This window comes from Cavia porcellus, unplaced genomic scaffold, assembly GCF_034190915.1.
Source record: "Cavia porcellus strain 051 isolate PalLab524CR breed Dunkin Hartley unplaced genomic scaffold, mCavPor4.1 scaffold_20, whole genome shotgun sequence".
NCBI classification, from domain to species: domain Eukaryota; kingdom Metazoa; phylum Chordata; class Mammalia; order Rodentia; family Caviidae; genus Cavia; species Cavia porcellus.
This window is the reverse complement of record NW_026947503.1, coordinates 57,866,904-58,011,082: the sequence shown is the minus strand read 5'-3', so window position 1 is coordinate 58,011,082 and position 144,179 is coordinate 57,866,904. Positions and strand designations below refer to the sequence as shown.

Here is a 144,179-nt window from a genome sequence, read left to right as displayed (position 1 = left end):
GCGGGGAGTGGCCGCGAGGCCGGCAAGGGCGCACGGCCAGGGCAGCGGTCCCTGAGAACGCGCGCTGCCCATCGCTCTCGGTGACAGCGGCCGGACCAGGCCCACGTTCTGTCCAGCCCGGGGGAGCCTGCTGGGTGACACCGCGCTCGCCCCAGAAGAGGTCTGGCCGTCCTCATCAGATGCTGGATTTGCTTCTTTCCCCTCTGGCACCACACTAATCATGCTCTTTAATCACTGTAGCTTTTTAATGAGGCCAAGTAGGTATTTATGGAGCCGTCTACCCTCTAAACGCTAATGCTTGATAAGTCATTTTTAACTTATCGGTGGGCTCGGCCGGGCCACAGCCTGCAGAAAGGGGAAGCGAGAATAAAAGACAGTCTGAGCTGGCTGGGAAAACACCGAGTCTGTCTGTGGCTCTTGGACTGCCGCGAGCCTCGGTGGGAAATGTCCAGCCACCGGGCACAGGGCTGAGGAGCAGCCAGGGTCCGTTCCAGTTTGGTGAACATTACCTGGCTGTCGTTCTTGATTTCTTCCATCCCCTTCACCCTCTCCTTGGGCTGTTTTGTGTGTTTCTTAGATAGCACTGGAAGCTTCCGTACTAAAGCCAATTGCACAAGGTTCTTCAAAGGACTTTGGAAGGACACATGCAAAATGAAAGACCTGGAAAGAACTAAAGGAAACAAGATACATCTCTGCCAAGAGCAGGGAGGTGCCACATGCTCCAAATTTCAGTGGACGTCAGAGTTAAAGATGGAGCGTGGCCAGGGATTTAGTTCAGTGCCACAAGCACTGCCTGGCAAGCGCAAGGTCATGAGTTTGATCCCAGTATCCAAAAAATTAAAAATTAAAAAAGTTGAAGTGGAGTGTGCTACAGGAGGAGTTTAGTTTCCTTCAAGAGAAAAGAGAAGCCTTTTCCAAATAAGGGTGGAGCCAAGGGTGTTGAAGAAACCAAAAGAGGACCCCACAGATGACTAGAAAAAAAATGAGTCTACACAAAGTGTTTAAAATGCAGCCCTAAAAAGGAATGAAACACCAAACATGCTAAAGCATTGATAAACCGTGAACTCTGGGCTCAGTGATAGATGTCAGCTCCAAACAAGCACGTATTATTTGATTTTGTTGATACGAAATCACCAGCATAGGCAATTCTATAAAGATGGGAAGTACATTAGGGTCCTTGGACCACGTGCAAAGAGACCAGTGCCAGTGGTCAAGGTAGCTGTACCGACAACTCTGAATATGCTTAAAAGAAAACCGAAAAAAAAAAAAAAACCCACTGACTTAATGCATTAAATGAGTGATTTGTATCATGTACAAATTATACCACAAGAAAGCTATTACCAAAAAAAGTTTTAAAAAGAAAAAGCCCTTAAAAAGTGGTATTAAAATACTTTTTTGCTAAGTACACTTTTCCTATCTTCATGACAATGTGGGCTACAAAGTAACACCCACAAGGTCACGGACTTGGTGTGATTTTTTGCTTGGCCCACAGGACAGTCCTGCTGATGGAAGACACAAAACTAGAATCTGAGAAATTCGTGGAGAAGCAGATTGGGCTAGATGGAATATATGCCACTCGCCATGCCCTGACTGCATCTCCTGCCTTTCCAATGTTCTTATTTTTATTATCCATAATCATATAGCTGGCAATAATAATTAATAAACAAAATTTTGTTTCTCTATTTTTCATCAGGCATTGTGCATATATTTGCTTCTGATGGTTATAAAATCCAACAATGTAAACCCGATGACCCCAGGACTGCCTGCTCTGAGTGTTTCAGTCTGTTATAAACATTGGGTGCCAGGTAGTCTAAACCTAAAGCATGGGGGACATCAACAGACATGCACAGACAATCAGCCAAAGTCACCCACAGAGGAAATCAAAGTCCATGGTCTTGTTTCTATGTTGAAACTGAAAGAACTATCAGGAAGCATCATAAACACATCACTCCAACAACTGACTTTCTTGTTTAAAATTATGAGGCTTTTCCAAGTGGATTATTCACGCCACGAATGCGGAGGACTTGCTGTGTGCACAGCTCTGAAGCATGGAAAGCAGGCGCCATAGGCACTTGCACTTGGACCCACCATAAAAACCATTCTTGTTTTGTTTTTAAAATGAGTACAGGGCTCAGTACGTTTGTGTAAGCAGTACACAAAACGTTTACGGATCTATGACCTGAAAAGACTTGGCTTCCTGAGATCTCCTCTTAAGGCTGAAATACTTTTGTGAGATGTTGAGGAAAAGACCCAGAGCTCCCCAGAGCGCTGCCTAGGGGGCTACTCCCCAGAGCGCTGCCTAGGGGGCTACTCCCCACAAAGGCGGCTGGACAGAAGTGAGAACTCTGCAGAGCCTCTGAAAACTGCTGCCCTGAGTGCTTGGGCCTGAGCACCGCCTCAGGGTTCATTTCTTCCTTCTGTCAGCAATCCCAGGTCCGGATCCACAAATGCCCAGCACTCAGATCTCCGGGTTATTGCGTGCATCTTAGTAATTATATGAAGGTACACCAGTACCAGTCATCCTAAAGAGACACAACATCTAATTAAAGGTATCATTTGTTCCTATTTTACTCTAAGAATTTTTTGTTTTGTTTTTGTCTTTTTTCTTTTTTTATCGGTACTGGGGATTGAACTCAGGACCACACACTTGCAAGGCAGGCGCTTATGCCTCTGAGCTGAATCCCCAGCCCCTTGTTGTGTTTTTTTGGTGTTGTTTTGTTTTGCTTTTGTGCTACTCGGGATTTCACAATGAGTCCCCCTTTCTCCCTCATGTTTTAATTTTTATTTTGAGACAGTATCACTAAATTGCAAAGTTACACAGGTAGGGCTTCAACTTGCAATCCTCCTGCCTCAGTCTTACGGTGACAGTTGTGCTATAAGGTTGGTAAACCAATAGCCTATGTTTTATAATTGAAAAAGCCAGGTCTCCTGTGAAATTATGTGCTGAAAATTTCCCAAAGATCCATAACAATATGAAGAAAAGAAATCTCAGCAAGTTCTTCCTCCAGCTGTTAAATCTTCCCTCCACCCCACAAACCTTCTAAAATGCTGAGTGAAATGGCATGAAGTGTCCCTCCATATATATATATGTATATATATATATACAAATGCATATATATACATATATATATGTTTTTTTTTCTTGTTTCTAAGCTAAGATGAAAAGGAGGCACAATTCAACCGATAAGTGTGGAAAATTTTCACAGCTTCCCGTTTCCTCTACATGAAAAACTTCAGAAGTGAAACCCAGTCTCTTAGATTGATGAGCCTCAAGAAACGTCACCCAGGGCTCTGGTGTGGGTACCACCATCTGGGGAGCGGCCATCCATCCTGAAGCCTATGTGGCTGTCACCCTCTAGTGGATGATCTATGATAACAGTTGGCAGCCTCCTGTGGGGTAGAGACTGACCTATCTTAAAGAGGTAGATGACAGATAAAACTGCCCCTGGACTCTTTGGGCCTGACCACGTATTTCCTAGGAAAGTGGGTGTTCATGGGCTGTTTATTCAGCCTGTGGTTTCTGCCCTTTTGAGTCTGTGTTTATGTTTCCTACTGGTGTCATTTTCAAGAACAATACGTGCTTCCTTAAGTCTGACCTACCCTGCAATTGAAATAGCCCAGTGCAATTGATTCTCAGAGACTGCCTGAATCCACATGGGCCTTAGATTTGTCCTCTAGCTGCAGGCCTGTGGGTTGCACCTCGTGACCTCACTGGTAACACAGACCTTCCAGTGGAGTGCCAGTCCTGTGCTGATCCATTCAATCTGCCTCAGGAAGCTGTGGATTAATGAACATTGCCCGTATCCATTACTATGTAAGAAGCCTAAATGTAGGTTCTTAGGGGATACTGTGAGAGAGTTTTTGCATAGAGTCCTACTCTTTGCATTGCCATAAAGCTGTAAGACTCAAGCATTTTTCTGTATTACACTAGAAAATTAACTTTATAAAATTAACTTTATAAAAATGAAGTCAATTTGAATTCATTACAAGTTTCAAAATATAATAATTTTCTCTCTTCCATGTTATCAGGTCACTGAAGATTTATCTGTATCAATCTGGCTGAGAACTGAATTTCTACATCTTAGAGAGTTTTCAGGAAGGAAGGATTGTGAGTTCAGGAAATACTCCGCATTCTCCAAAGCCTGCGTTGTTGCCGCTTGCATCTGCTGTGAGAACTTACTGAAAGAAACCATTTCTCCAGAAGACAAATATCATTTCCGGAAGATGTGTTGATTCATCAGTAGAGAGGTTGAGTGAAGTCAAGGATGCCCTCAGTTCGAGATCTGAGGCCAACTAGGAATTGAAGCTTGGTTCTGAAGAGCCCTTCCCCCTGCCACTCCGTGCCAGAAGTGAAGACTGACTAAGGTTGGCAAGGTTAAGCCTGGTTCGCCCCTGGAGCTGACCGCAGAGTGGGCACCAAATAAAAACCCCCTTTCTATTGCCCACACCGCTCTTATCTCTTGAGTAGAGATTTCTTAGCAATATGAAGAAATTAGTTTCCTGGTCCTATTCTTAGGAACATATATTCTGTCTGTCTGATTAAACTAAATTTATTGTGGTAAAAATATACCTAACATAAAAGTTAACATTTGGTGTTACACAACTTTCCCTGAAGTCCACTTCCAGAACTCTTTTTATCTTCCTGAACTCTCATCGACTAAACAATTCCTCATTTCCCCTTCTGCAAACTTTTGTAAACCATGACTCTACTTCCTGTCTCCTGAATTTGACTTCATTATCTCGAATGAGTAGAATCAGGTATTATTTGCCCTTTTGTGCTTGGCTTTTTCACTTGGCATAATGTCCTTGAGGTTCACCCAAGTTGTAGAATTTTTCTTCATTCTAAAGGATGCATAATGTTGCAGTGTGTGTGAGGGTGTGTGTATCACATTTCGTTTTGTTTGTCAATTCATCTATAGATAGACATTTAAGGAAAACATTTTTCAGGGGCATACCAAAAATATAAATATTTAGACACTAAACACATGTGGTAGGTTAAGGGTATATAATTCAGTGGTAGAGTGCTTGCCTAGCATGCCTGAGGTCCTGGGTTCTATCTCTAGAACTGAAAAACAAACAAACAAACAAAAACAAAAAGCTAAATATGTATCTGTGAGAGGATTGAAGCTGTATTCCGCATTTTAAAAGACTACTGGGAATAGCTAGGCTAGTTAAAGAATAACAATTCCATGTAGAATTATGTTAAATTAGATTAATGAAATTTAGTTTACCTGACCTCATATCTTCTACCACCACGTCCGTGTTATCCCAACATCATCTGGGGGTCACCTACGGTAGGTTATCAAAAAATGTATGACAAATTCCAAGTCATACTACCTAGTCATGAATTTTTCCTTTTCTTTCTCAAAATTAATTTTACTTAATAAATAACGGGCCAATTACCATAATCAAACTGCTTAAAGAGATATCCACCCCTTCTGATTAACATTTATGTGTGTATGTGTTGGGGGGGATTTTAGATCTATTCACTCAGCAATTGTTAAGTACACAGTATAGTTCTAATTGTAGTCACTGTACATTAGAGCTCTAGTACTTACATATCCTACAGCAGTGAAACTGTGTCCTCTAACCAGTATCTCCCCCTTCCCATCCCACCTCCATCCCTTAGCCATCTTTCTACCTCTGCTTCTACAGGTTGGATTTTCTGAGATTCCGTAGATAAGAAAGGTCACGCCGTGCTTTTTCGTATTCTATTTTGATATGTCCAAAGGAAGATACACAAGTTCCTGCCCCCACCCAGTCCTAAAGAAACCTTGCAAAAAGCATATTCTTCTAGAAAAACAATGTATCAGCCAAGGCTCCTAGTTTAAAACAACTAAAACCAACTCTTAATGATTAAACCCAGAAGGAGTTTATTGAAAAAAGATTGTACAGCTCATGCAATTGCAGGATATCTGGAGAACCGGACTGGAGTCTCCCAGGAACAATGCCCAAACTATGTCGAAAACTGCTATGAGGAGGAGAGCACCTCCAAAGGTTAGGCTGATGCCAAGCAGTTGGGCTCTGTTTGCACCCCTGCTGGGACCTCACTGCACCTAACCACTACCTGGCTGTTTCTGCCCAAGATCCGAATTTTGCAGCTCTTGCTGTCCTGGCCCGGAGCAGATTCCACACTGTGCGCCCTCATCTCGAAATGCAAGTCTCAGGGCACCTAAGAGATGGGGGCGCGCTGGATCACAGGCCTGTCTCCCACAGGCGGCTGGGGAAGTGGATTCTGTGTTTTCCATCCGAGGGAGGCAGAGCAGCGAAGAAGAGGACGCCTCCCAAAAAAAAGGGTGCTCAGAGGTAGCAATGGCCACTACTGAGGCGGAGGAGCTGTGTCCTCCTTGAGGGTGATAAGGCAGAGGAACGGATGGAATTCTTAGCTAGAGTGACTAGAATAGGCAGCGTCAGATGAAAGCAGGTTTTCACATAGACTAGGTTCTTCTTCCTCCGAATTCCTAAAGCACCATTTAGCACTTGACGGGAGGAAAGCAGAGTGAACTGCAAGCCTTTGGTTCTCCCGCCACTCTAAACTCCCCCAGCGTCACTAGGGAAGTGCTTCTTCTCAAAGGAACCCAGCCTGCTTGATAAGCAAATCCAGAGCTCAACAGCAGCTGAAATGTTCGTACTTAGATGTTTGAATAATTGTTCTGCCACTAATTCATGCACATTTTCTTCAACATTTTAACGGTGAAAATTGAACAATACATACATTTTTATTTAAAAGTATGTTTACATTAGGAAAGCAGAAGCTATAGATCATAGTTTAAAATCTTCATTTCTATTCTTGTATTTTAGTATTAACAACTATACCCTACTAGGCAAAACATGTACGCTGGAGTAATGTCCGGAGGGCTGGAGCTCTCCAGCTGAACCGTTTGAGAGGCAGATGTGACGGGTCTGACGTCTTGGAGTAAGATGTCAGAATAAGAAGGACCTAGCACCATTTTAAAATCATTTTTCTCCCCAAATGATTTCAGATTAGCCAGTTCTAAGCACTACTAGTTGTGTGGTTTTTGTTTTTTGTTTTTTAAAGAAAACCTTCTTCAGTGAAAATCTATATTTAAGCGATTACCAGGACATTTCATTTGTGATAAAGCCCACACATTCAATCAAAGAAATCAACCCACTGAACGATACATACAACTTTTCCTTAGTACTATTTTGTCTTGGACTCTTCAACTACGTATCATCTATGTCTATGAAAAAGGATTTATTAAATACACTAAATTTGATGGAGGGAAAAAAACTTTATAGATCATGCATTTCTGTATAATGTTCTATAAAATGAATTGATTTGGTTCATAAATTTTTTCTTTTAAGTGCACTATATAAATTTTACTTTTAAACAGAGGTATAATCTAATAAATGGAATATAGAAAAAAGGAAAGTAAGGATAGTTTTACCAAGTAATCCAAAGCATAAAATAAAATCATGGGCTGGAATAGAAGCATGTTTAGCCTGAAATAAATCTCTTAGAGTATCTAACCCAGAGTGACAATTACATGCATTTAAGGACAGGCACTTTTCTAGTTTCCATCCATGACAGACATACATAATCAATCTCAGAAATTTCTAAGTGAGCCCAGACATACATAATCTTGTAATGCTTAGAGATCTGAGCTCACAGAAGTAGAGTAGAATGTCAGTTATGGGAGGCTTGGAAGAGAGGTGGAGGGAGAAGGGGAGATGAAATCATGAATGGGTACAGTTTCGGTAGACAGGAAGAGTCAGAGCTGGTGTTCTGTTGCACAGTGTGGTGATAACAGTTAATGATCATCTATTGTATATTTCAAAATAACCCAAAGATAGGATTTACAAATGTTCTCATCACAAAGAAATGGTAAATATTTAAGGTGATAAGTATGCTAATTACCCGGATTGACACATTCCACAAGGTACATAAATATTGAGACATCACAATGTATGCTGTAAGTGGACAATTCTGTTAGTTTAAATTGTTCTCAAACACCCAGTGCCCTGGACAACTTCTGTCATTCATTTGGCACTGGCATATGTAAAGAAATTGCCATACCTGGGCTCATCATCTCTTAAATTTATACACTGAAAAGCACACAGTGACCTATACAATGAATGTCACCCAGCCGGCAAATGAAATAATTAGTACAGTAATACTGATGGCCTGTGTGTGACCCAGATGAACTCATAGTGGCAGAAAACACAGCACACACCGATTACAATCCCGTCCCTTGATTCTCCAGTTTAGGATTTATGATGCTCCCAGAAAACGTTTATTACCAACTTTATAATTTTGCTTATGAAACAAGTGAAATAAAAAAGACTCTTATGCTTATGATTATATATGAGTTCATTTATTGCTCATAAAAAGGGCAGTCTTTTTTCTCTGTACTCACGATTTTAGAGAGAATGTTAAAATATTTACTGCACACAAAATCATGATTGGGCTTTGGCTTGAAACCTAGTGCTCTTAGAAATGGGGAATGCAATATCCAGGGATTGGAGCAAAAGGTTCTGTTGCAAGAATTTCTTTTTTTTTAACAGTAACAAAAAATTCACAATACAGTACACATCTGCAGTTTAAAATAACTGTTTACCTTCACATAAAAATGATGATGATCATAGAATCTTTTGGATTTAATATCTTGCCTTATCCATAAAACAGCATGCTTATCCAGTTTAAGGTTGATAAAAAATATTCATTATTATTCAATCATGAGTGGAAACAAAACACATGTATTTGTGCCTGAAAGTGACAGTCTCCAAAAGGAAAAAGACAGAAAGTGCTCTTCGTTGACGGTCATTCATCTTAGGTCACGAAAGTCTATTTACTGATACATGCTCTTTCTAGATTTGTTTTCTCTCAAATGTAATTTTGTGTTCTTTTTTGCCTTTTAAAAAAATCAATGTAACTTATACATTGTTTTAAAAATCAGGTTGCATGGAAAAGTTTCTAAGAAAGCAGCTGCTCCGTTTTCCTTCCCACCACACACATCCGCACACCTCACACCCTGAAGTCAACCGCTCTCGGATGTTCAGCTGTGTATTTTGGTATCATTTCCACATTTGTACACAATACACCTGAGTTTCTAGATGTATCTATTCAGACATTATCAGATATGGTAGACAAAAATTTTAGCTCCTTTGCATATTCGTTTTTCCTTTCCTTTTCCATTTTCCCAACTTTTGGTTTGGTCCGTAACCGATGTTTTCATTACTGTGACTGTGAAGATGCTGTTTATGACCCTGCCGAATCTTCCAGCAAAGAAGTTCTTTGATTTAATTTTCTTTCCTGTAAAACTTTTCTTGGAGTGAATGGTTGCTTCATATTCCCGTTTACTTCATCTCTCTTTGATGCGCTGGCCAACGCTTCCCCACACACTTCAACAACGTTCTGAAATATTTCTTTTTAACAAAATTTCCCATAGTCTGAGCTAGAAGCTCCCTTTGAATCCATTTGCTCCTCCTGGAGACACCTCTCACCCTCCTGTTGTGGTCCACCTGCCACTCTCGAAGTCCCACACACATCTTCCTGCTTCTTGAAAGACAGTCTTACTTTGGCATCGCACCCTTCAAGAGCTTCCTAACAAAACATACATGACAGGCAACCTTTTCTGTGACTGAATGTCCATGCCAGAAAACACTGTTAGTCAATCTGCAGACAGGATTCACACTTTTTGCTGGGTATCAAAAATATGTTTGCTGAACACGAAGTCATCTGACTTCCAGGATGGAACTGAAAACTGTGCCATTCTTACTCCTGAACTTTTATAAGTGGCACTTCTTATCTTTGGAAACTTTCAGAATATCACTTTTATCCCTGGTGTTCCTTTTTTCCTTAAGTTTTATCTGTTGAGTACATGCTTGCAGTCATAATGAGTACATTCTGGGAGTTGGTACACTCATGAAACATCTCAGTTCTTTTTGTACCCTTTTCTCCTCTCTTGCCTCCTCCCTGCATCCCTTGGTTGCCTTCTCTTTGCAAAAGATCTGTCTCCCAGTTTCCTATGACCTACCTTTTATTTTTCTCTTTACTTATACTTTGGGTTTCTTACATAAAAGAAACTATGCAGTATTTAAGCGTGTCTGTCTGATTCACTTCACACTGTGGTCTCAAGGTGGATTCATTGTCCTGCAACAAGGTTCCACAGCGTGACCCTTGTCATTCAGCCTCTTGACACTTGGAGCCCTCTTATTCAGTTATAGAAAACCCAGATGTATGGAGATCATCTGCACCTCCGTTCTGTGTTTCTGTAATGTTGACTAGGACGAATTGGGATTGAGTCTTTAATTTTCTCATCATTTCACTTTTATTTTCCATCCCTGTGTTTTGATTCTGTTTTCTAGAAGAGTCCCTTCACTGTCTCTAGACCTTTTAACTCAGCATTTTATTCCTTCTAGCGCAGTTTAGCTGATGTGGGCTGTTAGTCTTTCTGTATCGCCCTGACAGTACGGCTGAGAATAGTAACTGGAGTTTGCTAGAAGTTGTGTTCTCCTCTCGCAGTGCTCAGCTGCTTTCCTGTTCATTATGAACTGTCTTTCAGAGTGCAGGCTCACCGCAAATGCCAGTTGAGGCTGGCCTGTGAGGAGCTCTGTGGCGCAGAGTCTGGGTGTCCTGAACTTCCGTGGAGAACTAAGCATCTGTCTCTTCTGATTCCTGGGTGTAGCCGCAGAAGGGTGCCCTGGCGCCTTAACTGCAGGTTAGTGCCTGGCTGCACCCTGAGCATGGCAAGGAAAGAGGAGTGAGGGGTGAATTTTCACTTTGACCCTCCTTTCCGCTCTCCTCAGCGCACACGGCTACCGGCCCTGTGGCAACTGGCCTCAAATGCGGAGCCTTCCTGACTCAAGGACTTAACCTTCCTGCCTCTGTTGGGCTGTTGGGGTGGCAAGGCGTGGGTGTGGTAGTGAACTCAGCTGGCTGCACCAACTATTAGGAAGAAATCTAAGGCCTACAGCTCCTCTTGTGGACTAAAGGAACCTCTTGCCTTTAGCAGCCCTCCCCCAATCTTTGACAGAACCCAATGCTCCACTCCCCAGCCTCTCCCAGATCCTGCAGAGAGAGTCAGAGCATCCCCTGGGCGCAGCCCTCTGCAGACACTTTTGCTGGCATTCCTGCCCCTCTCTTCTTTATTAGAGCTGCGGTACAGGCGTCACAGACCAAGGGCTTAACCCATAGATGCATGGTCTGCCCCACAGCAATCAAGGTATCAGGAGGGTGGCTCCTTCTGAGCACTGTGAAAAGCACTCTGTCCCAGATCTTTCTCCTGGCTTCTAGTGGTTTGCTGGTGATCTTTGGGTTCTCTGGCTTGTGCTGCATCCTTTTGATGTCTATCTTCACTGTCACGTGACTATGCCTAATTCCCCTTTTCATAAGGAAACCAGTCCTGTTGGATTAGGGGTCCACCCTACAGCAGTATGACCTCATCCTAATCAACTGCATCTGCAGCTGCTCTAATTTCTAAGGAAGGTCACATGGAAGTATTGGGGGTTGGGACTCCTGCCTACCAAGGTTTTTGGAGGACACAATTCAATCTGTAACACATACCATGCTTAATATCTTTCTATTACAGTGAACCAATCTCCCATGTTATTTGGAAAAATTTCAGTTACCTATCAGCCCTGCTTAATTAGTGCCTTCCAGCCTCAGCAGTGTCAAGGTTTGAAAAATAATTATCTGTTCATCCTACATATCTGGTCCTTTCCCCATTCATGAAATGATCAAAATGAAGTGGTTGGCTTTCATTCCCAGTGGATTCCAAACATAAGTCTCATGAATATATGCGCATGTTTTCCTATTTTAATTTTGTGAAGAAAGGTGTATATGTATGTGTAGATTTACATATATACATGATTTTATAAAATCTTTTGTAAAAATACAGTGGTATCTCAGTTCACATAATTCTTCCCACAATTCTGGTTGCAAATGGAATTGTACAAGAACCAAATCAAACTTCCCCACAAGGTCAGCATTGAATCTAACTGTTGCATCTGATTAGGTTCTCATGCAATTTGGTTTGCAACCAGCATCACAGAAAGAATTAAGTTTGTGAACCACGGTACCACTTTTATAAGACAATATATCTACCCATATGCTAAACAAATCTTACATAGTTAATAACACTCCAAAGTTTATTATGATAGAACAGCATTGTGTAAAAGTAGAATTTTGAGCCTTTTAAAACATTTATTTAAAGAAAAAGAAAAATGAAGCAAAACAGAGTTCATGTTGCTAGCAATAAACAAACAAATTTCCAGCAGCTCAAAAAATTGGAAACTCAGGACTCCCAGAGTTCACAAAGGCATCAAATCTGGCCAAGTCAACTACGTTAAAGCCACATTAGCGGTGGGGCTGGGGACAGTTCAGGTTTTTCCATGGCAACCAACTGTGCTGTCATAAACACTACAGGATGGTCTCCTGATGATCCAGCAGTTGCCGGCCTATGCGGGAGATAGGATCAGATTAAAAAGAACAAGGCTGGAGCTAGCATCCTGGAGTGCAGCAATGCACTGAGCAGGACTTCGCTTTACGGGCAAACAATACCTCCTCACTTGACAAAGAAAATGCTCTTTTTGGTGACAACTAAGATTAGACACTGTTGGTGTTTCTTAAATAGTTCATATAGAAATTGCCTGCTGACAAGAAAGATCACAAGGAAAGGGAAAACAAATACATGTAGTTTTCACTGATTTGTGCCTGCCTTTGTGCAAAAACTTCACCTCATTACTAATGGCACTTTTTGGTTAAAATCTATTTTTCTCTTGAAAAGACAAAACTTGCTTTGTTCTCTCTAAGCTTTTTTTTGTTTTGTTTTGTTTTTGAGACAGGGTTTTGCTGTACAGTTCAGGATGACTTTGAACCCACTAGGTAGGCCAGGCTCGCCTCAAACTCTTGGCCGTTCTCCTGCCTTGGCCTCACAAAGGTGTTCTCTGCTAATCATGAAATAAATTCTCATTTTATAAAATTTAGAAATACACAAAATATAGAAGGTCATTTGTGTAAGTCACATGAGAATTTTTAGAATGGAATCATGCTGTACAGTGTTATCTTTTTCTTTTTGTCAGTGAGTGTTACATCACTAGCTTTATTTAATGTCATTAAAATGCTTCACATATATGATATTTAATGAATGGTTAATAATCTATCCTACAGATGGGTAATTTATTTAACTATTTCCATGTCATGGAAGGATGTTTCCAATGAACCTAATTTGCCAATATTATGAATCATGAGCCTCTTATGAATAAATCTTCATTCATATTTTCGATTGTTTCACATTTCTAGATATTAAATTATTTGAGAAAAGGTTATGGACAATTTTAAGATTCTCCCATTTAAAACAATTTCTTAAAATTTTTTTCTGTTCCTATTTGCGTACATTTACAGATGCACTTTATTTAAAATTTCCTCATTCTAAAAAACGTTATTTAAAGTTTTTATTGGAGTTACAATAAAACTATAAATTCGAATAGCAAAAACTGACATTTTCACAATTTTCAGAAACTTGGTATGTGTCCATTTACTCAAATATTATTTTAAATCTCTCGGTAAACTTTTGTAGTGCTTTTCAGATCATTCTCACACATTTCTTGTATTTTAAAATTTTTGCCACTATTTTGAGTACAATCTTGTCTGTTGTTTAATCAGACATTTCTGGTTACGTAACATGGCAACAGGCCATAGAATATTTGTATCCTAATCATCAAACTTTAAACTACTTACAACAAATCTAGACATAGGTGATACACAATTATACCACTTTAAAATATTGCATTTTGGCTTTTTCCAGGAGCAGCATCCTCCTCCTGATGCTTTCCACTGGTCACGGTTTTCAGGAAGTTATCCAGAAAGTGTGGTGTGTGGAATCTCTAATCTGTTCCAACAGGAAATGAGAGTAACGTCTACTAAACCAGGCCGTTAAATATGATGCTGATAGTTGACTGTAGGTCGCTGTAGGATAAGGTACACCGAGAGGGGCTGCGTGGGCCACAGGAGCAAAGGAGCAGGAAGCTTCAAGACAGCAGAGCTCGGTAAGGAGCGCAGTGAGCTTTCTAAAGGAAGCTACACAGCGGGTGCTCGGTGGCCTGTTACACCCTGCGAAATTACAGAACCACTGCTAACAAATCCTTCAGTTTTCCAAACTAGAAGCCGTAACTTTAATCTTTTTTTTGCACGTAAGATAAAATATCTGATATTTTAAAAAATTAATCATTATTTTGTATGTTCCATTTTGATTTTTCTGAAGATCTGGGTTTCTTTTCAGTTTTCACTTTTTATTAGCCCACATATGATGACTGCATTCCTCACGGGGGTGTATATGTAGATAACACATCCTAATCCTTTTCACCCCCTTCCCCTCCCCTCCCCACCTTCTCCCTCCTCCGTCATTTGATGCCTTCCCTTTTGTAAAAGATCTCCCCCACCTTCTCCTTTATTTTGTTCCTTATTTATATTTTGGGTTTCCCATATAAGAGAAGTAATCTGATACTTAAGCTTGTTTGATTCATTTCACTTAACATTATGGTCTCAGGGAACATCCGTTTTCCTGCCAAGGACTTCAGCTTATAGAACCACAAATCACAATAGCTCAATCTTGGAAGTGGCCTAGCTGTCCATCAACAATTGAATGAATGAAGGAAAGCGTGGTACTACTCTGCCAAAAAAGAAAAACAAGCATCTGATTTTTATATGCTGCATGTCAAGTATTCTCTGTAGGGTGAACCAACTCCAGCAATTTTATGAGTATTGCTCTTTTCATACTATGCTAATTATTATAGCTTTATACTAATTTTTATTATCATGTAAGACCTTCAACTTCATTCTCCTGTGAGATTGTCCTGAACACTCTTGGAACCGTGAACTTCTGTATAAATTTTATACCAGTACCTACATGCACACACACACACGCACACACACACACACACACACACACACACACACACTAACCTGCCAGAAATTGATAGGTTAATGATTAATGATCAGTTTGAGGGAAATTGCTATTTTGCTCTAATGACAGTTACAATCCATCAATACCATGTATCCTTCCATTTATTCCAGGCTTCATGAAAGACTTCTGCAAAATAAAAATGTTCTCAAAAATGTAAAGTGTCACATTAAGGAAATAAAATTCAAAATATGTCATGTGACAGCTGGAATGACAGTACTGTCAAGATGAGTAAGATCAGAGTTAGATCTGTGCAGTCCAATATGGCAGCCCCTGGCCACATGAAACAGCTAATCCAAGGTGAAACACGCTCCCAGTATAAACTGGACGCTAGAAAGAATGGTGCAGCAATGACACTCTCAAGGCAGGATTTGGATTTGATCTGGAAGAAGGAATGGGATTTAGGAGGACCGAGAAGAGTGGTGAAGAAGTTCAGGTCTGCAAATATGTGAGAAGGTCTTGGAAATGCTCAAATGCATGTTGTAGAGCAGAGATTGTTCTGCCTCGTTGTGAGGGATCCTGTAAAAAGAAAAGGTAGTGTTGGACAAATAATGTGAGCCTAGATAGTGAAAACCTTGGGGACTAATCTGGAGTGTGTCTCTCCCTGGGGTATTAGGAAAGCAAATTCAAGTTTAAGCACATTGAGGCAGGAAGTAACGCTGGCTGAGTAATGCTTTAGTCCAATTTGTATTATCCAGTCTCTCTCTCATATGTAAAAACACAAACAAAAACTATATAAACTATGTTTAGTTTATATATTTAAATACATATTGGTATAGTTTATATCTAGATGCCCCTGAAGATTTATGCACTCATGGGGTGGGTTGGAGAGGTGACTGGATCACAGGTGATTGTGATACTCATTCAAGGATGAGTCCACTGATGACATCAGAACTAAATGTGATGTCGGAGGTGAAGCCTATGGGAGAAGTGGGTTACTTGGGGCATGGCCTGGAAGGGTCTCGCTTCCTCTCTCTGCTTGTTGACTGTCATGCCATAAGCGAGCCTCCTCTGCCATGCTGCCCTCCCATGCCACTCTGCCTTGGAGCCAGTCAGTTTTGAAATGACACATCTACAAAGGGAGCCAAAATAAATCCATAAATCTTTCCTCCCCTAAATTGTAGGTGTTGGGCATTGTGTCTCAGTGATGAAAAGACAAAGAGATAGATGATGGATGATAGACAGATAGATAGATAGATAGACTCCAAGATTATTCAGATTTAAGATGTTTCCAAAAGATAGAACCAAAATGGGTAAAACATCTAACAGTTTCTAGAAAGACCAGAGCACTGTTAGGTTTGTGACATACACTACTCTCTTTGCACTTGAACAGTCCTATGGTAACACAATTACCATCTCCACTGACAAGAGGTTGATCAAGAAATAAGAGGGCAACGCTTGCTTTTTTCATGTAAGACTAAGTACTGAAAATTCTGTTTGGCCAACAGCACTGCCCATTAAGAAGAAAGAAAAAAGGTGAAGTGCAAACCACGCATTCACCGAATCTTGTCTTTTCACTTAGAGGCGTACGTGGTAAAAACTGAAAGGCAGAAAGATTCGTGCATTCCAGAATATTGGTGGGTTTGAATAATGAACGTTTTACCTGTACCTCCAAGACTATAAATAAGACAGACTTAAATGCACTCGTACATTAATATATCTAGAAAGGAAGGACACATTTCAAATGGTGGCTGTTAACTTGATCAAAGGATTTGTTGTTTTTTTAAGTGACCACACAATTAATGAGAATTTAGTGTGGCATGATATCACAGTGATTCAGAGTCTGAGTCCCTTTTGGGGAGAAATGGGTGCCAAAGAAAGAATTTAAAAATAACACTAAGTAATTCCAAGTGAAGAAAGTGGTTGCTCTCTTCCTAAAAAGCCTGTAGTAAAAGTGGGCCATTTAAAAGTCATAAAGAAGTGAGGCATGGAAAGAACAAAGCCTCAGACAGTGAGGGTACCTGCTATTTCTTCCGTTTCAGTAGCAGCGCACAAAATTTACATGGTAGTGCCTTCCTAACACAGAAAGCATCCATTCAAAAAAAGACCATCCGTGTAACATAACACGGTCTCTGCAAAGAAGGGACATGTCTGGTTGAGCTGTCAGAAACCACCAAAAGTTTTCTCAGCGTGTGCCCCTTTGCTATTCTGGAAATTGTGTCAGTTCTTTGAAGCAAACTATTTTCTTGGGCAGCACACCAAAGAGTGATGTAAACCTCAAAGCCTGATAAGTTGCAGCTCTAGCTCTGTGTCAGAAAACTTGCTTTGTCTACCAAAACAACTTGTAGGAAATGCAGAGAGACAGCATTTATCGCCTGGGACAAGCTCGAATGTTAAGGAAACCCCCGGATGAGGAGATTAGTATTCAAAACCCTGAGTATAATAATGTATCTTAACAGCCTTAGTAATTCTCTATCATAAATGTCTGGAATTAGATCTCACAGGACTAAAGTGCAAATAGTTCTAAGTGAAACGGTTTTCACGGAAATTTTGCTGATATTTTCAACTTCATTTGGACATTAAGATGTGTTTTTTGAAGTGCCTGTTCTATGTTTAAAAGGTTATAAAGAAGAATACATAAGCTCTTGTTCATGAAGAACATGTAATTTAGCAAAAGGCATAATCAGGTAACACGAGCCAGTGTAAAATAAGATCCTGAGTGATATGAACAGAAGTATCAACCCAAAGCACCTAAATTCACAAAAATTTGCATCACAGAGAGACATTCACTATTACCTGATTCCATGTAAAATTCTGTCTTCTGGAAGCTGGGGAGGGAGGATCAGTTCTCACTGCTTCTACTGATACTATTAATGTTGGGATCAAGATAGACTTAATGTGGAAAACATTCCCACAGCGCTTCCAGAAAAACTCCTGTTCCTCTCTTAGCATGGAAGATGTGTATCTCACAATACCACAAATTCAGAGGATAGCCCCTCCCCATAAAAATAAAAAGTATTAAAATTAAGAAATAATTATTTCTTTTTATTTTGTTAAAACTGTAAAAATAAATAAAAGTTTAAGGACTAAAGAGAGAATAACAGTCCAGTTAAAGCACCTTATTTCTTTGTCCCAAGAGAGAAATGAAGACCTTCAGATAGTTAGAAGGTCCATAGAGCATTGTCGAGTTGTGCAAAAGAGGTGACCCCTCTTTATGTCCTCTTGTGTATCTAGCATGGAATTTTCCATCAATAAAAAGCTGTGATCTTAATTCCTAAGTGATAGGAACAGAGTTAGCTTTAGAATCTGGATTTTTATTTTGGCTCATATACTTTTGTAAATTATCCCTTATGCTAGAAGATAAAGAGTGGACCTTTTCTGTATTTAATTATAATTCAACATTAGTGGGGGCTGAGTAAGGAGAATCAGTTGTCTCCTCAGAAGATATTTCGAAGTGTTCTTTGCAATGGTACCAGAAAAGACTATTTTAAATTTTGGAATCCTGGTTCTTTTGGTTAGCTATTTTATAAATACTCTAAAGAGAAAATGCTCATTCATTCCATTTTATTATGATGATACTTTAAATTTTTTATTAGTGTTTGTGATACACAATAGTTAAGATTATCTTGGGGAATTTTCACACTGTACACGTGACATTCAATCACCCCAATCCCTTCACTTCCCGACTGCCTCCACCCCTCCAAAAAGTCCGCCTTCTTATTTCCTACCATGTCATCTTTATTTTACTCATTTATATTTTAGGTTTCTCATAGGGAAAAAACCATGGAACACTTAATTTTCTGTGTCTGACGTATTTCCCTTAGCATCACAGTCTCAAGTTCTACCCATTTTCCTGCAAAAAACATGATTTCATTCCTTTTAAGGTTGAATAATGTTTCATTTTACATATAAATATATATGCCATAACTTTCTTTACCCATTCATCTGTGGATGAGCAGTTTCCAGAGACAAGCATGCATGTATCACTACAGCTTGGGGCCTTTATTTCTTTCAGGAGCGCACCCAGGAGGCGTATGGCTGGGTTAAATGGGATTTATACTTTCACTTTTTTGAAGTATTTATTTCCACAGTGGTCATGCTAGTTTACATTCTTATGCTCCCACCAACAATGTGCAAGGGTTTCTTTGCCCCACGTCCTCATCAGCATTTGTTTCCTTTCTTTCTTGGGAACAGCAATTCTGACTGGAATCTCAGAGTTGTTCTAATTTGGATCCCAGTGGCTAACGCAAATGATCTTTTTTTTTCAAGTGCTTATTGGCCATCTGCACTTCTTCTGCTTTGAGAAATATCTGTTCAGTTTGCCCATTTTTTGATTAGGTCATTTCCATTGACAGGGTTAATATTTTTAGTTTTTTATATATTCCAAATATTAGTCCTTTATTAGAAGAGCAGTTGGAAAGTGTTTCTCCCCATTCTGTAGGTTGCCTTAGGTTGTCTTTTCACTCTGTTGATTATTTTTTTTTTGCTGTGCAGAAGCTTTATATTTTGATATAACCCCATCTCTTGACTGTTCAGGGGCAGTCTTTGCCTGTGCTGTAGTGTTAACCGTTTCCTCTATTTTATCTTCCTGCAGCTTCAAAGTTTCTGTTTGTATATCGAGGTCTTTGATTCACTGTAATTTGATTTTAGTGCAGTGTGTGATATAGGAATCTACTTTCAGTCTTCTGCACATGGATGTCCAGTTTTCCCAGCATTGTTAAAGAGCCTCTCTCTTCTCCAACATATGTTTCTGGGTCTTTTATCAAAAAGCAGATAGGTGGATGTATATGGGATGTTTCTCTGTCTTCTATTCTGTTCCAAGGCCTACAGGTCTATTTTTGTGCCAGCACCATGCTGTTTTTGTTACTATAGCTTTGTAGTATAACTTGAAATCTGATATGATGCTTCCCACTTTGGTCTTTTTGCTCAGGATTGCTTTGGCTATTCTAGGTCTCTTCTGGTTTCATGTGAATTTTAGGATTATGAAGAATGTTGTTAGTATTTTAATAGGGATAGTGTTAAATATAAGGACCACTTTTAGTAATATGGCTCTTTTAACGATATTTAATTCTGCCAATCCAAGAACAAGAGCTGTCTTTTCATATTCTAATGTCTTCTTCAATTTCTTTCTTCAGAGCTCTTTAATTATCAGCATAGAAATTTCTCATCTCCTTGGTTAGGTTGATTCTTAGGCATTTAATTTTTATAAACTACAGTGGATGGAATTGTTTTCCTAACTTCTTTCATGGTGGGTTCATTACTGAAGTACAAGAATGCAATTGATACTTGTATGATTTTGCCTTTCGCCACTTAGCTGTTAATCTGAAGTTGTTTATCAGATCTAAGAGTACTCTGGTGGGGCTTCTTGGGTCTTCTATGTGAAGGATTACATCATATGCAAATGAGGATATTTTGACTTCGTTTGTTCCTATTCAGATCCCTTTTATTTCTTTCCCTTGCCTGACTGCCCTGGCTAAAGTTTCATACATGATCCTGAACACGAGTGGTAAGAAAGAGCATCTTTGTCTCATTCTTTTTTTTTTTTTTTTTTTGTCTTTTTCTTTTTTATCGGTACCGGGGATCGAACTCATGACTGCCTGCTTGCAAGGCAGGTGCTTATGCCGCTGAGCTAAATCCCCAGCCCCCCTTTGTCTCATTCTTGATTTTAGAATGATTTCATTTTTTCCCCATTCAGTGTGATACTGTCATTCTACTTCTGTTAGGAAAATTATAAATGAAATGTTATTTATTGACAAAGATTGTTTTAATGATGATAATATTATAAAGTGTATGGTTTAATTGGCAAGGTTGTATTTTGCTAGTCTAAGAATTCATTGGGACTTCTGTTTCCTAAAGTGGTTTAGTAATGAGCCTTTAAAATATGTAAGCTCCTTGGCTCATTATTCCTACCTCTGGGAAACGGTCTTACGGAACAGATGATTTTATGGTCTTAGAATTTTTGTCAATAAAAACTCATTAATGGGATAGAAGTCCTTCTCTTCAATGCAACAGAATGAATCGAGGTCACATGTGCATTGCTGGGCCAGGGAAATGTCCAGTACCTACGCAAGCAAGCTATGTGTGGGATTCTAAACCAGCCACTGGAAGGAAAATGGGAGCACTAAAGCCGGAGCCAGTCCCTGAACTTACACCCCTGCTCCTAAGCAGGAGTCTCTACTCCACTCGTGCCAGAGAAATATTTCAAAAGCATCCGCTGAGTATGAGCCTCTGCTCCTGAAGCCAAACGTGGCTTCCTGGTGCTGTTAAAAGGTCTTACAAACTCCCAGCCTGGCCACAAAACCCGGCATCACCAGAGCCTGGCCTGCAGTCTCCTCCCAGGTCGCTCTCCAAACACACTGCCTGTCTCTCTCTGAGTTCTTTGTCTCCCACAGGTTCCCTCACGTCAGCCCTCTGCTGGGACAGCATTGTGGCTCTCAACCTGTGAACCATCAGCTGCATCTTTCCATTTGCATTCCGCCCCTCAACCTGCTTTTCCTGACTTCCCAATCGAACGTATTTTTCCCTGTTAATCCCTCCCTGTCCCGTTTGTTTCCTTTCTGGAAACAATTTGTAAGTATATATTTTATATTGTTGTTTAATTTTTTGTTTATTGTTTAATATCTTCCTACTAGACTGAAAGCTACATGAAGGCAGAAATGGCATCGTTTATTTTGTTTTTAATCCAATGCTGGATAGATAGCAAACTTTTGATAAATCTTTGTTGAATGCATGATTGCACGAATGAACAAATAAACGCATCAATATGCTAGGTTAAAATGATGATGCAAAGGCAGGATATAAAGTTGTGTGACTTGTATCACTGTAATGATAAGCGTTAAAGAAAGAAAACATAAGGCAACAAAATAATATGCTAATGCAAATTGGGTTATGAAATTATGAGTAATTAGATTTTTTCCTCTTTATTTTTCTGTATTTTAAATACTTTATATAGTGAATATATAATGTTAATATATATGACTTAAAGATTGGACATTTTAAAATTCTGAAAACAATTTCACTTCTGAAATCTCCTCCTTGCATTTCATCCTTCCTGTGAGCCATCCGGCACATCCGGCACGCGGTCTGAGAATCAAGACACGCCCCTGCCCATCCCTGTAAGCAACTGGCTGGTTCGGAGGACAGGCTGCCTTGATAGCAAGGGAGGTACAAAAACAGCTAGAAGCTTGTATTGTTTTACTGACTTTGCAGTCCTAAGGCTGGTAGTCTATTAATTAGGAAGCATCTATTAATTAGGAAGGCGATAGTACGCAGTGTATCAAATGTGGGGAATTTCCCTCTGTCTTGTTTCTTTTATTTTCCTGTCTGGTTTATGAAATTCAATATTGTTCTCATTAGCTTGTTTTGTTCCAATTTATTGTTTCGTTTTATTCAATGTTGTTTTATTTGCTTTTACTATGTCTGATGGTATGGACAGCTATCATGAGGATGGCAAGATATATTATGGTAGCCATTGTTGATTTCCTATTATTCTGTTTTGAAATTATGTCCCACTTTCACTTTGTTTTGTTTTGATTGGATTTATTTTGCTAGGTTTTATTCTTTTTAAAATAAAAACTACTGCTTACAAAATAAAAAAGAAATTTTGGTCCCAACATTTATTTATTTGTATTTATTTTAGTTCTCTGAGATAGTGTTTTATTATGTAGCCCAGGCTACATAATAAATGTAGCCTAGTGTTTTATTATGTAGCCCAGGCTACTGCACTCCTGTCTTGGCCTCCTGAGTTCTGGGATTACAGATGTGGACCACCACACCTGGTCCCAATATTTATTATAAAAGTTCCCATCTATGTTTTTCAACATACACAGTCATTTTCATTCTTTAATATATATGTAATTTGAAAAGTACATGAAGAGATTCTAAATGATATCTTTGATGACACAAAATAATCACTAATTCCTGGTCCTAGAATGTGGTAAAAAGTAATTACATCATTATCTCCACACCATTGTTGAGTAGTGACATAGATAATTATACACTTCTCAATTATGTTGGTATTGCTTGACATTTGCCAGCAATTTTATGACAGTCCAGGCCTCTGAACTTTCATCACTGGCCCCTTAGAGCTCAATGTAATTTCAATGAAGATCACTCCTTATTTCTGAATAAATTGTAGGTCACCCTTTTCAAGTAGTCCAGAAATCTTCAATCCATCCTGATTTCTCTCTGCTTTTTAAAATATCAGGTGTGTTCATGCTGATGGAAGGGAAGCAGAGTACGAGATTCCGTCACTTTCAAACGTCCTGCCGATGCCTCTCCTGCTTGTCACTTCTCTCCAGGCGCTCGTTTACACTTCCATTCAGCCACCACCAACTCCAGCCACTCAACGGTTTTTTCCATCTGTTAAGAAATTATTACGTATAGGTTACATATGCAACGGAATGCACCTAATTTTATGTTTTGATTTACCTCCCTCCTTGCACCACCACTACAGAGATGTGGAAGATTTGCAGTCTCTCCTTTGCACCCTGTGATGGTTACTTTTAGATGTCAGCTTGGCTGAACTGAGACTCGGGTGGCTGGTGAGGCATTGATTGCAGGTGCATCTGTGGAGGAATTTCCAGAGCAGACTGACATGTGGGTTGGTAGACAACACGGGGAAGATCTTCCCTGACTGTGGGCTGGTACTATCCATCCACTGGCTGAATAGAGTAAGAAGGTGGAAGAAGAGGGAGTCCTCTCTCTCTCTCCTCTGTAGAGGGATGCCCTAGGTGTGCCCAATTATCTCAGAGTAAAAGACTGCTTCATACCTATCCTAAAGTAACTTAAAAATAATCCCCAACAGATCAAAACAACCTATAAATAGCTCTTTGCCATAAAAAGCATAACATTCCTAAAAGCTATATGTAACCCAGAAAACAACAATATAATTCCAATGTACAGCAGCCAATAATAATACTTACTACACCCACAAAGGAGCAGAAAAGTGTAATGCATCACCAGGGAAATAATCCATAGAAACAGAAGGAGAAATAACAAAGATAACAGAACTAGAAAGCAAGAAGATTAAAATAATTATTATAAATATATATTGCAAAATTGCTGTTTCCTATATTTTGCAGCATTTTTCTCATTGTCTACCGTTAAACAATTCCCGATCCCAGCTGTTTCTCCATTTCTGACATCTGCCACTGCATGTTCCAGAATGTTCTCTTAAGAATCCAAAGTGATTCTCTTAATACAATCAAATATTAGTCCCAAATTGCAGGCCCTGCAGCATTTCCTCTCTATCTACCTCTGAAACATCATTTTTCACTATTCCCCAATTTCTACTTTATGCTCCAGCAATAAAGAAAAATTTTTAAATTTCTTTCAGGGTTCTTTGACGATACCATGTTCTCCTTCACATTTGGACTGCTGCAAACACTCTTTTCTGAGCTTGGGATATTAGTCCTGAACTCTAAGTAGCCAATATCCCTCATTTATACCTATTTACTCTTTTCAAGTAACTTATATGCTCCTTCTTCAGACAGGTCACTGATGAAACTTGTCCGTGCTTGACACTTTCACAGTACGTGAATTTGCCTTAAAATAGCTCTCATCATTTCATTAAAATGACTTGTTCGCTGTCTGCGTTTGTTACACTCAAGTCTGAGTGAAGATTCAACGTAACTCACGCTAAATCTACCATATTGCTAGAACCTCCCATAGCCTGTGCAGAGGAAAGTTCAGCACATACTTGTTTATAAACTAAGGAAAGTACACAGCAGCCAACCAGGGCTGATGGGCAGACAGGGAGAGGAAGGGAAAAGGCAAACCAAATCAACAAACCTGATATTCAACAGCAGAAGGGTTTTTCAGGACAGCAGTTTTCCAGCATGTCCACCCTTCGGTCGGACTTTCCAGATGTCACTTAGCCCCTTGTCTCCGTGACCCAAAACAACTCAGAGTAAATGCTTTTCCACAGGGGAGTTTTCGGAAGTCATCACGATGAACACAGTTCCACAATGAGTGAGGTACGTGTGACTCCATGCCTCTGTCTTAAGTGATTCCATGAAAGCAGGTGACCCATTTGCCTTTACCTGTTCTTTGTCATCACTGTTGTTTTAGCATCATGCTAAAAGGATAATAATAGACCTGTTCTGATACTCATCACCCTAATCAAGCCGTGTGAACAAAGGTTGTGGCCATCAAAGATGAAAGAAATCATATTTAGAACAATTAAGAGATCCTGTGTTATTTACATATCAGAAAAGTATGCAAAAATTGTAACATTTTAATTCAGGAATTGTGTTTCCATTACCTAAAACCCAGGCGTGACCTGCTGACGTGCCGAAATTCAGCCTTTGTCATCTATCACTTTACCAAAATATAATACAACAGAAATTCCCCCTTAACGTGGCATGCTTTAGTGTCATTCTTAAAACACTCAACAAAAGGAGATATTTCCAAATTAAAATTAAGATTCCCTTAATGACAATTTCATTTGGTGACAAGGAAGTCATTTATTCACTAAAGATCCAGTTGGCATCATGAAGATATCAGAACCAACAGTGTTTGCAGAGGATATTTGGTTCAAATTCTGATTTTAGAATCACAGTTGTTTTTCGTCAGCATTCACTGTTTGCTTGTGTGCTCTGTCTCTCCCCGAGTTCGACCTCACTGACCTCTGGCTCGTCAGCCCTTCTCTCTTTTCTCCTTCCATCAGTCCTTCCTGCTTAGCGTCCTCCACCAAGGCCTGGACTGGGCAGCAGTATTGGGAGCTCTGCTCCGAATGCAAACTAGATCTCCCCTCCTGACCTGCCTCGTCTGCCATTCCGACCCCAGCTCTGGGGCAGCTACAGGTCCTCAAAGCCATTTTGGACGTTTCACTGGGACACGCCTCTCCAGTTAACATCCTCACTAAGCTCTTTCCCTAGATTCGCAGAAGTGAGTAACAACACTGAGGACCTGATCCGCGACAAACCAAGCCCTACTGCTGGGTGCTCCAATTGCTGCTCTGTTGCCTTTGACGTGGAATCTTTGAATCGTGGGATTCTTGTGAATCCTGGGGAACCCTGAGATCAACACCTCCAAATCCCCTCACTTTATAAATAAGGAAATGGAAGCAAACCTAAAATATAAAGTCACTCAATGACGAAGGTCTGACTATATCTAGAAAAAGAAACTCCCACTCGTTAGCCCGCTTGCCTTTACCTGTGCCCTGATCCTTCAAGTCATGGGCTATCAGTTCAAGAAGGTTAATCCAAGAATAAATAAATCAGTCAGCGAAAACTCAGCTTTCCCCATCTCTACCCAACATGATGGAGTGAAGGACTAGCGATGGTGGTACCAGAAACACCAAATCTCAGCTCTGTTTACCGTTCATATAGCTCTGTGGAAATGGCCAAATTCACCTCCTGTGGTCTAATGTCTTCACCTGTGAGGTGGCAATACTGGCAAATCACTCCACAAAGAGCCACCCAGAGTGTCCTCGTCCTACCCGGGAGCATGTTTTTCACTTCTGATCTGTCTTCGTCTCATGGCACCTATTAATCGCCCAGCCAAGTGGCTCTCACAGGAACCGCAATGACATTTCAGTGAATTATTTTACAAATTAGTACAGTACCCCCACATGTATACCTAACTGCATTGTTTGTAACCTTCTAACTTTGCATTACTTGTTGGCTTATTGGGTTTATTATTATGTCGCCTTCTCCCATGTGACAGGGTTAGCTATGCAGGGCAGAGGTTTGTTCTAAGAGTGTAGGAGTAACCCTGTCACCGCATCACTGACAAACAAAATGTTACATTTCAAACATAGTCACAATGTAGGTCCCCTCACCCGGGCGAGGAGCTCCCTGGCAGGACCCAGCTCAGGCTCTGCTCCCCAAGAAGCTGCTGGGCTTCAGGGGCAGAAGGGTGCAGGGCACAGGGTGTGATGGGAGGTGTGCGGACCCGGGAGAAGACTGTAAGTTGGCTTCTGAAGGCCTTCTTCCGGTGGTTTCCTAGCTGAGCGTTTACAAACTGTGGAAATCCCTCCCCCAGCCTGTTAGATCCTGACAGGAAGTGCAGTTACCAGGGAAGAGCAGGAGCAAGGAATGAACTCTGTACAGTGGAGGAAAGTTCAGGAGGCAAAGGCGGCTTCTCCAGGGCTTCCCAGCGCCCAGCATGGAGCCGCAGTCTTTCTTCTGTGAGATTAACGTGGCCTGGAGCCACAGTAAACACCCCAGCTCCCTTCCAGGGAGGAAAGATTAAATATCTGATTAAAATTTTTGGCTGCTAATTTATTGAACTTGGATGGATGCGCCGGTTGGAAGTCACGTGTGTCTGCGCCTGGCTCCCGCCACGGAGGTCACTGCACAGTGGAAAACAGGCCGCTGGTCTCTGCATGGGCGGGGGGCTGGGGCGGGCGCTGTCCTCCGGTCACCGCGGCCCACCTGCAGGCCAGGCTTTCCGGGCTGGTGCCCGAAGGCTCGCGTAGACCCGGCTGTTTCTGTGTCCACCCATGGCTCTGTTCTGGTCACTCGCGCGGTTCCATTCATCCCACTCCGCCCCCACCTATTGTTCGGAGCTGCCCAACAAAATGATGTCATGGGCTGCTTCAAAGGGTACAGGAAGTTTTTAAAGCTGAATGACTTCAGTCTCCTGGATTCCTTGCACCCTCGCTGCTGGGCCTGGGTGGAAACCACACCCCGCAGAAGTGGGGAGGCAGCCTGGGGCGGAGGATCCCCACTCCACCCTGGCCTGGCCTTCGCTCAGCGCCCACAGGCCTGCCTCTCCCACAGCTCACCTCCATCCCCGGGATGTGGACAGAGGCCAGACCAGAAGAGGGGAGGGATGCTAAGAGAAGAAAAAGCCAGGGGAGCTGGAGGGCCAGGGAGTTTCCTCAGCAAAACAGGGGCGCGAGGCTCCAAGGAGAACTGAAGGTCACCTGCACTGACCTTTGGACGTTCCAGTCAGTCCTTTTGGACGCGCAGCCAGTCTCTGCAGTGTCTCCATAGAGGAAAAGGAACAGAAACCTTGAGTGAGTCGCCTGGACTTGCAAACTGCAGCGAGAGTACAGTGTCCAGATGCTAAGCAGAGACCCATCCGGAGTAAAGTTAAATGCCCGGCCGTTGGCAAAGGACCGTAACAATGAAGCCTGTGCAGGGCTTTGCAGGTCGCACAGAACTGGCCTATACGCGCATGCGCCCATCGCAAAAACTCTGTGAGCCACGCCTCATTTCGCCACAGGACAGAACAGATTAAGAAATGAATTTTTACTTTTCCCAAGTCACCCAGAGGCCAAGGGTAAAACTCAGACTCAAATTCGGATCCCAATCCTACTTCCTGGCTTTCCCCTGTGTCCTCAGATTGGTTCCTGCCTTCTGTTCTTGCCCTGTTCCTTTTAGAGATTATCCTGGAGCCCATCCTTATCCAGCTGAGCAGTTTGTGGTATTGCTTCATTTCCCGCAGCTAGGAGAACTTTCCTTGTCCACGCAAAAATGGCAGTTTGTGCCTGGCCCCCGGGCTGTGCCTGCTGGCCTCTCCAATGCCTGTGAGGTAACAAACTTTGAAGGTCATAGCCAAGCCTGCATCACACAGCAACGGGGCTGGACGTCACTTGGTCATCTTCACATAACCCGGAAGGTCAATAGTTAGGTGATCCTGAAGTTCAGCAAGAAAAGCGTCATTTCCTCGAATCAGTTTCCAACACGTTTAAGTTCTGGATCTGGGATCCACACATAGGATTTAGAGGGTGTCTCCAAGCAAGATGAGAAAAATATCATATCTTTATTTTCTTTAACCTTTAATTGAAATTTAGCACATTCTTCAGTCATGAATTTAGACAACACGGCACAACAGTGCTATGGTGTCTGTGAGCTTTCTGCTAACAGAAATTACAGATTGTTTGCGGATCACATTTTGGTTGTAGCAAATATCTTGAACACCATTTATGCTCATCCCTACTTGGAATTATAGCATCAGGATTTGTGGAATTATGACATTAGCTGTGCTGCTAAATCTTGTCATCTATTTTATTACTAAAGAAGCACATGTATTTTCTTTTCATTTTTTACTTTAAAATGAATACAGAATTTCAAAACAACATAATAGATTAACAATGATTAATATATTGTGAATTATCTTTAGTTACTCAGATTACAAGATATAGCCATGAAAAATGATCAAAAGAGAGCGCAAAACTTTTTGATGAACTAACAGAGATTAGTAGTATAATTACCTGTCTTGCATATGTATGTGTATATATAAATATATGTATATGTGTGTATATATATATACACACACAGAGACATATATAATCTTTTCCTTTCTTTTTTTTCTCATTTCCCCCATCCTAAGTTTTCTTTCCTTTTAAGCAGTTTCTGCCCCTTTTACTTTCACAATATCTATTGTACATTTTGGATCCTATTTCTCTTTCAGTTTTTTACACTAAAGAGACAATATAATGTTTACACACGCAAGTGTGCTTTATTTCACTTACGAGTATGGACTCAAGTTGCATCCATTTCCCTATAAAAGCATCGAGTTTATCCATCTTTATAGCTTTATATCCATCTTTATAGCTCTATTGCATAGAAATACCACACCTTTTTTATCCAGCCCTCACTTGAGGGGCATTTGGGTTGTTTCCAAGATTTGACTGTTACAAATTGTGCTGCTATAAATGTGGATGCATATATATCGCTGTGGTATGATGTTTTCAGTTCTTCTGGGGAAATACCCAGAAGGGGAATAGCTGGTGAGATGGCACCTCTAGTCCTGGTTTTTAGAGGAATCCTCACATTGATTTCCACAGGTTGCACCAGTGTAAATTCCCACCAACAGTGGACAAGTGTTCCTTTTTCCCCCACAGCACCTCCAGCATTTGTTATTGGTTGATTTCTTTATAACAGCCATTCCTCCTGCGGTGAGATGGAATCTGTTTTGTTTTAATTTGCATTTCTCAAATGACCAGTGATTATGAAGATTTTTTCATATATTTATTTACTATTTGTATTTCTGCATCTGAGAAGTACATATTCATCTCAGATGCTCGTTTTTAGATTGAGTCTCTGAATTTGGGGCCTGATTTTTTTCAGTTCTTTATATGTTCTATATGTAAGTCCTTTGTCGGAGAGACAGTTGGCTCAAATATTTTCCAGTTCTGTGGGTTGTCTTTTCACTCTGTTGGTGCTTTCTTTTGATGGTCAAAAACTTTTTAATAAAGTGAGATCCCAGTTATTGATTCCTCAAAGTAATTCCCGTGCAGTTTGGGTTTTGTTCATGAACTTGCTACGTACTCCTATGTCTTCAAGATTTCTACTTACCTTTTAGAAGCACATTTATTTTCACACCATTCATTTATTTCCTGAAAGTTTTGATAATGCATGCCCCACCTGCCTAGGGAAAGACCACTCCTCTTGCAAAGTCCTTTCCCCCTCATCCTAATCATGTCCTAAAGTCCCTGGGAATGTTGTGGGTCATCCTTCTATATTAGTGGCTTCCTTTAAAACTACAGTAAGTTGTTTTAGGCTCTTAAAACATTATTCTGCTAGAGAATCTATAGGCTTTGCCTGACCACCAAAAAGATCCCTAGAACAAAAGAAGAAAATGTTAAGAGCCCCAGATTATGATTTTGCTGGAGCCTGGTGTGCTGGGGCTGGGGACAAGAGGCTTGGCAGCCTGACCCAGTCCTCCCACTACCTGCTGGGACTGCTCTCTGATCAAGCAGAATGTGGATGCCAGTGAGCCTTGGATCTCTGTCTTATTACTGAGTCAGACTGACCACTTCTTCCTTAGACTGCCTCCTGTCTTAAAGACAGTCTCTCCTGAAGTCTGGTATCTGCCACCCTTCCCCGTCCTCTCCATTTTGATCTTTAGACAATCCTGGGAATGTTAAGATACGTCTGAGAATGCAGTTTGATCTCTGTTACCAGAACCATCTTCCACCCCTAGAAAAATCCAGAAACAAAGAGTTGGCCAGGGGACAGGTGGGAAAGGATTGTTATCCTAACTCTTCACCCAAGACCTGTCTTATCTCCATCTGGATAAAGGTGCCCCGTCCCCAGCTGGCAGGACGGATCTTCTCCAGATGCTCTTAAGGAGGCTACACTGAATGAGGCAGTGAGAAAAGCTCTTGCTGTATCTTTCTAGACTTCCAAGACCACCTGTAATTGTGGTGTGGTGAAATGAATATACACTTTGGGGTTCTGGTTGAGCTCCCTTTGACACATGCCTTCTGTGACTGTGAAGATAAGATCCCTCTGAGGCTGCCTTCTTACAGAGACCTGGAAGGACTCCTCTTGGTTCCTAGGGTTGTTTTGAAGATTAAATAGAGTAGCTGGCACCAAGTATCCAAGTACAGTACTTTCCACAGAGTTGGTGTTTGACACGTTAGTTCTTATTTTTAATATTCCTTTTTAAATCTTGTACAATTTGGATATCGGAAGTATTGAGGTTTCTAAAATTATATAAAAAGTTTATCAATTAGAAGATATTTCCTTGCTATTCATTAAGTCCTAAAGGAAGAAATATGAGCAGGATGAGATTTCGTACATTATGAAATACAAATAGACATTACTGAACAACCTGTAGATTAAAAATGAAAAGTATTCTATTGGATGTGCAGAAAAGGAAAAAGAGGCAGAGACTTTATTCAGGGCCTATTTATTAATGTGCTCAAAAATAGGCCAGAATCCTTGCTGTGTTCATCTCATGGCAAGGACACGCAGGCTCTGTAGATTAGAACTCGAGAACAATAGATGCCATTCATTCTTCTCTCACCTTCCTCTGATGTCAAGGACGCGGGTTAATTATTCACTTCCTAGGCAAATCCAGTTCCATGCCCATGGTCCCAGCCCAGGCTTGAAGGGCTTGGCTTTCTTGGGAGCTGAGTAGAGGTTTTTTTTCCTCACCTTCTCCCTGGGACAGCCTGAGAAGCAGCACAGAGGTGCCCTGAAGGCCTTCAGAGACCTTTGCACTTGTGCCTCAGTTTCCTCCCGGTAACTTCCAAAGCAGCTTTCTTTGTGACCTGCTTTGAGTAGGAAGCCCTGGAAACTCTCGGTGATGCCCTGCTTTCCACTTACAGCCAGCAAGGCCCTACTCTTAACAGAACTGAGGAGAAAGGGTCGGCAGGAGAACTTATGGAAAGGGGAAGCTGCTTTTTTGTGGTTCCACTGGATTAGATTCTGTGACCTTCAGAGTCTAAAAAGGAAAATTGGCTGCATTCATAAATAACCAGGGACTAAAATACTTCTGGTTTCCTTTTATTGTATTTCTGGGAGGCAACCAAGTGTGTTCAGAACTCCAGGTAATTGGAAGGATTTCTCTTTTCTTAAAAAAAAACCAAAAAAACAAAAAACCCAACCTGATCTTGAAACCATAACAAGTTTTCTGGACCATTCATTTTGGCAGATGTTGGTGGAATTTTGTCACTTGATCACAAAGAAATACAAGATGCTCATCTTCAGAAAATGAACATGATCAGTGACCAAGGTAAGCACCAAGAACAAAGGCTGGATCCACACACAGGACCTCTGACCCCTTCCTAGAAGAGCCTAAGCAGGGAGAGGCAAGGAAACTCAAAGCTACAGGGATTAGTACTTCATCTTAAGTGGCTGAACAATGCTTTGTGCTTCAGATGAAAGGACTGTGATGTTGAGATCGTAAACAAAACTTGTGTAGCCCTTAGGTAAATAGCGGAAAGAGTCAAGAGCTGCTGGAGGCATAGCCTTAAACTTCCATAGCATCCGCAGTGCATCTTCATAACTTCAAACCAAGTCCTCATAATAATTCAAACTGTTATTATTAATAGTCCCCTTTCTCACAATTTTGTGCCTGAAGATTGCTAGCACTGATGCTCTTCCCAGAGGCTGAAAAAAGAGTAGGTATTCTAAAACTAATTAGGAAAAGACCCCTTTCATAAAAAAAGAAGCACTTTCCACTGCATGCTGCAGGTTCTGAAGGGTCTCTCATGACCCTCCCAAGTCATCCAATACGAGTGCCGAGGAGTAATTGTTCTTGTGTATCTATAAAACCGTAATAATTTATACAAATGCACATGGAGGAAAATCCAAATGATGTACTTGAAAAGATTTGCTTCTCACTTTTTTTGTGTGTTCCACTAAGTTTGGGAACCCAATTCAAAGCCAATAGAAGATGGTGGAAATACCAGTCTTTGACATTTATATTTTTATTTCATCTGTTAAGAAATTGAAAATCAAATTCCATCCTCCAGAATGAAGAATGTTTGATTCTGTATATCTGCTGACTTACTCCTTTGATTTAGGGGGAAGCTCTGCTGTTTATAAATGTTTACTTTGCAGCACGCATTAGGTTGCAATGTATTTTTAAAAATTTGTGAATAGAGGCAGTATCCGTATTAAATAAATACTGATAATAGAGAACAGTAAAGGTTTCCAAGAACAGTATTGCTTTATAGGTAGATTTGATTGAGAAGCCCCTCCAGATATGTGAGTTTTCTACCACTCACAGGATTGTGCGATTTGATTTTCTGGTACAGGCATGGAGGGAGGGAAAGGACCAGGAGGAACTTCACCCTCCTAGGCTTATGCCACAGACAACGCAATGCGACACATTTGACCTCTGAATAGTATCCATGAAACAGAGAAGAAAAACATCATGCCTATTTGAAAATGGAAATGGATTAACTTTCTTACAGTTCTTTTATTTCTTAAGATCGGTGGCCTCTTCATCAAAGCGTTTAACTCTGAAATGGTCTTGTAGATAAGATTCAAAACTCAAACCACAAAAGTGGCTAAAAAGTGCTTTGCTGCAGTCAGACTTCCTCATGGATTTTTCACTGATGCCAGAGAAAGAGAAAGTAAACCACAGTCCTCCCGTCTGGCTCTGGAGAACTGTTGTTAATCCTAATAAAGTAACCCGAGTGCCTGTTACGGGCAAGGGACCAGGAGAGAAAAGCTTGCGGACTCCCGGCTGACACAGAAAGAGAACTAAACCTTGATCCGGGAGAAATGTTAATTTCCAAGTCAGTATTTATGTTTTTATGTTTCCTAGGTGACCATAAATAGAACTCACATGCTTTATTTGTATCTTTGTAATGTCTTGGATTAAAGCACTGTCTTCCTATCTTGCATTCCCAGTAGTCTCCGGGCTCCGGGAGAAAAGCCTTGGTTTCTCGGTGGTTCTTGTATCCCCTCCACATCTACCTCTCTGTGCCTTGCTTGCAGCAAGGACCTAAGAAAGGCTGGACTGAAATGACCTGAGGACTGCGTCATCCAGAGGATAATCTGCTTAATGCATCTAAATCCTTATTGGGACCAAGAGTATTGAGATTTTACTAACAATTAAAAATAACAATACTAAAACTAGGAAGGCCTAGCCCAGAATATATCAAATCAAGGACAGATGAGAAACATTAAATGTCTACTGAGATACTGTAAAATACTCCCCTTTTTCTACTTCCCTTATGAATCAGGGATCTCATTTGGAGTTTATCAGCAACTTCGGGTTTGCCCAAGAAAAGCTTGCATTGCAAAGCAGTGGCTGCATTTTGCAAGTTTAAAATATTCAATTTATTTGTCTCTGTGTTTCTAAAGCCTCTTTCCAAAATCACTTTTAATAACTCAATTGCACTTTTGATAAATATTATTTATTTATATTTTATTTATTTGTTTTTTGAGACAGGGTCCCACTATGCAGGAAACTCACTATGGAACCAGGCTGGCCTCGAACTCCTGATGCAGCAGGCCTTGAACTCCTAATGCAGCACTCCACCTGCCACAGCTGAGACTGACATGTGCTAGGGTCACAGTTGCGTGCCACCGCACCCAGACTACTTAAACTTTTAACAAAGCTTTGATCTTGGAATTCCAGAGATATTTCTGAAGGCAAAGGTATAGGAAAACAGAAAAAGCTATAATTATTTGTACAAATAAGAACAGCTCTGCCCCTTCTTCAGTACCTCCCGGGTACAGGTGAGGGGCTGCATTCAGAGCTCAGGACACAGTATGCTGATGGTAGGTTGTTCCAGTAGCTGCTTTTCCTACCTTTTCATATATCTTGAACGACAAGCTACCTACCAATCTAATCCCTCCTTAAGCTTGGATAGGGTCAGTCTTACCACGTCCACGCCTCAGAAGCAATCTGCCCTGCTTGTCACAGAATCCTTGCAGTAAAGCGAAGAGGGAAAGTGACACACTCCACATATGAGACAATTGGGCTCCCCGTTACTAGCCAAAGTTCCCTCCAGTCACCTGCCCTGGGCTGAGACCCAGAACTGAGCCAAGGAAGAAACAAAACAAAACCAAAAACAAAATAAAAGGAAGCTCTCATGGCTTCTTTTCAGGACTGCATAATAGGGTGGAAACCAGACGGCAGGTACTTCATTTGCCAAGTGGAGGAGAAGGGCGATAAAAGATCAGTTATTGTGCAAGAGACTGCAGTATATGGGAGCAGATTACTGCTTGTATTCTGAACAGTTTTCCTGTAACAACAATAACCAGGTTAGTTCATTTTAAGCTATTCATAGCCTGGGATTTTTTTTTTTTTAAGGTGGAAAAGGAACAGCAGAAGGAATGTTGGAGGAGGAGGGAGAAAAATATAAAACAACACAGCGTCTAGCCCAGCACCAGCACTGACGCCCGTTCTGTGCCCCTCATTCCTCTGTGTGGTGCTGGGCTGGCAGATGAAGAGCTTCAAGGTCATCAAAGGAAGGACAAATGAGGAGTTGCCTGCGTTTGTGTCAATTGGTGCATTGCACAGAGCAAGGATGAAATGTAAAACTCAAAGGGAGAGGGTGGAGCAAATGAGGAATTATATTCCCCAAGAAGCGGGCAGCTCGGGAGCTGTGAAATGTCACTGGCAGGTAGCCCATTACCTTTGAGAAAATGTGAAGTATGTGCGGTGCAGACAAAGGCGACGCACTGCAAACAGTGAAGAACTCTCTTGCGTAGGAGAGAGGGCTTTGTATTTACCTTTCAGAGACGCTGGGTCCACCCTGGCTCACGCTGAAAGGAGGAAATGTCTCTAACACCTTAACATCTTGAGTGCATACCGCATACCACCGCCTGGAGAATGGCCACGGGGGACTCTGCGGTCACTGAGAGGTAACTGATTTGGCAGAGGCGTTTATGTGGTAATTATGTTCTGGAGGCTTCCAGAGGTTAGTTTATTTATTTTTTTTTAAACCATGAGTCACTCTTAATTTCTCTATTAAGAAGTAAATGCCACACAGATATGCATTTTAATCTTCAGAACAAATATAAGAGATGAATGAGAATTTTCTACCTAGCCCCCAGCCTGCCCCCCAACACCAGACAACATGCATCCAATTCCACATGCTGAGAGTGTCGACAGCTATTAATCAGCTGCTCCTTAAAAATTAATAGTTGGCCAGGGACTCAGGTGGGATTTTGGAATACGTTTGAGGTGTATATTTTTCTGTAGTGGCCTCTTCCATGAGAGTGAAAATAAATTAATTGAAAATACGAGTGAATGGACAACTCATTGGAGAGTTCCCTCAGATTTCTTCTCACTCACCCCCATTCTGGCAGAGGGAGAGAGAGAGAGAATCACACAAGATCTAACAGGAGTTCATAATACTGTTCTGTTCATTTTATATGCATAAATCTATAAAAAACTGAATGGACAATCTAGTAGAAGCCACCAGTTTGATTTTGTCAAATGTAAAGGAAAGAGAAAAGATTTTGAAAAAGTAAAATAAATGACCTGCTCCCTTAAATTCCCCTGGATAGATCTATTCTTAAGGCAACTTTTTCTCTCAAGGTAAGTGGTTCACTGGGTCTGCCTTGTGTTGGAGTTATTTATGTGGTGTCTTTCTCTTTCTTTTAAGGCCTTTGGAGGCAACGTACCTTGAACATTTATTGTCTACCTTCCCACACCACCACACGCAGTACCCTTCACAGAGAAGACTTTCACGGAATACTTTCCAATGTAAAGGCATGATCTTTAGGACAGGAAAAGTTTAAAGGAACAAAATAAAAGATGAATTACCCCAAAGAGTCAGAGACTATTCAGATAGACTTGCTTTTTCTACAAATGAACTTCCAAGTAAGTTCTATGAATGAGAGAGAGCATGTTTAGAAAAGAGAAGCAGGTCACCTGAGAGAAGAAAGAGAAGAAATTTGAAAGTGAAATTTTGTCAGAAACAAAAAAAAAAATTTTTTTTTGTTGATAGATCATAAATCCCCCCATTTTTGCAAATCATTATTTCTATCACTATCCCTCTGTGCATGTGTGCGCACACACACAGACACACACACACAGACACTCTGTCTCTCTCTCTCTCTCTCTAGGTTGCATCAGAAACCAGGTCTGCAAGTTGAAAGCAGTGGGTCAACACTGAGAAGCACTTTGAGTCCGTGGTTCTGGTAAGGAAGGAGCTTCAGAGTGCAGGTAGTGATGGTCTCATGGGGATGGTCTTGTAGTGTTGGTCTCAGAACCTACTGAATAGAAGCCAAATTTTCACTAGCTAGATAGTTGGTGGGCAAAGCTTTGTCTCTTGGATAAAGGTTGGGGAAGACTACAAGGTTCTAGAATTACTTGGGGCAGAGGGGAGAGTCTGTCCATCTCCCCACTCACTAGAGCTGAGGAAAATGCTTCATGTACAGAATAACCACATGAACAAACATCTGCCAGACTTAAATCTGGGAGGAAAATCACAAATCAAACACCATTAATTGGTTTGAAAAGCTAAAGAAACTAAAAGATGGCCACATTCGGAACATTTAAAAAACATTTTTTTTTTTTGGTCTTTTTGAGACAGGGTCACGCTATGCAGTTCAGGCTGGCCTGGAGTTCACTTTGTAGCTGAGGCTGGTCTCACACTCATCATGATCCTCCTGCCTCAGCCTCCTGAGTGCTGGGATTATAGGCATGTGCCACCACATCCAGCCACAAGGGTAACATTTTAAAATAAATTACTATTAAGGAACATTAAATACTTATTCTAAATCTTCAAGGATCTTAGTGAATTAAGAAAATTCACAAATTTCAAAAAGAGGAACTTTAAGACATATAGCAAGCTTGTCAGGAGGGTTACACAGCCAATTCCTAAGAGAGCATCTATGCCCTTTCTCCCTGCTGATGTCTGAGAAAGCAACTGTTTTTCTTCTCAGTCAGATTAGGTATAGACCTATCCATGGCGAGAAGCACAAGCAGGAACCACTTATGCTCCCTTCCTGAGCTCTGATTTTATTCAATTTTCTATTGCTTATCTTCTAAATGTGCTTGTAATAACGTGCCCTCTTGCTAGCACCTTCTTGTAAATGTGATGCCTATCTGGGTTTATTCTAGCTAAGTAAACTGAATTCAATAAAATCCATCCTGGGTTATCCTCCAGGAGAGTTATTACCCCACTAACATGCTACTGTTGCTACCGTTACCTAATGCTTTAACTTCTCCTCTAGGCTTGAGTTATGCTACGTTACTGTATATCTAAGATAAGAGGCTGTCTGGAGTCTGTTCAATGTTATCGCATAACACATAGTGACTTTTTTATTAAAGGCACTCATGAGTACCTCTGCGTTGGTACAGGTTTTACTGAAAATAATTTAGAGCTCCTGTGCATCCATGTATGGATTTGCATGCCCATATGTGTATACACACATATACGTATATATTAGAGAACATCCACAGAAACATGTACATACACATATAAATATGTATACACACACGTAAGTGGTGAACTAAAAGTGAAGTCATGATGTTATTTTCCATTGATAGCTAACAATCTGCAATTTTCTGCCCAACTGCAATGCCCTGAATGTACTGATCTGGTTGAAAGCTAGGGAACCTGGTATCTCTCCATGCTGAGCAACAGAGCTCTGCCCAATTCCTGCCACTTAAGAACCTTGAGGAGGCAGCAGTACCTAACCATGAGGTCTGGAGACTTAGACCTTTACAGGACAAAAGTGGGGTGTTTGGATAAAGTATCAATGTTTCAACAGCTTAAAGGCATTTCATGTTTGCTATCAAAGCTGTGATGAGCTAACAGTATACTGTCTTTGGTTTTGAATTTGATCATCTCTTTGAATAACTCTGGTTGTTTCATGTATATCTGAAGCTCTAACTGACACCATGCATGATTTTGATGAGTTAATTAATAGAAGCTACTCCTTAAAACTGTAGTCGGGTAAGAGACAAAGTATTTCACAACATGGCATCAAAAAAGGAAACATATAAGTTCCTGGTGATAAACAGGGCGGGTGCCTTAATCATGAAAGCATACAGGAAAAAGTAAACATCAACTTGGGAACCAGGGCACAATCTCACACCCCCATCACTTATCAAAAACATAAACAGACAGGTCATGAAAAAAAAAGAATGACTCAAAAAGAAATAATGCCCACCATAGGTGTTCCTTCCCTGTTCAATGATTCAGGGCCTTCATTCAGAATGAACTTAAAAATTCTATAATCATTTTTTTACTACATGGATCCAGATTCCTGAGGCAGCCAGAGAAACAAACACTCTGCATCTCTTTAGGCTTCTCATCTTTCTAATTCATTCAAACAACACAACTGCCAGGAAAATAAGTGCACAATAAGTAGATGAAAAATTAATGTTAATACTTCTATGTTTCCAACCAAGGACAAAAGTAGGAAGACTTCTGTAGCTTTTTACTGTGAAGACTATGAGTTTTCATATACTTTGTCAGTTCTGAGCATCAAGGAACAACTAAAGAACAGGAAAAGCAGGAAAATGGACTAGGAAAAGATGTCACCTAAATAAAGGAAAATTGTCACAAAATGCTTGCTTGAGACTGGAAATCTGGTCAGACTCTTAAAAGCTGGGCTGTCCACTGTGATTCAGGAAAGCAGCATGAACATGATGCGCGGTAGTTGAAGATAGGAAAATCCATGTATTTTATTCCTCAGAAATGAAGAGCTTTAATAATCACCTGTGAGTAAGGGCCGAATCAGCAGCTAAACCAATTGGCACGAAAGTAGCACCATCAAGATGTAAGGATAAGGGCTTATTTGAAAATTACGTGCAATATAACAAAAATAACTTTAAACTTATTTGTTATCCTTAATAGAAAATAAAATGTCATCTCCATAAACCATGGTAAGGAAGACGTGGGAGGGGAGAGTTGAATAGAAAAGGTTGAATGGGCAACAACATGAGAAGAAAGTAAAATAAAGAGGAAAGAGAATAAAATCAAGGTATACTTTTTACAAAAGAACCAACAGAATCAAAGTCATCCTTGGAGAAACTAAAAACTAGAAATCAAATCTATAATGTGATCTTTTAGGAATTCTCTCAGAACCAAAAGCAAATGGCAAACAGAAGAAAATTACATGACATAAAATAATGTAAAGCAGTAAATTGAGCTCCAAACTATATCTGATTGCCATTTCTGAAGAAGGCACGAGAACAAATGGAGTACAAATTCAGTGTACATCTTTCATGCTAGATCATAAAGTCCAGAAAGGTTATATCTTGACTTTTAGAAAGGCTAAGTGAAGAGTTTGGCAAACATTCTCCCCAGAAAGCAATGAAAATGCTGGGCAAACTTAAAAAACAAAAGATCTCTGTAAGACTTTGGAAACTGTCCAAGGGCATACAACAAATTAAGAAGAGTTTACACAAGAAAAATTACTGAACCAAGGTTAGAACCTGAAGCTCCTCTATTCTCCTCCCTCTATGCCCAGGACGTTGATGACTACAGTTATTGATGAGGCAAGCATCCAGGGAAGGTCCCCACAGGCAGCTGACCTGAGTTCACTCACAATACTGGCTGGGGTAAAAAGCAGACAAGGAGACAGATCAGAAATTAACAGAGAGATTCTGGAGAGAGGAGAACCAAAGCAAGCCTTGATAAGCTTTTATGTATTCTTGGTGGCCTGTAATACACATTTTGTTAAAATGTCAACAAAAGTGGTAAGACCTTAGCTACAATGAAAGAAAAACTAGAACACAAATTGAAAAAAAAATCAGTGAAGAAAAGGGATCATCACTAGTAACTTTAAAAGAATTACAATACTCCATGACTGTATGCTAGACAATTTAGGTAGAGAAATTCCTGAAAGGATAAACTTGCTAAAATTCCTTGCTGTCACTGAATAGCTGTTCCCCAAAGGCCCATATAGTGAGAGCCTGTGCACCAGCTGGTGATACCCCGGAGAGGGGGTAGAACTTTTGGGACTTGGGACGTAGTGGGAAGGTATTTGATTTTAGGAAGGTGGCCTTGACAGGGAGGGTAGTTTCCTGCCACCTTACTGTCTTTCTCTTTTGCCTCCCAGTAGCCATGAAGTAAGCAACTTCCTTTATCACACGTTCTCACCATGATGCTCTGCCTCACACCAGGCCCCAAACTAACAGGCCAACCAACCAGGGATGGAGCCTCCAAAACCATGAGCCAAGACGAACCTTTGCTCTCTTCTCATTGCTTATCTTTGGTACCTTGTCACAGTGACAGCTGACTTAACCTGGTGTCTTGAGAAAAAGTAGAAAAGCCAATTCAGTTAACAGAAAGTAAAGAAAATGATATAGTGACTAAAATTTTTACACAAAGAACAGTCAAAGCCCAGATGTCATCACTGGTGAATTCCAACAAGCATTTGAGAAAGAATTAATAACAATACTTCACACATTTCTCCAGAAAATAGAGAAAGAAATATTTCCCAACCTATTCTAAGAGGCTAATATTATCCTGATACCTAAATTACACAAGTAGAGAACAGTGAAAGATGCCATTTTCCACTTCTGTAATGGTTGCAGTAAAAAAAAGGAGAAAATCGTAAGTGTTGGCAGACACTGTTAGTGAGAATGTAATATGATTCACTACTGTGGGAAAGTCTGACAGTTTCTTACAAAACTACACAAAAGTTGACATATGACCCTGTAATTTCACATCCAGGCATCTACTTAAGACAAAAAAAATAAGTTCACAGAAAGGTTTGAATCCAAATGTTCATAGTAGCATAATTCATCATAGCCAAAAATGGTAATAACCCAAATGCTCATCAAGCAATAAGTGGATAAATAAAAGGGAAAATGGAAATATATCTCTTGTTCATGGGTAGGAAATAACAACATAGTGAAAATGTCTACATTTCCAAAATTGCTATGCAGATTTAATGCAATCCTGATCAAAATATTGTTAAAATACCTCACAGAACTAGAAAAAACATCCTTAAAAGTTCACCTAGAAGCAGAAGAAACCTAGAATATCAAAGGCAATGCTGGGCAACAAAGGCAAGGCAGGAGGCATCACAATTCCTGAATTGAAATTTTACTAAAAATTGTGGGAAAAAATTTTAGCCAATTGTCCTTCAGACAAAGGACTTAGCACACATAAAGAAATAAAAAATCTCAGACCCCCCAAATTAAAAAAAACCCAAGCCAGAACTCAGCATCTGAGATGAATATCACTTCTCAGATGAAGATATACAAATGGCAAATAAATATGTGAAAATATGTTCAACATCATTTGAAAAGTGCAAATTAAAACCACACTGAGATTTCATTATGCCCAAATAAGAATGACTGTCATCAAGAAATAAAGCAATAATAGATGCTGGAGGGGCTGTGGGGAAAAAGGAACCTTCTCCACTGATAGTGGGAACGCAGACTGGTGCAAACACTATGGAAATGAGTGTGGAGATTCCTCAAAAAACTGAGATTGGAGGTCCCATTCAAGCCAGTTATTCCTTTCTGGGTATTTCCCCTGAAGAATTGAAAGCATAGTACAGTAATATATGTGCATCCATGAAGCAACACAATTCGTAACATCTAAATCTTGGAAACAGCCCAAATGTCCATCAACTGAGGAATGGAATGTGGTATTTTTGTGCAATGGAGCAGTACTCAGCTATAACAAAGGATCCACTTGAGACATTTACAGGTAAATGGATGTAATTTCAGACCATACTCATTAGTGAAATAAATCAGTCATATATGTAAACATCATATTGTCTCCATAGTGTAAGAAGCTGAAAAAGTAAATAAGATTTAAAATGTATGATAGATATTGTGAAATGGCAAGAAACTGTTCAAAAGGAAAGAGAAACTGGGATGGGGAAAAGAGAAAAAAAGGAAAAGGAAAAATAAACATGTATACACAAAATAGTTAAGATAGTTACACTACTAATTGCTATTGGTTCATTAAAAAGAAAGGTTTGTGCCTATTATTGTTGGATCAGTTTTTCATGCCTATATCTTATAATGAGATATCTCATAATAAGCAAGTACTTTGAAGATAACAACACACATTGAGGGTAACCGTTGTTACTCTCTTACAGTCTCATTGTGAAATTTTGTACCATTTTGTGGTTTTTTTCTTTAAAATAAAAAAGATGTTGCACCCAGAGAGTAAAAAATTATTCAGACTTAGAAACAGAATGAAACGTGGACACAGGCTACATCATGGGAGCAATGTGAGCGAACCTGAGAGACAGGTCAGGTAAAGGAAACCAGACGCAGTAGGGCGCACATTACTTGACATCACCTTTATAAAACATTCAGGAGAGGAAAGTCTATAGAGATGGAAATTAGAATTACAGCCTTCCAGAGTCACAAAGGAGGGAGTGGATGCAAATGGGTACAAGGGATATTTGGGGGGATGACACAAATGTATCACTGGATTATGGTAAGGACTGCAGAACTCTGCAAATTTTCACATCATCACTGGACTTTTGAAAGCTTCATAATTTGGTGGAAGTTTGTAGACTTATAGACTCAAGAAGATAAATACACTGTAAATAAAATAAAGGAGTCCTCGTCCATATATGCCTTAACTAATGCATTTATTTATTTATTTTAAAGAGAAAAAATGCAGAAAAACAAAAAACAAAAAACAACAATAATAAAGGCAAAATGACAACAACAACAACAAACAATAGCAATATAGGATATTAAACCAAGATGATAGGAACTTAACAACAGTTGTTATACTGCATATTGTTATCTTCAGAATAGTTGCTCAGGTTACCAGACACAGGCATGCAAAATTGATCAAACAATATAATTTCCCTTTTGAGGTTTTTTTCCCCTGTTACTATATCTACTGTAACTTTTGGATCTTATTTATTCTTTCCATTTCTTAGATTAGCAAGACAATACAATGATTTATTTCACTTATGAGTATGGTTTCTAGTTGCATCCATTTACCTATAAGAGCCTCAAGACTATCATTCTTTTTGGCAAAGTAATATTCCGTTGTATAAAAATATCACATTTTTTTTTATCTATTCCTCAGTTGATGGGCTTAACTAAATTTTTTAAAACAAAGTCAAAGAAAATATCTTACAAGTATTCAAAGAGAACCTATATCTTACTTACTGGGGAAACATTTACATGATGATAGGTTTACCAACTAACCATAGAAGCCAAAAGGAAATGAAGCAGAAAATAGACATTTTCAGATGAAGACAAAAATAACACAGAAATAATCTTTAAATGAAGACAAACTAATGGACTTTGACCTGAGATTCTGAAAAATATTCTCCTATCAGGATGGAGATGATAAAAGAAAAAAAGGCAACATCATAAAGGAAGACAGAACCATGAGAAGAGCAGAAACACAGACACATACAAGAGATGAACCTTCGCATGGGTTTAGGACAAGCAGCGCGGTGCCATGACACTTACAGTATTGTGAGGAAGGTAAAGGAATCAAAATAAGAATAAAATCCCCATACTTCCCCAAAGGGGCAGAATATGCCTGTGAACACTACAACATCCAGAGCAACCACCGAGAAATCTAAACAAAGAAATGTATTGAAAAACTCTTTAATCAGAATGGAAGCCTAGAAAGACAACCAAGTAACAGGTAGAAAGGAAATAAAAGAGAAACAGAGAAGTAAGAGACAAAGAAACAAACGGCAAACAGGTACCAAATGGCAGACTTAGTCTTAACTTATCCATAACTACCTGAAATGTTCACAATAAAGATAAACCATTTAAAAGGTAAAGAATGGATCTAAGAATGCAGTTGGAGGACCCAGCAACTACACTCTTGAATTTATCCCACAGAAATGAAAATTTATGTTCATACAAAAGGCAGTGAAAGACATTCATAGGCGCTTTATTTGTAACAGGCCAAAAATGAAAAAACATACATGCTGACCTTTGGTGGCTAAGTGGTTTAGGTGTGGGGTACACCCATGCACTGGAAGACCACTCAGGAAAATAAAAGAACAAACCATTGAGACACAGAACTTGGATGGATCTCATAGGAATTGCATTGAATTGAGAACGTCAATCCCAAAGGTCTATATACGGTATCAACCACCTTATATGATACTCTCTGATTAGACATGGAAATGACAAAAATATAGAACTTTTATGATAACCAGAAATTAAAACCCTGAGTCCCTGATAATATTATTTTTAGCAGTGATAATGTCTTTATAGCTTCTTTTAAAATTTGGATACTTGAGGGACAAACATTGAAATACTTTGAATGAAATATGATACTAAGGATTTGATTCATAATACTATGGGGAGTGGATAGGGATGTGGAACAGGCAGAACTAGCCATGCATTGCTTTTGCTTATAGTCCCTTGGCAAGAATACAGCATCATGGCCAGTGTGGTGGACTGAAAACTGATGGCCAGCTTAAACACTAGCTGAACAGAATCAGCATGGTGCTGAGCATGGAGGGCCCACCTGAGGACTGTTGCCAGCATATAAAGCAGATCTGGAGAGGGAGAGAGTTGTTACTTAGTGCTGTTGTTTCTCCTGTTGCCATGGGTTCTTCTGGAGGAGCTTGTTGAGCTTCTTTCCTTATATGAACTCAGTTGTTCTCATTGTCAGAGGAGCTCGGGACCTTGTTATCATTGAGAATGGCTATGGTTCACTTTGGGGGAGCTTTGGTCCTTAATGTTGAGCATCGCTTCCTGCCTCTGGAGGGAAGATGTGTGCTGTTCAATCTCTAAAAGCTCATCATGCTGGCTTCCTGAAATGAACTTGGCCATTATTATTGGAGGAGCTTGGGACCTCATTGTCACTGAGGATGGCTGTGGTACTTTTCAGGGGAGCCCTGGTCTTTACTTTGATCATTGTTTCTTGGCTCCAGTGCAGAACACTCAGCTTACTGGCACAGATCCTTCATCCTGCTGGAATGTCCTTCATAGCGTCCACTGCTGACCTGTGGGTCTTTCCAGCGCAGATCCATGAAACAGAATTGCATGAGTCATTGTCGTGGACTCTAGGCCTCCAGTTGGACGCCTGGGGGGCATTGTCATGGGCTCTAGGTCTTCAACTGGGCTCGTGGAGGACACTGCTGTGGAATTCAGGCCCTCAGCTGGTTTCTTTAGGTTTTTAGTGTGTGAGCAGATTTCCTGCATGTTCTTTGTATTTGACTCTTGAGGTGACTACCATAAATAATACTATAAATCATGTGTCCTGTACATAGTTGTTCTTGCAATCCCTGACTACAACAGCCAGATCTAACCACAGATGAGACTGGAAAGTCCAGTTCTCTTGGGTTCCCAGAGCTAAAGAGACATCTTTGGTTGCACCACAGTCACTTCCTTCAGCACAGTCAACTTCTTCATGTGATAAAATATATTTATGCTCACCGAAAAGCTGGCATCATACTTAAAAATCACAAAACAGAAATTTAGGAAAGTTTAGGAAAAAGAAAAAACAGAACACGGTGTGTTTTCATTGCTATTTTCTCTCCAAATTTGGAGGAGCCAATCAAAACAAACATCACATCAGAACTATAAAAATCAGGAAAAACAGGCAAACTTACCTTATTTTTAGGAGTTATGATTAGTTATCTTTCACCGTATAAGGTTAACAGCATTAATATATAAAGAGCTCTTACAAATCAAAATATAAGAGCCCAAGAGGAAAATGGAAAGAAGTTGAGTGTAAATTGTATATAGAAAAGAAATGCGAATGGCTCTTAAATGGGGGAAAATATGTTCAACTTCATGAACAGAGAAATGAAATGTCATCCTGAGGCACCATTTTTATTATGTAGCAGAAGACAATGATTTAAAAAAGGTCTGATAACAAGTATGTTAATAGGTGTCATAGTTTATGTCAGTGGCTCCCAAGCCTCATGAATTATGGACTTGACCAAACTTAGCATTTGTGATTGGTTCGTTGTCCAACATTTGGATATTGTCCAACCATCCTGCCTTGGAGCCAACTGAGTATGGACCAAAACCTCCAGAATTGTAAGAAATAAACCTTTCCTTCCTTAGTTTTGGGTGTCAGGTGTTTTGTCTCAGCGACAGTAAAAAGTATGAGGCGAACGTGATAACCACTGCACTACGGGAACCGTTAGCAATGAGTAAAAAGTAACTAAGACAGAATTTTGTACCAGGATTGGGGTTGTTGCTGTGACTACACCTCACCATGTGTTTCAAGAGGCTTTAGAAATGGCTTATCGGCAGAGTTTGGAAAGCTTCAGAGATGTTGCCTGAATGCAGAGATCTGGAACAGCTTAGGCTGTTCTGCAGAGGAGACTCTGGTCGGAGCTCAGAAGACTTCTGGTGGATAAAAAGCCTGCCAGTAAAGACCAGGCTCAGGAGATTTCTGCTGGGAAGAAGGACTGCATGAGTTGCTGGACTCCAGACCATGTGTGTTATGGCTTGGCTGAAAGTTTGTCTGCAATTGCTCATGTCCAGAGACTTTGCCTGAGACTAAAAGTAAGGGCAGTGGGAGAAGTAATTACTGAGAGAAGTAATTTCAAGGTGGCCAAATGTTGAGGCAGTGGCATGGCTATTGTTGGGGGCTTTTAGCCAGATTTGTGTTGCAAATCAAGAGCAAAGAGCCCAGCAGTGTAATCTGAAATGCTGTGGGTTTGACCAGAAGGAAAACTCCAGTAAAGCTGTGGTTGTAAATATAGAGCTGAGACTTGGATTGCTGAGAAGGAACAGAGAAATAAAAAAAGATGGCCCGAGGGCATCCCAGGAAGCAGTGGGTCTCCATCCTTTGCAGCCTCAAAACTGTAAAAGTGAAAGAATTTGCTTAGAAGAGAAAGCTGCAGAGTGTCATGCTCCAGAATGGCAGCAGAGGCCACATGAGGTTCCAAAATGGCAGCCACACCAGGTTCCAGAATGGCATCAACATAGAGAAGCTTTTCCTCACAATCAGGTTCACAGAACCCAGTGATACAGGCACTCAGTCCCATCAGCCAAAAGAGAGAAAAGCCTGGCTACTTCTCTAGCTGTCAGCAAACCTCGGCGGCATATATATGTGATGCTGATCTTAGGTGCAAGGGAAATGCACAAATTCTGAAGGTAACACGGCTTCCACCCCAATTGCAAAAGGCCTGAGAGGCCAAAAAAGTGTGCCCCACAGAGGGCAATTTGTAAAGATATATGAGTGAAGCCAAAGGTGTAGTGGAGACCCCAGAAGTTTGGAAAAGCCAGGAATGTGGGTCATTCAAGGAAGCTGCAAAATCCAAGAAGAGATCACCCAAGCCTTTTGGAGCTTGCAACCAGATTGCTTCAAATGCTCAGCATGGAACTCTAGGGCTTAATGTTCAATGCTGGATGTTGGACTTGCCTTGTTTCCAATGTTTTGTGTTCCCCTGTTTGTAAGTATTGTAATGGTAATGTTTATCTTGTGCCTTTGCATTTTGGAAATGTTTAACTTTGTTTCATTTGTAGAGGGGGTTACAGTCTCAGAGGAGACTTAGGACTTGAAATTTTCAGAAGTGCTGAACCTGTTAGGACTTTGGCAACTCTTACAGACCGACTCAATATCTTTTGTATAAAGGATGTGCATGAGTCTTTGGGGGTCCAGGAGTGGAATATCATGGTTTATGTCCCCACGGCATGGTTGGGGGCATGGTTTAGTCCCCAAGCCTCATGAATTATGGACTTGAGCAAGTCTAGCATTTGTGATTGGTTCATTGCCTAACACTTAGATTGGTGGTGTGAGTGATACACCCGCCTAGGGGTGCAACCAACATACAATGTAATGGTGAGAAGAAGGTGTGTCTCTCTCTCTTTCCAGTTAGTGCCTTGCTGTTTGCAGTTGCCACGAACTGTGCCCCTGCCATGCCACCCTGCTTTGGAGGCAACTGAGTATGGACTGAAGCCTCCAGAACTGTAAGAAATAAATCTTTCCTTCCTTAATTTTGGGTGTCAGGTATTTTGTCTCAGTGACAAGTAAAAAGTAACCAATACAATAGGATATGAGGACACAATACTGGAGTAGATATTAATTTATTAACACCCCACTGACAGTAATGAGCAGTGCCAACTAAATTTGTAAAAGTATATACCCTTTGATAAATTCTATTTCTATCATTTATGCTGCAAAATATATATGGAATAAATGGAATTGTACAGCAATATACATTCTGAATTGTGATAGCAAAAGATTACAAATAGAAAACAGTGTCCACTAATAGGTCTCAGATTGAATGTGATAATCCATGTATTCAAATACTCTGAGATACACGTTGGCCACGAAAACACAATGTGACTTTCCTATTGTGATAAATGGATCACCTAGATAAATTTTAACCTTTGACATTGCAGAATAGCGTATACACCATGCTAACAGTTGTGTTCAGTTACAGACTAGTTCCAAAGGCCAAAAATGAACAATATTTAAGTTATATATTTGTCTTTTTTGACTCAAATAATCAAAATCTGATTATAAATAAATTTCCTATATTAAATGTTTTTTATATAAATCATCTTTCAGGAACAATGATAGAATAGCAAGTGTAAGCCAGAAAGATTTTTGTGTGGGTTGTTACCCTTTTCTCTCCACCTTTCCCTAGCAAATATTCTGGGAAATGAAGCAATTTTTTTCCTGAATCAAATATGCTTCACTGTGACATCATTCTTTCTTCATTCGCCAGATACACTGAACTTAACCCACAGTCCAAACTACATTCTTTTCACAAGAAATTGTTTTAACCACACAATGAAAGCCTTCAATCTAAAGATTAATTTTTGTAAGTTCTGCAAACAACCTTGCAAAATCATTTGGCAAAGTATCTGAGAATAGTTACAGGTTGTTATCTTACCTGCTTTAATTTTCAGAATATACATTAAATATGAATAATTTTAATGCAGTTAATAATTTCCTGCAGTTTATAGTCACATTTGTTTTCAAAATCTATTTTGCAAAATGATTGTTGATTCATTGGTGTTTATTGTCTTCCTTTGTTTATTAAATGCCCTGTAATAGAATATGATTCAGCAAAGTGATAGATCTATAGTATGTCTTTCACTCTGGATCCTGTTGATACTTACATCTTTGTCTACCAGGAAATATGATCATTCCAATGAAAGTCTTGGACCAAAGATTAGTAATGACATTTCCCCTCAAATGTAGGCTTCACATTAGACCATGTGCTTGGTTTTCCATATCATCCATGGTGAACATCAGTCTTGGGGGCTACATAACTCAAGATGACTTCTTCCTTCCCTGGAATGGTGATATATATATATATATATATATATATATATATATATAGTCTATTAATATGACTCTGCTTTTCTAGCCATGGGCATACATTGACTGGGGATATAGCATAGAAATCCTTACTCAAAGCTTTTGTTTTAGAAGGAAAGGAGGCAACCTCTCTCATAGATTGGAAACAAGATGGCAGACTCAGGAGCTGTTGGCAACTTACTTTTGTTCCTGGTACAAGAAGAAGGTGTACTTGGAGTAGGCAAGAACCAGGCAACAACTCCGACAAGTAGAAACAAGATATGTGAGACAGAGAGGCTTGGGGGCTTTGATGTCTCGGTTTCCTTGATTGTGCTCCTAACTGCGTCTTTGAATTTCCCTCAGTCATGTGAAATGTGCCAATAATACTTCACCTGATTATCTATTTTGCCAAAGCTAACTGATGGAGTTAGGTTCTCAAAGCCCCAACCAAAACGGTTCTGACTTGCACACATTGGTTACATGTGGGCATTTCTGTCTGCTCAAAAATAACTCTTACTCATGCAACTGTGCTCTCTGTTTGATTCCGCAGTCCTACTATTTAGAAGCTGTGTGACTTCGGGGTGGTTGTTTAACTTGTTAGACTCAATTTATTTAACTGCATGTTGCAGGTAGTAACAGAATCTCTCTCAAAGGAGTCTTACAAAGTTCAGTGAATAAACACATGAGCAAACTGCTTACAACAGTGTCTGCAACATGGTAAATACCCAAAAACAGAGATTCTTATCATCATGTATCATGATACTCATATATTCTCATAAGTAAAATATATCATATGGTCCAGTAATATAGCTAGAATAACAATGAAAACAAATTCTTGTGTGTTTGTTATATGCTAGACACAGTGTTAATACAATTATCTTATTTAAGGCTCACCAAATTTATGAGCAGATTATTAGCCTCATATTACTAATTATAAAATTACATAATTTATGCAAAGTCATGCAGCTAGAAATTGGCAAGATTCTTATTTTTTTCTCTTTTCCTTCTCTCTCTTCTTTTTTTAACTTTTTCTTTTTTGGGTTTGTGTGTATGACAGTACATAATACAGCTAAAGAAAAATGTACAAAACCTCTGTGTATTAGGTTACATTAATTTCTCATTAAATGAATCTTCACAAAGTACAAACCATGTGGCCACACGGAGCTACACAGTGAGTTCAAGTCCAGCCTGAACTACATGGTGAGACTCTGTCTAAAAAACAAACAAAAGGAACTACTGCATTTCTCAGAATTTCCTGTGTGATTCCATTGAGGGTTGGTCACAAGAGAAATTTGCTCAAGTGTGGAAAACATGAGTAAAACCATGGCCACTGAGATCTGAGAGTCACTGTAAGCCACCAGGCACAATTACAGCCACGCACATGGCACCCCCTCCTGCTCACACTGTTATCCCCACACCCACACCCCTGCACCCACATACCCCCTGGTCTGAGATGGCAGCCAGGCCCTCAGCTCTTTGAGCTCCCTCCAAAATTCTTCCTTCAGCTTCTCACATTCCATGCAATCTCAAGCCACTTCTGCGGGTCACCAGTGTCAAAAGGGTCCGAGTGATGAGAAGAACACAGGCAAACACAGGTAAGTTTGCCCCCATGTGTTCCAGGCTTGAAGCCCATTCAGTAAGATCCGTATGAGATTCATCCACAGGGTTGTCTGTTGTTGCAGTTACTCATTTCATGGACACTTCGTACATTTTAAGAGTATGGCATTAATTTGTCCATGTTAGAGCTGACTGATAATTGAGGCGTGCCCAGGTTTGATTTATTGGTGATGATGTACTATGTACATTTCAAACTATATCTATGGCAGGGATTTCTGTTGCGGCTATAACTAGGAGTGGAATTTCTGAGCCACAGTATGTATGTGTTGAATTTAACAGAAAATGCTGGACCACTTCCTAAAGCAAGTGTGCCAATGCTACTTCCACCGTAGTAAGTGCCCTGTAAATATCTCACTCTGTGCCTTGCAATTGCAGTCTTAGAGGAGTCCTTTTTCTTCATGCTAAAGTGATCCAATTTATCAACTTTTCCTTTATAGCTAAGCCTTTTTGTATTCTATTTAGTAAATCTGCAACCCCAAGGACACAAAGAGATGGCCCTGAATTATCTTCTGGAAGCTTTATTGTTTTGTCTTTCACATACAGAGTCGTCAGTATCTGAAAGTGCCTTTCCTGTCTGACATGAGCTAGGGAACTAGTTCCATTTATTCCAAATGGGCATAAAATTGACCCTGCACCATTGATAAGATCATTCTGTGTCAAAAACTAAGCTGCAAGTAAGGTTTGTCTCTATAATAAATAAATCTATGCCTTCTATTTTATTCCACTTATTTAGTATTACCATACTGTACAAATGACCCTAGCTTTATTGATATCCAGTAAAACAAGTTCACTACCTCATTCTTCTTCAAGGGCAAAATGAGTGTTCATGCTTTTCTTCACTCCATTGAAATTTACAAATCACCTTATCGATCTGTACCAAAACAAAAACTATAAAATTTTTCCATACTAAAATTTAATTTTCTATATCATCTTTGTAACTTTTCTGTATGTTTAAATTTATTTCAACATTTGAAAATAAATAAATGAAAACAAAGTTACTCTGGCTCATGAAATACATGGGATCTTTACTTTTTACATATTCTCTGGAGGAGTTTGTGTAAGCTGTATAGAATTTCTTCTTTCATGTTTGAAATAATCTGGGTTGGGCTTTGTTATAGGATATGTTTAAATTATGAATTTAATTTAATAATTATAATAATTGATATAATAATTTAATAATTTAAGGGAAGTTAGGGTTTTCTAATTTTTCTTAGAGGGAACTAGGGAGCTAGTTCCATTTATTCCAAATGGACATAAAATTGACCCTGAACTAATTTTTCTTTTAATTGTTCTAGAAACCTACTATCTTTCCACTTCATTTAATTTTCAAATTTGCTGATATAAAGATTTCTATAATACCTTATTATTATCTTTTTACTAAATATAAGATCTATAATTATGTTGCTTTTTGACTATTTTTCCTTTCTCTTTTTTCCTGGTCAAACTTGCCATGGCTTTACCAACTTTTTAAGTTTTTTCAAATGAAAATATTTTAATCTTTCAGGAGCTCTTTATTTTGTATTTTCTCTTTTACTAACATGTTTTCATCTTCATTATTTTATTCTTTTGATCATCTTTGACTGTATCATCTTTGACTTTTACTAAGTTCTGGAAATAGAAGCCCATCCATTACCAGCCTTTTTTATTTTCTAATGTATTCATCTAAGACAACAAGCTCCCTCCCTCTCAGGGTCCCCAACCCCTGAGCCTTAGCCATATGTGTCCATGACCACTGTCTGTGGCCTGTTAGGAACTGGTTCCGGGGCAGGAGGTGAATGGCAGGAAACAACTGACAGTTCCTCTGTGCCCCAGCTGTTCCCCATCACTCACTTTCACGTGGCTCTGCCTCTTGTCAGATGAGCGAGCGGCAGCATTAGATTCTCACAGGAGCATGAGCTACTGAGAACTGCGCGTGTGAGGTATCTAGGCTGTGGGCTGCTCGGAAGGATCCAGGCCTGCTGATCTGCAGGTACAGCTGAATGTTGGCAGGGAGGTTTGACTGCACAGAGACCACAGATACAACAATTAAATCAGTTGTTGGCAACTCATATCAAAACCCTATGTGTTGTGTACCACAATGAATGTTGCCATTATGTACTACAAATGTGTGCTAATAATTTTCAAAACACCATCAGTGAGTGCCAAGTTACAAGCTGCATCTGGTGGCAGGTTTTAGTTGACCTCAATTGATGTGCTTCGGATGTACAACTAAAACCAACTCTTATTTTAGTCTGTGCGTGGCCCGCCAATCATTTTACTTGTCACTTGCATGTGTGCCTCTTTCCCACGTTCCACACTTGTCTCAGTCACGCTTCTGGTAAGTCCACAAGATAACCCTAGCCAAAAGGAGGAAAAAGCGAATTCATTGGAAAGTTTCTTTGCAAAAGAGAAAAGACTGAAGATGAGGCAGTAGAAGATGCTAACAAAAAAGAAATCTACATTTTAAAGAAAATACCAAGTGTCCTACTTAGATTACGGATTTATTTCACAGGTGGTTCACATTCTCTAACCCTGGAGACGAAGTACCCTGCATTAAAGATAAGTCTTTGGAGTTTTTCAGAAGAAAAACACGTGAACGTGAAGAACAGAACCAGTTCCTGAAGGCTACCATTTCGTCATATGAGCCTGCACTGCCAGAGTCATTCTTGGTGGCTAACAGCACTGGTACAGCCCAGAAGCCCTTTACTATTGAGAAAGAACTGATTCTACTTCACCTACAGGCTTTTGTCATAGAGATTTGTGAGGGGCTGCTGCTCAAAACATGGCACGCGTTTCTCTTTTGGCTAGTGCCATAACTAGACAAACTGATGAAATGGCACAGGGTACCGAGGCACAGATTTTACAGATGATTAATGACTCACTGTAGTACACAACCCAGGTTGTGATGTTTACTGATGTTTGGGAAAGGAAACAGTCCCTGTCTTTGAGCAATCCTTTTAGGAGGATGTACATGGGCACTTTTGTGAGCTTTCACATCACAGCTGCAGGACTGTTCCAGTCTTTGAGTGATTACATATCAAGGAAATTGAATCAGTCATTTTGTGAGTCAGTGTTGCCGTGACTGGATAGCTTTTTTTTTCTAGTTTCACTATCGGATCAAAGAGGTCACTTGTGAATGTGAATCTGTGCCCTGTGTCAACCATACAGAAAATACTGGCTAGACAAAAAGTGGCACCTGAGCTTACCAAGTTTTGTAGGATGACATTAAAATTATCAGTCACATCACGGTATGTGTCCTTAATCAATGTCTGTTCCCGCAGCTTTGTTAAGCTGGGTACAGAGCACACATCTTCTTTTATAAACAGAAGTGAGATGCATTTCTAAAGGTAGATTGCTGGCCAGAGTTTATGAGTTACAAGAACCACTCCAGACATTTCTTTTAGAAAAAGTCACCACAGAATGGGTCGTAAAATTTGCTTATTTGTGTGACATATTTGACCTGCTCAGTGAATTGCCTCTGTCAGCTCAAGGGAGAATTGACATCTGTGCCCAGGTTGGCAGGTAAAATGCCCACATTCAAAGCCAGACTGGAATTTTGGGGCAATTAGTGAACCCTGGGATTTTTTGACAAGTTTCAAACATTAGCAGAGATTTAGAAAGAGATTGATCCATTGCTTTCTTTCTTCTGGCTGGTGCATGGTCAACTGTGTGAGCTTCCAAGAGAGTTCGAGCATTACTGCCCAACCGCAGAGGACTCCCAGACTGGGAAGGGATGGACCTGCTGCCCACTTGGGAGTCCACCATCAACTGTGTCCATGCTAGGAGAGGCTGACAGCGGCCATATGTCAAGCTGTATTTGAGGCAATTTCAGGCCTCCATATGTTCTGGGTTAAAGTTAAGGCAGAATATCCTGAGAGTGCCACAATATCACTGAAAAGCCGGCTTGCATTTCCCTTGAAATGCATCATCCTATCTTTGTGAAACAGATTTTCTGCAGTGACAGCAACCAAAACAAGATTTCAGGGTACACCGGATATAGGCAACATATTTTGGGTGTCACTGCCTCCCATCACCCCAAGATGAGGCTATCTAGTTGAAGGAAAACAAGGACAAGGCTCCCAGTAATTCACCATTATGATGAGTTATATAATTATTTCAATATAATAATAATAGAAATAAAATACACTATAAATGTAATGTACTTGCATGATCCCCAAATCATCTCCCACTCCCAGCCTGTGAAAAAATTATCTTCCAGGAAACTGGTCCAAAAGGACTAGGGACCACTGTTCTAAGTGAACTTTAACTGCAACTCTGAACATTTGATTCTGTGTTTTCATTATCATTTCATTCAAAAGTGCTTCATTGCCTTAGGAATCTGTTGTGCTCACCCGTGGCATATTTTCTCACTTTTTCCCTGTCCTGAAAATGTTGGGCTATTCTCTGAAATATAATATGTGAAAGAATATTTTGAGATACAGGAAAGGCACGAAAATGTTTCTGTCCTCAAAAATCTTTTCGGAGGGGTAAAATGTGCAAGCATGAATGTAAAATCACCAACACACTTGAAAAGTGACACGTGAGTGGTATAGATAGCTTGGGAAAACCCCTGACTGCAGTGTGTAGGCAGAATTTTGTGCAGGATGTGAAGTTTAGCTGATTCTATACTTATGGAAACGATTTAGATAGAGGGAGGAGAGGGGTGAGAGAGAGAGTGGATGAGCAAAGACTCAGTGGATGGAAAATTTAAAGAAGTGTCTGGAGAAGAAACAGGTAAATTAGTTTAGTTTACTAAAAACTGCATGCAATGCCAGGGATTTAGCTCAGTGGCATAAGCGCCAACCTGGCAAGTGCAAGGTCATGAGTCCTCAGTACCAAAAAAAAAAAAAAAAACATACAATAAATGCGAGAATTAATGTTAAAAAAAATAGGTTATTTTTATGTATCACTTTGAATATTGGGTTAACTAATTTTACCCTGTAACAAATGGGGAATCATTTTTAAAATTTAGATTCATTATTTATAAAAAACAATTATTATAGAAATATTTATCAAGAGACTTTACTTGGATAAATTGAAAGGAAAAAAACTAAACTTTAAAAAACAAAACCAGATACTCATACCAGCAGCCTCACTGGAGCGAGTAGAGCAGGAATTAGCAGCCACACTGGACCCTGCCCGTGCATCTCCTTGTCACTTTGCTTTCGTGAATAAGGCCCCAAGTCATTCTCCGATCGCATCACAGAAAGTATGAGTTTGATTTCAGGCTAGAATGAGAAGCAGCAATAAAGGTAAACTTTACCAAACACTTAATCTTCTTTTGCTTTTTGAGGGGAGAAAGCATTTCCTAGCACTTGGGGCTGTTATTTCTGATATTTCTGATATGCATGTGGGGAGCTGCTACAATTTTCACTTAGGCCAAGGCATATTAGATTGCATTTCGACCTGATGCCTTCCACATTTGTATAGATCCCAAACTCCATAGTTTAGGAATGAGCCAAAAACATGCCACATCTGTATGATGCTAAAGGTCACTCCCTTGAAACACATCATACTAAATGGAATCTTATTTCTTGCCAAAAACTTTGTGGGCGTCTGTCACAACATTTATCTTCCCCCCATCAACAGCAGCAGCAGCAACATCATAATATTTCAATGTTCAACCTTGGATGACATCAGAGAGACTTTCCAGCATGTTCCTATGAGTTTTCACCATACGACCCGTACCCCAAGGCCACTGTTCCCACATGCCCCGTCCCTCACCACCACAGATCAAGATTCACTTTCTTTGTAAACTTTCCCTTTAATCCTGCTCACCTGCAAAATCACTTTCACCACAATAAAATTTTATATTTGCAACTGTCTATTTCTCTTGCATTGGTTGACTTTGTCTTCTCTATTAGGTTATAAGCCTTTTATGAGCTGTGAGTATTCAGTAATTTTCTCAGACTGACCAAACTCCATTCTTTCACACATGACTGTGTGTGAATGTCCCTTTTTCTCCACAACTCTGCTCTCTGGCTCCTCCTCCTGTCCTCCCTTTTCCTGCCACACATCACTACTGCCATGCGTCACTGTCACGGGCTACTGTAACCAGAACAATTCGTGGTGTACAGGGTAAAAATACGGACAATGATGAGAAATCCAGTATCCCTTAAGGGTTTGTATTCCCTATTGTTATAATGCTGTCTGTCAAAGCTGCCTGGAAAAACCACAATATTCTCACTGCTCATGCTGTTGATTATGAAAATTCTAGTGTTTATGCAAAAACAAAAACTTGTTATGAGGAAGAAACGTATCTATTCCATTCTTCTGCTTCCTCTGAGGGGTGACTTTGCTCCTAAGCATTCTGGCTTACTGCCTTACTTTTCACCATGGAGACCACAGAGGGACTTACCCACAGGACAAACGGGACAAACAACACTCCACATTTCCTGATTTCCTGATCTTCTTCCTCTTGCAGGTGAGCCACGTAAAACTTCTTCCATGCTGGAAGTTTTCCAGCGCAAGATCCCACAGACAACAGTCTACAGAGGTGCGGCACTGTCCAGGCGGGTGGTCAGTCTAATTTTGAGTATTAAGTCTCATCATTACAATGTCTACTTTGCTACTTGCTAAGCTTCTCACAGCAGGTATCTCAATCTCCATCCGACTAACTCTTTGCCTTACATCATAAAATCAGCCAGGAAAGGAGTCTTTCCTGCTACTTGGGCAGGACATTGGGCTGGCATTGGCAGAGGTTGCTAGCATCCTAAGCCAGTAGTGCTTGTGGACATGGTGGTCTTCAAGACTATTTCTTCCTGAGAGCTTGTGCTGCGCTTAGTACTAACAGTGGCCATAGGAGTCCACAGAAAGTTCTGTTCCAGGTAAGCTTCCAGGTTCCCCTTCTTCTACTGCTCTGTGATCTAAGCCCAGAAACCAATCTCCAGAAATACACAGCACCTCACAGTGATCAGTATTTTCCTTTATGAAAGCAGAGTCTTCCGTTTCATCTTTGTCCCATTAAATGTGCCACAGAAAATGAGACTATCGCACTTGGTGCTTTTCATGCCTCTGAGGCAAAGGGTCCCTAGGGCACATGCACACTTGGAGCTGCTTCAGATAGTGACAGTGTTTCTACTAATCTAGAAATTAGAAACCTAAAGGCTCTTTTTAATAAATCAGACTAATTTAAATCAACAGATAATATAGCAGAGTTGATTTCAACATGGGACACAGTAGTCCCAGAGGCTCATTTCCAAATGACCCAGAGAGTCCTACAGACGAGTGGAGAAAGCAGACACAAGTGAAAGTTTACGGCAGTGTTTTTTCCTCCCACCCTTCACCGCCAGTGTTCAGGTCTTTCTTCTATGCCCAGACCTGTCTAACATATATGGAAATAGAATCTCCCAACGTTTCTCACTGAGACCAACTGAGCTGATTATATAAGCCCAGCCCTTGTTCCAAGAAAACCAAGATCAATCTAAAAAAGCAGTCGTCTGAACTTGGCAGACACTCGTGTGGGAAAGTCTTTAAGCAAAAACAAATTTGTTGACATACTGGGACGAGAAACTCAGAGAACAGATAAAATATTCCATAAGCCAGTTCTGCCTTCAGCTTCAACATTCACACTTTCCTCAGCCAGCAGGCCCTTTCCCAATCTGTAGCTGAAGCCAACTCATCAACTTCACGTGGTTAGGCGAAGGCCGCTACCAACGGGCCCAGGGGACTCAAGACAGTCACGGACACCGCCAGGCAGAAACCTCAGGACACAGCACGGAAGAAAACACCTGAGCACAAAAAGGAACGAACACAGGGATTAGCACCACTGCACTGAGATGGCTTTTGTGCTTCCAGCCTGTGTCACCCAATTGATTTCCTCTGGCCACTCTGCTCTTCAAGACCATAGCAAGCAAGGTCCCTCTCTGTTACAGTAAGTGACAACGTGACAGAACTTACTAAGTTCAGCTTCAAAATAGAAATACAAATAAAGATTAGAGTTCCCCAAGGAAGGAAGCTGCCTTTCCTTTCCCAAGCAACAAGTGGAGGAGTGGGAAGAGACTTTGCGGGAATATCAAAACAGCTGCAGATCCTTAGACACGGGAAAATTCGGTTATTGAAGGATAACCTCAGGCAGAGGAGAGCTACTGTTAATAAACTAGTCTTAGAAAGGACCAGTGCAACTGGAAAGCAGAGTTAATCCCTGTATCCCCACTGGAAAAACAATGTAGATATGGTCCACTGAATTCTTGTAGAGCCCCAGGTGGACTGATTTATTATTCAAGAAGCAATTTAGCTCTTTAGGATTTGTGCCTGTGCAGACCTTTCCTTCCCCTGTGGTTCCTGGTGAGCAGGGGCTTGAAAATACCAACTTGGAAACACACATGAAGATGCCAAAATGCCAAACAACTTCCGAGCACAGTGCTGCACATTTTGGGTTTTGTGGATCCTCTTGCATTGTCTCTCTTGGGAGTTAGCAGAGTGGGCCTAATACAGGAACTAGTGAGATGCCCGGCCCTGCTTGGTACCAGCACTTTCTGAGCAAAGCAATCCTTTTCTTCCTCAGAAGTTCCCACCTCCAAAAATCATTAATAAAAATTAATATCAATCTGGCAGCACCCCATCCAGGTACAAAACTCTGCTTCTGAAGGCTCAATTTATTTTTTTTTTAGTTTTTTTTTTAATTTTTATTTTGAAAGTAGTAAAATACAACAGAACAAGACAGAATAAAGCCAACTAAGATCATACAGTGAAATTGGTACAGAACTTCACAGCAGGTTACCGGGATAACAGTAATAGGTATCACAGTATATTTTGTTATCTTTACAATAGTTGTTCTTTCAATCACTTATATCAAAATAAACTGAAATACAGAACATTATAGAACTTATCAAAACAGAATACTGAATAGAGCAGTACCATTAATCAGAATATAGCAAAACAGTAATAAAAATATTTGCCTTCAAAGAGATGGTAGAAGGAAATCCCCCTTATTTGCTATGGTCATCCTCCCAAGAGATGCTCAGATTTCTGGTTCCCATTTGCTAACGGGGAGGTGCGGGGGGGGGGGGGGGGAACAGGAGAAAGTGGGTAGGGGAACTGGAGTGTTTGACTCTAGGCCGTGCACCACTATTGCTTAGCAGGGAGGCAGGCTGGTTGCTTGGTTTCCCAGCTTCATAAGTTCCAACATAATGTGTATCTCAGAAAACACTGGTGGTTCTCTCCCTGGAAGGGCCGCAGTCTGCCACACTGCAGCCACTTAACAGGGAGGGGAGGTGCTTGCTTGGCTTCCCAGCGTCCTAAGTTCCAACATGGCGTGGATCTCAGGAGCTGCTGGTGGTTCTCTTCCTGGAAGGGCCACAGTCTGCCACACCAGGGAGCTGAAGGCTCAATTTAGCTACAGACTAAATTAATTCTTTAAAATTTATCATCTATATTCAAGAAGGGACCCAATCAGCAGTGGAGGTCCTAGAACATGGAAGTCATTGTCCTCCTAAGTATAATAGGGCTGTTATGTCAGTTAACTAATTAGGTGACTGGCATTAATATAAACCATACTGCAGTGACACTGGCAGTGTCATCACCCTAAACAGTTATGCTATTTCCCTGTGAACCTAGACCCATGCCTATGGAATTATCCATTCATGCTTTATGAAATAGGCAGAGTCTAGAAGTCTGATATTACTTTCCTAATGTCTTGGATAATAATAATGTTCTCTATTTTCTGTGAGTATCTTTTCACAAAAAAAAAACCCATGTATCCAGCGGAACTTACAATGGCATACTTCAAGCTCACTGACAAGAATAAATTGCTAATTGTGGAATAATTTCTCTGGTTATTTTATAAACTTCAAAGAAAACAATTGCATTCTTTCAGAAATTTATCACAAATGAAACAAGGCCAAGTTTATAAAAATTCCTCAACTATAATCCACTTCATAGAATCCCAGTGTTGGAAAGAATCTTGAAAGGTCATCTAGTTCATTTTAAGCCTTCAGAAAAGAAAAGACCGAAAGGACTTGGAATGAAGACAAAAAAAAAAAAAAAAAAAAAAAAAAAATCCTGGTTTCTGGTCCAATCTCACCCTCTAGGCCATTTGTCCTGAAACACATCCCATCAGCTCTCTTAACCTCAGTGTCTTAGCACACACATGATAATAGCTCTGAGCCACATTGTGTTTGAGGTTCCATCTGACTTGAGCATCCAGGATTCTATTAATCGGACCGTGAAAGTTGACTAGCTATATACCAGTGTCTTTTCTAGAAAAGTAACTATCATAGTTGAGATCTGGGGAAATTTTTAATTTACTTCAAAGTCAAGCTTCTACATAATCATTAAAAATGAGGATGATTTTTCTATTTGAGAATATCTAGGAGAATGATGGAACAAGAAAAATAGAAGATGTATTTGTCACTAGGTTCTCTGGCTGAGTGCAATCCATAACTCAGCTGGAGAGTAAAATGTATGCCTTCCAGGGAACAGCTCAGATCTCTCCCCTGGGAGAATTTCATGACAGAATTAAATACGATAGAGTACACATTTATTGTTTTCATACCATATTAATGTTTCTGGATTATGATTAGAAATTCATCAGAAGAATATGTCATAACTTTTGTTTGTAGAATTAATATGTTGTAATAGAATTAAAATACTCTGAGTTGAAATAACTCTAAAACTGATAATAAATAATTTAAGAGGACACATGTAAATCTTTGGTCAATAAAATAGCATAAAGATATATAAACTATAGGTAGACGCTGTGCCATTAAGATTAAGCGCCTGTATTTGTACGCTGTGTTCTTAATCTGCATTCTTGACACTGGCCCAACAGGAAAGTCTACTCCCTTTTGCTCCCTCTTCAAACAAGTAAAGTTAGTTATACAGCCTCACGTTCTGAAATAAATTTCTATATTCTAGGGAATATAAATGTCTATGCTTTCTCGGTCATCCGGAGGAGGTTGAAATTCAAAATGAAAATGTAGTTGAAGTCAAACATAGGGGAACCATTAAATAAATGAGCAACAGTATTATGATGCTCTAAAAATGTCATACGACTTTCTATTTGTTAATATTCTTTAAAAGGTGTGATAAAACATAAATTTTTTAATTTAAAAATGTAATACAGTAAAAGAGAGGAAATAAATTCCAACTTTTGATGTGACAAGAACATCAAAGAATTGTGAATATGTTTTTTGGTCTTTTTCTTTTCTTTTTTTATCGGTACCGGGGATAGAACTCACGACCGCCTGCTTGCAAGGCAGGCGCTTATGCCGCTGAGCTAAATCCCCAGCCCCAAATTGTGAATATGTTTTTTAAAATTGCTATACTATTTTTCTCACTGTCGTTTTCCCCTCACTTCTTTTGATTTTTGTAGACTGTTTCCTCTATCTCATGGTCACTGGTTGCACATTCATATTAAAGATGGGAACACTCACAAGCCCCCAAGCGTGTGGTTTCTCTGTGCTAAGTTTTACTTTATTGTGGTCTACTTGGGTTGTTTAGATGTGGAAATTCCAAAATGTCTTTAGGTATTTTCTTTTCAGTCAGTCAAATTTTCTAGGGAAAACAATGTCTCAACCTCCTCTTTTGGAGGATTAAGGCTAATATTCTGAAACACAAAGGGAGAGAGCTGGCTCAGAATATCAGCAAAATTTAGTGAATCTCTCTTTTTTCCTGCCCAGTACCTTATCCTCAATAGAGAGTAAGATTCCTTTTGCTTAATTCTTTTAGAGAATATTCTCTTTCTAGGATTTTGGAGAATATACTTGATCAAGTAGCTCATCAGATTGTGGGAAGTAATCTGAGATATGGATAGTTCTTAGACTCTTAACCAATTCTTATTCAAGCTCTGCTCTGAGTTCCAATTCTAGAAGAATCTAGCACTACCAACCTCTGAGTCTTTTGAAGATTCTTCTGTGCAAACCAGGTCTATTTCTACCTTTCTCACTTCGAGTATAAGATTCCTTCTCTTCAGATGTGCTAAGAATATCGTTTATCCTCATCTGCTTTCCTGTTTCCAAAACTGAACTTGTATCCTCCTCTTTCAACCTTGTCCTTCAGGTGGCAATCCTTATTGCCACCTGAGGGAAGGAACAAATACATCCATACGCTTAATCTTCATCCTTTCTCAGAGGTCAGACTCACTCCTTCATGCCTGTAATCCCAGCACTTGGGAGCCTGAGGCAGGAGGATCATTGCAAATTCACAGCCAGCCTGTCAACACAGTAAGTTCAAGAGTAGCTTCAACTACAGTGAGACCTTGTCTCAAAAAACAAACAAACAAACATACAAAGACTCAGTACAATACATAATTAGTGGTTCTATCCACAGAGGTCTTTCAGCAAACCTAGAACCCGCTTGCTGTCTATGACTGGTAACCATTTTCATGCATTTCTTGACTGATTTGATATAATTGGTTGAAAAACTAATGGGAATCTCCTTAAAGTTTCATTTTACATTCTGTCTCTTTCTCTCTCTCTCTCCCCTTCCTTCCACACATACATATGTGCACATCATGTTTTCTGAGTTTATTGTTTTCTAAAGCAAACACTAAATGTCTAATATCCAAAACAGTGGTCATACCTACGTGCTTTAAATTTATTTGATGTATAGATAGAGAAGGTGAAATAAATTTCAAATTTTATTAGTGATTAGGACATTTTTCTAGAGCAACACATTTTTCTCCTGAAGTCCTTGAGGCATAATTGCAACTAAATAATGACCATCCAACATGGACATCAAGGCTTACGATACTTACGAGTGTGTCAAATGCTTTGGTAGAACTAAATTTAGTTATTTTCAAATTTCCCTCTCATAGATATCCTGGGGACTGGTTTTTTAAAGAAAGAAGTACAACCAAGCACGCATTTGGCTGAACAGAGAGAATAAAGCAAGGAACCCTCATGTACTCATCACCCAACTGAAATAATTTTCAGTTTATGGCCTCTCTCGCCTCCTCCATGCCTATGTCTCCTCTGCATTTATTCTGGAGCAAATCCCTTATATTTCATAAGTGTCAAGCTTTTGAATTGAAAAAAAAAACTTAGTAGGTTAATTCATATTAAGTAATACAATCTCTTTAAACTATTAGATGTTCCCAATTAGGAACTAGTTCTGTCCATTTGAAAAGTAAAATAAGAAGTTAATGATTTGTTTTTTTTACAATGGTCTATCGTGCAATTTGACCTCTGAAAAAGAAAGTGAAAGCTTCTCTGATCAATCACAAGATCCACAGACCTCCCACCCCAGCAGGTGTCTGCAAGCATCAGCTTCTTAACCCTTGCTCTCCCTCTACCCTTTGGACTTGAGCTTTGTTCTAGCAAGCTTTTTGTTATTGTTTGTTTGTTTTGTTTTGTGTTTTATGTCCCAATACTCTAAACAGATGTAAGACTGGCCTCAGCCTCTTTGGTTCTTCTTATTCTATTTCAGGCAGTATTTATCTCTGGATCGCCAAGTCTAGCTCAGTTACAAGACAAAGTGGAAAGTTAAACTGATACTTATTTAAGGAGCAATAGAACAGCACAGAAGCCTCAATGAAGGGAGAAATGCAGTCCCTCTGCTCCGGGGATCCCCTGCCCAAAGCAGCAGCTGGCCTTTCACAAGATCATTCCACAATCTCGGGGTGCAAACGCGCTGGGGCAGCAGCTCCTACAGCAGGCAGAACTGGGTGCCTTGTGCCACCGTACTGCACTTCCAGTGACATGATCTCTGAGCAGCACTAGGGAACCCAGACAGAGAAGGCTCTCTGGGTACCACTGAGAGCGTTCTAGGGGCAGCAAAACAGGCATGAGAAGAGCACTGTCCCCTGAGGGTGTCCTTCCAGAGCAGCCGAGGGATGTAAGGTGGATGGAAGCGCTTGTTTTTAACAGCGCTGCCTAGTGAAGGAGAGAAAAGCCAGATGCCAGGCAGCCACTTGCGCCAGAAGACCTGGTCTCACTGTGCGGTGCGGTGCGGTGAAGCCCAGAGACAGCCTGGCCGTTGTGGGCAAAGCCCAGGAGGAGCAGGACTTCAAGGGGGTGCTTCGAGCTCCCAGAAAGGCCTTGCCTCGAGTTCTCCAGCAGGGCTTCCACTTTCAGGATCCCTTCTCTGAGAGGGACAGAAACAATGAAACCAATACATGCAACAGTTCGTGGGAGTAACACAGCAGCCCCCTGAGGCATTTGAAAATAAAATGCTTTTTCCCCCAGAAGTATGAACATTTCCACAGTCTTTCCGCCCTTAAATGTGGTCTCTGGGTCCTTGATTCTTACAAGCGAAAGAGAGAAACAGTTTTGAAGAACAAAATGTCTTGGCCTGAGAATAATTTCTTGCTTGTTCAGTCAGAGACAGTTTATTATGGGTCTGTTCAGTGTCATGGTCAAGGGAGGGCAGGAATAAAACATTGATCCAAGAAGCCATCTTGCTGTGAGCGGTGATGAAGTACATTTTTGTGGGCTGAGGCACTCTTGCAGACTAGATTTGTTTGCAGAACAAGCCCAAGTCGGCAGGTACAGGAATAGAACCGTTTACTGGGCGAAGATTATTAGGAAAACCGGAGGCTTATCTAGCCTTGCGTCTCTGGGGGAGCCTCACGAAGAGGGAGAGCTAATCCACTCCAAAAAGAAGAAAGCGATGGCGCCTTATCCCTAATTTGATATATCACTCATGTGGTGGGTGGGAAAGTTCTTTCAAGTCCTTTTGGCCTAGGCAGTAAATTATTCCTCATGTTTCTGTGCTGCAGTGGTCTGTGAGCTGTGAGTCATACGGTGACTCACCGCATCCTCATCGATGTATATTTGGGGGCACTCACTGGTTTCTTGGGTTCATGCTGATAAGGAAAGGCAGCCTTTGTTGTGACTGAGTCTTTTTCCGTGCTATGTGTTTTCTGTGTTTTCTTAGCTGCCACAGCCATCCTGATGGTGCATAACACTCGAATGACAGAAATGAATAAGCTCTGAAACTAGACAGTCAAGAATATTATGCATTAGAGGAATTTTACAATGTACGCCCACATGTCAGGCCTCTGTGCATTTTAAAAATCATTTTTGTTTTTATCTTCTTTTAACAAAAGGAAGTGGATCTTTGCTGTGTTTAGGGAAAGTGTGTTGCATTCTGCTACGAATCTGTAATGTGAGCTTGGTGTGTCTCCCAAAGGTCTCTGTTTCCTCGCTCACTGTCTGCTGTCCTGATTCTATAGATACATTTCATTAAGTTTCAAATAAAGTATAGAAATATCTCCATCAGGCCACACCTTCCCCAACCCTGGCTGTGCTCTCTGATAACTTCTCTGTGGTCCTTGCAATATGCTAGCATGAACAAGAAATGGAATACCAGAGCTTACAGCCGCATTCAAGTACACTCACCCATTCCACGAATATTTTTGAACTTCTACTCCATACTGGGAACTAAATGCCAAGGATCCCGGAATGCCAAAACACAAGGAGTCCCTCCTCTGATGGGAGAACATATTGGGAGATGGACAAAAACACTACAAATAAGTAAATCATATTAAAAATTATTGGTAACTCTGGAAAAGATGGAGGAAAGCATCTGGAGTGGTGGTGTATTGGCAGTGACTGAAATTTTCAAAAGTAAGTTCAAGCCCTCCTCTGCAAAGGTAACATTTGGCTATAAGGACATATTTGGAAGTAAAGCAGAAGAAAGAGCACCTTAGGGATCCTGGCGTGGAAAGGCAGCTGGCATGTTGGAGGAGCAGCAAAACAGTTAAAGCTGGAGTAGAGGGAGTCCAGTGTGTGAGGCAGACAGACACAGGAAGCCCAATCTTTGGGCGACTGTTGTCTTTTACTTTGTTTTTTTGTTTTTTTAATTTAAAGAGAGAAAAAAGAAAGGAAATAAAAAAAAAAACAAAGCAGTAAAAGGGTACAAATAATACAGAATTTCAAGAAAAAAATACAGTAAGATATCATTAGTTAATAGGTTACATATTGTCATCTTAGAAACAGTTGTCCAAATTATAAAATTAAAGCATATAAAGTGTACATTCATACAATGAGATTGCAGACAGTGCCGTTCAATGATCCAACAAAAGCTCAGTAATATGGATTTCTATCCTACACACTCAAACATACATATAGTTATATCACTTAGACCACCTTCCTTTCTTCTCTTTTTAATAACAATTACATTTGGGGGTTTTTTTTTTTTTTTACTCCCACAGTTCTTATTACTTTTTTTGAAAAGAATAAAACCTAACGTGACTAAACAAAACAGAGTTGGTTAGAACAGAAGAATGGGCATAGTACATGATGCAAAAATAGAATATCAGGTGATCAAAAATGGGTACCATTGTGTCTCTTGCTATTTTTAAAAAGAGTTGCCTATATCATCAGGTATAATAGAATTGATCCAAACAGTGCAGAACAAGACCAATAAAACCTACACTGGAGACCTTACAGGATTTCAAAAGAAGATAATAGTCAAACCATAATGGGAATCTTATTGCCTTCAAAGTGGTTGCCTATACCCTCAAACTTGATACTATCAAACAAAATAGAATATAGTAAAATCTGACAGAACAAGATGGGGAGAGCAATACTGGGGTTCATATCAGGTTAATAGGAAAACAAAAAGTTACTATAATATATCCCACTATTTTTTAATTTAGTTTTCCCTTAATTGAAAAAAAATGTAAGAGAAAAATAGATTAATTTTAAAAAGTGTAGAGATTAAGATAAAAGAGGACATTGTATTAGAACAACGCAGGTCAGAACCAAACAATTTAAGCATCATTGTGTTTCACCCCCAGATAATCTAACGTAATAGTAGTCACCATAGTGCCTCCTTCCTTGTATTATTTGAGTATAACTTCATATACTATAGCATCAAGCATATCAAGACAGTCTGCAGCTATTCAAGAGAATGAAGAAGTTAAAGGGTATTTAGAACCAGTTAACAGAAAATGAACGACAGTTTCTATATTATCTCTTTGCCTATAAAAAATTTTGTTTATACTATCACATAAAGTAAAATATAGTAAGATATCACATGTTAAAACTGGTGGAAACAGATGTACAACAGCTTAATGGGACTTCAAAACATGTCTTTTACTTTGAAAGAAACAGGAAACCACCAGAGGATTCTGAACAGTGGAATGCAAGATCTGACTTGGATTTTATAATAATGCTCGGTCTATTCATTAAAGAATAAAATGATAAGAACAAGCAAATTTGGAATCTCTGAAACCATTTGGGAGGCTGTTTCAATAGCCTACAGGAGAGACTGTGTTTCCATGGGCCAGGAGAGTGGCACTGAGATGTGAGTGGGCTCGAAATACAGTTTGAAGGTAGACACATTAAGATTTCCAAATGGATTGGAAGTGTGACATGAGAAAAAGAGAATTAAGATAACTGCAAGACTGAGAGGTCTTTGGCAGCAGATGATTCTTGAAGGTTCTGACACTGGACAGAAACATCAATTTGCTTTAGGACCACTCTCAAAGGCCTACACATGCTCTTTATTTGACCCTGGTTTTCTATTTTTATTCCTTTTATGCCTCTGACCAATAGTCCAAGGCATTCATCGCTTTTTAGGAGCCTCGTAGGTCTACATGTCAGACAGTGAATCCTCCCTCCCGTGGTTACACCCATGAGGAGCAGCAGTGACCTTCCCGGTTTCCCACCAAGAGTGGCAGCAGTCAAGACAAACAAATGGTCGACCATGCCTGGGACAGTGAAATTTGGGGGATATGAAGAGACTCAAGAGAGGCGGCTCATCCATAAGGCGTGTGGGTGGCAAGTAAACTCAGTGGAGAGCCCATTTGTCATAGACTGTTAAGACAGTATCTTGTCAAACCCGGACAAGGTCCATTCCTCACCCAGGACCCTGCACCTGCAGATGAATTCAGTAACTGGGAGACTGTGCATGCTTCAATATAAGAACAGACTCAGTATGTTTTTGGTTGTTAGAAAGATAGTCACGCTGTATTTCCTCAGAACATTTTGGAGGGGAAGAATATGAGTTTGGGCTATGTTAGTCAATGTAGTAGTGAACCAGGGGATAGTAATTTTCCAATTTCTTTTAGCTTTCCAACATTTGAATCTCTTAATAAATGTAGAGAATTAGCAATTGTGGTTCTTGGTGGGATCTTTTGTCCACCTGAATGAAAACCGAAAGGGCCAGATAATTTTCCCTAACATCCTTCCTGTGAGGGCTGAGCACCTGGGTAAACTAATTATATGTTTTTGCCTAGGAATTTAAATCTGAAGAACCACCTGCCAATAAGCAATTCGTGAACTTCATTGATAAAGATGGCAGCCTCCACTGTCCAATGGCAGCAGGATCAGGGTCAACATCCCGCCTCCAGCAACCAAAGCACCCCAGCAGTGCCTTGAATGTGGCATGGCTTTGGTGTGGTTCTGGCTACCTGGGATTCTATAGTTCTCAATTTTTTTCCAAATAAGAAAGAACTTGACTGTTCCACTTTTCCTTTAATTTTCCCTGAAAACCACTAATATCCTTGCAACAAATTTTTTTCTCTTAATTTAGGAAAGCTGAGAACTGTTGTATGTAATAAAATCACTCTCTGGATCTACTGTTACTCACAAAGTTTCAATTCCTCCACCATCTTTGCCAACCAAACTCAGATTTCTGAAGGGTCAACCACGTGTTTAGTTCCAAGGTATTTCCTCCTCCCGTTCAGCTGAGTGTGGCCACGTGACACAGGTCTGACATCAGCTCATGTGTTGCATCAGATACATCTTGAATGGTTCCTCACATTCTACTCATCTCGCTTAGACACACTTGCCCCTGCACACTTAGACACTTACTCCATTTCAAGTGTTTCTGTGCTGAGCCCCGTGCTGTGTGTGGTTCTGCCATCTGAATCCAATGTCCAGAGTCTCTGAGTCCTCTATTTATTATTCCCAAACTCCGAGGAGGTGCCACATGGAAATTGAGCTCCCTCCTACTGCTAAAGGGCCCGGATAATACAGCCCTTAAATATAAGAAAATTAATTTCTAGGGGAAGAACTTAAAACAGTGGGATAGACGCTGACACAGAACCAGGAGGTAAATTCTCTTTCTGTGAGTCCATCTGTCGGACCACTCCTAGGCATGGTTCGTCCACATGGCTTATCTAGCAACATCTCATGTGGCCCAAAGGTGGACCTGCCACACGACAGTTGTGTTTCTTAGCGCCACGGGCAGAGGAGCAATGACTGGTGGGAAATGGACCACATTCATTTGCTTCCCTCTTTTACCTCACTCTTGGCAGCTGAGGATAGTAGTTCTCTAGAAAGCAATAACACTTAAAATCTTGCCAGAAGTCTCTGTTTTCTAAGTAAATCTGCCAAAACAATCTCCCTTAAGACTTTCTGCTTCTCTGATAAACAAGTTTGGCACAGTCCTTTTCCCTTGTTCCTATCTTGACCAGAGACGTGGTGGCTGGAGGCATTTTCTAACAGTAGAGAAAGACCAAGAGAATTGCAGGAGCCTGGTCCTGACGGCATCCAGTTCCTGAGCCACGGTCAGTAATTTACCCTTACAATGCTCTTGTATGTAAGAAAAATTATTTCCACTTTTTCTAATTCATTAAGGTAAGAGTTTCTGGTTGTTATAGTTAAGTAAAATTCTAACAGATATACTTAGCCAAGAGTGGTATCTCTAAGTTTTTGGGGGCAGCATTTATTATCACCTAAAGCATTATACTAAATAAAATCTAAAGTTTTATCCAGCAGCAGTTCTGCTTGATTTTGATATTTTTATGTAAAGTATGGTTCTCAAACCAATTTATAATATGCAGTGAATATTTCTACCTCATTCGTTTGGCCCACTGTGAAATTGTGTAAATTCTTCATCATCTGTGTGGACTCTTTAGTGGCCTACTTCTGGTTTAATCTCCAACCTTTATGAAATCCTACAAGTGAGTCCCCCTATCTGGGACTTCCTTACAAATGCATCTGTGTTTATTTTCTTTAAACACAGAGCACTTCACACTTGGTTCCCAGCTCTTTCTGTATTGTTTGAATGCTATGTCTATTGGAACCACTCCTGTAGTGTGTAAAGGGGACAATGTCTTTTTAAACAACCAATCCAAAAGACAGACCTGCTTAAACATTCGAATCCAGTCTTCTTCTGAAGTATATTAGGGGCATAGGAAAAGGCAGGTGGAAGGAAGGGGCTTTGTCCTATTCCCCAGGCTTCTGGGCCACCAACAGAGAAGAGAGACAGCCACTATGAGAGGGAATCTGCTGTAGCTCCTGGAGATGGCTCATGAAAATTTCAGTGAACTGGGAGAAAGTTTTTTGCTCTCAAGCTAGTTTATCCTGAGTTTCCAGTAGCTAATTATTATACTTTAAATTATTGGTTCCAATAGCTTGTGTTTTACTAAACTGCTTTGTATTTCCTTTCTCTCTAGTTTTGGGACATTGGATTACCCTGTAAACTTAATTCTCTGATAATAGGTGTTCCTAATTTTTAGTTTGTTCAGGATTTTTCCAGTACCAAGGATGGGAATGATGATGTCCAAACTCTATCTGCTGAAATGAAAAGCAGAAGTCTAAAATTTTTTAAAAGACAATGAACATCTTATTCATAGATGGGATTAATATAGATCTTAATTCTCTTTAATCTAATCTATATTCCATTCAAATTCTCCATTTAAAAAAATGTAAATCATGTAAAAATTAAAGAAGTGACAAAGAGTCAATGACATCGTTTTAAAAGAAAGATATCCTCATGACAAAGGCTACAGAAATTGAAACAGCAGGAAATATGCTGAAACGTACATTCATATGATTGGAACAGTACTAAACATTCTAAAACTAGACAAAGTTCATTTAAGAATACCTTATATGATTAAAGTGGAGCTTTATATTAGAGGAGAACATATGGATTATGAAACAAATATTGAGTCAACTTGCTAGATATTTTGATATATTTCAAAATATTTCATATTTTCTAAATGAAATTAGATCCATTCTGGTGTCTTCAAACAAAATAAATTCCAAATAATTTGAAGTTTTATCTGTCAAGATTAACAATAAAAGTGCTACCTGCAATGAAGACAAGGACTTAAAAAGGCTTTTTTTTTTGCCTTTTTTTCTCAAATTCAATTTGGCTAACAAATGCCCTCTCTGTTTCTAGTTTTATTTTATTAACAATTAAAATACTTAGGCCTTATGGCTTCCTCTACGTTTTGACTTACCTGTGTAATGTAAGTTTTAGTATGAAGTGTTGTCCTTTATATTATGTCTCAGTTTAGAATTTCAGTTTTGATTATTTCTTTGATCCAAGGGTTAATTGGAAGAATTGTTCATAAATTCCAAATAACTTTATCATATTTTTATGATTCATTGATTTTAAGTTATCACAAACGAACAGATCCTGTAAAGATATTATTTGCAGAATTTTAAAAGGAAATTTGACTCTAGAATCTTATATCCATTCAAATTAATATTGAAGTGAGAGTGCAAGATAACAAATGGCAAGGCTACAAATACTCGAAAAACTTATCACACAATTGTCTAAATTAATTAGCTATATACTCCATAAAAATGAAAAGTATTCCCAAAAAAGGCAAAATCAGAAATTGACAAGTGGTGAGCAAATGAGTAAGTACATTTTATAGTGATCTAAACAATTATTAACATAAAATTAATAATAGTCTGCAACTAAGACTCTTGGAAAATAGTGATCTTATTTAAGGTTTTGCAGAAGGACAGGACACATGTATACACGAGGAGGTTCATTCTAGAAACTGGTTCACACAGTTACGGAGAATGAAAATTCTTATAATCTGCCCTTTCAAGCTGCCGGAACCAAGAAAGCAGTGGTGTGATTCAGTCGAAGTTCTAAGGTATCGATGATGTCTGTCCTAGGCCAACTCCAAAGGGTCAGAGGAGCCTGGAGGGCTGGGGTCGGAGGGCAGGATGAGAAGAACGTCCCTGCTCAAACAGCAACCAAGTGTGTCTCCTGCACCTTCATTCTCTGTGCGGGCTCTCAGCAGCTTGGGTGCTGTCCACCCGTATTGCTGGGCATCCCCGTGCCATCTGCTTTACTTAGTCCACTATTCCACACCCTCACAGACACGCTGTGACATAGTTTTACCAGTTTTCTGGGTGTCCCTTGCTCCTGTCAAGTTGACACATAAAACCACATCAACATGAAAGGTGACAGGTAGACTGGAAGACAAAGAAAGCATTGGAAAGAGCTAAATTTCTTGTCTCAGTGCAGGAAAGGTAAGATCAGAGGCTGATATAAATACTGAACAATTTTGGTGTCTAGATAGTAAGATAAATTAAGTTCTGTGCTATAAATTTAAGTGAAATTTCTAGAAGAATAAGTATACAATATACACCTTTTAGACTGCTAGAACAGCAACAAAAATGTGGTCAATAGGATAAACGAGAAAACAAATAAGAAAGGAAGGAAAAAAAGAGAAAAGGAAGAACAAGAAAAAATGGCAAAGGGGCAGAGAATTAGAGAACTAAGGGTGGGATGGAAATTGAAACAATAAAGTAAATTAGGAACAAGTCCAGTTATATCATCAGTTGCAAGAAATATCAATGTGCTGAATTTCTCGATCAAATTGTGGGAGAATTAAGTTCAGCTATACTTCCTACACATGTGTGCTAGTTACCCCTTTCCTGCAGGAGGCACAAGCTAAGATCTCCGGGAGCACCCTGAAGCTACAAATAGTACTGAACTTTATATACACTGTTTTTCCTCTGTGTATATGCCTATGATAAAGTTTAATTTATAAGCTAGGCATAGTAAGAAGTTAATAATAATCTAGAACAGTGATAACAATGTACTGTTGTAAAATTGTGTAAATGTGGCCTCTCTCTCAAGATATTATATTGTACTTTCACCTAAAAGAAAGCTTTTTACTATCCAGGTTTCCAGCTCTACTACTGCGATCTGGGGTCATTAACAAATAAAATAAAGATTATTTGAACATAATCACTGTGACACTGTGACAGTCGATTTATAACCAAAATGACTACTAAGTGAATAACATATGCAGTGTGCATATACTGAACCAAAATAGATGATTTGTGTCCCAAGTGGGCTGGAGTGGCTCAGCAAAAGATTTCATGAACTACTCAGAATGACATGCAGTTTAAACCTTGTGAATTGTTTATTCCTGTAATTGTCTATTCAACATTTTCAGACTACCCATAGCTGAGTACAGGCAAATAAAACAACAGAAAACAAAGCATGGGTGAGGGGAGACTGCTGTTCATAGAAAAAGAGCTAGAAAAATCGAAAACAAAGATGTAATAGATTTAACAATATTTCATTAACCAAGAGAAAACTTAGAAAATATCAGCGTAATAGAATTCAAAGCAAATAGCATCAGCTATGGAAAGAAGACTATTTATACTGATAAAAAGAATCATTCTGTGTGAAAATGTAGAAGTCTGAATGCCTGAATATGCAGAAACATAGTTTTAAAATATGTAAAAGGTGTTAAGCTTCAGCAATCTCACACCCTGCCTGGGAAACTTGAAAAAGCTGCGTTTGTCTCCAGCTCCCCACGCAGCAGCCCAGGTCCATCTCAATCAACATGTCTCCCCTGGAATGTAGCAACACCTCCTCGCAGGTCAAAACTGTAATTAAAACCTTAAACCTGAGGAATTAGGTGAGAATGATCAAGGAAGCAGTGGTGGGCTCCAAGTCACACAGATAACCAACGGCAGACAGGGAACTGAGACCCGAGCACCAGGAGCCTTGCATTTTCAAAAGCAGCACTGCTTCGCATACGTTTTTCACATCAAAGTGCATAAACAGGATGTATACTTTTCTACTGTGGCTGACTAAAAAGCTGCTATGACATCTGCAGAAAGTGTTTGCCGTGATTTTCTAGCTCAGGTACTTATTCCTTACCAGTTTTCCTGAACTCAGGGATCCTCACATGTTATTCAGGGGCTTGTAGCTAGGCCTCAAATACCAGTTCAACTCAAGATCTTCTCTCCTGAAGGGCAGCAAGTTTCACACCCTGCCAGGGTGGGGCTGATGTGAATTTCTGAGAGCAGACATGTACGCGGAAGCCACTTGCCAGATTTTCCCCTGTAATAAATAAAGGCTGGTGCTGAGGGTCTCTCCATCCTCAGTGAACAAAGCTGTGGTGCAAATGTGCTGGAAGCAGCTCGCTCTCCCTGGTATCCTCCATAAGTACCCGGTAGAGATGGGCTCAAGAGATTTCCTGAAAGTAGATTCTAGCCGAAGTAACTAGAGGGCATCATGGGGCAAGGAGGTCCTCAAGGACACACTGAAGGCCCTGCCTCATAATCACACAATTAACTGGGACTCCTATCTAGTTACCGTGTTGGCTCTCCTCCACATTTGGCAGCCTGAAGCCTTCCTTTGTCAATGTGGAAATACTGGGGACAGGATAAGATGTTTTCATGTTAGTGAAATCCATATGGGAAAAGTAGAAAACAACCAGAGATCCCGCGCATAAATAGAAGGCAAGTGTGTGATTTCCCTTTTGGAGTGTTTCTGAGGTTTTTAACTCCAGTACTTATGAAGTTCTTAGAAAGATGCACCCTAGCGAAGACATAATGTTTTCATCTCCAACTACAAAATATCACAAGGGAGTTTTAGCTTACACAGAGAGAGGAGACAGGATTTTCAATGGAAAAGACAACAAATCTGAAGTAAGCAGATTTAAGAAGCCAGGGATTTAGGAAGTTTAAGAACTAACTCTTGTCTATAGCTTGAAGTTTTCTCAGGACATTTGGTTTCTGCAGAAAAGCTCTTTTGGGAAAAAGCCGACCAAGTGTGAAATGGCCCTGAATCAGAAACCAGGCAGACCTATTGGAGTGAGTCATTAAATTATGAAAGGTCCCCACCCTGGACCAAAAAAAGAAAGAAAAAGGATAAATGAGGCCAGAGAGAAGCACAGTGCAGCTGGTAAATAAGACAGCCAGGATTCAAATCCATTATACCATGCTGGCGAGTCTGGAAGAAGGTTACAAGCAAGGCTTGGCAGAAGATTTATAGTCAGATAGTTGAAGACAAAGAAATGAAGCCAGGAAGAATTGACAAAGTTACAACAAACAACTGGATATGGGTGGGGCTAGTGGACAGCAAGGAGAGTGGCTCTGTGGAAAACTGTGGAGAGCCAGCTACCACGAGTGAAAGATCAGACCTAGTCCCAGCAGCCTGGCAGGACCCACGTCCTTTCAGGATAACAACAGCCTGCAGAAAATGACCAGGAATGCAAGCAGGAGAACAGAAACCGTCTGCACCCACACAGCTCACTGACTGTGTTAATACTGCATTTCTACTCCACTGTCTTTATCAAAGTGACCTTATTATTCCAGGATGATATACATTCCAGGGGTGGCAGGCCAATCCCCTGAGTGGGCTTGGGCTGACCCACTTCTGCCTCCTCTGTCAATTGTCCTAGGAACAGCTGTAGATGACCTGAGAAGGAAGCATCCCGAGATGGGGATGGACTGGACAAAATAGCCCCCCTATGCTGTGATTTGCACTGGAAAAGGGTGCTCTTGAGCATTTTAATCCAGTAACTAGCGGTTCCCCAGGTGTCAAACTCAGAGGGTCCACTTTCTATTCCCTTAGCTGTCATGCAAGTGAGGCTTACTGAGTTTCATCTCTGCCCCAAAAAACTCTCCTAAACTTTGAGGCTGTTATGATTGATACATTGTGTCAACTTGAAGCATTTAGAAGGTTAACTAAAAGACTCAGCAGGATCCAGGATCCTTTGTAAATATCCTCATCCTGTGCAAGAGGAGGGCATAGAGATTTTGTGAGTGCTACACCCTCCCTAGAAAAGTGGCCTGTATACAATATAAGGGAAGAAAAGAGGCTTGCTTCTCCCACTTCCTTCTGCTCTGGCTGCTGCCCTGATGTGTTGCCCCAGTGCCACGCCACCCTGCCTCAGAGCCAGCTGATTATGGACTGAAACCTCCACAAACAGTGAGCTGAATAAACCTTTTAATCCCTCCATTTTGGGAGTTGAATATCTTGTCCCAGCAATGAAAGAAAAGTAAACAAGACAGAGGTATTGGCTGTTATCCCTTGATGCCTATGTAAGTAACAAATGTGCTCCAGGTGACTTATTATATGGGAGTGTTCAGCTCACCAGACTCAGGTAAATTGGTAAACAGTGTGCAGTAACCTTCTACTTATAGTTCCTAACCTAAATTATAGTCCCATACTATTACATCATGATATGTAATCCTAATCGAATCTTCACAGTGCAAGGCCCACCTCAAACCAATTTCCAAATACAAATATTCCAACTTTGCCTTCCCACCCTCTGACACACCGCTAAAATTTTGGGAAGGAGGTACTCTCTCATACTGAGCTAAAGAAAAACTGGACTATTCTATTCACATGTTGTTTTGTTGATATTTACAGAGACTCAAAATTGGACAACTCTGAAAGTCCACCAATATCTAATCTAAACCTTCTCACTACTGTTACCCACTTTATCTACTTCATTACACATCTTAAGCCATTTCTCCCCAAATTTGCAAATGAAACACAAATTAGAAGCTAAGAAAAGGCAAATTGATTGGAGAAAGCCTAATAAAGGGCCCATTATAGTTTATCCTGACCCTGCTAGGCAGTACAAATTCATCAGGACCTCATGGCTATAAATAGCCCCTTGAGGCTTCACTTGGAGGGCCAAACTTCAGTGGTAGTTTATGTTAGATGCCTTCTAAAACTACACATGGTATAGTGGCATATCTGCAGTTTACATTCTTTTGTGCCTTTTAAAATAGTCAATTCTTCTTTGCCTTCTCCAAGGAAAATCAACAGCCTGGACAGTTATGCCTCAGAAGTATACTGAGGCACGCTTAGGTTTTAGAACTCTTTGGTGGGCACCCCCGGAGCTTAGATTCCTTTGGTGGGCCAGATGGATGACCTTTGGTGAGGTCCTGAAGTGAGGTGAGCTCTCAGACTGACTCCATCTTCTGCTTACTGTTTCAGCTCAGTGAAGCCATGAGGTCCCAAAATGTACAATAGATATTGTGACAATGAAAGGAAACAAAGTGTTCAAAAGGAAAGAACAACTGGGACAGGAGGACGGTGAAAAGGAAGAAGGGAAAAGATTGCATGTATATAGGCATACGTGTGTGTGTACAGGATAGAGAACTGTACTACTAATCTCTGTTGGTTTATCAAAAAGAAAAGTTTGCGCTTTCATTGATTGTTTGATCACTTTTATGCATAAATCTTGTAACCTGAACAACTACTTCTAAGAAAACAATATGCAATGTTAACTAGTGTTAATGTCCTATAATTTTTTTTGAAATTCTGTATCATTTCTATCCTTTTTTCTGTTTTGCTTTTTAAATTAAAAAAGTGAAAATTTGAAAGTAACCTCAGTACTTAGAACAAGTATCAGCAACCTCTGGCCACTCACCAAAACCAGCATGTTGCCTACTTTTGTAAGTAAAATTTCACTGGAACATTTATTCCATACCCATTCCTTTACTTATTGTCTGTGGTTACTTTAACACAACAACAACTAAACTGAATAGTTGCGGTGTAAAGCTTATGTTTCACAAAGTCTAAAATACTTATTATCTGGCCCTTTACAGAAAAAGTACAAAGGACGCCTCCATCTGGGCATGACTGATCTAAGGGAGTAAACACTTTCCTCTGAACCAATTACAGTCCACCTTAAATTTACTAGGCCAGAGGCAACCGAGAGGGCTCCTCACTCTGTTTCCCAGCTACAAAGGGTTCTCAACTTTCCCAGTTGCCACTCTGCCATAAGACTTAACAAGGTTTTCAGTAACCAAGCCTCTTCTCCGGGACATTGAATTTGAACACATCTTTGGCAAATTATTAGCTGTCCAACAACCTTGGACACTTCCTGCCCTTTGTAACTGAGACGTTGGAATATGTCCTTGGCAACAACTCGCCTACCTCATCAGTAGCCACGGTAGCTGAGCCCATGGAGGCATCTGGCGACTCGTTCAGGCTTCTCCTTTAGATCTGATGGTTCCTCATACTGCGCAACCATCGCTGCTGACTGAAAACACACAGTGCTTCTCAGCGAGAAGGCTTACCTTGTAGAAAACCCTATTTTTCTCTCATGTATTGCCATTTATCACTGTGGTACTTAAAAGAAAATCTTGATGCTTTTCTTCCATTACCTGAAAACATAAGAAATTTATAACTGTTTACCCTCTCCTCACAAAGTCTCTATGCTCTGAATAAACTTATTAGCAATAATTTTTAAAAACTTAGACCTGATCTTATTTGTAGATGGATCATAGCTTAAGACTGACATAGCAACATACAGGCGAGAATATTGGTTGTTATCATAAGCAAACTATCCCAGATTAGATTAGATGTACTAGATCTTCTCAGTTATCTAGAAATTAAAGGGTAATTCTCACTGATAGGAGATGTAGTCCCTAATTTTGTTATTTTTTTTAGCCCATAATTTTGGAATGCTTTATTAAAAAAAAAAAAAAAGAGGTTCTTTTCCACAAAAGGAACTGCAATTCTGGTGATCAGCAAAGTTAAGTAGTGATCCGGCCTGCAGATCAACAAGCTCAGAACTCCTGGAGGGGAAACGGGGATTAAATAAAAGACATAGGGGAGACAAAAGAGAGACGAAAGCAAGACGAAATAATCCGATCAAGCTTCCGGTTTATTCAGAAAATAATCACACCTTTTATAGGCTAAGGGCGGGAACTGGGACAGGAAGAGGTTAAACAGATGAATACAACAGGGTCACCATCACATCCGGATACGTGACGTAAGCAGGAGGGGATTATGGTTAATGTAGGCAGATGCAGTGCCCATAGGAGAGAGAGAGAGACATCGAGGCAGCAATGCCTGTCACTCGGCTCCCTACAAAGTGGTTTCTGCATGTTCTCTACTTCTCTAAGGCGATGTCAGTGACAAAGGTAGGATCGCATACAAATGCTGATGATAAAGAGAACAGAGCAAATTCCTGCAGCTCAATATGCCAAACAGGCAGCACTCGCCATGATTCCAGCCCGAATGATTGTACAAGACATCATATTACTGGGGAGGTTCAAAGAGGTTTCATAGCATACCAGTGATGCGACCTGAAGCAAGAGAAGTGATACTGGTAAAAATTCAGATGGAAAGTGCATGAGAATAATCTCTGATGCTCTAAGCGTGATTCTTTAGAAGGGCTAGAAAACCTCTCAAGTGAAATCTTGCAAAATTTTTTATTTTACATGAAATTACCGACCACTTCAAAGACAAACTGTCAAGGACAAAGTAGCTACTAACTCATTGTGGGGGGAAGCTACTAAATTTCCCCAGGTTGTCTCTGTTGCATGTATTACACTGTCATGAGGGTGGTACTGATAGAACTGTGAGGGTGAGACGTGGACAAGAGCTGAATGCTCAGGAGACTTTACGAATCTCCAAATGGATTTTAGATATCCGTCTTTGCAACAAATTTGTAAATGTATCTTATTTGTTGTTTGCCCATTCTTGGGATTTATTTATCCGTTCTTTTCTGGAGAACTGTGGTTCTAACAATTGTAAAAGGGAATTTTTGATGTAGCGATTCCAATTTAGGGAAACCCAAGCTATTGATCTAGTGGCGAGTTTTCTTTTTCTCTCATCTGGTTCCCTATGACCTTCATTTCTTGGAGTTTATGCCTTTATGTAATCTTCCACCATTGACTGTGGTCAGGACCGCTCACTTACTTCTACCCAGTGCAGTAAGATGATGGGACACTATACCTGTGACTACCACATGTGACTTTTTTGCTAGCAGATTTTTTCAAAGATTCTCCTTCCCAGTTTCATCAAGTAAGTAGCCATGCAAAGAAGCCCCTGTGGCAAGGAACCACAGCAGCCTCTAGGACCTGCAGGCAGACTCCAGCCAAGTTACCAGGAAGTCTTTACATTGTTGGTAACTTGTTATGCAGTAAAAGAGAATTGGTGTACTAGAACTATTATATAAACACTGCAAAGCTCTGTTACCTAAGCAGGCCCATTACTGTCAGTGCTGGGCCCAGTCATCAGGATAGGTATAAAGCACACAGAACAAATAGAACTCTAAAGCTCAAATTAGCAACATTTCCAGAGATTATTAGTCATTCCTGACTTCAGTTATTACCATGGGCTTTGATGACAATGAAATCAGTTCCTCCTGGGATTCATCAAATCTTGTATGAATTTTAACTGGGTAGCCACAACATCTAAGATTATCATTTCTGATTCTAGACTGTACCTTATCACACATAGACACAACCAAATATTCCAGGGATTCACACAATGTACTCAGTACTATCACCCAGAGGTATCAGCAACCTTTTCTCAGTGACATCCTGACCAATCTGTTTATGACTTAAATCAAGGAGCATTTGTAAATCAGCTTCCACATAAATAAAATTTGGAAGAATAATAAGAAAGAGATACAGTATCTTTGGCATCTCAGTCACTTTCACTGATGTCACAAGTAAGACATTTCACAGTTGCTTTGGAGCTGTTCCATTATCTTAATATTTCAAACTTTTCATGTGAAAATAAAACAAAATATCAAGAGAATAACACAGTTAACACACTGTGTATCATCATCATCAAAGTAGCTACTCTGAGAACAAAACCTAGATAGAAAAGATTACCTCTTCCTCCCAACCAAACAAAAAACCCTAACAGATAATAGTACAAAACTTTCTTTTCACTAAAGTAAGACAAAGCTAGTAGTATAAATGAAACAAATTAGCACTTGTATTAAAATTTTTTGAAACAGCAGAATAAATAATTTAGGGAATTATTCTACTTCCTATTTATCTTTTATATGTGTATGAAACCATGTGATATTTAAACCTGTGTGGCTACCTTATTTCACTTAACATGATGTTCTCAAGTTGCATTCATTTACCTACAAACACCTCAAGTTTATCTTTCTTTCTGGCACAGTAGTACTCCATTGTGATAAGTACCACGTATTCCATATCCATTTATCCTTTGGACATACAACACTGTTTTCAAGAGGTAGCTATTATAAGTTGTGCTGCTATAAACATGGGTATGCATGGATCCCTATCCTAGAGTGATTTTAACTCTTTCTGGAAGGTACCTTGATGGGAGATAGCTGGATCAAACAAAATTTCTATTTTTAGTTTTTTTTTTTAGGAATCTCCACACTGATTTTAATAGTGGTTGCACTAGTTTAAATTCCCACCAAAAGTGCAGAAGAGTTCCTTTTTCCCTGTAGCATCACCAGCATTTGTTATTATTAGATTTTTTGATGACAGCCATTCTTTTTAGAGTAAGGTGTTATCACAGTGTGCTTTTATTTATTTATGTATTTTTTAGTTTTTGTGCACAGAGTGCTTTTATTAGAGAAGAAACAGCCTCCCTGTGATCCCAGCCTGATAATCACAGTGTGCTTTTAACTGCACTTCTCTGATGCCAGGGATGATGAACATTTTTTGTGAGGCTTATCCGGACACTTATACTTCTTGTTCTGAGAAGGGTCTATTTATTTCAGTTGCCCATTTTTGATTAGGTCTTTTATCTTGAGGACTCTAACTTTTCTGAGTTCTTTCTATGGTCTTGTTGTTAGTCCTCTGTCTGAGGAACAGCTGGCAGATTTTTTTCCCATTCTGTAGGTTGTCTCTTTACTCTGTTGGTTGTTTTCATTTCTGTGCAGATTTTTATGTGGTATGGTTCTGTTTGTTGATTCCCAGCATTATTTCTTGTCCCACTGAAGTTCTGTTCAGAAAGTCCTTGCCTATGCCTATGTCCATGAGAGCTGTACCTGCTTTACCTTCCAACAGATGAACTGTTTCTGCTTTAGTGTTTAGATCTTTGATCTATTTTGATTTTAGTTTACTGTATGGTGAGATGCATAGACCAACACTCAAATCTTCTGCATGTGGATATCTAATTTTCCCAGCACCATTGATTCATGGTGGAAGCTGTCTTTCCTGTAGTGTATGTTTTTGGTCCCTTTGTCAAAGATCAAATATGCCCGGGGTTGTTTCTGCTTCTTCTGTCCTGTCCCACTGACCCACATGCCTGTTTTTGTGCCAGTGCCACGTTGCTTTAATCACTGTAACTTTCTTAATATTCCAAGTGTAGTTGCCTGGGACTGTGTAAGCTTGATGAGCAGTGTTAAAACATTGGAAACCATCTTTCAACCCCATGTAAGTATTTAGCCCCAAGATGATTGAGAAGTAATTCTTAATGACTGGTACTGAATATGTGGCATAAAGTTCTCTGCAAATTGGCTGGAGACATGACACTTTGGTAAACTGATGCATATCTTGAAGACAATGATTCATTTTAAACATCAGTTTATTCTCCAGGAGCTGTGATCAGATAACATGTTTTAAGGAGAAAATTAAGCCATGACTTGAGAATCAAAGCCTAAGTGGTAATTTTAGATTTTCTTTTCTCCTCATGATTCTTTACGTCATATACTACAACAGGTTCACACATAGGAAGACCCTGCACTATATGATACAAAAAAATTCATAGGAGTTGTCCAAGGTCAGTATGGCCATAGAACTCCTTGCCTGGCAGGATCATGAATTGGACAAGGTAATAAATCAGACTACAATCAATTTAGATATAATTGGCTTCTTAAGAGGAAATGTGTATTATTTTTAGGTGAAGAATAGTGTATATCCTTACAGACTTCTCAGCAATCTTTAATGTTATTTAAAATAACTAGAGAGAAAACTCACTGGAGAAAAGAATAGCCTCTTTAACAAATAGTGCTGAAAAACTGGATAGCCATATGTGGAATATCCTACCTCCCACTCTGTACTAAAATCAAAGCAAAGTGGATCAAAGACCTAGATATAAGACCGGAACCTTTGAAGCTGCTGCAAGATAGCACAGGGGAAACACTTGAAGTCATAAGCACTGGCAAAGACTTCCTAAATAGGATTCTAGTAGCGCAGGAAATAATATCAAGAATCAACAAATGAGCCTACATCAAATTAAAAAGCTTTTGCACAGCAAAGGAAACAATCAACTGAGCGAAGAGACAACATACAAAATAAGAGAAAATCTCTGCTAGCAATCATGCTGATAGAGAATTAACATTCAGAATCGAAAATGAACTCAAAATACTAACTCCAAAAACCCAAATAACCCCATCCAAAAATGAGCATGTGAATTGAATAGACACTTCAAAAAGAAGAAGTACAAATGACCCAAAAGTTATGAGAAATGTTCAGTCTCTTGAGCCATTAGGGAAGTGCAAATCAAAACTAAATTGAAATTCCACCTCTCTACCCAGAATAACTGCCATAGAAAATACAAAACAAAATACTGGTGAAGACTCAAGGACAAAGAAACACTCCCACACTGTTGGTGGGAATGTCAAGTAGTAATTCACTGTGGAAATGCAGAATGCGCAAAGGCAGGAAAAGGAAAATCAGAAATATCATTTGATCTGACTGCCACTCCAGGTATGCCACACTCAAAAGCATTAAAAAGCACATACTGTAGAGATATATGAGTGCCCATGCCAATAGATGCACAGTGACAGTAGCTCAGCTATGCACACAAGCTAGATGTCCCTCAGCAGGTGACTGATTAAAGAAATGGGTAATGTGTGCACAATAGAATGTTATTTAGCCATAAAGAAGAATGAAAAATTGGATGTAACAAGAGATCAATATGTTAAGCCAAATAAGCCAGTCTCAGATTATTAACTATTGCATATTTTATGAGCAATAGGAAAATTTTTAAAAATCATTAATTTTTATTATTAATGCATGCTTGCAGTACACAATGCATTCTCTCTGCAGTTGCGTCTTGTAACTATCTCCCATCCAATCACTGTGGTACGGTAGCCTCAGTAACCCTGAAGGGTAGTTATTCTGTTATTCAATCTTAAACATTTAACCCCTTCTCAAAATGGCTCCTAGTTAAATACTCTCAATTACAGCAGACACTGCACTGGATTTCCTCTCCAACTGTACCCTGCTGTATGGAGTTACTTTCAGAGTAAAACCCTTACACTGTTTTTGCAGTTTACAAGAATTGTGAGATTGCCTTGGACCTGGAGCTGCCAGCCCAGTCGTTGTTTCTCTCCGGAGCTGCAGACCGTGCCTGGGCTTCCAAGTACTTAGTGTCAGGGGAGGCAGCTCTTCCTCCCTGGAAGCAGGGGTTAGCATTCCAGGCCATTTCCTTCTTTTCTCTGCATTGCATTCGGCTTCTCTGTAGTTCCCAGCTTTCCTATCAGCTCTTTTTTGATTCTAGAGACCTATATTTTTTCTTAATAAGTTGTTGTTTTTTAGTTGTCTTGATTCCAGATCTAGAAAGGCTGTGTTTTGCTGCTGATCTTTACTCTGCCATTTTAATCTCCCCAAACTCAGTTAATTAACGGAGATATGACAAGAAACTAGAAGAGAGACTTTAGAGATAGGGAGGAGGGTTGGCACAGGGGAGGGGGATAAGGGAGGTGAGAATAATTATGTGCATGCATCAATATCATGAAATGAACCCCTTTATTCTGTATTGATAATATGTACTAATAAAAATTTTTAAATAAATAAGTAGAAAAAAACCCCATAAATTTAGATAATCAAAATGATTACCCATATTTGGTTCTTGAGGTTGGGGATAGACTTTGTGCTCTTAGTTTAACTGGTTCTGAGCTCAACAGTGGACAACGAAGTCTGATTTCAGTTTTTGGAGGTGTGACCTCCAGAGTCTTAAAATTCCTGTATAACAAATGATCCAGCCATGTGTTTTATCCTCATGTCCCCCCAAAAGGACCCTGCCAAAAGGACAGAAAACATGAAACTTCTGGAAATTGAAACACCAGGCCTAAATTGATCAAATGCCTAGATGTTGAGGGTCTATTTTTTAGTGCAGGCTGAACAATGACCACAGGTGAGATACAGAAACAAAACCACCTGCATCCCCACAGCTTCCTAGCTACATCAGTGCCACTTTACTAGTCCCCAGGATTCCGTAACAGGATGTTAGCACTTCAAAAACTCTTGGCCAGGAAAATAAAAATTACAAGCAAGTTTATTGTTTGTTTGAGGAACTTTCTAGAAAAATAAATGAACTCAAATATTTTAATTTTTCAATAGATAGTAACAAATGATAGTTTATCCCCAAGACCTTCTGAATCTACAGTCTCAAAATCCTTGCTTTACTTCCCTGCATTCCTAGACTATTTTATCCCTCTCCTATCCCGTTGTAGCCTCAAGATTGAAAGATACAATACACTAGACTGCAAAACCTCACAGTTCCCAACTTTGCCCTCCCCATTCCGAGACATTAAGACTCTGTCAAAGCAAGCTTTTCTTTTACTTTAGCAAGAGTAAAGATGGCTTTATTTTGATGTTATTTTTGAGAAGCAAATGTTTGGGAAAAGGCAGGACGAAAGTCAGTTAAGGAACTGAGGAACAAGGGAAGGCCTTCATTGATGAGATCACGGCAAATGCTAGAAGACTCAGCCACAAGATATTGTAAGCCCATGGGTCAAGGAGTACATTTATTTGCTTTTATCAAAATTTGAATTGGTTTAAGTATCCAGAATGGTACTGAGCCCACACAAAGGGGTTAAGTGTTTCCAGCTATAAGTAATGAAGGGGCCGGAACTTCAAGGACAGGAAGGCAGACAGGTCCTTATAATGTATGTCTTTAGAGAATGACAAAGACAGTGAGAGTTAATGGGGATTTATGAATTTTATTTCCAAGTGCACATTTAAATGGAGGGAAACTTGAGATCTTGTTTTGAAGCTGGATGTAGGACAATTCAAGAAGGAAAGCGCCCAGAAGAATTATCACCTGTATTTTATTCTGATGGTAAATTCTTTTCTCTTTCTGTGCCTGGGTTTTTTTTCCCTAGTCTCCTTTCTGTTGATTCACTAGCTTAGTTTGCTTTACTGTCCTTTAATTTCTTCTTTCCTTTTTCTCGTCCCTCTTTTCCAGTTTACTACCTTTTCCTTCCCCTTTTATCACTAACGCATATCTGCAAGGAAATCAGTCATCAGGGTTCAGCAATCAGAAATGGGCAGAGCCAAGGTCAATATTCAAGTTAGACTTGGTTGAAAGTGTGAACGTGGGTAAGCTCCTTGTTCACTTTCTTTGTTTTAATCTTGTAAGCAAAGTAAAGAGAGTGCCACATCTTTAGGTGATCTTAACCCTCAGTTATCCAAGGTCTGATTATCCAGTTTTCTTGCTTTGATCCTCAAGAGGAAAATGGGCATAATACAGAGGAAAACACTGCTCAAGCTTGATGAGTTCTGGCTTTTTTCCTTACTAACTTTTTGCCCTTGGCAAGCCACGAAAACACTCTGAAGCTCAATTTCCTCTCTGGTCAAAAAGGCTGTCTACTCCACAGTGCTGCTGTGCAGAGCCAACAAGATAATACCCATTAAAGACCCTCCTACGCAAATGGTAGTGGCTTCTATAATCGCGGTGTAATAAATATTTATGGATCTGTGTAGACTTTCCACATTATAAAAAATGGAGACTGAAAAAGCCATAAAACTGCATGGGAAAAACCATTACAAGCTTAAGAAGGTGCTTTGCACACCATAAAACAAATTGCAAATTAAAACTAGGCTTTGCATTTTTTCTTTCCTATACCCCTAAGATTTTTACTGTTGATTAGTGGATTTTAAAAAGTTAACTTTTAATAAAACAATGTTTCTCATAAGTAATCATGAGTGGAAGTCAAAACTGTAAAAGAAAATATCCCTTCTCCCCAGCCAGTACACTTCAGTTTCTTATTGCTCAGGTTATAGTTCCTGTTCCAGTTCTGGTTGCTTCTGGCCTCTTAGAAAGACCAGTCATTGTGATGCACACTGTAAAAAACAATCCCCAGCCACTCTGCCTCTACTGTACTTCCTGCCTGTTTATCCCATATAAGCCCCAGACCACCACAGATCAGGGCCTGATATTCTAGGAATATCTTGTCTCCAAATCCTGGGTGTCATTTCGGTGTTTCTGCTTGCCGTTGTAAAACTACTGCTTAAATGAGATTTGAGCTCTGAATTTGACCCTCAGTAGCATGCATGATCTTCATTGGAAATGGAAATTCGTTTCCATTTCCTTTTCCTCTCAGTAAGATTCCATGGAAACCGAGAGACTTTGGCATCAGGAAACCCAATTTTAATTCTATTCTACCATAAAACAAGATTAATATCTACTCTGTAGGAAAATATAAAATAATTTTTATAAAGTACACGGTAACCAAAAAAGTGGCTTCTTTCTAGCTGTCAACTTGCAACTCAGAACAACTGCAGTGAGCACATCGTTCCTTGATTTCTTATTCCGTGTGCCTCATTTAATCACATCTGACAGATCTACCTTCAAATCTTGACTTCTCTTCTAAACACTTCCTGTGCTAGCTCAGTTTCCTCTTTCACAAAACAGTTAATAATAGAACCCAGCTCATGGAGTGGAGGGGAATAGATAAGAGAGTGCACTTAAATGCTTAACCTGGTGCCTGGCACATAATAAAATTTAATTAATAGAACTACAGGAATATGATGATATAACATTTCAGTTATATTCTAATTCACACCTTAACCGACACTCAGCTGGGCAGCATCATGGTTATTGTGGTAGTTGGCCATTTTTCCCTTCTTGGGTTTACTTGGCTATGTTTCTCTCCCTCCTTTCGCAGGGCAGGTCTGCTTCAGTTCAGCTGCTGGCCGGAACATCTGGCAGGTTGCCCACTCTTGACGTTTTCTGTTTGTGGAGCCAACAGGCTGGGGAGGTAGAGGGTTTGATCATCTTCACCACGGAGACATTGGAATCTGTTGAGTTAAACACTGCTCTGCTGTTACCATCCCCTCCCTACAAACTCCCTCCCTTCCCTGCTCCCTCCCTGTGAATGAATCTGGAAAGAATGAACCTGAAGTCTGTCTTGAACAGCTATAAAACCTTTATGGTATGTGGGCCGTTCCTTGAGGAGTGGGGCATTAGTCTCCCTGCTTGTTCCTGGAGTAAACAGGACGCGTCAGCGTATTCCCTAACACGGGGTCAATGTCTGAGGGAGCGGTGCTGTCCGTGCCTGGCACCTGCTGGTGTGAGAGGCCGGCTGGCAGCTGCACTCCGCAATCAACTTTGATGACTGCCCTGAGGACAGAGCTCACTGCCTCCGAGCCCCTGATTCACCAAGTAATATTTATCCTCCAAGACTCTCCTTTTGCTCAGCCCTCTAAAACACATTTGCTAAGAATGTATTACATGATGTATTCACACAGAAAACAGTATATCCTATAGTACCTATGTATCTAGTTAAATGTACATTGATTTTCCAAGTCACTTTCACTAGCAAAACCCAAAGTTGAACTTATACTTTTTATTAGGGGAGCGTGCTGATTCTGGATTCAGCCTTTGAAGTCGCCCCATGATCCTGTTTGATGTCATCCGTAAAATGCTGCCTCTCCGATGGCTCCAGTCAGTCGCAGACCTTGGTCTATGACTTATTACAGGTACCATCTTTGAAGGGTCGATGGCACCATGCCATAATGGTTGACTGCTTACTTAAAACTTTTTAATTTGTGATACCACTTGTAACCCTTTCTGACTCTACAGAAGGACAAGGAAAAGCATAATTCATTTTACTGGACCATTATTTATTCACCATTATTCTTCCTGTCCATCTTTATACTATGCAGTGAAACAGGCAGGGATGTTTTATCCTGAGTAAATAACGTACTTCTTCCCAGTCAACTCTCCTGTCCTTATGCAAGTCTCTCTGTCCTTATGTTCCTCCAATGCTTCGCATCTCTATGGCACATTCTTATTCATTTTAATTTTATTGTGGAATTGATCAGATCCTATCCTGGAGAGAACTGTTCTTTGCTCACAAGAATTAGGTCACCAAAGACTGGCTACACAACCAGCCAGCCATAAATATTCAACACATCTACCCTTGTTTTGTAACACAATCTGGAAATAGATTATGCAACTGAGAAATTCATTCTTGGATTTGTGGTAGCCTCATTAGTTCAGAAGCAGTGCTGTAGTCAGTGCTAAAATGAAGAGAAACAATCCTCCAAAACTCTCAGAACCATAGTCCAAAGAAGTAGAAATACCCATGGATGGCAAAAGTAATAAGTACATGAAAATTTTATGTCAACATAAAAACAACAAAAAATCAATCTGTAATTATAATCCAGAGTTTGGTTCACGAAAATGTTGGTTATAATTTCTTTCCAAGATGAAAGATAACTGAGTATTACATGATTCATCAAGTATTTTCCAAGAATAAGGCAAAGGAAAACCTATGGGTAGATTTCCTTGAAGGCATGAGTTCATGAGCTCAGTCTCAGTCTAATCTACAGTCAAATTCTATAATTTTAAATTTTGAGTGTGGACAACCCTGAAACAGAAAAAAATCATTTATTTTTGTATTTTTGCCTTAATTCTACTGGATATAATGTCTTTTCTCAATGTATTATTGCATGGTGTTAACAATATACTACTTAAAGTTACAAAAAAGAGGGGTTGGGAATTTAGCTCAGTGTCGTAAGTGCCTGCTTAGCAAGCGTGAGGTCATGAGTTCAATCCCTGGTACAAAAAAAAAAAAAAAAAAAAAAACAAACTACAAAAAAGAGAATTAAAATTACTCATTGTTCCACCAAACAGATGGAAAATATAAGATTTTGCTGAATTTTTCTACATAAAATGCATATAAGTACCTTTAAATTTGTAGGACACTGATCACACCATTGAGAAACATGCTTTTATCATTTAACTTGCTATGAAAAATATCATTTAATGAGGATTTGTCTAAAAATTAGAATCTTCAAATGAAGATTTAAGTACTTATGTGATAGTTAAATTAATGCAACACCTTTGGATTTTCTGTCCTCCTTGGACATTGCTGACTATCTATGCCTCCAAAAGCTACAAGCATTCATATTTTCAAACCTGGCCACTAATGTTCCAGTCCTCCAAATACAAAAGTTCCACCACTGAGAATAACATGAACTCCCTCATACTCCTCCTACCAAATCCACTGGTTTAGCCACATTTACATCCATAAAGTCTGTGTTCTCTGTTGACCAAAAGGATGAGCTGGTGGTGTAAGACCAGCCCTCTTCCTTGTGTTCCTGGAAGCCCATTCCCCCAGGACTTCTCAAGGACTCTATTCTTTCCATTATTTGTTTTATCTAATGATTTTATCTTCATTCTGTTAAGCATTCATATAATCATAAACATCAGATATTCAGCAACTTTTTATTTTATTTTTAGTAGTACAGACACAACTTGCGCTGTAGGTAAACAAAATTAAAAAATAGATACCATGCATTGTATACAGTTATCAAGATGTGTTCACTTCTTTAGAGCTTCAGTGACAACATTTGTTCCTGTTAATAATATTATTCTTCTCCTGCAAGGTCTGATAAAAGCATATTGTGAATGCTTACAAATCTTGTTACAGTAACAGACACATTGCCTTCAATGTCCCTCAAAGTGCTGTTCCTCTCTTCTAATAGTAACTGTGTTGTTTCTGCCACTCTCTGAAGCAGTTCCAGTCTTTAAAAAGCAAAAGAATTAGTGAAGTGATATTCATGAATTGATATAACTGAAAGTCATACATAGAGAAGATCTGGGCTTGGAAGATTTTCATTTTCTTTGGTTATTTTTGCCACATACATGGCTCCTGAGCATACTTGTTTCTCTTTTTCAATAGATTAGGAATATAATAACTCGAACACAGGATAGCAGAGTAGGGTAATTTAACAGCTATTTATCATCTTCCCATGATATGTTCTCTATATTGTAAGTACATGTTTACTTTTTCATGTCTACTTGATTGTGGGAGAAATATGTTCAATTAAGACTTAAATTTTTTATTTTAAAGCAAAAAAATAAAAACAATGATAGAGAATTTCATAGCAAGATAGCAGGAAATTAGCAATGGTCAATATATTGGGTATTGTTATCTTCACAGTGGTTGCTCAGATTACAAAATATAGGCATGAAAAAAAATCATCAAAACAATACAAGCACAAACCATTCTTTTCAATGAACTGAAAGAAATTAGTGGTGTAACTATTTTAGCTATTTATTCTTTTTCCTTCCTTCTTTTTTGCCTTTCCCCCATCCCAGTTCTTTCCTTTTAAGCAGTTTCTTTACTTTTCACCATATCTATTGTAGATTTGGGATCTTATTTACTCTGTTTCTTACACGGGGGAGACAATAGATGTTTACACGACTTTCTTTCCTGCATTATCAGTTTTTCTGACCCTTATTATGAGCATTCCAAAGAGTTCTAATGTCTCTCAACTTAAAATACTCTCTCTTGGCCTTTCAATCTTCCTCCAGATAGTACCCTCCCAATTCCATCTTTCTTAGTCTTTTTTAAATAGCAGAACTGGGCTGAGGATTTAGCTCAGTGGCATCAGTGCCTGCCCTGCAAGCGCACGGTCGTGAGATCCCCAGAATCAGGCTTGGTTCCCACAACATCAAAATTGCTCTTGCCGAGGTCACCAGTGACCTCTCACTACTTATCCCAAGTAGTGATCGCTTTTTAGTCTCTGTCTTAATCTCTGAGCAACGTCTTACACAGAGAATCACTCACTTCTTCCTGGGGATAGTCCTTCATTTGAGTGTAAGGACACAGCACTCTCCTGTTCCCTGACCACTGGCTCCTCCTCAGTCTCCTTTGCTGATTCCTCCTGACTTCCTGATCTCCACACAGTGGAGGGAGCAGGAAGCAGGACTCTTCCTTCCCGCATCAACTCTCATGCTGTAGGTCATGATTTTCAGTCCTGGTTTGTATTAGAGTGACCCAATGAGTGCCTGTGAGTGAGCTCCAGAGTTACCCCTTCACTGGTACAGCAGTGATGTGCTATGTGTGTGTACCGACTCCTCACAGCGAATGCAAACATTATGTACTACACACATGTACGAATAAGGATAACACAAAATTGAGTTGTTTTATGTAGATATATATCCAGCTGTAACTTTTCTCCTGAACTCCAGATTTGAAAATCTCACCTCTTCAAGTATATGTTTATTAAGTATCTCAAGGTTAACATTCCTAAAACCAAACTCCTGGTTTTCTTTCATCCAAAATCCATTTCTTCTTCAGTCTCCTGCCTTTCAAAAAACAACAGCCCCAGTTTTCCAGTTTTCCGACACAAAAACATTGCTATTATCCCAGACACTCAGTTTCCTTCACACTGTATTTGAAGCCCTCAGTGAGGCCTACTGGCTCTACTTTGAAAATCTACCCAGGACCCAGCTATTCCTGATCACTGCCTTCGCTCCACCCGGAGCCAGCAAGATGCCATCTTCCATGCTCCGAAACCCGGAAGGAGCCTTGCAACTAGTCTCACTGTTTTTTGTCCCTGTTCCACTACAATCCGCTCTCAACATGCATTCAAATGATACATGTGTGTATTAATTGATTGATTTTGGGGGATAATGGAGATTGAACCCAGGGTCTTCTCACTAACCTGGATCCTGAGTACTTTGAGATAAGAGTCTCATTAAGTAGACACATTTCTCAGGCAGGACTCCAATTTTGTGATTCTCCTGTCTCAGTCTTGCAGAGTCCTAAATTATAGGCACACTCCATCATACTCATCTTCAAATGGTGCTTTTAAAAAGTCCATCAAGCTAGGTGCAATCTAGGACTGCAATCTCAGTTACCCAAGAGGCTGAAACAGGAGTATCACAAGTGCAAGGCCAGCCTGGGCAACTTAGTGGAACCATGTCTCAAAATTAAAAAAATAAAAAGAGCTGAGGGTGTAACTTAGCCGGGCAGCTCTAGGTTCAATCACTAGTACTGGGGAAAAAAAATACATCAAGTTGTCCCTACTCTGCTCAGAACCACCCAATGGCTTCCCACGTCTCTCAGCGAAAAACCTAGAAGCCTCTCAATGGTTGCCCTGCTCTGGCCCCTGTGTTTCTCCAAATTCATCTTCTGGTCATTTGTTCCCATGTCTACTCTGACTCAGCCGCTGGTGTCTTTGCTAAACCTTGAACAAATGAAGCATAGTCCCCCCTTAGAAATTTTTATAATTAGCTATTCTTCTTTTCTTTCCAAAAAGCAGTTTCCTCAGTGTATGTTTGCAGAACATAATGATTACACCCCTCCTGGGGAGGTGGCAATACACAAAACACATCTTAATTATCCTTATGTTTCCTCCCCTCCCCATCTCTTGTAAGAGATCTATTTCCCTGTTTCCTGTAGCCTGTTTTTGCTTTGCTCTTTAATTTGTTTATACTTATATGAGAAACTATGAGATATTTAAGCTTGTATGAGTGATTTCACTTAACATTATGCCCTTCTTTCTACCCAGATTGTTCTTCTCTCTGATATCTGTCGGTCCTGTTTCTTTGCTTTCTTAAAGACCTGTCCAGATGTCACCATAGGAAAAGGATCTTTCCTGACCACCCTGGATCATTGCCATTCTCATATAATGCTCTGTTTTTCCTCATAACTTCTCTCAGCATAACGCATTCAGATGCTCTTTGCTTTATGATGGCATTATAATATCCCAATAAACCCATCATCAGTCAAACATTGTAGGTCAAAAATGCATTTAATCCAACCTATGGAGCATTCTAGTTCAACTGCCCAGCACACTATGAGTGTGGTGTTTGGGATCCCGGGGCTGACCGGGAACTTAGCTCAGTGCTGCAGCTCAGCATCTCAAGACAGTACTGGACCAAACACTGTTGGTCTAGAAAAAGGCTCTAAGTTCGTAAAGTTTGAAATGCTGAATTCCTACTAGTCAGGCTGTTATGGCTGACACAGTGTGTCAACTTGAGCAATTTAGAAGTTTGACTAAGAGACTCAATTGGGTTCGTTCTTTGTAAATATCTTCATCCTGTGCAAGAGGAAGGCACAGAGATTTTGCAAGTGCTACATTCTCATGAAGTGGGGGTGGCCTGTGTACAATATAGAGGAGGAAAAGAGGCTTGTTTTTATCCCTTTTACCCTGGCTGCTGCCTTGAAACATTACTCCTCAGCCACGCCACCCAGCTTTGGAGCCAGCTAACCATGGACTGAAAATTCCACAAACTGTAAGCTAAATAAACCTCTCCATCCTTCATTTTGGGTGTTGGATATTTTGTCCCAGCAATGAAAGAAAAGTAACCAAATCACGTGTCATTGTAAAATCAAAATATTATTGGTCTGAGCCTGTGTTTCTACACTAATTATAAACTCCATAAGAATAGAAAATGGGTCATCTTTGGTCACTTTTGAATACACAATACTAACACAAGCTTTGCATAGGGAAACATTTACTAAATATTTTTCAGAATAAATTAAAACAAAAAAGGGAAGAAAGAAAATTTGTATATCACAACTGTGCCAGAGTTTCACATATTACTAAAATGTGTCTTTACACTTTTGTAAGAAAAAATGTGGTGAATCAAAAGCAAGAAACCAGAGTATCAGCTCAGCTAAGTTTGTCAGGGACTTGGAGGTCACTTATTGTGATATCATTTCGAGAAAACCAATTTGGAGCCACTAAGGAGCGCGCTGAAGACTCACTGCAGGTTCCTGGCAGAGACAGAGATGACTCCTGATTCACAGACGACTCTTCTTCCAACATGCCACACTCCTCCAAGGGCCCTCAGTTTACCTTCTTTTCCAAAACAAGCTTTTCTTTCATTTTAGAATAGCTCAAACATCAAATAAGGTATACTTACACTGTCATCACTAAGCTAAATTACTGATCTCGACTCAAAGAAACCAAGACCTGATAAGAAGGGGAATTTCAAAGACACTACTCCTAACATTCACAAGAAAGTGGGAAGCATCTTCCCCCCACTAACCACATCCCTCTTTCCATGCCACACTAAAACCATCACATTGTGTTCCTCGTGTCCCCTTCAGCTTGACCATTCCATGAACAGAGAGGAAAGTTGAGAAAGAGAGGAAGAAGGAAGAACTGTCCAGAAAATAACTGATAGTGAAGTTTTGAGGTGGCTTTGGGTCATGGTTACACAGAGACATTCCCCATAGGGGAATAAATAGGGAGGCTCTTCGGATCTAATAACCTGACTTTTATCTCTAGTCACTTTAGGTATTTAGTATGTGTGAAGGAGAAGGACACCCAAAACATGTCAAGTTGGCTTACAGGGACCAGATCTGAAGGCTGGGGGAGGGGAGGAAGGGGCCTTTTTAACCATTCAAGTTCTGCTCATTTGTTATAAGCAGCGAGTCTGGCCCTGAGCCCAATTCTTACAGTGGAAGATTAACATGATAACCAGTTGCACTACTTCCTCTCCCCAAAGACTCATCCTCAACTTCCTTTGGCTAAATCACAAAGTGTTTTTCATTTGCAGTTAAAATAGAGAGCGGGAGAGCAAGAGAAAGCAAGACAAAGTGTAGTCTCCTCCCAATTAAGGGGGGAAAAAAGCACTCAGCTTTTGAAAACTTAAGCAACAATCATTTTTCAATGTGTCTATAAAAGTAGACATTTTTTATTTCTCATTGCAGAGAACAGTTTTCATTTATTTTAATACCACTTGAAATAGATTCAAAGTGTTGGGAAATCATTGCATGAATCAAAGATATTTACAGGATATCCAAGGAATCCTGTAAATTTCAGTGAAATCCTGCTTGCCACAGATTTGGACTTTTTTTTCCTCTGTCCTTTTGAACTTGTTTCTGTTCTGCTGCTCTTGCAAAATATCTTCATATATGGACTAAAGCATCTGACAGGGCAGTTTTCCTCATGGCTCATTTGCAGCTCATTAGCTTGGTAGGTAGGGATGTGTGATAGGCAGGGAGGGGAGCTGAGTGTAGGTGATCTTCATGGAACAATTGTTCCTTTTTTTTCCTCAAGATCCCGAAAAGAGAATGGCAGACTCTGAGACAGCCAACATTAATTGAAAAGGAATATTTATCTAACATAAAGCTCCTAGAACCATTTGTGCTAAAACACGGAACAGAGGACTTCAAATCCCACTGGCCTTCATGACAAAACGTAAACAGGACTAGTGAGCATAGATAGCGAGATGACAGGGAGAGGAAATCAGATGAGGGGAAAGAGATTTCAATTTATTTTCATCTTCTAGTTTGATATGCAAGTCCTGGAGCTTTCTTATCCAATTCCACCCTATCAGTAGTGACTAATATTTTGGCCACTTAAGAAGACAGCTTAAAATATAGCAAAATATACTGTTACCAAATGGCCTCATGAGATTTGATAGGGTATGTGTGAAGTATACAATTTGGGCTAGATTCAGTGCCTAACTTCAAGAATATCCTTAAACCATCTGCAAATTTGGCAATAGTGTCAACAATTAAGAAGATCCTCAAGGCCCCATCTCAAATTCAAGTTCCTTTTATGTCTTTGAAATCCAAAAGGGGAGCTGGTGTCATTTATCTAGAAAACAGACAATCAACAATTAAATCTTAGAATGAGGCCAACTCAAGTTAAGTTTCAGTTATTCGGTACACAAAACGAAGCTGTTAAGAAAGGGAAAATCACCTGGACCCTCTTCTCTTCTGCCTCATTTCAATCCAATAGGTATTTATCAACCCAAACAATGCATGTGTTAAATGTGTTGGTTCTCCTCAACACTAAACCTAATGCTGATGAAGTGTTTCACAAAGGCAATGAGAACTGTCTACATGCAAGGACTCATTTGCTCACAAGTCACAAGTGCGGAGAAGAGCAAACTCAAGTGATTCTGTTGTGTAGGTATCACTGAAGGTTCCTATCAGGAGATTATTTTCCCAAGACCATTGACAGTCCAGAGGCTGCTGAGCATTGGGTTTATGTGAGTTTCACGTAAAGAAAACTGAGACCACTGATGGCGAACCCTTTAGAGGTTCAGTGATGCAAACAGCCCACTGCAGCACAAACTGTAAGCATGACTTACTCTCTCCAGTCTGTCACTCCTTTCTTTCTGGGCTCCTCAGCACAGATGACAGTAGGTTGTTCTGAGCTTACCCAGGGGTTTCTGTTCTATCACAGAAAAGTGACTGTATTGCCTCCTCAGCCACATGCCTCCCCTACAGGTAGGGACTGTGCATCATTTTCCCCTGAAAAGAAACCCCATGGGGTCATGGTGATACATTCAGTGACTCAGTCAATTTGCTTGTATCTGGGACTCAAGACCCAACACCTACAACTTAAAGGAGGAGAGGTTTATTTTGGCTGACGGATTGCAGAGGTTTCAGACATAGTCGGTGGATCCAAGAGAGGGGGATGTGGCACCAGGGCATTGCAGAGGAATGTACGCTTATGATGGAGTAGACAGGAAGCAGAGGGACCAGGGAGGAGCTAAGGAGAGAGAAGACCCTTCCAGGCCACACCCCCAGTAATTCCTCTTTTTTGACCCAGATTCCACCTCCGAATAGCAAGTCAGTTTAAATCCCCATTACCCAATCAGCTTTCAAAAGCCCTGACTATGAGTGCATGAGACCCTGGGGAGACATCTAGATAAACACTATGGCACCTAGATATTCCAAATTCTTTCTGGAGAAGTGAACCAATGAATAAATGAATTCATAACACCCTTTCCTCCCTCACACTGTCTTATCAGACTATTTTCTATGACTGTCCTTGACTTAAGATATTGTTTCTTATTATCTTCTGAGTTTCACAGAATTCTCATCTTCTGAAATTCACAGAATTTTCTGTGGAACTAAATTCCATTGAAAAGAGAGACCTCTATCTACCCTTCTTACCTTCATGAGAGCCTCCTACTGTCAGTGGGCCGCCCATGCCTGAATTAACTTGCCTCATAATTTGCACATATCAGTTTGTTACCGTGAACCCCTCCTCCAAAACTAACAAAGATCATTTTCCCTGTCACAGCTGTACAAAAACAAACAAACAAACACCTCACCTCCATGAGAGAATAAAACTGAGTGTACAGCCATGGCAGAATCATACACAGTAAAAAAAAAAAAAAAAAAGGGAAGAGAGATTTCAAATGCTTTGAGATGGTAATAAAGACTGTATTCAGAAGATAAAATCATCAGCGTCATCACCAGTATGATAGGTCCTATATCGCTTTTCAAATTTTACAATATAATATTCCTTCTTTAAGGAAAATAAATAAATGCTACTGAAAATATCAAATTATTAAGAGTCGTTCCCCCTAAGTTTGAACCTTGATTTGTTTGTTTGTTTGTTTTTTATGGCTAGGGATGGAACCCAGAGCCTTGCACATTACTAGGCAAGCATTCTGCCACTGAGCTATAGCTTCTGCCCGGATAATTTCTAATCCTAATACTCAGGTCTTCCATACATAATCGAATACCAGATGTACTAGAAATGCCCTCAGGTCCCAGATCTGCTTGCTGCGGCTGAAGAAAAGAGACCAAGCCTGAGGACTATGGACAGCACTCCTCCTATTGCAGAATGCTGTCCTCTCCCTCCTTAGGCAATCAGTACTGCTGCCTCCCTGCCCCATCTACTTTCTCGTGATGCTCACTACTGATGCCAGATTTCTCTGACTTGGCCAGGCAGAGCTCATAGCTCCAAGGAGCAGATCTGTGATCAGCGGTGTAGGAGGAGCAAATCCTACAGCCCTGAGCTTTACCTTCTTTACCTATAAAATGAAGCTTTATGGAGTTCTTGGGAGGACTGAATGAAATACACAAAAGTACTTTGTAAAGGACAAACCTGTAAAGCAAACACTGAGTATTCATTGACTGCTCAGCATGTGGCAGACTGTGCCACGAAAAATTGCCACGCCTTACTTTGGCTACTCTAATGCAACTGCTGCTCAGCAAATGCTGGGGGGCTTCTCCCCGCTCAAGGCCCTTTTTCTTGCTTGAAACTGAATGCAGAGCTATTGCATTTATCTAGAAAATACTTGAGTAACAGTGGGTTTGACATGTGCAGAACCCACTCTTAAGCCAGTTCTATCTTACAGCAAACTTTTAACCACCACCTGCACTTATGTTATAGAATTCACTTAAGGGTTCTGTATTGATGTGGTAAGATATCATCAAAATTCCTTATTCTTTTCTTTTTCTTATAGGAATTTTGATAAATCCTTAAAACATTTGGTTAAAAGGTTAAGAAAAAAGTTAATCACCACTACCTAGCATAATAGGGTAGCTATGCAATAATAGTTGTTACTACTAAAACAAATATAGCAGGTAAAAAACATTCCCATTTGTAGAAGACCTAAGACCTATCTGCAAAACTATCTAGTCATATGTAAGTCATAAATTATATATATAATGGAATTTCCTGAAATAGCAATTACAATGCTTCATGGCCTAAAAATACTCCATGAACAAGTGAACTAGGGCATCACCCTAATCTGTTTACTACACACTCACTTGTCTCCAGGCACTGGAGTCTGTATATCCATCATTCATACTTTCAAAGTTCTTTTCTTATCACTTAATGCTCACAGGAGTCTGGAGGTTATCAAGACAGGTACTTTGGCTTCATTTATAAGAAGGAAATTAAAATGCAGAAAGGCTAAAGCATTCATATACAGTCTCCCAGGCAGAATGTGCAGGAGTTGAAATTTGGAGTCAGGATATCTGGATGTCCACAGTGTTGCACTCCTACAGTACATATCCACTTCCATATAATTTTGCCTTAGTTCCTGTGCCTCCTCTCTCAGTATACCTGCATCTTTCAATTTCATTCAATTCAATGAAAACTTATGGAGAATCAAATTTGCATCAAGTATTTAGTTAGGTATAGAAATTATAAAAGGAAAAACACAATCTTGGCACTAAGAGAACTCACAGTAGAGAAGGAACAGATGCACTTAGCTACCAGGCAAATACCAGAATATAGTGAACTAAACTACACTAAAACTTTTAAAATTGTGGGGTAGAAAGCTTCATATTGGTTGAAGGAGTTTCAGGTGCCAGCTGGCAGTGAGGAGGTTGTCTGCTGATACTGGGTGGACATATGAGCTGCCTTGAGAAGGGCCTACCCTGCAGCCGAAGGGTGTCCCTGTTCCCCCTGACGTGACGAGTCACCTTTGCTGCTGCTCTGTTTCTGGCAAAGTTCCATCTGCCTCTTCCATCCAAGGCCTTCATTCCCATCACAGACACTGGGCTCCACTGAATCCCTCTCTCTAATAAAAGACTCCTGGAGTCCAGAATCTGGGGTGCTCCCTCAACTCCTCTCCTCTTTCCTCGCATGGGCAAACCTTGTCCTTGTCCCAGTTATCTTCACAGAATTTGCCTGCCAGCTCCATTGTTACTTTTGGAAACAAAAACTTTTTTTTTTTTTTTGGCTTTTTTTTTGGTACCAGGGATCGAACTCACGACTGCCTGCTTTCAAGGCAGGTGCTTATGCCACTGAGCTAAATCCCCAGCCCTGAAACAAAAACTTTTATTGAAAAGCAGAATATACAGCCCAGGAACAGCTCTCAAAGAATACTTTGAAAAGTAACCAAGAGTGCTTAGGATATGGGGAAATACACAAGGGGACAGAGAAGAGGAGTCCCAGGTACTGGCTGCAACATCAACAAAACAGATACTTGCTTTTTAAAATGTAGCTGTCACGGTTTATATAGGTGGCCCCCAGGCCTCATGTGTTTACATTATGCATCTGTGATTGGTTCATTATCTAGCACTTGGATTGATGGTGTCAGTGCTATACCCACTGAGGGGTGGAGCCAGCATACAATGTAAAGGCAGGAAGAAGGTGTGTCATGGTCTCTTGCTGGTTACCACTTGCTGTTTGCAGCTACCATGAACTGCAGCCCTGCCATGCCACCCTGCCTTGGAGCCAACTGAGTATGGACTGAAACCTCCAAAAACTGTAAGAAATAAACCTTTCCTTTCCCAACTTTGGGCATCAGGTATTTTGTCTCAGCGATGAGCAAAAAGTAACTAAGACAGAATTTGGTACCACGAGTGGGGTCATTTGCTGTGAGTATACCTGACCATGTTTTTCAAGAGGCTTTGGAAATGGTTTGTGGGCAGTTTAGAAAGGTCTGGACATGTTGCCTGGATGCATAGAGCTGGAGCAGCTTAGGATGCTCTGTAGAGGAGATTCTGGTCAGAGCTCAGGAGACCATAATGCTGATAGAAATCCTAATGGTAAAGACCAGGCTTAAGAGGTTTCTGCTGGGAAGAAGGACTGCATTGGTTGTTGGACTCCCCACGATGTGTGTTATGGCTTGGCAGAAAGTTTTTCTGCATTTTGTTCATGCCCAGAGACTTTGCCTGAGACTGCAATTAAGGGCAATGGACTGATTAATCTGGCAAAGGAAATTTCCCGAGGCAGTCGAATGTTGAGGCTGTAGCATGGCTATTATTGGGGGCTTTTAGCCAGCTTTATGTTGCAAATCAAGAGCAAAGAGCCCAGCAGGATAATTTACAATACTGTGAGTTTGGTCAGAAGGAAAATTCCAGTAAAGCTGTGGATTTTAAAGACAGAGTTGAGACTTTGATTGCAAAGAAGAAACAGAGAGATAAGAAAGATGGCCCCAGGGCATCCCAGGAAGCAGTGGGTCTCCACCCTTTACAGCTTCAAAACTGCAAAAGTGAAAGAATTTGCTCAAGGGAGAAAGCTACAGAGCACCATGCTCCAGAATGGTGGTGGAGGCCGCATGAGGTTCCAGAATGGTGACAACATAGAAAAGCTTTTCCTCACAATCAGGTAAACAGAGTCCAGTGAGTGATCCAAACACTGGATCCCTACAGCCAATTAAAAAAACGCCTGGCTACTGCTCCAGCTTGCAGCAAACCTTGGCGGCATCCACATGGTGCTGATTTTAGGTCCAAAGAAAATGCACAAATTCTGAGGGTAAGAAGGTTTCCACCTCGATTGCAAAGGTGGAATCTTGGGAGGCCAAGCAGTATGCCCCTGAGAGGGCAATTTGTAAAGATGTAAGGGTGAACCCAAAGGTGCAGTGGGGACCTCAGAAGTTTGGAAAAGCCAAGAACGTAAGTGATCCAAGGAAAGCTGCAAAAAGCGAGCAGAGAGGATTTAAGAGAAAAGCTGAGGGAGCTGAAATCCCTGGAAGTGCCCTGGGGGTGGAAGTGCCATGGGGGTGGAACCCAAGGTTTTTGGAGCTTGCAACCAGATTACTTCAAATGCTGAGCATGAAACTCTCGGACTTAATGTTCACCCTGTTTCCAATGCTTTATATTACCCTGTTTGTAACTTTTGGAATGGTAATGTTTATTTTGTGCCCTTGCATTTTGGAAATGTTTAACCTTGTTTCATTTGTAGAGGGGGTTACAGTTAAGAGTTTGCCATAGATCTTGGAGGAGACTTGGGACTTTGGATTTATCAGCAATGCTGAAACTGTTAGGACTTTGGCAACTCTTGGAGATGGACTAAATGTCTTTTGTATAAAAGATGTACATGAATCCTGGGGGTCAGGTGTGGAATGTCATGGTTTATGTCAGTGGCCCTCAGGCCTCATGCATTTGCATTGTGCATTTGTGATAGGTTCTTTGATGGTGTTGGTGCTACATCCACCTAGGGGTGGAGCCAGCAAATAATGTAGTGTAATGTAATCACGGTCTCTTGCTGGTTTCGGCCTTGCTGTTTGCAGCCGCCATGAGCTGCGGCCCCACCATGCCACCCTGCCTTGGAGCCAACTGAGTATGGACTGAAACCTTCAAAAACCAGGACTTCCCACCTTTGGGCATCAGGTATTTTGTCTCAGTGATGAGTAAAAAGTAAGACAGTGGCACTGTGTAAGGATGAGCAAGAGATAGGGAATGCCTGAAAACTTTCCACTCAGCTCTTCCACTGCCCAGTGCACAGTTGACTGATAGCCCCAGCCACTCCCCCATTGAACCCACATCTGGGCCTAGGCCAGGCTTCCCTTCCAGCAAGGTGCTCCCACTCAGTGACTGAGGGCAGCAGGGAATAAGGACAGGCCCATTCTCAGAACCATGGTTCCTCTAACAGGTGTTGGAGCTCACCAACACCACATGAGCCTGGCCAAAGTTTCCTTGGAAATTCCTTGTTCTCATTAACCAGTCTGCTTTCTTGGTCTACATACTGGTCTCCAGATGAGTTCTGTCCCCATCCTTTTTATCCATCCCAGGTACCTCCCCCAGGAAATATCTTGCACGTCTAATCCCATTTTGGCATCTGATTCTTGGAAGACCAGAATTTACATGGTGTGTCTGATGAAACTTATCTAAATTGCAACAGTGATATTTTATAGACTACTATGAGATAAGGAATTATAAGCAAAAAGTCATTAAAATATGTCTTGGTCATATACAAGTAATAACAACTACAGGCTCTTACAGATAGTGCTAACCATTTATGCCCAATTACCATCTGGAACAACTTTAATTGTGCAGATTGTTAATTTCAGGTCAAATTAACTTTTTGTGAGTAAAATGTACTAGAAGTGAGGCTTAGATTCAGGACATCTGTAATCAATGTCTATATTGATTACAGCAGTGAATTCTATTAATAGTACTTAACTATTTAAGAAATTTTTTTAAAACATTAGAGGAAAATATATAGGCAATGGTCAATTTTCTTCAAAATCTACATACCAAAAAGGGACAAAGTCAACAGATTTCCTGAAGAAATTTCTAATGAAGAAAAAGATTTGTTCTTCTTGGCTTCCTTGGCCTCTGCCTGGATTATGAGAGTTCAAGAGTAGAAATCATCTTCATTTCTTGTATAATCCTTTCAAAATTGTTTTTCTTCTGGGATCACTCCATATTCTGTAGGGAAAATGGCCTTATAAAGGGGCTTGTGTTTTCTGGGTCAGCTGAGACCATGCCTGGCAATGTGGACCCTTAATTTAGCACTGAACACACCAAGCAGCCTGGGCTATCCAACAGGCAACAGCTTGCACTGCCTGAGTCACGGAGCCCACAAGCCTGGATTTAATATTCAAAACCCAGACAGCTGCTGCTGAGTATTACTGTGCCGCATCTGTGGACCCAGGCTTTCCATCCTCTTGGTGAATCAGTGAAATCTGCTGGGCCTGGGAGAGAGTAGCACCTGGGTCACAGACACACATGGTAAAACACGAAAGGTCAGACGTTTATGAGGCAGTCCCGCTCATACCCACACCCCAGCAGACATATTTCAGCCTCTTCTTGGCTCGCAGGTGAGGATAAGCTCTCTAAGTCAGCCTTTTTTCTTGACTCCCACTGTTAGACTAGGATAGAAGGCTCTAGGAGCTCCTGAACCCATGGAGAAACTACCAAGTGGACCATTTTCCCGCAGTAAATCTCAGTCTTGTGGAGTGTGTTTTAACATTTCCGGAATGTTTGTCTTGAAAATAATCATCTGGGCACGATGCTGAGCATCTTGCATATCTTACCATATTTATCTCCCCACAACTCCTTTTCCTAAAGAAGAAAGAGAGGGTCAAAGGAATTAAATAAGTTACCCGACATCATAAACGTACAAAAATGGCAAAATCGGGTTTTGAATACTGACCTCTTTAATTCCAGCTTCTCTTTCTGCTTCATCATATTAATTCTCAGGTGTTTTCTCTGAGAAAAAGAGAACTTTAGGGCTCATAGATATTGTTTCCCATTGCTGCTGTAAAAAAGTCACCACAGATTAAGAACTGAAAACAACACAGGTTTGTCATCTTACAGTTCTGGAGGTCAAAAGTCTAAAATGGATCCCAGGGGACTAAAAGCAAGATTTTTGCTCACTGCCAGGGCTGTATTCCTTTAGAGAATCCAGGTGATAATACATTTCCTGCCCTTTTCTGGCTTCTAGGGACTTCTTCCCTCACTCCTGTCCTTGCTCCATCTTCAAAGCATGACATCCCAACCTCTGCTTTTGTTGTCACACTTTCTTTGAACTTTGACCCTTTCGCCATCCAATTATAAGCATATTTGTGACTACACTGAACCCACCTCAACGTCCTTACATTAATCACATTTGCAAAGCTCTCTGTCTGTGTCAGGTGACACATTCACAGGTGTGGGGAGTAGGGTATGGACATCCATGGGTGGGTGAATTACTCTGTCGACCACACATATGTAGCAGGTCCTACGTCTCCTTTCTTGTGTCCTACCCATGGCTTATAACAAAATTTTTAGCTGTCAGACAAAATCTCATACAATCTCTTCAGGAATTCTCCTAAACAACATTTCTTTGCACAAAGTGACCCACATCTATCACTTGAAATATCAAAAACATAGTTTTAGCATTTTAAGAAACTAAAATATGGGTACTTCTTTCTCTTTTGTTGTTTGGTTAAGGTGGATGGTGATATGGGAACCTGAAGAAGTGATTAATTCTCCTTCATGAAAGTTAATTTTAAACTTGAATTTCTTTCTATTAGAATGTTGAAAAGTTGACATAACATTTAAATCACAACCCAGGACAGCAGTATAAAGTATGCTTTTTTACTTGACTTTGCCTCAAAGCAAAGTATAACAAGCAGATGAATCAAATGTTTTGGGTAGAGTTAGGCAAAAATGAATACCTTACATTGAATTTTAAAATATAAACTTGTTTTGTTAAGATGTATTTCTCTTGTACATGTGATGTTTTGAAATATGTATAAAACAATGTACATTTATTTGTTAATAATCTGTTTAAAATTTTATTCATGTATCTTTTTATAATGGGAATTAATAAATACCAACTGTTACAGTGTTTCTTTTTAAATTTTGTCATAGTAACTTAGGAAAATTAACATAAACCATATGAGAATGAGGATATTTAGTTGAATTATATCTTAATGGATAAAATTTTTTAATAGAATACTCTTAAAATTTTGTATGGCTTTATGACTGGCAGTCACATGGCTAAAGGATTTATCTCAATTTAAGTCTGCAATGTTGTATACTGGAGTGACAGGCCCAGGTCACAGCTAGCAACTGTCTTTGAATATGACTCACTTTCCAGGTGACATTCACACATGACGCCTCTTAGAAGTGTATGTTTCCCATGTGTTTTTTAGACATACATGGTGGGGTAAAGCTAAAAATAATGTGCATGTATGTAAGGGAGTCAAGCAACAATGCACAGTGACCGCAGTTAATACCTCCACACAAGTATCTGAGTCCACTTGTTTTTGATTGGAAATATGATAGGCTCCACACTCCATGCAGTTCCACAGTTCTAGCTGTAACCCCATTCTAAGAAATAATATTTGGAGATGGAGGTTTGACTTAGTAGTAGAGCACATGTGTAAGGCTCTGGTTTTTGATCCCCAGTACACACACACACACATATACACACACACACACACACACACACACACACACACACATACACAAAGATATGATGTTAAAACGCAAGTGCACAAGACAGAAAAATGATAAGAATAATCTTAAACTTTGAACTTATTTACTTTTGTAAAAATTACAAAAATATATTTGTACACTAATATAAACCATACAGGTACATATATAAATATTGATAGTTAATTATGAAATACACATAAACAATAAGACCAGGACCGTTAATATAAGGCAGAAATGAGGCAATCTAGACTGCCTTTCAAGAGATTTTGTGTTTGACCTGACATTGTCTCTTTTTGTATTTGCTACGAACATAACGGGAAAGCAGAAAAAAATACACCTTTAGTGTCTCCCATATCCTATATCTTAGATGTATCTTCAGTGCTTCCAGGCTCTTTCTCCCACTCCTCACTGCCAGGCCTCTGCAGAATGTCTGCAGCACTGCCCTGTGCTTCTCTGTTTCTCCTTCCCCATCAAAGTTTCCCTAGGACCTTGCCTTCCGCAGCGTGAACATGGCTGCCACTCTTGGGTTGGTGTGTCAGTTCTACAAAGGTCACATTGCATTTTGGAACTTGCTTTAACCAAAGAGTGCATCATAGGCAACAGAAATTGCATCCCACAATACGAGACCTATGAGTAGAGCAGCACGCTCGAACTTTCTCCTCCCCTTCTCATGTCTTTAATAGCTCAGCAGTACCATCTAGGCCCTGAGAAACATTTTCCCTTGCACCGAATTCTTGCATGTGCGTAATCTGGAAGACTACACTTCTGAGTTCTTTACCTCTAACTCAGGTCCCCACTGTGGTCCATACGATTCTGCCTAGCCCTGGTTTCTATACATACTCAATCCATTCTACCAGTTTTTAAAGTATCTAAATGTGAGGCCAACCACTTGGTCACCATTTCTCCATCCTGGAGGGAGCTTCCCTCTTCTGGAGAATCTCTTCATCCCCCACCACCATCAGCCTCTTGGTCTTTTCAGAACCTCTGATTCTTCCCCGACTTTTCTTCTGTGATCTTTAGAATGAACTTCTGGTCATTTCTCCCAGTGGAATTTTTTATGCTTGTTCATGCTTTTGTTTTCGCTTATTACTTATTTTCCCTAAAGATCTGGGTAAGACTTGAATTCATAAAAACAGAGTAAGAAATAGAAAAAGCAGTCATGTTTGAGTCAAATGTCTTCAAAATGATCACACTTTTACATTGGCAAGAAATGTAGGATAATCCCCATGTGATCTTTTTTGTCTTTTTCCTTTTTATCGGTACTGGGGATCAAACTCACGACTGCCTGCTTGCAAGGCAGGCGCTTATGCTGCTGAGCTAAATCCCCAGCCCCTTCCATGTGATCTTAGACAAAAAATAAGTCTGTCTCCTTTCTCTAGCTGGACTTGAATGTGATATGTACCTAACTTCAGAAGAGGAATAGAAAGAGCCCATATGGCTCCTAGGAGCCAGAAGGAGGAAAATCTGTATACTACAATTCATCCACTGATTTTACAAATATTAATTCTCTCTATCCTAACCATTGAGAATAAAGTAAAAAAGTCAGATGTGGTTCCCTGCCCTCCTGGAGCTTCTGATCCAGACTCCTAGAGCTGCAGAAAACTTTAAGGGCCTCTTAATTCAGTAGTTCCTAAAGTATCTACCAAAGATCACCGATATTCATTTGTTGTTAACGGGTTTTGGGGCTTGGAATGGAAGGAGGAATTGTGTTCCATGGTAAAATTAAGGTTGAAACATTAAGTTGGTGTGAAACTGATTTACTCCAGACAACTCAGAGCCTCCTTATGCTGTGACACCTCTCTGGGGACGAGATGTCACGTAACAATCTGCTTTCCTTGCATATTTCAGCACAAATATTTTACTCACTAACAGCAACCGGTGGCAGAACTTATTTCTGTGAATGCTTCTAAGACAAGACCGAGATCCACAGGCTTCCTTCTGCACAAAGGAAACTGAGGTGGCCTAGAATGGAGAGGGGCAGAGCTGTGACAAGAACCAGGGGCTCATTATTCTCTTGATCTTTTGACCTTCCGCACTGCCTGTTCCAGCCTTCGCCACCATCCCTTAGCAGAACACATAGGAAGGAAGTGTTTTCCTCCTTTATTCCCTCCTTCCTCTCATAATGGTAATGGCACTTGACTGTCACGTGTTTCCTGAGGTTTTTTTTCTCAGTTTTGCTATAGGCTTGGATTATAAATTCTTAAAAGACCAAGACTAAGCTTTTGGAAAATAAAACAAAGGAATTTAGTAAATGCTTGTGACCAAAAGGTGATAGCTGTCAACTTCCCTGTGGATCTCTCCCCTCCAGTCTCATGCAGACCCTCCTTCTTGATTCTCTTCCTGTATGAGCCCCAAACTACTGAGGCCTCTTATGGGCAGTAATATCACAACTCTCCCCACCCCACCACCACCGTAGGATATTCTTTGTATTCCACTTTAAGAATTATATTAAAAAGTCTTAAATTTGATTTTGTCTACTTCACAGAAGATTGCTTAATTATTGCTACATAACAGTCACATACAACTATGTGCTAAATAGAATATTCATGTTATTATAAGAATTATGTTGTATATGAGAGTTTTTGTGTGAGAGAATTTGAACTTATGAGGGTATGTGTATAACTTTAAAAACTTACATAACTACAAATCAGGGCATATGGATATGATTTTACAGTTTAGAAACTTGAGGAAGAAAAAAATAATCTCTCCACTGTCTCAAGAGATATCTAGATCCCTAGTAAGCAAGGGGCTGTTATACTGCCACCTTGTGGCAAATATGCATGAGTCAATTAAACACTAAATAGTTGGCCTTTATACTTAGTATTTTATTACAAAATGCCAAAAGAGAAAAAATATTTTTACTAAAACATTACTTAGAAAAATTAACTATATCACCATATGAAAAATAAAGTCAAAACAGCAAATATTGCTCACACTGAACGCTTACTCCATGTGTGATCCATTCTTCAGGGAAATTTCATAACTCTCAGTGGCTCAAGACAACAAACATATCTCAGTAAGCTAAGAAGCGAGCATCAAGCAGGCTCTGCTGAATCAGATCAGAAGATGTCTCAGACATGATTTTGTTTATTGGGTATCCGTTCTTCACTTGTTGGGTGAACACTACTAAACCAGTCCCTAAGTTGGCACATTGGAGTGGGTCATAAATATTCTACTTGCACCGAGTCTCATTGATCTCAAAGGGCAGCTAAATGCCACTAGGCTAAGATGATCTGGCTATGGCAGGGACAGTTAAAGCCATGTCCCCACTTCCTGACATCACCTCCCTTTGCTCAGGATAAGAGATTCATCCAGGACTGTGACAAGGTAGCATTCATGTCCTCATTCTTTCACTCCACCAAAAATTGTTATACATCCAATATGTGTCCTGTACTAGCTAAATGGAGGAAATACAATTATGAGCAAAGTCAGACATAGTCGGTCATGGATTTTACAGAACATCAATTAGACATGACTCATTGGGCTTGAACAGATACAATGTCTTGGATATTGATAGAAAAATGATTAGTTTAAACATCTTACCACTTACCACTTCTTTCTCCCAAATTGCCCTCGAGGGAAGTTACCTCAAGCCTTGAAGAAGAAAATAATAGTGGATAACCATTATTTCTGTGCTTTAAAAGGCACAAAAATCCAAAGGAGCTAGCCAAATAAGCTACTTTTCAAGGGAAATGCTAAAGAATTGAGAGAAAAAACTTCCAAGTTAGTGGTCCATTGAAAGGTCATATTTATGGGTACAACCCAGCCACCAAGTGTTCATAGTATGAGTCTAGCACTAGACAAGAAGATACAAGCAACTTAAAACCCAGGGAAAGATGCCAAGTCGATGAATTGTCATTGCCAAATAGCTCGCACATGAAAAGTTAGTTAATATGGGTGATCATAATGCTCATAAAATAAAGCACTAGTGGAATGGTACAGTCAGGCTACAACGGAGAAGAGAAAGCTCCAGGAAAGAAGTTGGACCTAAAGATGGGCAAGAATTAGGTAGGTGGAGGTGTGGGCAAAGAATGATGGGAAAGCATCGTAGAGCATGGGAACATCAGAAATGATGGGATGAGAGACAACTGAAAATGTGTATTGATGACCATGAGCAGGAATCTGAGATTGACTTACTAAGCAGTCCATTTCTCTGAGTATAAATACATATTTGCAACATTCAAAGAGCAAATTCTGGTCTTAGGTTGCTCCTCCTTTTCCTTCCAGTTTTAGTGGCAGGACTAACCACTCAGGTGAGTGGAAATGTGCTGCCAACAACAAGATCCTCGGACCACAGCCAGCAGGGGCTGGAGGAAGCAAGTCTCTGTTCCTATCTGGCCTCCCAGCCCCCTATTTGCTGCCAGGTTTCCTGTCCTGACCTCAGGGCAGAGCCTATTCTTGTCAGGAAGCAGGGACCAGGATACTTGCTGCATCAGAAGAGAGATGACAGCTTCTGAGACATGATTAGTCAGGTACAGAGCTGAGAAGAGAGCCACGTGAGTGTCCTGGCAGTCACCGCAGAGGCACTTAGAAAATCGCTGCTCAGCGTCATTCATGGGCCTCCCTCACCCACAGTACCTCCTGAGCTCCATCTCTCTGCTAAGTAACCTCCACATCGACTTCCTTCCCCGAGTTCTTTCCTTGTTTTGTGAATCACATTAGGTTACACTGTGTTCCTTCATAGTCTATTAATATCTACATTTTGAGGATTCAAATGTACAAGATTATGTAATGGCCTATGAATCCTTACTCTTAACATCAGGCCAGTTGCAGCCTTATGGCATAGCACAGGGGCCTATAAACTATAGGCCACAAGCCAAGTAGGCTCCATCACCTATTTTTATAAATAGGGATTTATTGGACCACAGCCCATTTGTTTATGTATTGTCTGTGGCTATTTTCATGCTACAAAGGCAGAGTTGAGTGGCTGTGACAGAGACCATGTGGCCCACAAAGCCTACATTATTTATAACCTGGGCCTTTACATAACAAAACTGCTGACTATCTCAGCACAGGATCTATGTAATTGATCACAACATTGAGGTTCAAACTTTCCTGCTGAGGTCATGCAATCTCTCAAAATCTCAGTCATATCGTCTCAAAATGGGCAACAATAATGTTGCTTTGTCTACTTCATGACACTGTGCAAAGGAGCGAACGAAATAGCAGCTAAGTCTTTATAAATGTAAGCTTAGCCTTCGAGAGCCCTGAGTCCCACTGCAGCTCCACAGTAGCTCCAAGACACCGTCCTGCCCTCCCAGGCAGAGCTGACCCGAACTTCCAACTGGCTGGATTCTTTACTTTGGATGGGTTTTTGCTCCCTGCCAGTTACTACAAGAGCACTTCCAAAATGCCTCTGGCTCTGTCTTAGTCTCTCTAGTGTTTGGTTGTTTCTTTGGTTGATTGGTCAGCTTTTTTTTTTCAATTTGTCACTAAATTCACCACAAATTCAATGGAATTAAGCAAAGTCATTCCATCAGTAAGTAGCAAATATTTACATGAGAGAAAAACAGATGAAGACATCAAAAGAAGGTCAGTGTGGCTACATTGAATGAGTGGAAAAAACATATGCTCAGATGTTTGCAGCTGAATGAGAAGACTTTGAAGACAATGTCCAGAAGTTCCTATTTTAGTCCAAGAATGATGTACTAAGTAACTAGGCTAAAGCAGCAGGTGCAGGAAAGGATCTCATCTGCAAGGCAGAGGTCCCCAAGGGGCTGCCATTCTGTACGGGGTTTCCAACCAGGCTCCCCTAGACCCTGAGACCAGGCCTGAAAGTTACCTTTCATGGCCTCCCCACCTCTCACCCTCTGGTTTGCTCCATGATTAACAGCCTGGCTCTGGGCCTGACAGTAAGCTGTAGCTTCCAACTCAAAGGAAGCTCAGCAAGAATGACCTTGTTAAACTCACTCCACAGAGCATTGTGGATGTCAGTGAGCATCTCCTGGAGATTTATGGCCGTGAACCTGGTCTCCTGTTACTTGGTGATCCCACTGAACTTTCCATTGAGCAATAAGAGCTGGATAACAGCAGAACTGCTCAAGGTTAGCAGCCTTCTGAAGTCCACCCAGTTCCACAAAACTTCCTAATGGTATACAGAGGAGATTTATTGGGATGTTTTTGCAGGTCAGGAAATTGCTACATGATTTTGTCATTGACAAAGGAGCAAACGTCACTGCCCAGTTTCTGTTGGACTTTCTCCACCTAATTAGCTCTTGATCTAAAAATGATGAAAATAGTCTGATCCCTTGTTCACTTATCAGGTGGGAGGGCAACCCAAACAACATTCTAATTTCATTGTTTTCATTTCAGGGATTATTGATGGCAACTGCAGGGCATAGCTTATATTTGAATTTCCACTTGGTTTCCTGTTCTTGTGGGATTCATTTGAATTGCTACTAAGTTGGGCATTCAACATTTCTTTTATTATGCCTGCGAGGGAAAAACTACCAAACTACAATGAAGTAATTTTATTTTCACCATCTTTGTAGCTATGTCAGACCTATTGATCAAAACAGGTTTTCTATGCAGAAAGGAAGGCTGTAGATGTGGCAGTAACTTTAATCTTCATAAAGTATTTACTTTCCTTAAAATTAGGGAATTCTCAAAACTCTTGTATTTGTTCCAATACTATTTATGTCAATCCTGACATAAAAACAGTGAAATTGTATGAAGTGTGATGGTTAATTTTAATTGTCAACTTGATTGGCTTGGAGGCTTCCCAGGGAATTAATCAAAGGACACTTGTAAGTGTGTTTGAATGAATCATGGAAGCGTGACCTAAGAGTCTATGTCTGGCCCGTGGCCCCTTCTTCTCTAACACTGCTCCCCTGATCTGTGTCCTGGTTCCCATGAACTAAGCAACTTTATCCCATCATGCCCTTCTGCCGTGAGGTATCTGCCCTGGACTGACTCCCCTGAAGTAGTGAGCCCAATTAAAGCTCTCCTCTTTTACATAATGGATTTCCAGTATTGAGTTGATGATAATCAAACTGAATGCACATAATATCATACATCCCTGGCATATTTCCTCCATGACAGCAGTTAGGGCCATAACTATAGGGCAAAACCATGAAAGAATGTCATGACAAAAATTTTTTGAGATGAGAGATTAGGAAAATAATGATAGACAACACATTGTGAAATTGTGCTGGGTTTTAGTGCTTTTTGGTTTTCCTATTTTTAGCCATGCTTTTTACATGACTTCTGCAAAATAGTAATAATTTCCTACAATTGCATTTAATGTAGTTTTTTGGCAGTCGCTAAAGCTAAGGGTGTAGGGAGGAGAGGAAGTACTCCTAAATTGGAGAAAGAGTTCTGAGTCTCAGGAGGGAGAGATTCAGCCTAGAGATTCCTACGCTCTCCCTGCAACTCTGAGTCACACACTCTCAAAAATCACATGGTCCATCTGTTTAGAAAAATAAAAGGTATGACTAACAAGCCCTTTGGAAGTGCTAAAGTATAAAGATATCCCTCCTCTTTTCTCTTTCCAAAGGAAGTTAGATTTTTTTAAAAACTAAAATATTTTACATAGAAAACTTAAACAACAACCCTCTACTAGCTATCAGCAATGAAACCAAATTAACCAATATTGGGGCCCTCTCTCGTTGGGAAAATAGAGCTTTCTGGCTGGAGACGGCCCTCCTGTGTCCTCACTGCTACCTCAGTTTCCGCCCAGGCCCCCGCCTCCGGCCCCCGTACCCCGATTCCCTGTGGTTGTGAGCTGTCTGTGAAGCTCCACTCCCTTCCTTTTCCCAAGTCATAGTTACAGGAATTATTGCAAGATTAACTCTCTCGGATTATATTTCATTCAACAGAACAACGACCCAAGAGTTTTGGCTTCTGGAACGAGAATAAAAGATTGTCTACAAAATATTAAGTTCCTTGGAAAGAATCTTTTAAGGCGATTTTGGTGTTGGTAAAAAGTGTCAGATCAGCAGCCACAAAGTCTGAGTTTATGTTTATTCACCAAGCAGGTAAAGAGTCACAATACTGTACAAATATCCCACCAATCTACAGGTCTATTTCCAGCAAATAGGATAATGCAAATTCCATGTAAAAAGGCCGTTCCTTGCTCATTTTCATGTGGTAATTTGCACACTGTAACACGGTGTCTCAGAAGCATTTCCACATGACTTGTGTCACTTAACTATTTTTGTGAATATCTGAAAGAGTGATGATCATGATGTATAAACACACCTCTTAACCTGCTTAGCTAAAAGTGCTTATGTCCTTTTTTAAATTGATAGAGCTTAATTTTTTAGCAGTTTTAGGTTTACAACAAAATTGAGTTATTTATGTCTCTTTTAGAGCAATTTTTCTTCTTAAAAGCTACAGTGTGTTTTGCTAAGATGAAAGTAACTTGTTTTGCAGAGTGGGAGGTGATGTTAGAGAGGGTAAGCATGGACCCTGGAACCAGATCCTAACTCGGCCCTTATCAGCTCTGTGATCCTTGGTATGTGAATTCCTTATCCTTTCCTCTGTCAGTTTTCTCATCTCTAGAAGGGGAATAACAGCAATAGTAAATAGTGTAATATCAAAGGGTGTAAGAGTGAAATAACAAAAGTAAGTGCCTAACGCAATGCAGAGCACAAAGTGAAAGCTTTAGAACTGTTTGTTATATTCCAGTTCGAACTATACCTTGGGAGGCTAAAAAAAAATGCTGCATCAAGGTGTAAACCTACTCGGGAATTCTATTCTTCTGTATGTGTTTATGCTACATGAGGCCTTTTATGTTAGACTAAGGAAATAGAAGGTTTTTGTGACTTAAACAGAAGCAGTGAATTGGAGACATCTGGTTTCCCACCCAGCCTTGTTAACTGAGTTTTTGATCTGCCCTGAACAGATGGAATCAGAGAGAAAAGCCAAAAGAAAATTGAGAGTCAGCCTCTGGGCCAGAACAGGGTCATCCCTAGCAGGGCAGAATGGTGAAGAATAGCATAGCACTGGAGGATGCCCCACTGCTACCACAAGGGCCCAAGTGGACCACGACAGGCACCCAGAGGAGCCCGTCACGGCTGGCATTGATGCAGTCTCATAAAGTGCAAGGCAGCCTGGACACCACCAGCACGGAGCAAGGGAACTCTGCAGGGGACTGTGGTCCAACACGACTAAGTGTAAACAATTACAGGCAGCAGATGTTAATGCAAGATGGGCATCTCATCTCCACTCATGGGCAAGAAACCCAGGAACATCTGTGTCCTCACCCAGGGCGGGGCGCTCGCTGCACATCGGCCATTCGGAGTACTTTTCTCCACCCTTGGTGGAAGAAGAGGAGCAACAGAACAACATGTAAGCACAGTATCGTGTGAGTGTGTGTGGAAGGGAGCTGAAGGGAAAAGGGAGGATGGCAGGCTAAGGCACTGGGGGAGGGAGAAAGAGAAAGAACCAGAAAAAGCCAAGATTTATTTGCTAAGAGGACATTTGAGAATCTTTCTCCCATGTCCCAGCCAGAAGATTTTAAGACCAGGAACATAAAAGCACCTGGTGGATGCCAACTGATTATAGCTTCAGGGAAGACCAGAAAATATCTTCATTTTCTTAGGGTTTTTTTTTTTTTTTTTTTTGGTAACCAAACACAAAAGAGAAAACTTTAAGTAGGTGCCTGAGTCATAAGATATATGGAATGTTTGACAAGTTGCTTAATTCTACAAAGAGAAATTCAGAGTAATTCATAATATAACTTTTTCAGTTTCCAGCTTGGAAGAGTTTTGAAATTCTATAAACAGGAATATAAGAACTATAACTTTTATGAAAAATGCTAAAGGCTTCCCCAGACACCAATTAATACAATTATATATCTGTGACTTCAGACTTTAAAAGGCAGTGACTTAACTTCAAGGGACAACTGTTTTCCAATTCTTCAGCCTCCTTTCCTTTGAGTAGCGCTTTGTGGATACAAATATAACCCTCCCAGAGTGACTGAGTCTCCCAGCATCCTGCTTAGAGAAGCAGATGAGCATTAACCTCCTCCTGTTTCTTCTTTCTGAAGGAACTTCTTAGCACATCCTTTAAAGATGAACTTGCCAGTGCTTTAGAACTCTTCACAAATTATCCCACTTCGTTAGGTGAAAGAGCTGAATATGCACAATTTCTTACAAATAAATCACAAAGTCAAAAAGGCTAAAAAGTTGGTTTTAAACTTCTTTAAGAGAAAAATAAGGCAGTTTTTAAAACTCACCATTTTCTATGTTTTCTTCTTTAGTCGAACCGTAAAGCCAAGCATAGTAAAAAAAAAAACCAAAGTTCAGTCTATCTTGAAGTGATTTAGTTTGTATCAGGAAGGAAAATAACAGCCAGCTCTCGAAGGGGAAGAGGAGCAGGGCATGGTGGCATACACACCCATACCCCCTCTCGTTGGGAAGCTGAGGCAGGAGGATCAGGTGTTCAAGGCCAACCTGGACAACTTAGTGACTTAGCGAGAACCTATCTCAAAATAAAACACAAGAAAAGGACTAAGAATGTAGCGACGGCCCTGGGTTCAGTCGCCTACTACTGCAAAGGGGCAGGAGCAAGTGCAGGGGTGGGGAGAGAAGGCACCTTTAAATGATTTTTCAGCTTCGCCTCTCCCCCGTGTTAAAGGGCCCCTTTTCTCACTTCACGCAGAGCTACAGATTCTTTGGCAAGTTCACCTCTCATAGATGCTTTAAGTGGGTTTGTTGAAATTAAGCTCACATAAGCACTGCTGTGAAATCTATATTCAATTGAAATAATAAATTTAAAGTGATGAGGTAGAAATAATTATTTCTTATTCTATATTACGCTCCATTCAGTCAAATGGTCACTTAGTATTTTTGCAAGCCAAAAGAAGGCACTCTAGAGAGTAGATCTGTCCTCTCAGACTCTGGGACTCTCGGTCAGTTGATAACTATCTTATGTCGTGGTCAGGAGCCTCAAGAGTCACTGTCCATTCCTTGTGCATGACTCCACACAGCTCATTGCATGTACCAGATGCAATTACATATGCAGGTAAAAGACTACAAAGGCCTTTCATTCCATCAGATAGCAGCACTCTCTGTCCCTGAGCTGGGCTCTCAAGTGTCCATCCTTCCTACTAAGCTTAATCCTTCCACTGCCCTAGATCTCATTCCCTCTGACCAGTCTTCTGCGGAATCTTATTTTGACTATCACACACTAAACTGCCTGATCTCCAGTAGAGCCTTCTTTTTACCAACATGTAATTTATACCTGAGTCGTTTCTATTTAACAAGGCCCCCTCCTTAGCTGCTAGACTACCTTTGCTCCCCATTCACATCTAGACTTGGGTTATCTGTGCTCATGCCACCAATTGCTTTACTTCCTTTTTCATCTCTATCATCAGTCCATTGAAGTTGCTTTTGCCGAGGTCATCAGTGTTTGCTGTATCATACTGTATCATTTAACCCAAAGGACTCTTGGCATGTTTCGGCTGCTCCCCACCCCCTGCCCCGTCCTCCTCGGGGCTCTTCCCTGAGCTTCCTGACACCTCTGTCTCCAGAGGCTCCCTCCTACCTTCTGGGATCTCCACCCCAGTTCCCTGCATTTTGTACACTGTCCTGGACAATCTCATTGTTATAGGCAACTGAGGTAGGTAGAAATATCAGAAGCAATCAGACAGGGCTGGGAAGCAACCAGTACAGAAGACCAGATACCCTGAAATTGTGGGCGAGACAGATACCTCTGCTGTGGGCCACACCTCAAGACAAAAGATAAAACAAAGGCACCCACATACTTCCTAAGGGATTGGTACTCTAAATAGGTCTCTCACCCCAATGAAGCCACGAGCCACTAACCCCCTACAGGAAGGGCCACTGCTCTATATACATGCCTGCTTGCTATATGACTTGCTTCCCCATTTGTTCCAGATTTAATCAATTTTACCTGAGCAGTTAATCTTATTGATTGGCCATAGTTCTGTTCCATGTCATGCCCACCTTGCGAGTTCCCATCTTTTCCCCACCTTGGGGTTTTGCTCTATAAAATTCCTAGAAAAGACAGCACAGTCCTTGACAACCCACTTGGGACTCCTTTTGTCTCTCTCAGACAGAAGCTTTCTTTCTCTCAATAAATATATTCTGCTCTTAACTATTGTTCCTAAAATTCATTCTTCATTTAGAGAACACAAACTTGTACCGGACATCTAGTAGGTTGGGAGTTTCTTTCCCCTATATCATCAGCAATCCTCAAATCTTAATATATTAATTCTCACTAAATGCTGACAACCCTCAAATGTCTCTCTCTCTGCAGAACTCCTGAACTCCAGCTTTACACGTTCAATTATCTTTGAGTAACCCAGTTTGAGGTGTCATGATTCTCAGCAGCATGTCCAAGATAAAATTGGTCAGGGATATTTTCAACTGTACCTTCTACACAAAAGCCTTCAATGTTTGCCCCTTCTACCCTAAGTAAAACCTAAGGCATTATACTGCCTGTAAGGTTTTCTAAAATCTGATTGCACGTTTGACCTCCCAGACCTTGTCTCCTATTACTCTTTCCCTGACACATCCCACTCTAGGCACACTGACCAGAACATTCCTAAGGCCAAGTCCTCTGCCATTGCTCTTCCTCTGTATGTTGTTCTTGCATCAATAAGCACCCCTTGAGGACTAGTCTTTGATAAGACTTTTCCCTCACAGCCCTATTTAAAATCGCAACCTACCCACTAACCAAACATTAATATACTCTCTACTCTCTTTCTGATTTCTTTGTTTTTATATGGTAATATTTGTTGATATTTGTCATACTATGTACTTTATTGTCTACTTTCCTCCACTAAACTATATACTGTTTCATCACTATAAGTGGTAGAGCTAGAATTTGAACCCAGATCTGTACAACTCCAAAATCCTTGTACTTTTATTATTCCATAAGATGACATAAATTTAGAGTAGAATGTGTTATAAAGAATTACAATATAAATAAACTTAAAGTTAGTTTAATCCAATACTAGGTGTGACAGCTCATAAATATATTTAGTATTAATCAATTCATGTATGTCAACATGATAGAAGTGAATGCCAAATTTTAAAATAATTTGCTAGATATCAACAGTAGAGCCATGATCTTCATAAAATATATGTCTTATTTTTACCAACAATGACCAATGTCTAAGCCTACTTTTAGTACTCTAGCTTCTCCCATTGAAAGATACAAGAATAAAATTATGCCATCTCTTTATTGTGCTCTTTGATTCTTTTTAAATGAATGAATAATCAGAAATGAGGAGAAAATATAAACAAGCTCTACTGCTCACTCCCATTTCTAGCACATAAGGAAGTAGGTAGAAGGAGGCTAATGTCAATAAATTGTAACTTTTATAATATAATTCCAGAAATACGTCACTAAAGGAATGCACATATGCACGAAAACTCTGATTTTTCACTTTGTTACAACTAATGTGGTCAGTGAAAATGATTTGTAACTTGGACCTTAGTGAAATCTATTGACTCACTTCTTATTACTGGTAGGAAGTCTGCGTAAATGAGAAAAAGAAGAAAAGCACACACAAAGATTTTTCAGAACAGTACAAAAGTAAGAAAATGGGTAAGTAAATTATGGTGGGTATAATCATACTAGAAAATATTTCAAAGTCTAGATAAGTTCATAATATGAAATCTTTCTAAGTGACATGGGAAATTCTTATTATATTAAATAATAAAAAATTAAACATAGTGTTATGAGTCAGGAATTTTTCTAATGGCTTTACATGTATTAACTAATTTAATCCTCACAAGAAATCTACGTGGTAAACAATATTACCATTTCCATTTTACAGATAAGAAAATTTCAGCCCAGAAAAGTATGGACTTGCCCAAGATTCTCAAACTTGTAATGTGACAGACTCAGGTTTAAAATTCCAGATCTAGCTCTGTACATGCCACACTTCACAATTTACACAGCAAGTAAAACTTTAAAGAGACTATTAGTACAACTATATGAATATATGTCTTTAGTATAAAAAGAAAATAATGGGTAGAAAGGTAACTGATTGTATGGAAAATTGTAAATGTCTTCATTACAATTTCTGTTCCATAATTTTATAATGATCATGTTTTATGTTTATAACTCACAGAATAAGAAACAGTATTATGAAAGTAATGAAGAAAATTTCATGTTTTGGACTTGGTTCAACTGAGTAATGGTCTTTAAAATTCACATACAATAGTCACATATGATTTCCACTAGTCAAGTACAGGCTATGGGGAGAAAAGACAATTTGAAGAGGACCACAAAGATTATCTAACCCAGTGCTTCTTAAAGTGTGGTCCCCCAGAGCAGCAGCAACCTGTGTTTTCACACCCTTCCCGTGATCCTGATAAACACTGAGTTTTGAGAACCATTGATCCAGGCATGTGGGTCTCTGCCATGGCTGTATATTAGAATCACCTTGGTTTGAATTGTTTGTTTGAGACTTAATGCCTGTTTTGAACCACCAGATATCCTAGTTAATTAGTTTTAAGTGAGGCCATCACTATTTTTAATTTCTTCTGGTGCAATTTAACCAGAACCACTAATTTAGGCTGAGTGAGTCCTTACTTCTACTCAGTGCATTGTCCTTAGAACCTTTTAGAAAGGTACGGCACGAGGCCCAACTCTGGTCCTACTGAATCAGAATCTGTATTTTAATAGGATCCCCAATTGATGCCTATACACATTTAAAAGTGCTAGAAGCATTGACCATTTCCCTCATTTTATAGAGGAGGAAAACCATGCCCAAATGAGTTAACATGCTCTTATAAAGTCTCATTGCTTGGGGGAAGGGATGAGGAAACAGAAAAGTCGTATTCAAATACAAGATGCTCAAAACTAGCTTAGATTGTGTTTCTTCTCCATATTGCAAAGTTTTAATTTTGAAAGCTTTTTCTCCTGTTTCCCTTATCTCCAAATGTTTTTTTCTCACAGAATACCTAAAGTTTGATAATGCACAAACGCCATGTCATTCTCTAAAGAAATTTAGGGTCGGCAGAGGGAGGCTTAGAAATTAAGTACCTGAAAGCCAGTAACTGGCCACAGAGATCTCCAAGGACTGCTATTCAATCCAAGATTCTATGACATCTGCACCCCAGCCTTGAATAGAAACCAGAATGCTGGTATCCAATGCAGTGAGAATTTATTTCATAGTTATCAAAGCAAACCAAAGGTTATCAGTGGGTTGGACATTTAAAGATTAAGTACAGCTGATCGCACTCAACTCTTATGCAGGTAGCTTAACTTCAGTGGTTCTGGTCTCTCTCTGAAGGGAGAATGGAGGTGTTTATGATTCTGTATCCTAATGGGTTCCAGGTGACCCAGGCTAGGCGGCTGAGTCAGACCCTCTCTTCTTTGATTTACATGGCAGGATCCAGGCCATCCCTAAATTGAAAAGATATAGTAATGAGCAAATACAGAAAAAGAAAAGAGGAAAAAAGAGCTGAGGGAAAACCTGGAGTGCTTTTCCAAGTCCAAAGTGAGCTATGGCTGCCCTCTCTGCCTCAGAAGGTATGATCATAAATTACTAGCTAATGTTTAGCGCTGGGCCTCTGGCCCATGATATATTACAGAGGACAAGATGCCTCCAAGCAAAAAACACTGTAATTGGGGAGCAATAACATCTGTGTCAGTTGTGAGACTGCAGTTAAAGTGAACTGAGAAGTTACAGGCTGTGCTGCAGATGCATTGTAATAATATGCACATTTATTTTTGCTAAGATGATATGTCATCAAGATATGAACCTCTTTAAATTCTTTGGTGTCATGATAGCCTGAGGAGTTGGTAGGAGACCCAGGTTTCTGTTTTAACATTAGCACTATGTTAGCTAACACCTCAAGAGAATTACAGTGTATAAAGTAAAAGACTCTGAGGAGTTCAGAATGTGGGCTTAGTTTCCTGGGTCTTAGTTTCGAGGTCTTTGCAATGCTCTGCTGTATTTTGCAGGTCACCTCATCTTTCTGAGCCTCCTAATCTGGCAAGGTCAAAAGAGTCATACATGATAGACCTGGGACTCAAACCCAGATCTTCTGGCTATAAAACCTGTCATCTTGCCCATGTACCTCTGTGTGTGATAACATTGCTATTTAAGGAGTTAAAATATGAGCAGCCCCTCCGTTATTCAGGGATGGAAATGTGTGCAAGTTTCTTTTGCTCTTAAAATCAGAAGAAAAAAGAATAACCTCCTTGTTACTTTCCATTTAAAACATTATCCAGTCACATGATAATAGCTAAACTATCTAAATCACCTAAAAACATTCATGGTAGCCTAAAAAGATCTAAGTTGAATTAAAAATTCTGCTTAGATACATCAGCTCCTGCAGTCCTGTTCAGCTCTGATAACTGATGATGCTTTGCTGCAGAGACCTAGTGGACCCAAAGTCCACATTTGACTTCAAAGTGGTGGGCAAAAAAATCTACCTTTTCGTCAAAGGGTGATTACAATTTTTCAGTATTCCACTGAGAGTCCTATGTTTCAGGACCGAGTCCCAGGCAGGCAGGGATCTCCCTTCTTATTACCACACTGTGTCTTCTTAACCCCTGTTCAAACCAGTGCAGTGGTCTTAACCACATCCTCCTGCCCACTGCGAAGCCTGTTACTCTCTCTGCATGTTGAGCAAAGCTTCTCCCACTTTCATTCCAACCCGCACACCTTGGTGAGTGTCTGGGTTTGTTTCTCTGGCTAGCCCTCTTGGCATGCTGCTTAGGTGGACTATTCATTTGGTGTCACCACAGAGAGAACCTTCAAGCCTCCCTGCTGCATTCTTCTGCCAGGCCAAGTTATGAAACTTGGTTGCTGGACCACTTCCCATCAAGGACAGGTGTACTGGGTCAGCCTTAGACTATTGCTGCTGCCTAGTCCTGTAGCCAATGTATGATTTACTCCACTATCAAAGCTACCATGCCAGTTTCCTAATGTCATACAACTGTCACACATCACTTCTATCTTTACCAAAGCTGGTCATTTATAGATATATGCTTTCCGAGGACCTGAATACACCCTTTTCATAAATTTGTTTTCTTGTTGACCGACTAAAGTTGCCTTTTATCATACCCGCTTCTTATATGTTAAAATGCTTTATTTATTACTTGTTAACAATAAATTACTTCTCTTATTAACAATGAGTTCTTATTATCAGAAAATCCTGTAGCGTAAATAGACTTATCCCCAAGAGTCACAAGAACACAAAGTGTAGTAGATTAGAAATCTCAGTTTTGAAATTTGTTGGCTTATTTTAAACTAAAGTTGTTTGCATTTTATACTTATATTTCAAAAGATGCTGGTTAAATTACATGAAATAGATCAATATTAAGCAGAGAGCCTAAAACCATGTGTCCAAAATATCTCTTTGATATTACCCAAAATTAGGGAAATTCCAAAACCAACCATTAATGTAATTTATTTTTTTAAATTAATTTATACTTTGCCTTACAGCAAAAGGATCTGAAGAGTCTTCCAGAAAAATGCACAATGCATTCAAGGCTCTTACTTTGCCTCATACACTGAGAAAGAAGTCGGTAGAAGAGAGGAATCTAAGGTCTCCAGCTGAGCCCATTTTAAAACTGCTGTGAGATTCTGATACATTCATCCATCTGACAAAAATGCTGGAGAAAACTTCTGCCTGTGACAGAAACTTTTCCTTGTCTATCCAGTGTCTATTCTCTCCTTCCATCCTAACAGAATGACAGCCTTCTTTTAGACATTCATTCATTCTCTCTTGCATCCAGGAGTAACCAATGGGACGTAAGTGAATGCATGCGTATGTAAAAGGGCCTCACTCAACAGGGAGGGACAACTCTGGGACCTTCTGCCATCCCTGTTTCCTCCTTTCTGCCTAGAATATGTCACATTGCTAGAGTTAGCAGATAAGAATACAGGTTGTCTAATTAAATTTGAATTTCAGACAAAAACCAAAAATAATTTCTTACTGTAAGTTTGCCCTGTACAGTTTGGGACACATTAATACTAAAAAATTAATTATTATCTAAATTTCAAATTTAAGTGAGCATCCTGCATTTTATGTATTTTATCATGTCCCTATGAATGTGACTGTAAAGACTGATGCTCTCCCAACCCAACAGAAAGACAACTTATTGATAAAAGCTTCATATTAAGGAATATATATATATATATATATATATATATATGCCCAATCACTAAAGCCCAGAGAGTGCCACACTATTCCCAGGCTACTTCCCTTGGAGCTTTTTCTTGAGACAGAGATTTATCTATTATTTGGATTTGTTGCATGTAGCCAAAATCAGTCCCAACTAGTAAACTTCCATTTCCACATTCCTTTTTCTTCTCCAACCTCTTTCATGGTTTTTTCTCTTCAGTGACAATTTATATGCATTTTAGATTGATATTACTAATTGGAGGAGGAAAATAAATTCCTATAGTACATGACTCCTCCCTGTAGCTTGAACTAAGGGTAGAAATACAAAAATAGTACCTGAAATCCTCTAGGCAAAGAGTACCTGAGGTCTCTCAAAAGACCACCAACCAATAAAGCAAACCAAATAAAGAAAAGGTCATCATGAATATCTTGTATTTGAGGAGGTTTGCTTTGGGAAAGCTGTGAGATTAGATAGAGATAAGGAACATTAATGAGATTCTATAAAGAAAATATATTAGAAACATACGATTTTATTTTATCTCTGTATGACATTGTGCATTACATTAATAACTGATGAATAGTTAACATATATCAAAACCATGCTAAGCATTTTATACATTTTTATATACATAAGTATTATATAAGCTTAATGCTTAACCTATTAGGTTGACATTATTTGTAGCTATATTTTGCATGCAAGGATATGAAGGCCCAGAAAGAAAAAAGAAACTCCTTCTAGATCAAAACTCATGGAAGATGCATAGCAGAAATTTGAATCCAGATTCTTAGCTCCAAAGCACAGATTCTACAACTTTAACTCTTGATACTATATTATAAAATATTGTAAATTTAAAATACAATACATGCAAAGAAAGATACTTAATCTGATGTACTATGTGTTTTTTTAAAGCAAAAGAGAGTTTTAGATGATTTAATGATAAAGAGATGATTCTTGAGGAGGAATTAAGCTGACCAAGATTTGAACATCATATAATGTACACGTTTTAAAACATTACATGGTATTCCATAAATATGTATAATTTTTAGTATTAATTAAAAACTTTTAAAACATGTATAAGAAGAACCAATATAGTGAAAATGGCCATATTCTCAAAATTAATATAAAGATTTAATGCAATTCCAATAAAAATACCATTAGCATACCTCACAGAATTAGAGAAAACATTCCTAAAATTCATTTACAACCAGAAGAGACCTAGAATAGCAAAACAATTCTGGAAAGCAAGACAAGGTGATCACAATCTCAAACTTGAAATTAAACCACAAAGCTACTGTGATAAAATCAGCATAGTACTGGCAATCAAACAGACCTGATAATCAATGGAACAGATTAGAAGATTCAGACACAACTACAAACACACTCATTCACCTTATCTGTGACAAAGGGCCTAACATGTTCACTAGAAAAAAAGAGCCTCTTTAATAAATGGTGCTAGAAAAGCCGGCTTTCCACATGCCAAAGACTAAAACTAGACCCTTGTTTATCACCATGCACTAAACTAAAATCAAAATGGACCGAAGATCTAAATATTAAAACAGAAACACTAAATCTATTGGAAGAGAAAATAGATAGAAATCCTGAAAACATAGGTGTAGGCAGAGACTTCTTGAACAAAGTCCAGATCACACAGAAAGTATTACAAAGAATCAACAAGTGGGATCTCATCTTATTAAAAAGCTTTTGCACAACAAAATAAATCAACAAAGTGAAAAGAGAACCCACAGAATGAGAAAACATTTAGCCAGTTGTCCATCAGACCAAGGACTTATATCTAGAATTGAAAATAATCAGTTCCCCCAAATTCAAAGACCAGTCTAAAAGTGGGCATCTAAGATGAATACACACTTCTCAGAGAAAGAAATATAAACAGCAAATAAATATATGAAAAAAAAAGATCAACATCACTGTCATTAGAAAGATGCAAATTAGAACAACTGAGATTCTATCTCACCCCAAAAAGAATGACTTTTATCAAGAAATCAACCAATAACAAATGTTGGCAAGGCTGTGGTGAAAAAGGAACACTTCTCCACTGTTGGTGAGAGTGCAGACTGGTACAACCTCTATGGAAATTCCTCAGAAAATTAGGATTATAGGCCCATTTTTACCCAGCTATTCCCCTTCTAAGTATTTTCCTGAAAGAATTAAAAATAATCATACTACAGCTATATATATATATATATATGTGTGTGTGTGTGTGTGTGTGTATATATATATGTGTGTATATATATATATATATATACATATATATATCCATGTTTAAAGCAGCATAATTTGTAATAGCCAAATATTGGAAACAACCCAAATACCCATCAAGTGAGGAATGGATAAAAAAGATGTAGTTTTTTTATACAGTGGAATACTACTCAGTTATAAAGGAGTATAAACTTACATTTACAGGTAAATGGATGTAATTTGAGATCATATTCAGAAATGAAATAAATCAGACTCACATGTATACGTATCATATTATCTCCCTGGTGTGAGAAACTGAAAGAGTAAACAAGGACCAAAATGAACAATATACATTGTGAAGTGGGAAGAAATTGTTCAAAAGGTAAGAGGATCTGGGGAGAAGAAAAGGAAGAGGAAGGGAAGGAAAAATACATGTTAGCAATACTACTGGTTTCTCCTAATTCATTGAAAAGAAAGGTTTATGCTAATATCATTTGGAGAATTTTTTGTGCCCATATCTTGTACTCTGAGTAACTACTTTGAAGATAGCAATACACAATGTGTTAACCATTGTTAGACTCCTATCATTTTGTTATGAAATTTTGTTGTATTTTTTCCATAAGTAAAAAATTCCATAAAATTAAAAGCAAAAAATAAAAATGAAACTATAAGAAACAAAAATTATCTGTGTATTGAAATGATATGCAACAGAGCTCATGAAAAAATACATTATTGGTAACAATGCCCCAGACCAATGTTGTAAATATCTGTGTTTCCCTTTATTAATGTAAAAAAACAGGAAAAATGTTGTACTGTCTTAAAAGTAATATTAATAAAAGAGAAAAACAGTCATACATACTCAATTTGTAGGTTTAAAATATAATATTGCACTGATTCCATTTTATTTGATAATTATATTTCAAAAGACATTTCAGGAACCACTTCAATCTTTTTTACTCACACACACGGAATCTATCTATCTATCTATCTATCTATATTTATATCTGCATCTGCATCTATCTACATATAGATAGCACTTACATGTAGATAGACAGTGGCTCCTCAACTTGTGATGGGTTTTTGTCTCAGTAAATAAATGATAAATTGAAAGTATCCCAAATTGAAAATGTATTTAATATACTTCACATATAGAACATCATGGCTTAGCAACACAGTTTCACTATACAGTAGCATTTATTTGCTTTCATGATCACGTGGCATATCATTAGTGCCAGGAAAGGTTAGAATTCAAAATTTAAAATATAGTTTCTGCTGAAATACATATAGATTTTGCACTATGTAAAATCAAAAAAGTCAAACAATTGTAAGTTAGGAACTGTCCATATGTGTCTTCTGAACCAAGGGTGAAAAAAATGTAACTTCACAGGCAAAAGAAAAAAGCACATGTTAAATGGTGTCCTGCTTCCCAGCATCCTGCACTTAAGCTCCACAGATGAAAGGATGCCCGAGCTTGGACTCAGCTCCCTTCTAAAAATAGCTAAAGGCACAATACACAGCACCAGGTTTTATTAAACTGGTTGTTACTCTGAGATCTTCTTACTGAGGGGGCAAACTGATGTCTGGGAAGCAAGTGAGTTTAGTGGGGAAAAGCACATGAGGAAAAATTAAAGTTTCACCTTAAGTTATCTGGGCATCACATGTTGAATCTTTTCTGCCAACTTGTTCTTACTATGCAAACTTTCCATTTTTAAAGGTCTTGAAACCAAAGATTGGTCAAACCCACAACATAGACTCATTTTGTTGTAACAGACGTTTTACTGTGACTTAGCTTTAGCATATCTTGAGAACGTCTGCAAAATTCGAGCCAGACTTGGCCTCCTTGGACTCACAGACACAGGCCATGATGGTTAATATGATGAAGAGCACCTTCTAAAGATTGCTGAATCACAGGAAATACACAAACTAAGCAGGAAAAATGTGCCCTGGATTTTTCCACGTAGTTCACCTACTGCAATCGGGGGTGGTTAGGTTTTCATGAATAGGGCACCCAAGGAGAATAGCTAATAACAGACTGATCCAGAGTTGAGAAAGAATAGCATGGCATGTTGCCCCAGGCATGAATAGATGACATAACAAAGAAAGAGGAAAAAGAAACAAGGAACCCAGAGTAATGGGGAGACCGGGGCTCACCAGCCAGGCGTCTGGTAAACTTTGAGTGTGGGAACTTTTCCCAGCCTCTGAGACACATATTGTTGTTCAACAATGGCACAGCAGCTGACGTTGCAAAGTCTCTATTTCAAAGCAGAAAGCAGCAGAGGTGTTCTGCTGCTCCTTTGGGAAATCCTGGAAAGTGCCAGCCAGCTTGCATTATTGTGAAACATGAAGAAAAATGCTCAAGCTCTGCACTTAAAATAGACGTGGGCCTGGGTTAATAGAATCTGGGGGGCCTGTGGCAGGGTCATGTAGTAAAATTTGATCTGGACTGAGCTCTAGAGGACAGCAGTGAAGTCCCACTTCTGCCGCCAACTTAACAAGCAACTCCTGTCTAGTTCTCAGTGTGGCACTTATAAAGCAAAAAGGTTCTGCTCCTAGATTAATGCATCCATTTATTCAACAAGATTATTTAGCTCAAGATACATAAATGGATGCTTCAGAGATTGTACACTCTACCAAAAAAATAATGATAGACTATAAAAGAGGTAAACAAATAAATTTCCTACAATGATCAGGGTTGTTTTCAAAAACGATCATAGTAAAGGAAGGAGAGCAATGAGCAAAGGTGGACACTCTACAAGAAGGTGGTCAAAGAAGGCTGTTGTGAGAGGGAGGCATTAGTAGAAACTCCAAGGAAAAGGAGCCAGCCAGGTGATAATCTGGGGAAAGAATGTTCCAGCTAGACGGAACAGCCATACGTGGCCGTGAAATAGGAATACAGTTGACATACTGGGGTCCATCAAGGAACCAAATGAGTTGTGAGCAGGGAAAATGCTGACATGAACACAAAGGTCTGTACATGACCCAAGCAAGACACACACGTACTGAAGAGAAGACCAAGTATTTTCTAGAGTATTCTAAAAATTAGAAAATGTGAAGGGAAGGAATAGCAAATGAAATAGGAAAAGAAGGTGAATATCATGTCCTGGAAACCAAGGGAGGAAAGTGTTGGAGCAGGAGGAAATTCATCAGCTTTCCCAACTGCTAGGAAGTTGAATAAATATTGAAGATACCATTGGACTTGAAAACACAGAGGCCGTAAGTGACACTGAATAGTTCCAGTGAACTTCTGGGAACAAAATCCCATTCAAAGTGTAGTAAAAGAAAATTAAAGGTGAGAGATTCGGCAATGATTTTAGGAATCTTCTTTATGGAATTTGATCACGATGGGGAGAGAAAAACGGGCAACAAGTACCAAAAGGGACACATTTGTTAGGTTATCTTTAAAACAAAGCTATAATTTTTTTTTTTGGTCTTTTTCTTTTTATTGGTACCGGGGATCGAACTCATGACTGCCTGCCTGCAAGGCAGGTGCTTATGCCACTGAGCTAAATCCTCAGCCCCTACAATTTTTAAAACTAACTGGAGGAAAAAGAATTTTTTGGACAGAATCATGAACATTATTGAATTCTGGTTGGCATAAAATAATATTAAGGAATGACTATTGGTTTTTCTAAGAATAATAATGGGTTTGAGATCGTGGAGAAAAATTCCATAGGAGGTATGTATTACTAAACAATATCTAGGATTTTCTATAAAGTATTTGAGTAAGGAAAAGAAAATACAGGAGAAACAGATGAAACTTGATTAGCAAAATATAGTTGTTGAAGTTGAATAATAGATGTAAGGAGTTTATTATACATTTGTCTCTACTTCTGTGCATGTGTAAAAAGTTTTCTAAAGGAAAAAGGATGAGAACTGGCTATGCCATGGCAGCCTCCTCTTTCCACAGTGGTCCAGGCACGCTACCTCTCCCTGCTAGGATGGAATCAGAGAAGGCTGAGTGAGAAGTTTGGACTCTCACCATCCTCCTGAGAGCAGAGAGCCCCTTCTCTTCTTTAATGTTATTAATGCAGTGCCTCTCTCCTTGCCAACCACACTGGTTTTGGCAGACTCCTGGTAGGGAGTCTAATCCTTAAGCCTCCAGAAACAACAAAGCAGCCCCCCAATTTAAAAGGAGGCTAAATAGGAACTTTTACCTCCACCATAATGAGGTAGAGACCCCTTCCTCTGCTAGTATGGCACTAAAGGTATGCTAAAACAGAAGATTTAAATAAGATCCAGAATCCCATAGCATAATACCCAAAATGTCTAATGTGCAAATGAAGATCACTCATCATGCCAAGAACAAGGAAAATCTCAACTTGAATGAGAAAAGACAGTCAACACAGGCCAACACTGAGATGTCACAGATGTTGGAATTATCTGATAAGAATTTTAAAGCAGTCATTATAAAAATGCTATGAAGGGCAATTATGAAGACGCTGGAAACAAATGAAATAATAAGTCTCAAATAGTATGTACAAACACAGCAGGTCTGGGAAATGAGCTTGCAGAAAATTACCATCTTTCACATTGTTCACATTGAGAAACTCAATGTCCCAGAGTCAGGAGGCTTGAGTAAGTCTAGGTCCACAGCTGGCCCAGTGCATCACCATCCCTAGGGTCCTAGCTATTTTAACATATTACATATTTCCCAAAATTCAGGCAACTCTATAGCCTATTGCATCACTGAATGTTTTCCCAGCCTGCTCCCTGGAAAAAAGGATTGAGATTTTGGCATGTCACTTAGGTAGGAATGTGGAATCCAAAATAATCCTACCTCCTCAAGACTTAAGTCTTGATAGATTTCAAGATTTCTTTTGAGGTTTCATCATGCTTCTCCCTTCTCAGGAGTTAATAAACTCGACATTTATTCATATATCCAAAAACAGGTCATTTGGAACACACTCTAAAGAAATCGTCAAAAATGAATTATTGTACTAATACTACAATCATTTAGAAAAATGTTTGCATGCCTCTTATCAGTGCAACATTCATCAAAAGAATGTAGATACCTAGGCACTCCATGCCCAGCCAAAGCAGCCAATGCAGAGCCTGGCCTCGCAGCAGAGGTCCAGCAATCCCCAGTGCAATAGGAACAAAGGGGCCATTGCCTATTAGGAGGACTTTCAGAGGCCAGAGCCATGCACTAGCACTAGGTGTAGCTCACGGTGCATGGCCATATCTAAAACATGAAGTGAAGGGATTTGCTGCCTTCATAGGTCCTATCCTTACTGTTTATTCTAGGCTTCTATAGTTGTGACATATTTTATTGTCAGATTTATCCAAAGAAAATGTATACAGTAAATCCCCATAGATAGACATGTCATTTCTAGTGCATACTATTTAAAGAAAAAACTGTTTAATGAATACATGTTCTCCCTACATTTGCAAAGATAACAGCTGGATTCTCAGAAGAGAATTGCTGAATCAAAGAGGAAATCTATTTGTAAATGTGAAAAGTATTATAAGTCATCTTCACAGAGTGCCACATTGTCCCATAAGCAGAGTGTCAGGGGTATTGTATTATTTTGGGTCTGCTGTGATTGTTTTGTTGTTGTTCTTGTTGTGTTGAGAGAGAAGAAGGAGGAGGAGGAGGAAGAAGAAGAGGAGAAGAATTGGAAACAAGAGAAATACTCCCGGAGAGATGCTGTTATGGTTTGTATCTAGATGTCCCCTCAAAGCCTCATGTGGTCATAGGAAGGGCTTTCTCGGAGGTGGCTGGATCTACAGTGTCATTAATTCATGGTGCAATGCTGAGTGTGGGATTACTAAATCAATCCACTGATTGGTTTGGCACCACCCTAATCCCAATAGCCTAGATAGAGTATAAAAGGGGCTGAAAGATGCGATTAAGATCTCTTGCATGCTTTGCTACTTTCTGGCCACCATAAACTGTTCTCTGCCATGTGCCCCCCTGCCTTAGAGCCAGCCAATTATAGACTGAAACTTCTAAAAACTGTGAGTAAATAACTAGTGGGTGTTGGGTTTTTTTGTCTCAGCAACAAGAAAAGTACTAAGACATGCTTTTTGATAGCAAAAAATCTGTAAGTAAAATCCTGAATACTTTGGAATGTAAGTTATAAAGGGTACATTCAAAAGAAATTGCTGTAAAAAAAGAGAAATTGCTGACACTATGGTAACTACTATTAAGTCAGGTTATTTGGTGGTGAAGCACTAGGTTGCTGAAACTGTCATGCTTTGACCTGTATTGTTATGTTGTTATGTTGTTATGCCCTCTCCCTTATTCATTAAAAAATTATTTAATTTTTTTTCTTTTTTAAACCAAGGGGAAAAAAATTTAAAAAACTAGCAGGATATATTATAGTAACCTTTTTCATTTCCTATTAACTTGATTTGGAGTCCTGTAATACTCCCACTATCTTGTTTTGACTGATTAGACTCTGTTCCATTCTGTATGATAGTATTAAGTATCAGAGTATAGGCAACTACTTTGAAGGCAATAAGATTCACTTGATGCCCATTCTGGTTTGACTATTATCCTCTTTTGAAGTTCTGTAAGGTTTACAATGTTTAGCTTTTATGGGACTTGTTCTCTACTGTTTTGTTCAACTTTATAATACCTAATGAGATGGACAGTTCTTCTTAAGGAAGCAAGAATTAAGGAAGCATTATGGTAACCATTGTTGATAACCTTGTACTCTGTTTTTACATCATGTGCTATGTCTATCCTTGGTTTTGACTGACAGCTTTGTTTTATCATGTTTGATTTTATTCTTTTACAAAAAAAAGTAATAAGATCTATGGGAGCAATAAAACCCAAAATGTATAAATTTTGTTGTAATAAAGAAAGGAAAAAAAAAAGTACCCAAAAGGATACAACAGCAAGTGTGTTTAGGTGTGTTAAATAGATGACCATATTAATATTTTTTATTGGATCATTGAACACAACTATTTGCAGTCTCACTATTTGAATGTTCACTTTGATCCTGTGACCTGAATCACCATTTCAAAGATGATAGTGTGTAATCTATTAACTGGTGATATCTTACTGGTTTTTTTTTTCTTTTTGTAGTTCTGTATTACTTGTACCCTTACACTGTTTTGTTTTGTTCTGTTTTTTTCTCTTTTTCCTTTTAAATAAAAAAATCTTTAAAAAATTTGCTGTGTGATGGAAAGCCTTAATTATGAAAAGCAATGTTAAGAGGATATAGCTCAGTGGCACAAGAGCCTGCCTGGCAAATGCAAGGTCCTGAGTTCAATTCCCAGTACAAAAACCCCCAAAACAACAACAACAAAAACAATGTTACATTGGTACTAGTTTTTGTTTGTTTGTTTTAGTAAACTGCATACTTCTATACATTTCTCTTAATAAATTCAAGGATATTTAGAAAAATCAAAATCTTTTGCAAACAAAATCTATGCTCTCTCTCTCCTTCTCTGTCTTTCTACTGGGGATCAAACTCATGACCTCCCACTTGCCAGCCAGGCACTTACGCCGTTGAGCTAAATCCCAAGCCCTAGTGCTGCCTTTCTTAATAATAGTAGTAATTTAAAAACAGGAGAGGCATGGGTAAATGATTGCACAAGTCTGTTTTCCTCAGGATCATCTTCTACTGCATGGGTTAAGTTATTAAAGAATAAATATTTTAGTTTGACAATTATTAATATTTTCAGAAGCATGGTAATGCTGACAATAAGAACTTTTATCAGTGTAGGGTTTGTGAATGATTTGTTTTATATTTATGGTGTTCAACTTTTCAAGAGACTTTTGCTCATTTTAAATAAGCCATGGTGGACTGTAAATATGAACAAGCAGTAGGGCTAGAAATAGGGTTTGAAGCAGTGTATTACTTCCTTTAAATAAATAGAAGGAAAGATGAAAAATGGCCTTTTAAGTTATTTTCACTATTTTACTTTCTTCTTGAAGGTATTCTGGAAATTTTGTCAATTTTTATTAGCATTAATAGTGATTATGTGTATCACTAAAATTTTGTTAAACTGACATGAGAAATACTACAAAATAATCAACAATTGGAATCTCATCCTACTAAAAGCTTTTGTGCAGCAAAATAGAGTGAAAAGATGATCCGTGGAGTGGAAAAAGTATCTGAGCCAGTTGTCCTTCAGATAAAGGACTAATGTCTAGAACATATGAAGAACTGAAGAACTCAGACTCCCCAAATTTAAAAACTTAGCCCAAAACCAAAATGAATACATACTTCTGAGAATGAAATATTAATGGCACATAAATATATGAAAACATTTTCAACATCACTGGTCATTTGAGAAATGCAAATTAAAGCAACACATTTCATTTCATCCTAGAAAGAATGGCCAATATCAAGAAATCAACTGACTTTATTCTCTCCCCCCCAAAAAAAGTAATAAGAACTAAGGAGTAATAAAACCCAAAATGTGCAAATTTTGTTGTAAAAAAGAAAGGAAAAAAAGAGTTCTAAAGGATACAACAGCAAGTGTGTTTAGGGGTATTAAATAGCTGACCATATTAATGTCTTTGGTTGGATCATTGAACACAACTGTTTGCAGTCTCACTGTTTGAATGTCCACTTTGTATGCTTTGATACTGTGATTTGAGCAACTATCTCTAAGAAAATAATATGTAATCTACTAACTTGTGATTTCTTACTGGTTTTTTTTTTTGTAGTTCTGTATTACTTGTACCCTTACACTGTTTTGTTTTGTTTTGTTTTGTTTTTCTCTTTTTCCTTTTAAATAAAATTTAAAAAAAAGAAATCAACCAATAACAAATGCTGACAGGGCTATGGGGAAAAAGAAACACTTTTCCACTGTTGGTAGGAATGTAGACTGTGGTAATCAGTGTGGATATTCCTAAAAAAACTAAGATTAGACGTCCCACTTGATCCAGCCATTCCTTTTCTGGGTATCTTCCCAGAACTGAAAACACATATCACACTGACATATGCATACCCATGTTTACAGCATCACACTTTATAATAGCTAAATCTTGGAAACAGCCAAAGTATCCACCAACTAAAGACTGGATAAGAAGATGTGGTGGGTTTTTTTTTTTTTTGATACAATAGAATACTACTCAGCCATAAAGAAGGATAAATTTGAGACATTTCTAGGTAAACAAAAGCACCTTGAGACCATACTGATAAGTGAAATAAATCAGACTCACATGTGTAAATATCACATCCTTTCTCTAGTAAGAGATACCAAATATGTAAATAAGGAGTATAAAAGGTATTGTGAAATAGAAATTGTTTAAAAGAAACAGGAACTAGAAAAGTGGGAGGGGAGGAAGGAAGGATTAAAAAAGAGTCTATACTCTTAAATGAAACAAGTCAGATACACATGTTTAAATATCACATTATTTCTCCAGTGGGAGAAACTGAAAGGGTAAATAGGGACCAAAATATCCCTATTTTGGGGACAGATACTGGGAAATAGGAAGACAATATCCAAATAGGATGAAAGACAAGAGATGGGGGAGGGAAAGGAAGGAAGGGAAAAGAAAAAAATGGAAGAAAATAGAAACAAAGCTTTTGTAAATAAGGGTTGAAGGGAGGAGAGTGGTTCATGGAAAAAAGAAGAATCAAAAAATACCATGTACAGGGACAAACTTCCTCTAATGAATGTGATCCTTAGGTATATCTAAAAGGTACTACCAAAGTTAATAAGAAAAAGTTTTGTTGATTGATTGAAAGCCTTAAGAAAGACAAGTATTGGTAAGGATATGGAAAAAGGGGAATCCTAGCAAAATGTTGATGGCAATGTAAATTATGAAAATCATGGACTTCCGGGAGAACATGGCGGATACCGGAGGCTCTCTAAAAGGCTTGGCTCAGAAATCAGGAATGATGCGGACTAAGGAGACATGAGCCGGCAGAGATATGCTCTGCTGACTCAGGAACGAACTGGGCTGAGAGAAACCAACTTGGAATGCAGACCTGGCACTAAAATAGGAACAGAAAAGCCTCGGTGTGGAGGCTGGACCCCGAACCATTGGAAACCGCGGTTTGGATTTCCCGCCGCTCAGCGGCTGACTGCCTCCACAGCGGCTCGGCAAGGAGAGACGCGCAGAAGCTCTGGGAACGGGAGTCTGCGAACGGAGTCGAAAACAGGACGGACAAGGAGGCGTACACTGACTGGTGGCGAGGTGAGTGAGAGAAACTGACACTCCATCACAGTTTGACTCCAGCGGAGGACTTTCTGGGCTCGGGCAGTCCTGTAAGAGCAGGGTGCGGTGGCGACTCCAGCCACACATTCCCCTCTCGGACGGGATTGGTGAAAAGTGCCTGGCCTGCGTGACGCTGCGGGCGGACTTGGTAGGCTGGCCTAACCCAGATCCCAGAGCCTGATGGTGGCTCGGAGGGGTGACTCCCGCGTAGGCTGCCTAGTCCGTAACTCCCTGGTGCACAGCGGTGGGCAGGAACACCTAGCCAGCGCAATTTGATCAGGCTGTGGCTGACAGGCACGGAAGCTGGGCCTCCTATGTAAGCTTGCATTTTATAAGGAACAGAAAATATGGGGAAGGGAAGCAACAAGAAAGGCTCCTCGGCCCCCAATTCTGAGAAACAGGCAATAGCGGACACCGCACCAATAGACATTAAGCGCCATATAGAGAGCCTCATAGACCAATTCAGGAATAAAGTTATCAATGACCTGAAGCTAGAAGTATGCAGAATAGTTAGAGAAATGCTAAGTACCACCCAGGAAAAAACAGATGGTGGAATGGAAGAACAGAAAAAGAGGGGAGAATTGTTTGATGGAGAAAACAGAGAAAGCATAGAGTACGTGAAGCAGGTCCAAAGGGACTATCAAGAAATTAAGAAGTCTATCCAAGACTGGCATAACAGCTTGAAAGAAACTAAGGACAGACTATCTGAGCTGGAGGGCAGACTTGTAATATGGGAGAATGAAATGAAAAACTTCTTTAAAATAACAAAGAAACAAACAGCAATAATACAAAGACAAGAAGATGATAAGAGGAGCCATAACTTAAGGATTAAGAACATAAAAGAAGAAGTAGGGACACAAACAAGTGAACTACAAAAGCTACTCACAGAAATAATCCAGGAGAATTTTCCGAATTTAGCAAAAGGTAAAGATACTCAGATGTATGAGGCATACAGGACCCCAGCTACCTACAACCCTAACAGAGAAACACCCAGGCATGTAATAATAAAAATTCCAGAAATTCAATACAAGAACAGAATATTAAAAGCTGTAAGAGACAAGAAACAGACCACTTACAAGGGAACACCCATCAGAATTACAGCAGATTTCTCTGCACAAACCATCAAATCACGAAGAGCATGGGGGGAAATAATTCAAGCTTTGAAAGATAATAATCTCCAGCCAAGATTGAGATATCCTGCACAACTGTCCCTGGAAATTGATGGAAAAACAAGGTGCTTTCAGGATAAAGAGGAACTGGGGGAATTTGCAACCATCAATTCAACCCTACAGAAAGTATTGCAGGATATACTAAAAAAAAGAAAAATACAAAGAACCCAGAAATGGTGGCGGGGAGGCCACAACGAATGGAGCAGAGAACAAAATGAAGAAGACAAACTGACAGCTACTGACAGAAAAAGAGCTCAACAGAAATGAGACAGAGAAGATTGGATGATAGGAACAGCTATTTTAGAGAAAATGACATCTTAATAGGTAATACTGATTTAGTATCATCTTGTTTTGAAGTCTCATCTAGCTTTTGTTCTTCTGTCTCCAATGGTCTAAACAGGTTGTATCTTATTGGATTTTATTATGTATGATAGTATAAGCAAAAACCTTTTAAAGACAAGGAGATTATACAGAAACCATTGTTCATTTTCTGTTAGTCGATTCTAAATACTCTGTAATGTTGTCATTCTCTTAAATGGTTTTACATTGTTTTGATATACTTAATGCTACAGTATACGAAGTTGTACTCAAGGACTTCAAGGAAAGAGTCAATATGGTAACTACTTTTGGGTCGGAATTATCTGGTGGTGAAACACTATTCTGCTTAAATGGTTATGTTTTGATCTGCGCTGTTTTGCTGTTATGCCCTCTTTTTTCTCAATCTCCACTCCATTATTTACTTTTTATTTTTATCCGTTTAATTAAAGGGAAAAAAATAGCAGGATATAATATAGTAACCCACTTTGACTTTCTATTATCTCGATTTGAAGCCCTGTATTACTCTCACCATCTTGTTTTTGACTGATGTTCCCCTATTCTGTTTTGATGGATAGTATAGGTTCGAAAGTTTAGGCATCAGCTGAGAAGATAATGAGATTCATTATAACGCCCATTCTCGTTGACTTTTATCTACTTTTGAAGACCTACAATGTCTCCAACGTTTTGGTTTTGTTGGTTTTGTTCTTTACTATTTTGTTCAATTGTATTATAACTAATGATATAGGCAATTCTATTAGAGATAGCGGGAGGCATTATGGTAACCATTGTTGATCACCTTGTATTATGTTTTTATATTATCTATTATGTCCACCCTTTTGACTTGACCAATTCTGTCCTGTTATGTCTCATTTGGTTTTACTCTCTTCCAAAAAAGCAATAAGAACCGTGGGAGCAATGAAACCCAAAATGTGTAATAGTCATTGTACAAAAGAGAGGAAAAGAAAGTGCTCTAAACTATATAACTGCATGTATATTTAAGTGTATAAGATAGAAAATGATATCACAGAGTTTTATTGGATCATTGAACAGAACTGTTTGCAGTATCATTGTTGGAATGTCCACTCTACAAGCTTTAATTTTGTGACTTGAACAATTATTTTTAAGATGGCAATATGTAATCCATTAACTAGTGATTTCCACTGTTCATTTTTTTCTTCTGTAAATCTGTATAACTTGTACCCTTTCACTTTTTTTTTCTTTTCTCCTTAAATAAAAAAAAAAAAAAAGAAAATCACTAGGGCAGTTCCTCAAAAAAGTTAAAGATTGAACTACCATATGATATAGCAGTTCCACTAGTAGTTATATGTCCAAAAGACAAAAAATCAATATATGGACAAGACGCTGCAGCATTATTGACAATAGGCAAGCTACAGAGTCCACCTAAGTGACTAAATGCGTAAATAGTTAAAGATTTACAGTGGACCTTGAGCTATGACCAGTCTCACATATGAACAAGCTGGGTTCAGAAGTTTAGGTTTAACTTACAATCAAAGTCTTGAGTTAACGCTCAAATGCCAGTCACTTATCTGGTTGTCAACAAAGATTCTTGATGCCAGAAAGGCATATGTAATCATCAGTCTGAGCACAGATGCGAGCATTTGTGTATATGATTAAGTCATTGCTTTACATAATTACTACAATTACTGCTATCAAAATAGTCCCCCAAAAGATAGAAAAAGGCTAAGGAAGGAAAGGGAGATAAACTAAAGCAATCACAATAAATTAAGAAGGAAATTGTGGAGAAATATGAGAATGGCATTTGTTTGATGAATCTCACTAAAACAAACAGCATGTTGAAATTCACCATCTTAACCTTACTGAGAAAAGATTTGTATAAGGAAGCTAGTGTTGCTAAAGGTGTTACTCAAATTAGTAAGCACCAGTGTCAAGTGAGGTAGAAATGCTGTTATCAGTGTGGATAAACGAAGGGCAGATGACAGGTTACATAGCCTGAGTTTGTGAGAAAACTATGCTATCCCTGCGATCTTGAAAAGGTAATCAATCCATCAATGAGTGATAATAGTGAAACATTTTATGCCAATAAGGAGTGGTGTTATAATTTTAGCGTGAGAACTGGGATTCATAGCATAACAGACATGGTGATGCAACCAGTGGTGATAAAAGGGCTGCTTAAAATTTCATACACCACTTTGAATCGATGACACAAAGAAATGGCTTTTGCTGTCACCAAGATTTCAACTGGATAAAACTGGCCTTTTCTGGAATAAAAAGCCCAGAAGAACATATATTCCCCAGGAAGAGAAGGAAATCCCAGGCCACAGGCCTATCAAGGATAAGCTAGCCTTATTGCTATGTGCCAATGCAAATGGTAACCTAAAGATAAAATGCACAGCACTATAATATTTGTAGAGAAGATCCATGCAGACAGAAAAAGAGCCAATTGCTGGCTTCACTTGCTTAATGACAGTGTCATGTCATACTGCAGAATAGTGGTAAAGAAAAAACAGAAACAGACAACCTCGGGCCAGTATTTAGTTCTGAGAAGTTGAAACCTACTAAGTCAGAGACAGGTCCTAGTGGGCCACAGAGTCTCCTGAGGAGAGAAAGAACAGAGAGCCAGATTCCTGTGTCCCCATGGAAGGAATCCTCCTTCCAAACCATGACCACCTTCCAGTTCACCCTCCCTTCCTGCTGGAGATGAACAGTGAGGATGGCATGAAAGTGTTGTTTCTAGGAAACTAGGCACATTTTGTAACTTTTTGGTGAATACACTAGGAAAATTATTGGTGTTTCTGGTAAATTATGGTACAAAATTTACTGGTAAATTATGTACATTATATAACCTTTTTATTATGAAAAGGTTAGTTAAGGGGTGCTTTGGGAGGTTCAGAATGCATTATGGATATTATTTCTTCCATTATTTCTTATGGGAAAAACCTTGACTTACAACCAACTTGAGTTACAATCAGCCCTCATGAAAAACTGAGTTCATGAGTCAAGTCCACCGTATATACATTGAGTGCCAATTACTTTTAAAAATCTTGCCATTTACCACAACATAGATGAATCTGGGGGACATTATGTTAAGTAAATAAGGCAGGCAGATGAAGACAAATACCACATGATTTTGCCTGTATGTGGAATACAAAGTCAAATACCAAATTTGTAGCAACAGAATAAAATGGTGATTACCAAGAGTTTGGGGTGAAAGAAGTAGGGAAGTGTTAATAAAAAGACACAAAATTTCAGTTATATAAGAAGAAGCAACCTATTGTATATTGTGGTGACTGTAGTACAGAACAATGTATACTCTAGGGCAGAAGATTCGAAGTTTCTTATCACAAAGAAAATGATAAATACAATGAGGTAATCAAATACATGGTGAGTGTTTAAATTTTAGGATTTTATTACAGAAAAAAACACATTGCTTTTAATCTCTCTCTTTTCAAACACACATCCATTCATTCTTGCCACTTCCAAAACAGTTCTAGAAGTTGTTTTTCCTACGTGTCTTTACAAAATGTGAGGCGGGCATGGCAGTGCTTGCCTGTAATTCCAGCACTCAAGAGGCTGAGGCTGGAGGATTGTTGTGGGTTTGAAACACAGTCTGGGCTACAAAGTGAGCTCAAGGCCATCCTGAACTGCATAGGGAGACCCTGTCTCAAAAAGACAAAAAAAAAAAACACCCACACTGAATGCTGCTGCCAAGTGTCACCCAGGGAAAAGCAGGCTCCTAAAAACATTATGATGTGTCCTCATCTACGTAGTTCACTGGATCTGAAACTGTAGGACTGCTGCCCCTAATGCCAAAATGACCATGAAAAACAAATGTTTTGAATTGATTGAGGATATCAAGGCCACCACAACAGCACAAATAGATATTCTCAAAAGAAGATTTCTAGAAATGCTTCAGAAAGTGGCAAGAACAACAGGAGACATTCATTCAAAGTAAAGGAAAGTTTCTTGAGGAGGATTAAATTTATTACTGCAATAAATTTTTAACTTAAACATTCACCATGTTTTGATCACAGCTTATATCTGAGGTAATGCAATGTTAAATAGTGGAATTAGCCATTCCATAATGTATACATACATCAAACATCATGTCGTACACATAAATATATACCATCTTACCAATTTTAAAAAATCACATTTTAAAATAAAATAAGTTTTAAGGGCTTGTCTAGTTTAAGGAAAACCAGGAAGAGGTCAAAATATGTACATACATGTAGGTAATATTAAAGTAGCCTTATAAATATTACTTTCTTAATTGTGATTAAAACTGGTTTATAAGAGAATGCTTGTCTTATTTTTTTAAGAACAAGTTTCAGTTAAATATATTTAAATGAGCACTGCACTTAGGAAGGAAGGAAGGAAAGCAAAAGATCATTTTTGTTTTTGTCCCAGAATTATAATTGTTATTTGATAAATACTATTTCCAATAAGAATTATGTTGAGATTCTCTAAAATTTATAGTCAGCATTCCTGTGTAAAATTTAGCTTTTCTTAGTCTCCTTGGAAACTATTATTAAAGTCTTGAATTCTGAACACACACATATACACACAAAGGGAGCACAGGAACAAAGAACAGCAAACCTGTATATTATGTGTAGCCTCAAAGCCTCCTGCCTATGTGACCTGTGTACTT

General features: G+C 39.5%; 3 long non-coding RNA genes across 6 annotated transcripts; 2 read left to right on the top strand and 1 right to left on the bottom strand.

The window, feature by feature from the left end:
• Positions 1–22,382: 22,382 nt before the first annotated feature.
• LOC134471807 (uncharacterized) lies at positions 22,383–32,800 on the bottom strand. The gene is made up of 2 exons (XR_010041478.1): positions 27,749–32,800; positions 22,383–23,225 (listed from the first exon to the last, which is right to left on the bottom strand). It is a non-coding gene; the product is annotated as an uncharacterized LOC134471807 (long non-coding RNA).
• A 2,471-nt stretch (positions 32,801–35,271) lies between these two features.
• LOC134471809 (uncharacterized) lies at positions 35,272–49,490 on the top strand. 2 transcript variants are annotated; one of them, XR_010041482.1, is made up of 3 exons: positions 35,272–35,878; positions 37,088–37,187; positions 48,721–49,490. It is a non-coding gene; the product is annotated as an uncharacterized LOC134471809 (long non-coding RNA). The 2 variants fall into 2 exon arrangements; XR_010041483.1 differs by having other exon boundaries at positions 35,273–35,878; positions 37,088–37,162.
• An 8,204-nt stretch (positions 49,491–57,694) lies between these two features.
• On the top strand, positions 57,695–129,049 carry LOC134471808 (uncharacterized). 3 transcript variants are annotated; one of them, XR_010041479.1, is made up of 7 exons: positions 57,695–58,177; positions 71,063–71,155; positions 89,919–90,044; positions 116,051–116,132; positions 116,523–116,968; positions 121,123–121,198; positions 125,058–129,049. It is a non-coding gene; the product is annotated as an uncharacterized LOC134471808 (long non-coding RNA). The 3 variants fall into 3 exon arrangements; XR_010041480.1 differs by lacking the exon at positions 71,063–71,155; XR_010041481.1 differs by lacking the exon at positions 89,919–90,044.
• The last annotated feature ends 15,130 nt before the right edge of the window (positions 129,050–144,179 follow it).